The sequence below is a fragment of the Dipodomys spectabilis genome, unplaced genomic scaffold, assembly GCF_019054845.1.
Source record: "Dipodomys spectabilis isolate Male_0828 unplaced genomic scaffold, ASM1905484v1 ptg000098l, whole genome shotgun sequence".
Classification (NCBI taxonomy): domain Eukaryota; kingdom Metazoa; phylum Chordata; class Mammalia; order Rodentia; family Heteromyidae; genus Dipodomys; species Dipodomys spectabilis.
The window spans coordinates 8,327,667-8,449,562 of NW_024870775.1; the positions used below are offsets into that span (position 1 = coordinate 8,327,667).

Consider the following 121,896-nt stretch of genomic DNA (forward strand, 5'->3'; position numbering starts at 1 on the left):
CTGTCCTGTTTGTGGGGAGCTCCTTGGTGGTCTCTAGCACTGGGGTGGCAAGCCTTTGTTGCAAAGGGCCTGGGACTTTGTGGGCTCTGCAGCTGCTTAGCTGTCATTGGATCTTGAAAGCAGCCATAGCCAGCCCCAAAACAGCATGTGCAACAAGGCTGGGCAGGCCTGTAGTCCCAACACCCTCCCACTCCATCCCCACCCCCCGCCCCTGGCCTTGTCATGAGACAGCACAAAGCACATTTGGTTTTGGTTTTGGTAGTGGTACTAGTGTTGAACTCAGGGCTTCAAACTTACTAGGCTGCTACTTTTACCACTGAGTCACCTCATTTGTTTTTGTTTTTTTTTTTAAGTTAGCAGATAACAAGTGACTGCCATTTACAAAGCTTTTACTTAGAATAAGTATCACATAGTGGTTAACATAGGGTGGGTGTCGGAAAATGAAGGAGCTCTCTGGAAAGGTGTGTCCAAGTGGATGTCACCAAGGCTGCTGAACTTCTGGACCAGAAGGCAGTGGTTGAATGCTCAGGGCCTTGGCTGTAAAGTTTCTCATTTCTAGTGTGGTTGTGTGGTCTTCTGGATAAGGGTCATTCTAAATGCTGCCTTTTTTTTTTTTTGTTGGTCATGGGGCTTGAACTCTGGGCCTGGGCACTGTCCCTCAGCTCTTGAGCTCAAGGCAAGCACTCTACTGCTTGAGCCACAGCACCACTTCCAGTTTTCTAGTGGTTTATTGGAGATAAGAGTCTCACAGACTTTCCTGTCCAGGCTGGCTTTGAACCTCCATCCTTAGATCTCAGCCTCTTGAGTAGCTAGGATTACAGGCGTGAGCCACCAGCGCCCGGCTTTTCTTTTTTTTTTTTTTTTTTTAATGAGTTGGTTTACTTTCAAGATGATACAGAATGCAGGAGTAGAACACGGAGCAGACTCTGGCAGGAATCTGGGTTTACTTTAAATTTACATCTGAGGTAGCAGTGGCTGACAAAGTAGAGACAGAGCCACTGTAGAATTTTTTTTTTTTAAAGGTTGTTCTTAATGTTTATAGAATCCTACACAAACCTTCATTTACATAGCAGAGATGTGATGCAGGCAATCCAGATGTTTAATAGGAATGGAATAAGGAGTCACCATCATCTCAGGGACAATGAACAGCTTTTTTTTGGTCAGTCATGGGGCTTGAACTCTGGGCTTGGGTGCTGTCTGTGAGCTCTTTAGCCCAAGGCTAGCGCTCTACCACTTGAACCACAGCTCCATTTCCAGTTTTCTGGTGGTTAATTGGAGTTAAGAGTCTCATGGGGACTTTCCTGCCTTGGCTGGCTTTGAACTGCAGTCATCAGATCTCAGCCTCCTGAGTAGCTAGGATGACAGGCGTGAGCCACCGGTGCCCGGCCATGCCAGATTTAATTCCACCTGTGGCCAGGGGTCCCCTCCCTGCAGCCTTCACTTTCAGATTCCTCAAGTCTCTTCTGCCCCTCTTTCCGCGTCTTTTTCGCCCTTCTTCTTGGGTTGCAGAGGCTTCTTCGCGCCTTCGCGGTAGATATGATGTCAACTGCCCCTTCACCCAGACCCTGGTCCAACAAAACAGGAAGCTGGATGACGCCGTCTTTTCTTCTTTTTCTTTTCTTTTTTTCTTTTTTCTTTTCTTTCTTTTATACCAGTGCTGGGTCTGGAACTCCAGGCCTGAGCACTGTCCCTGAGCTTCTTTTGCTCAAGGCTAGCACTCTATCACTCAAGCCACCATGCTACTTCCAGCTTTTTCTGTGTATGTGGTACTGAGAAATGGAACCCAGGGCTTCATGCATGCTAGGCAAGCACTCCACCACTAAGCTACATTCCCAGCCCCAAATGCTGCCATCTTAATGACATGTTTTGACAGGTCTGAAAAGGAGCCCCAGTTTAAGTTCATCTATTTCAACCACATGAATTTAGCAGAGAAGAGCACAATTCACATGAGGAAAACACCCAGCGTGTCTCTGACGTCGGTTCATCCTGACTTAATGAAGATTCTGGGTGACATCAACAGTGATTTCACTAGGTAACGCTAGCTCCTTCTTGGAAGAGATATTAAAGGAATTGTCTCAAACTTAAGTGACCCAAGCTGGGTGCTGGTGGCTCACCCATGTAATCCTAGCTCCTCAGGAGACTGAGATCTGAAGATCAAGGTTCAAAGCCAGCCCAAACAGACAAATCTGGTAGATTCTTATCTCTAATTAACCAGCAAAAAGCTGGTAGGAGAGCTACAGCACAAGTGGTAGAGTGTGAGCCTGGAACAACAAAAATAATAATAAAAAAACAAGAGCACAAGGCCCTAAGTTCAAGCCCCTCTGCTAGTACACACACAACCCCTAGGTAACTGCCACTTCACAGGGGCTCAGCTTGACCCCTTCCTGGCTGCATTTCCCACAGCCTCAGCAGTAGGCCAGTGTCCACTTTTTGTCTGGGTGCGTCCTTCCTCCCACAGTGCACATATGTGCAAGACATCTGCCACATTCTGAAACTTATTTTGCAGAGCGGATGAAGATGAAGAAATCATCGTGAAAGCCATGAGTGACTACTGGGTTGTGGGGAAGAAGTCAGATCAGCGGGAGCTCTATGTGATTTTGAATCAGAAGAATGCAAACCTGATCGAAGTCAATGGTAACTAGGATTTGGTGGATTTCAGCAGAATCTCAATGCTGCCACTACTTCCAAATGCTCTTGGGTGTGATGGTGGATGGGGGCTGGGAAGGTGGCTCAGTGGTAGAGTGCTTGCCTTGCATGCCTGAGGCCCTGGGTTCGATTCCTCAGCACCATATAAGCAAAAAGAAAAAAAGCTGGAAGTGGTGCTGTGGTTCAAGTGGTAGAGCGCTAGCCTTGAGCTGAAGAGCTGAGGGACAGCGCCCAGGCCCAGAGTTCAGGCCCCACGACTGGACCAAAAACAAAAACAAAAAAACATGGTGGATGGGATGGGACAGATGGTGCCTTGCGAGGTTTAAGCAGCGCTGCGTTGTATGTGTTCCTGTCCTGTAGCAGAGGAACTTGTCAGCTTAGCTTCCAAAGGGTGCACACCTGTGTGCATGCAGGCAGGACAAGGGGCAGGAGGACCCAAGTTTGGGGCCAGACCCACCCTCAAACAAAAAGAGAAAATTGTTTTCTTCAATGCAAAAAAGGCTGGGAAGGTGCCTCAGTGGTAGAGTGCTTGCCTTGTACAATGCAAAAACAAAACAAAAAACACCATGGTTTTGCTTTTTAAGCTATGTATAAAAGTCTCCTTTTTGGGCTGAGAATGTGGCTTGGAGGTACAGTGCTTGCCTAGCATGCATGAAGCCGTGGGTTCGATTCCTCAGTACCACATAAACAGAAAAAGCCAGAAGTGGCACTGTGGCTTAAGTAGAAGAGTGCTAGCCTTGAGCACAGAGACTCAGGGACAATGCCTAGGCCCTGAGTTCAAGCCCCAGGATTGGCAAAGAACAACAACAAAAAAAATGTCTTTTTTACTGGATACCCATGGCTCATGCCTATAATCCTAGCGACTCAGGAGGTTGAGATCTGATGATTATGGTTCAACAAAGTTAACCTGGGCAAGGAAAATCCAGAAAACTGGTTTTTCCAGTTAACCATCAGAAAACCAGAAATAATATTGTGGGAAATGACACTGTGGCTCAAGTGGTAAAGCACTTGCCTTGAGCTGAAGAGCTCAGGGACAGCACCCAGGCCCAGAGTTCAAGCTCCATGACTGACAAAAAATAAAATAATAAAAACATCTCGTTTTCTAGTTGGGCTCATGCCTCTAATCCTAGTTATTGTAGGAGGCTGAGCTCTGAGGATCACGGTTCAAAGCCAGCCTGGACAGGAAAGTCCATGCCCAAGATTCTTTTTTTTTTTTTTTTTTGTCTTTTCTTTTTTGGTACTGGGGATCGAACCCAGGACGTTGCACTTGCTAGGCAAGCGCTTTGCCACTGAGCTACATCCCAGCCCCCAAGATTCTTATCTCCAATAAATTACCAAAAGTCGAAGTGGTGCTGTGGCTCAAATGGTAGAGCCTTGAGCAAGAGAAGTACAGAGACAGCACCCAGGCCCTGAGCAAAAAACAACAACAAAACCTTTTCTATATCCTCAAAGGACAGCCAGCCCTCTCCAATGCCCCAGGAGTTTGTGGGTCCTGGTGACTATTACCCTAAAGAAAGGGCAATGCCTGTGACTGGGTTGAGCATCATTACTGCCTTAGACCTGAAGCCAAGCAGCAGCACAGGGAGACACAGCCCATGTGCAGACTGAAAGGGAAGTTAGCAGTGAAGGCTTACTTGCTTTTTTATCTCCTAGGGCATATTAAATCTTTTTACTCTTAATTCTTGTATTGGTAGTTGTGCACCTTGAAAACATAGCACATGCCTGTATAGCAATTGGTTTTGGTGGTACTGGGGCTTGAACTCAGGGATTCACATGTGGCTAGGCAAGTGCTTTGCTACTTGAGCCACCTCCACCAACTTTTTTTTTCTTTTGTCTTTAGTTTTTCAATTAGGGTCTTACGTTATTGCCCTGACCAGCTTCAAACCAAGATTCTCCTACTTCTGTGTCCTGAGTAGCTGTGATTACATGCATGAGCCACCATACCCTTCCCCATATATGCCTGATTTTAGGTGGAAATCTCTAAAATCCAGGTCATGATGCTTCTGTGGAACACTTGATCTACAACTCAAGGTTGCATCCAGGGCCTTCGCGCTGTCTCATTAGCTTTGTCCAGACGAACCATGTCTAGATTAGAATTCTCTAAGATTGCTGCACTCCAATTGCTGACTGGGGGTTCTCAGATCCATAGCAGCAGTGTTTCTGTGTGTTGGGGAGCATGGCAGTCTCATGAGTTTTTCAGGTGTGTTTCTCCCCCCATACTCTCAATTGTTTCCCATTTCTTGCTTAGACTTGTGGAACTCAGGGTCAGAAGGAATGCCAGCACTTGCTTCTTCCCACCTGTTCATAGTGTGCGCCACATACCTGGCGTTGCTCACACACCTGGTGTTACTAACGCACCCTTTGTACTCTCTCTGCAGAGGAAGTGAAGAAGCTGTGTGCCACACAGTTCAATAATATCTTCTTCCTGGATTGATGAACTGCACCTGCCCAGATGACAGACCTGTTTACTGCTGCCAGTTACTGGTCCTATTACTGACTGCATTCATGATGTAGTAAAGCAATACTTGGTTTGAAGAATCAATTTCTACTTGGTCTGGTGATCCCCTGAGGTTTTTAGATTTTCAATATTTATGTGGAATTAAAGGTAGTCAGCTCTATCATTCCATTCCTTTGACATTATGTGAATATTTTACTGGGAAATAAGACTAATAAATTGTTAAAGTTTTTAAAATTCTGGTGTTGGCTGAGTGTCTTGTCTTTTTGCCCAGGGCTACATCTGCTTGAGTACCGCTGTGATGTTTAGACCATATCCCATACAAGACCTTAACAAAGGCTCCCCAAGGGCAGAACTCAGTGCCATTGAATTGAGCCTAGGAGCTGGGTATAAACCAGCCAACTGAAGTGGTCTAAAGAACACAGTTATTGGGGCTGGGAAGGTGGCTCAGTGGTAGAGCGCTTGCCTTGCATGCAAGAGGCCCTGGGTACTATTCCTCAGCACCACATAAGCAAAAAGAAAAAAGCTGGAAGTGGCGCTGTGGCTCAAGTGGTAGAGCGCTAGCCTTGAGCTGAGGGACAGTGCCCAGGCCCAGAGTTCAGGCCCCACGACCAGACCCAAAAAAACAAAACACAGTTATTTCCCTCACCGCAAAACCAGCTTTTCCTCAGACCTCTTGGCTTATGTGTCTACTCTGTTCTGGGGGTGTGGAGTGTCCAGCCTTCAGGCATAGGAGGGCCCCAAAACCTCTGACACATGACAGGACAGGTGTGCCTGTACTGATCATTTGTGTGGCCCAAGGATGATGTCCTAAATATCAAAATGTCCTTATCAGAAGGCCCCAGCCCTGCACTACAGAGGGGAAGGCTTTGCTGAGATGCAGGGTTTCCATCGTCACAATTTATAATCTGTACCTTGGTTTCCCCTCACCTGAGCCTTCCTTGCAATTGCTGCTAGTTTTCCATCACATGGGGCCTTATTGATCATGTGTCTTCCCTGCAGGTGTCATGATGTAGTACAATTAGATTCTTCCAGTCTTCTGATGGACCACTGGAATTACCGCTCTCTACCTGAAAGTCAGCCAGTGTGTTGGTATGATCCTATCACCTGCTGGTTCCTAATGGTAGTAGTTGGGAGTTTTTTCACAAGTTGCTTGCATGTACCATGTTTTGTGTCACTTTGCTGTTTCTCCGGTCTGGACAGCAGCCCTCTCTGAGCTCTGTCAATTTCCAGGCTGACCCTCTAGGTATGTGTGTGCATGTGGAATGCTGCCTCTGGATGGTCACTGTGTTATCTTCACATGCATGTGATCACTTTTGTTTTCACTTGTCTTGCTCAAGTATTGCTTGCAATTCAGTCAGATTGGTCAGCTTTTCCCAGGGTTCCTCCTTGTTCGTTTCTCTCCTTGCCTTGTGGCTTTTTGCTGGGAGACAGAAACACTAGAGTGTGGTGTCTCATGCCTGTAATCCCAGCACTTGGGAAATTGAGGCATCAGGGTTTCAAGACAACTTGGGCTACATAGTGAGGCCCTGGCTCAGTAAATGAACAAAAGGCAGGGCACCGTGGCTCATACTTGTATTCCTGGCTGCTATGGAGGCAGAGATCAGGAGGCTTACAGTTTGAGACCAGCATGGGTAAAAAAAACAAGATCCCACCTCAACAAATAAAAAGGTTGGGTATGGGGAGTCTTTCTTGTTGTCCTAGCCATGTAGAAAGTGTAAACAGAAGGACTGGAGACCAAGCCAGCCTAGGCTATAAACTCAAGACAGTATTTGGAAAATAAAGCACAAAGGGCTGGAGACATGGCTTGGTGATAGAACACCTGCCTAGGGGGCCCTGAATTCAAACCTAACTACTACCAAAAACAATAAAGAGCTCCAAAGTGCAGTGGAGCCATCTGGCCATGTGGTCAGGGAGCCTGCCTGTAGAAGCATGTGAAGAAACGTGAGTACCTCCCTCCTCTTCCAGCTTAATCATCACTAGTTGGCTTTGAGTTGTTAAGCTTGGAGTTTAATGTACATTCATGAGCACACTTGTGTCTGTGCTGTTAAGCAGGCTGGTGTCCATGGTGGCACAGAGGGAGGCTGGACATGACAGACCACGGTGGAGGTTTCGGGGACATGGAGCTTTGCTGTGTGGACGTGGGTCCCTGTGTAGCTTCTGCTGCCTCTACTTCTTCTTCTTTTTGTTTCGGCCGATCCTGCTGACTTGGGACATAGCCCTGTCTTCCTTGGGGGAGCCGAGTGTGAGCAGCGGGAGTATGGGCAGCATATCTGCAGGCTCCCTCTCCTCAGGGATCTCAGTTGGGGACTCCTTTTTCTTTATCTCCTCCGTCCTTAAGATGATCATCCTAGAAGCACAAGCCACAGGTTAGCTGTGTTTGTCTTGGACGTTTCATACACTTTGCTGTGAGGCATGGCAAATTGGCCACTCCTGGATTACTGTCACTTTGCAAAGCCCACCCATGCCCACACCCTCAGTAGGCTGCTTTCCCTTCACTCTCATCCCTCCCCTGCCTTGTGTCTTCCTTCCTGGAGAGACTAGCATGGCTCCATGAGACTGCACAGTGCAGCATCATTGTCTGCCCAGGGCTAGCACAGATTTCATGCAGTCCCTCAAGACCTCAGATGCCTCCCCTACTTCCCTCCTACCCCACCTCTGCTGATATTCAGGGCTATGGGCTTGCTCAGTTTACAAGGCAGTAGGAGGCCCTAAGTTCAAATTTTGGTACTGCTCCCAAAAAAGAAAAAACATTTGTTCCTCTAGATACACCATGGCCCTAAGAAGTCCTGGAGCCAGGAACCAAAGACCAAGCGACACCAGAGGATCCCACCACCAGAAGTTACCAACATTCTGGTAAGAGCAAGGCTAAATGCTTCCTGGATCTCTCAGAGAATGCAGGCACGCAGAGGGCACCGTGTGCTTGCACTACCAGTCTGCGAACCCAGTGCATGGTGTTGCTACACAAGAGGAGGAGGCTGGGCCTGCACACCTCGCTTCTAGCTCCTCCTCTTCCGCCTTCCTCTGCTGGGCAAGTATGGCGTCTTGTTGATGCTTTTCCTTCATCTTCTCCTTGATGACTTCCTCGCACTTGAAGGCATGGAAGAGCCTGTTCACGAAGAACATGTACAGCCTGCTGACCCATGTGTTCACCTTCTCCTTCTGTTCATCCAGGCTTTTCTCGTGTTTCTCTAGAAGAAAGGTTTCGAGGCCTGAGCCTGCCTCCTGCCAGCAAGGGGGGGGCCTGCGCATGGCTGGGCCCTAAGGACCAAGGACCCTGCCAGAGGCATTAGAGACCACATGGGACTGGCAGGCCTGCAGTGGACTGGGGTTGGTCCTCACTGCCTTTGAGCTGCCTCCTACCTGTTCTCTTCCTGTTTCCTAAATAGTGTAAGTGTTTTGGTTTCTGGAATGAAGATTTCAAAAATTTGACTCAACTGACCCAGTATGAGAGGGGTTTTGTGCCACTTCTACCAGAAAACAGCACAGTATAATGGACAAAATCACAGATTTGGGGCTGGCATGGGAGCCCTTGCCTGTAATCCCAGTTCCTTAGGAACTGGAGTTAGGGAGGATCATGGTTCAAGGCCAGCCAGCCCTTGCCTGAAGCAAGACCTCATCCTACCCCATAAACCAGGCAAGTTGGTGTATGCTTGTAATCTCAGCTACAAGAAGAACATGGGTAAAAGGATAAAACCCAAGACCCTATTTGAAAAAAAAGCCTAGGGCATGGTTCAAGTGGTAGAGCACTTGTATTACACATGCAGAGCCCTGAGTTCAAAACCATTACTCTAACCTACAGATCAGAATGGAGGCCCAGCTGTGTAGCCGATCAACCATGCGACCTCAGGAAGTTGCCATGTTGGCCAGTTTCACCAGGTGTAGTGGGAAGCAGTGTGCAGATACCATGCGCACCTCTAAGGCTGAGCCCCACACACAGGAGTCCTGCCATGCTGGAGGCCCGTGTCATGACCCTAGGAATGTGCGGCAGGGAGGGTGAGGATTAGAATGGACTCTTCCAGACCAGCAGGACTCAAACTCAATTTGATGCTTTTATTCATTGTGTTCTTGGTGCTCTACCACCTAAGCCACACCTTCAGCCTCTTAAAATCTTTATGAAGATAAAACTGAGCAAAATTCCTAACTATTGAAGCCAGGCTTGCTCATAGCAAAAGGCACTAGATTTGCTCGACATATTTATTGGGCACCTGTTAACCTCTAGGCCCTTTCTAAGCACTGCCAGAAACACAATGTATGTGCTGCCTTTTCCCTGTAATCCAATGTTAATAACCTATCGCCAAGTGCCCTGCTTTCAGTTAACAATGCGTGGGGTTTTTTTTGTTTTGGTTTGTTTTGGTTTGGTTTTGTGGAGAGAGCCCCATACCAAGTCTTGAACTGAGGACCTCATGTTTTCACTTAGTTTGCTTGCTTACAGCTAGTGCCCTACCACTTGAGGCATGCCTCAGTCCAATTTTCTGGCTGGTTAATTTAAGATAGAGTCCAGCACACTGTTCTTCCTGGGCTGGCCTCAAATCACAATCCTCAGATCTCAGTCTCCAGAGTAACTAGGATTACATGTGAGACCCACCAGTGCCCAACCAGCAATGTAATTTACAAGAGAACTTTTAATTGGTCATACATGTATTCTATTGTCTGGCAGAAACTATAAGAGGGGTACAGTCATCTACTTGGCCAACAGTTTGTTTTACAGTTGTAAAAGCAATGCTGTTGTGAACAACTAGAATTTTCTTGGGCTACATCCCTGGAATACATCTGTTTTTCCCAGATGTATTTATTAAATAAGAAGAAATAAGTTCTTTAGTATAGATTAAGCGCTTATGCTTGTGTTTACAATGACCTGACTACTTTTTTCCCCCAAAACCATAGTTTTACTTATTGTAGCTTTGCATTTTCAGAGATTTTTTTGATGCTTCCCATCATAGCCTGGGTAACAGGCTGGCTCCACCATGTCTAGTTGAGGAGTTTTACAAACTTTGCTGCCAGCCTGGCTTGGAACTCTGATCCTCCCAATCTCAGACTCGTAAGTAGCAGAGATTACAGGCACGAGCCACTGGTGTGTGTGTGTGTGTGTGTGTGTGTGTGTGTGTGTGTGTGTGTTGTGTGTGTGTGTGTGTGTGTGTGTGTGTGTGTTGGGTCTGGTCGTGGGGTCTGAACTCTGGGCCTGGGCGTTGTCCCTCAGCTCTTCAGCTCAAGGCTAGCGCTCTACCACTTGAGCCACAGCACCATTTCCAGCTTTTCTTCTGCTTATGTGGTGCTGAGGAATCGAACCCAGGGCCTCATGCATGCAAGGCAAGCACTCTACCACTGAGCCAACTTCCCAGCCCCTTTGTGTGAGTGTTTTTAACCAGTCCTGGGGCTTGAACTCAGGGCCTGGGCACTGTCCCTGATCTTTTTGCTCAAGGCTAGCATTCTACCACTTGAGCCACAGCACCAGTTGTGGCTTTTTTCTGTTTATGTGGAACTGAGAAGTCAAACCCAGGGCTTCATGTATGCTTGGCACTAAGCCACATTCCCGGCCCATATTTTTTTTTTTTTTTTTTTTTTGTCGGTCGTGGGGCTTGAACTCTGGGCCTGGGCGCTGTCCCTCAGCTCTTCAGCTCAAGGCAAGCGCTCTACCACTTGAGCTACAGCGCCACTTCCGGTTTTCTGGTGGTTTATTGGAGATAGGAGTCTCACGGACTTTCCTGCCCGGGCTGGCTTTGAACTGTGATCCTCAGATCTCAGCCTCCTGAGTAGCTAGGATTACAGGCGTGAGCCACCAGCGCCCGGCTCCAGCCCATATTTTTTCATAGCTAGAATAAACATTACTTGCTTGACTTTCTTTTTAATATTCTTTATCTTTACTGATGAGGACGGAGCCTAGGGCTCCACAAGGACTGTGCCAGCCCTTTAATATTCTGGTATCTGTTTCTGCCTGTTGCTTTCTCCAGATGAACATCAGGATCCTTCTGTCAAATTCATAAAACTGTTGGGAGTGGAATTAGCTGGCAGTTGGAGTTCAATCTCTACATTATCAGTAATGAAACTTGTCAGGTATATGGTATGTATTTATTTTCATAACTTGATTATGCTAATTTTGTTATTTCATGCTGTTAAGGTTTGGCATTTAAAAAAATAATAATCTGGGCTGGGAAGGTGGCTCAGTGGTAGAGTGCTTGCTTTGCATGCCTGAGGCCCTGGGTTCAATTCCTCAGCACCACATAAGCAGAAAAAAAAAGCCGAAAGTGGCACTGTGGCTCAAGTGGTAGAGCACTAGCCTTGAGCTGAAGAGCTGAGGGACAGCACCCAGGCTCAGAGTTCAGGCCCCACGACTGGACCAAAAATAATAATAATAATAATAATAATCTAAGATTAAGTCTCACATGGCTTCCTTAATTTTTTTTTTTGGTGGAACTGGGGTTTAAACTCAGGACCTCACACTTGCTAGCAGTGCATGGGAGAAGGAAGGCCAGAGATGTTTCTTGGGAAGAAAGGAGCAGGATGATGTCTAGAGGAAACGGAGGCATTGAATGGAGTGTTTTCTGTTGTTTTTAACTGGAAGGCCTTGTAAAATCAGACAGAGGGATCAACAGGGGTAGGGCGCACCTATAATCCCACCCATAAGGGAGGCATAAATACAAAGAGCACTGAGGCCAGCCCAGCAAAAACATAAGACCCTCTCTCAAAAAAAAAAAATAAAGCAAAAGTGCTGGGGGGAAGGATTGTAGCTCAAGTGATAGAGTGCTTAGCTAGGAAGCGTAAGACCCTGAGTTCCATCCCCAGAAGCAAAGAAAATGAACATTAAAAAAAAGAGAGTCCTGAGAGAGACACTGGCTAAGGATGGAGTCCAGGCATGCCCTGAGAGCAGACTGAACACTGCGAGCCCAAGAGGACCCAAGGCTGAAGCCATGCCTTACACATACACAACCTGCGCAGCAACAGGCACGTTGAAGTTTTAAGCACTTACGATTCTGAGCCGTTAAAATCAGCCCCTTGTCTGTGGGTTCAAGATTCATTTTGGAACTTCTATCTTCACTCAAAGACTTCTTGATCCTGTGCTGTTACATTTTAAAAAATCGTAAAGCAAAATGTTACTTCTGTATCATTGTCAGTTGGAACTAGTTAACCAGTGGCTCATGCCTGTAATCCTATTCAGGAGGCGTAGATTTTAGGATCACAATTCAATGCCAGACCAGGCAGTAAACTACCAAAAAAAAAAGCAAAAAGTAAAGCTCTGATTCAAGTGGGAGAGCAAAAAAAGCTCAGGGACAGTACCCAGGCCCTTAGTTCAAGCCCTAGGACTAGCCCTAGGATCCTGTTTCAGACAGGATCTCTCTAGGTAGTCCAGGCCAGAATGAAGCCATTCTTTCTGAGCTAATTTTGACTCAACTGCAGGTTTCATTTTAGAGACACAATCTCACTGTGTAGCCCAGGCTTGCCTCACACTCAAGATCTTCCTGCCTAAGCCTCTTGAGTGCTGGGATTACAGCTCTGCGTCACCAGACTCCACTAATTTGATGATTCTTAACTTGAATAACATATTGAGATTTGTACTCTTGTTTAAGAGGGTGAATAGCAGAATTACTCCTCCCCTCAAAGCCCCAGAGATGGGAGCATCTTCCCTGGGCCTTAGGGGAAAGCATTACTGTGTATGATCGGCCATACTTGGACTCTTATGCATGGTGTCCATGACCACCATCTCCACCCGAAGTCACCCTCCAACTACAGACTTGTCCCCTGGCCACTGGCTGTTACCACTCTCATGTCTAATGGAGCACCTTCATCATATCCCTTCATTCTGCCCTGGAATCCTATCCCCACCCCCACTCTGGCCTTCACAATCATAATAAAGAGCCACTGAATCCTTCAGTAGCTCAAGCTCAATACCTCAACCAACCCCCATCCCCTCCCCCCCTCCATTTGCCTTTCCTCTCTCTCTCATCCCCCACACTTCCAGAACCCTTCAGACCTCAGCCCTTGCCTGTCCTCAGCCTAATTAGCTCCCTGACAGTTCTGGGAGCTCCCTGACAGGTCAGGTTCGTCAAGAGCCAGGCTCTCTCCCTCCCTCTCCCTCCCTCCCCCAGCATGGAGAAGCCCCTTGTCCCAGCTGGTATGGCTGTGGGCACTGGGGCCTCAGCTAAGCTGATCTCACTGAAATGCTCAGCTCCCATCCTTCACAGCTTGTGGCCTACCACCCCATCTGGGACACAGACCTCGGATCTTTTGATTTTGCCTTCAGGCAGGACTCCCAACTTGGTTGAAGAGGACTTGCTGCTCAAATGAACAATGTCGGACTCGGGGCTGCCAGCGCTGGTGCTCCTGTGGGTCTGAGCAGGGACAATGGAGACACTGGTCTTTAATGAGGTGTCACTGGCTAGAAATCAGCATAATTAACATATTGTGGGCAGAGGACATCTGTGAAGCTACCACAGTCAGAAAAGGCTCTCTGTCTTCCCTTCCCCGACCCTACCCTAAGAAGTCCATGTCTCTTCCTCCATCCCCAGGTAACCACTGAATACAACACAAGACTGGGCATTCTAGAATTTTCTATGGATATGGTCGTGGGTATATATATATATATATATATATATATATATATATATATATATATACCCATGTTTCACCAGCATAATCACTTAGGTATTTGCTTGTGTTGTTTTACAAGTCACCATCTGTTGCATGGGTGAGATTTGGTTAGCTGGACAGGCCTGCAGACTTTCACTACTGGACTTGTTTTGTGACCTGGGATATGATCTGGGCTGGTGAGTGGTTCATGGATGCTGGGGAGAAGTAGCTTCTGCAGCTGTTGTACTGTGGAAAGTGCTGGTACTGTGTCAGTTCTTTGTTCTGACTTTGAGGGCGGGACCTCTCATTGGCAAGGGAGATGATGTCGTTATCTCTTTCCGTCCATGTCCCAGTGTACTGGGAAGCTCTCTTGCACTATGCATCCATTTAGGGTTTGTGTCCTCATCTGACCCCTCTATCAAATTGATGCTCTCCCCAGTGGTGCTCTTCACTCTGTAGACCCTGAGAGCTTCCTGGCCCCAGCTGTGGGTTCATCACCAGGCAGTGGGTTAGAAGCACTATTGAGAAGTGGTGGAAACGCTAGTAGGACGTAAGGCTTGGAGGAAATAAGCCACAGGGGTCCACTGTGTGGTCCAGATGCTGCCTGTCTCTCTGCTTCCTGGCCACCATGCAGTGAGCAGCTTCCTTCATGATGCTCCATGTAGTGCCTGTCAGAATTCCTTCCTGGGCTGGGAATGTGGCTTTGTGGTAGAGTGCTTGCCTAGCATGCTTGAAGCCCTGGATTTGATTTCTTAGTATCACATAAACAGATAAAGTTGGAAGTGGTGCTGTGGCTCAAGTGGTAGAGTGCTAATCTTGAGCACAAAGAGGCTTAGGGACAGCACCCAGGCCCTGAGTTCAAGCACCAGGACTGGCAGAAAAAAAAAAATTCCTTCCTTTCCAAGGCTGAGCAATATTCCATTCAAGTCAATACATTTTGCTTGTCCATTCACTAATGCATGCCGGTTATCCTTCCATATTTTAGCTATTGTTAGTGCAGTTGCTACACACAGGGATGTATAAATACTCCCAATAAGCCCCAGTTCTAGTTCTTTTAGGTGAATCTATCCAGCAATTAGGTTGCTGTTATCCATTTTCCATTCCCACTGACAGTGCACATGCTCACTAATGTTTGATATTCTGGGTTTTTAGTAGCATTCTTGTTTTGCTGTGGTTTTGCTTTGCATATACTTAATATTGGTAGCTCTTTGTTCACTTTTTAAATTGATTTGCTTTTTTGCCATGAGTCATATATATCCTGTATTTTAGCTATTTAACAAACCTTAGGTGAACAGTGTCCTTCAATGCGAGGTGGGGTTTTTTGTTGTTTGGGATTTTGGGTTGTTTTTTTTTTGTCAGTCCTGGGGCTTGAACTCTGGGCCTGGGCGCTTTCCCTGCACACTTCAGCCCAAGGCAAGCACTCTACCACTTGAGCCACAGCACCACTTCCGGTTTTCTAGTGGTTTACTGGAGATAAGAGTCTGAGTTTTGGGCTGGGAAGGTGGCTCAGTGGTAGAGCACTTGCCTTGCATGCTCAAGGCCCTGGGTTCAATTCCTCAGCACCACATAAGCAAAAAGAAAAAAGCCAGAAGTGGCGCTGTGGCTCAAGTGGTAGAGCACTAGCTTTGAGCTGAAGAGCTGAGGGACAGTGCCCAGGCCCAGAGTTCAGGCCCCACGACCGGACCAAAAAAAAAAAAGAGTCTGAGTTTTCTGCCCAGGCTGGCTTTGAACCATGATCCTCAGATCTCAGCCTCCTGAGTAGCTAGGATTATAGGCGTGAGCCACCGATGACCAGCTTGTTTTTTTGTTGGTCATTGGGCTTGAACTCTGGGCCTGGGCACTGTCCCTGAGCTCTTCAGCTCAAGGCAAAAGTTCTACCACTTGAGCCACACCACCATTTCTGGTTTTCTGGTGGTTGATTGGAAATAGGAGTCTCAAGGACATTCCTGCCTGGGCTGGCTTTGAACTGAGATCCCAGCCTCTTCAGTAGCTAGGATTACAGGCATGAACCACTAGTGCCCAGCGGGTTGTTATTGTTGTTGTTGCTGTTGTTTTTTGGTCGGTCAAGTAGGGCTTGAACTCTGGGCCTGGGGGCTCTACCACTTGAGCCACAGCGCCACTTCTGGTTTTTTAGTGGTTTACTGGAGATAAGAATCTCCTGCTGGGGCTGGCTTTAAACCAAGATCCTGAGATCTGAGCCTCCTGAGTAGCTAGGATTACAGGTATGAGCCACCGGCACCTGGCGTGGGATATTTTTTTTAATGCCAGTCCTGGGGCTTGAACTTAGGGCCTGGGTGCTATCCTTGAGCTTCTTTTGTTCAAGTCTAGTCCTCTACCACTTGAGCCATAGCTCCACTTCCAGCTTTTTTTTTTTTAGTAGTTTAGTGAAAATAAGAGTCTGACAGATGTTTCCTACCTGGCCTGGCTTTAAACCCTAATCCTCAGATCTTAGGCTTCTGATTAGCTAGGACTGCAGTCATAAGCCATGGGCACCCAGCAAAGTATTATTTTTCATGCTGCTGAGGCTCAAACCCAGGGTCTTGTGCCTGCTCAGCAAGTAATCTACCATTTACCTAAACCCCCATCCCTCAGAGGACTTCATTGTCCACAGCGTATAGGTTAACTTTGATTAATTAATTATAGATCATGACCTTAAACTGCATTGTCATTACATTCTCCCTGCAGACCTTCATGATTACTTGCATTGTAGGTTCACATACTTAGTCCCTTACCCTCACATACTTAGTCCCTTACCTTCTGATTATCTGTGGATATCTTAACATCAAGCTCAAGTTTTCAAGGATTTTTAGTATTTTGAACATTAGTATTTTGAACATTAAAATCCTAATGTCCATTATCTCTGGCCTCCAAACGTTTCTGGTAAAAAATCTGCTGGTGATCTTTTTTTTTTTTTGGGGGTCTGGTCGTGGGACCTGAACTCTGGGCCTGGGCGCTGTCCCTCAGCTCTTTAGCTCAAGGCTAGCGCTCTACCACTTGAGCCACAGAGCCACTTCCGGCTTTTTTTTTTTTCTGCTTATGTGGTGCTAAGGAATTGAACCCAGGGCCTCTGGCATGCAAGGCAAGCGCTCTACCACTGAGCCACCTTCCCAGCCCATCTGCTGGTGATCTTAAATATCCCTTGTCCATGACAAAGCTATGCGTATGTGAGTGTGCATGCCTGCACGCTCTCACAAGCATACACCTCAGACAGGGTCTGCCACGCAGCCCAGGCTGGCCTTGAATTTGCTCTATAGCCTTGACTCATGATCCTCCTCCTGACTCTGCCAGTTTTAGGACCACAGGTGTGGCCACCGCACCCAGTTCTCCTGGCATGATTGAGATGTTCTTAAATCAGTTTGATTACAGTGTATTGTAGTGGATCTCTTTGAGGTCTCCTATTTGGGAGTTGGTTGAATTTCTTGGATATTTTTTTCCCATTGTGGCAAATTTTCCTGGAGAAAACCATTCTGCCTTGGCCTTTGCAACATGGCTGGGACTGAGTGACAGAATGGCACTACTGTGCTGAGCTGATGGGTCTTCTCTGGGTGCTTCAGCCCCATCCCTAAGTAACAAAGTGATCCACCAGGCAGAAGGGAACAGTGACAAAGTTGGAGCATGACATTTCCAGAAAGGATAGGGAGAACCAATTCCTGGACCAAGGCTGTAAAAAGTTAAACACCTACAATAAACCAACTTAAAGGCAGAAAAAAAATTATTTTGGCTCATGGTTTTCAGAAGATCTAAACCAGTCCTGTCCAAAAAAAAAAGTCTGCAAGACCCCATCTCAATGGAAGACACCGGATACAGTAGTGTATGTCTGCTATCCCAGATATGACAAGACACATAAAATAGGCAGATTGTGGACTGGGAATGTGGCTTAGTGGTAGAGGGCTTACCTCGCATGCATGAAGCTCTGGGATTCCTCAGTACCACATAAACAGAAAAAGCTGGAAGGGTGCTGTGGCTCAAGTGGTAGAGCACTAGCCTTGAGCACAGAGAAGCTCAGGGGCAGTGTCCAGGTCCTGAGTTTAAACCCAAGACCAGAAAAAAAAAGGCAGATTGTGGGGCAAGGATGAAACCCTATCTCAAAAATGACCAGTGCAAAACAGAGCTGGGGGTATGGCTCAATTGTTAGAACATCTGCCTAACAAGCATAGGGTCCTGAGTTCAAACCCCATCACCACAAAAAATAAAAAAAACAAGAGAGAGATCACAGCCACAGGCATGCTCTGTCTCTTGCCTTGTGATGCTCTGTGCTACCTAGAGACTCTAACCAGAAAGAAGGCCATCACCTCCCAACCCGCAGAACTATGAGCTCAATTTCTTTCTGTGAAGATCACAGACTCAGGCATTTCCTTAGAGCAATGCAAACTACTGCACCATTTATGAAATGGCAGATGAATGCAGGTTCCTAAGAAGAGGCTGGTGAGCAGCTGCTAATGACCTGGAGCAGCCTCCATCACCTCTACCTGAAAGGGACGCGGCAGCTGATCTGTAAGCAGTGAGGGGTTGAAAGGTGTGTGAGCACTCTCAAGCGTTGCCCAGTAAGGGCTGGAGGGACTTTAAGACCTCCCTCCTGGCTCCTGATGACACTGATCTGAAGCCTCCACAATCCTTTTGTCTCAATCTGACCCAGAATCTGGAATCTTTCTATATCACCAACATGGTGGCTGTTCCACCCGCCAGGGTGTTCCAGCAGAGATTCCAGTGTCCTGCTTAGCATCCGGTGCACACCCTCGAACATTCCTTCACATCTTTGTTCTGGGATAGGCTTTACACTTTTGTGGGGGTTTTTTTGTAGGTTGTGGGGCTTGAACTCTGGGTTTGGGCACTGTCCCTGCGCTCTTCAGCTCAAGGAGAGCCTCTACCACTTGAGCCACAGTACCACTTCCAAGCTTTACACTTAATTGTTGTTGTTGTTATTATTATTATTATTATTGTCAGTTGTGAGGCTTGAACTCAGTGCCTGGGCGCTATCCCTGAGCTCTTTTGCTCAAAGCTAGTGTTCTACCAATTTGAGCCACAGCACCACTTTTTACACTTGTGTTTTCTGTTTTTGGTGCCAGTCCTAGAGCTTGAACTCAGGGCCTGGGCACTGTCTCTGACTTCTTTCCCTCATGGCTAGCATTCTGCCATTTGAGCCACAGCTCCATTTCTGACTCTTTTGGAGGTAGTTCATTGAAGAGACTCATGGACTTTCCCACCCAGGCTGGCTTTGAACCAACATCCTCACATCTCAACCTTCTGAGTGGCTAGGATTAAAGGCAGGAGCCACTGGTTCCCAGCCACACTTATTTACTTTTTACTTTTTGATGGTCCTGGGTTTGAGCTCAGGGCTTCATGCTTGCTACACTTGCTTGAGCCTTGCCTACAGCTCTTTTACTGGAGTTTGTTTTTTGAGTTTGTTTTCCCACATGGGGTCTTGTGTTGACATTGCTCCAGCCAGCCTCGAAATACCATCCTCCTTGCCTCCTGAGTAGCGTGGGGACCCCAGGCACACGCCTCCCCCCACACCCAGCCTCAGCTTTCCACAAACACTCAGTCCAGTAATGTGACATCTGACAGCAATCAAGGCACCCATGCTAAATCTGCATGGTCAGTTTGCACACTGACCTGCATTATGGCATCTCCCTCCTGGGCCATGCACAAGTAATATATTTTAACCCTAACTTAAAACAACAAAACAGCATACTCCTTTCCAATTGTGAAAAGCCATCATCCATTTTTCTTAAATCTTAAATGATTTTCCTGGAGGGGACACAACAGCTCCAGATCATTCGAGGCAAATTTCACTCTCCCAACACAGCCATCCATTGGACTTCCACATCTGGTTACCTGGCTTATTATCGTGTAAATGCTCACGTGTTTGTTTCCAAGCAAATTAGTGCAGGGCAGGTTTAAACAGGACTCGGTCAGTTGGTCAGGAATACAGTTGACCGCAAAGCACAAGAGAGCTTCGAAGAATTCCAGGAAAACCAACTGCAAGGAAAGAAGGACAGAAAGTACAGGAGGCCTGCTTCCTTCTAGGAGGTGGAAGCAGCCCAAGATAAGCCTGTGGTGTCTTAATGCAAACATCTGCACACACATGTGTGTTTATCTGCATAGGGATGTAGGGATCTGGTGTCAGGTGACTGTCAATTAAATCATGCTTCCTGTTACCTCCCAGAGCTGGGTCTGGACTCTTGGTGACACAGCTATACAGACCTCAAACTCAAAGTTGCTGTCCATTCCATCATGTACAAAGGGGTTGTCCTCAGCTATTACGAGCATAAACTTGGTTGCTGTTAGTTCTTTATTTATCATTCTGAAGTCCTGTAAAAGAAAAAACAAAAGTCCCAGCTACGCTGTAACTGCAAACAGGGGTGTGTGTGTGTGTGTGTGTGTGTGTGTGTGTGTGTGTGTGTGTGTGTGTGTGTGTGTGTGTGTGTGTGTGTGTGTGTGTGTGTGTGTGTGTGTGTGTGTGTGTGTGTGTGTGTGTGTGTGTGTGTGTGTGTGCAGGGGTGTGTGTATGTGTGTGTGTGTGTGTGTGTGTGTGTGTGTGTTGCCTCTACAGGGCCTTGCCCTCTCCTTCAGCTCTTTCCAATTAAGCACAGCTCTATTCTGGTTTTTCTTTTCTTTTCTTTTCTCTTCTCTTCTCTTGCTTCCTTCCTTCCTTCCTTCCTTCTTCTCTCTCTCTCTCTTTCTTTTTCTCTCCCTTCCTTCCTTCCCTTCTTTCTCTCTCCCTTCCTTCCTTCCCTTCTTTCTTTCTTTCTCTCTCTCTCTCTCTCTCTCTTTCTTTCTTTCTTTTTTGCCAGTCCTGCGGCTTTGAACTCAGGGCTTGGGCACTGTCTTTGAGCTTATTTTGCTCAAGGCTAGCATTCCACCACTTGAGTCACAGCACCACTTCTGTTTTTTTTTTCTGTTTATATGGTACTGAGGAATCAAACCCAGGGCTTCATGCATGCTAGGCAAGCACTCTACCACTCAGCCACATTCCCAGCCCCCATTCTGGTTTTTCTAATGGTTCTTGTGTACTTTCCAGGCTGGCTTTGAACTGCAATTCTCAGATCTCAACCTCCTGAGTAGCTAGGATGACAGGTGTGAGCCAAGCAAACATCTATTTTAATGTGAACAGAACACTTTAAGAGCATCAGTATCTTAACAGCTGCTGATTTTGCAAAGCCTTCTAGAACTCCCATCACTGACCCCTTCTGAGTCCTCTAAGTTAACAGGTAAGCCTGTTTATAATGCTGAAGGATGGGGAACATAGGTAGATGGATGGCTGCCACATAGCTGCACAGACTGGAAAGCAGGGGACGGGTACTCGGGGGGATCAAGGCAGTGGAACAGAGGCGCCTTAGGCCTTGTGTCAGGCCGGACACAGGAGAACCAGAGGTGTACAGCCCAGATTTGTTCTCTAGAGACTAAGCCACCGAGCCTTGGGCCATCCCCAAGTCACAGCCAAAAGAGGAGGTTGAAGTGACAAGTCTCTGAGCCCACTGTCCCCCACTCCTGTTCTAGAGGGGATGAAGCTGGGAGAAGTGGTTATTGGGAAAGGATTTGTGGGGGCTCACAGATCTCAAATGAAAACCTCAAGTGATGTTAAACTCACATTTAGCATCCAGAGGAAGTACCTCATCTTCATTGTGAGCTCGTAGGGCTGAGCTCTGTTTGGCCTGCAGTAAGCCATGTAAATCTCCCAGCACTTATCCATGTAATTCATGGAGTAGAGCGTCCGCTGTTGCTCACTGAATAAGTTCCCTGAAGATAGAGTAGCAAGGAGATGATTTAGAATTAGGCTTGAAAAATAGGACCTTGACTATGATCCTCTTCCTCTACTTACCTCTTACCTGGCAGGCGTTGGGGCGAATGTTCTCAGCCATCAGTTTGGTAAAGCACAGAGACAGCAATGGGCTTCTGTTTCTGTGACAGAAAATAGTGTAATGACTGCTCCCTCTGGAGGCCGAGGGTCACCCCCTGAGTGACATCAGTGGCGGATGGAAAGGGACTTGTGGGGCTGCAGAGGGGAATCCTGCCTGACCTCCTTGATCTTGGGTGGTGGAACATCATGAGCCATGTAGGAGGGGTAGCATACCACCACTGCCATCTCAAAACTCCACAACAAAAGCCAAGAGACAATTGATGAGAAAACACTCACCAACTTGTTGGTTTGTGCTGGGGAGGGAACTTGGGGCCTGGCAATGCCAGCCTTTGCTTGTCTCGAGATCTTTTTATGTAGCCCAAGAGGGCCTCCTACCTCCACTGGGATTACAGGTGTGTGCTACTAGGTCCTGTTCCTCTCCCTCTGTCTCTCTCCCTCCTCCGTGTGTGTGTGTGTGTGTGTGTGTGTGTGTGTGTGTGTGTGTGTGTGTGTGTGTCTGAGTGTGCTCGCCAGTACTGAGACTTGAACTTGGGGCCTGAGAGCTCTGCTTTAGATTTTTTTGCTAAGGCTACCACTCTACCACTTGAGCCACAGCTCCACTTCTGGTTTTCTGAGTGGTTAATTAGAGATAATAGTCTCATAGACTTTCCTGCTTCGGCTGGCTTTGAAACACAATCTATAGATCTCAGCCTCCTAAGTATCTGGGATTACAGGTATGAGCCACTGACACCCAGCCCTAGTATTTGTGTGTGTGTATGTCAATCATGAAAGATAAAGTATCAGAAATTATCAAAGACTGAAAGAATAGAGAAGACATGATAGTAAAATGGAATGTGGGATCTGGGATTCCATCCTAAACAGAAGCAGGTCAGGGTAGGGTGTCTGGGGAAACCCTAATACAGGCTATTGTTAAAATCATTATGGCTATGTAAGATATCAATTTCCATGCAACATACAATTTCCACGTTACACAAGGATTCTTATCTACTTACAGCAACACTTCCAAAAAGCCAAAATTAGTTTAAGATAAGGAGGCTTTCTTTTTTTTTTTTTTGGTGGTCATGGGGCTTGAACTCTGGGCGTGGGCACTGTCCCTCAGCTCTTCAGCTCAGGGCAAGCGCTCTACCACTTGAGCCGCAGCCCCCCCTTCTGGTTTTCTGAGTGGTTTATTTGGAGATAAGTCTCATGGACTTTCCTTCCCGGGCTGGCTTTGAACCACGATCCTTAGATCTCAGCCTCCTGAGTAGCTAGGATTACAGGTGTGAGCCACCAATGCCTGACTAAAAAAAATTTTTTTTTAATCCCAGGTCAAGGGCTTGACCTCAGTGCCCCATGCTCTCACTCAGTTTTCTTATTTACTGGCTGGTGCACTAATGGTGGAGCCATGTGTCTAGCCTGGCTTCTTGCTAGTTCATTGGAGATGGAGTCTTGTGGACTTTTCTGCCCAGGCTGGCTTTGAACCAAGATCTTCAAGACTTCAACTTGAGTAATTAAGATTACAGGCCTGAGAAACCAGCACCCAGCCTTAAAAAAGTGTTTTTTGAAATAATGAATGATAGCACATTTGCCTTAAGACAGGAAACTGGGGCCATTCCTAAATAAAGCCGTCTCGGTACTGAATGACTTGGCTATGAGCATTTTCAGTCTTGCCTTATCCCACCCCCTTTGTGGTTGGGTCTGGCTCCCAGAGACTCATCTGTGGGGTGTGGGGACGATGGATGGCCCTTGGAGAACGGAGGACAATTGCAGTGAGCAAGTCCCAGCCACAGCTCAGAGAAGGATACAAAGAGGCACTTACTGGTATTCTTTGTGGTGAATGTGGTAAGCCAGCTGCAGGAGGTAACTCAAAAAGTTTCTCAGAAGAATTGTTCGGAAGGGAGAGTGAATCTCTTCTACGGGGATGCTGTTATTGGCTGCAAGGAGCAAAGGTGGAGAGGATAGTAAGCACCCCAAGGTCGTGTTTCCTTGGCAACACTGAACACACGTGAGCAACCGGAACTAACACCATGCCCAGGAGCTCAGGCTGGGACTGGGTCTTCTTTTTCTTTTATACTTTTTACTTTTTGGAAGTGCTGGGTGGGAACTCAGGGCTTTGAAAGCACTCTACCACTGAGCCACACTACTCTGGGATTTTGAAACAAGATCTCGCCGTGTAGCTCAGGCTGGCCTTGAACTCTCAGTCCTCCTGCGTCAGCCTCCTGAGTGCTGGGGTTACAGTAGGAACCACCTGGTCTGCCTCATTATCTTACCTAACAAGATTGTATGTCCTCATTTTTTTCAAAGCAACAGTTTTCTTAATAGTAATTCTAAGATTTTTAAAGTTTTGTTGTTGATTTTATTTTTGTTGTTGTTTTGTTTTAATGTGCCAGTTCTTGGGCTTGAACTCAGGATTGGTGCGCTGTCCCTGAGCTGTTTTGCTCAAAACTAGTGCTCTACCACTATGAGCCACAGCTCCACTTCTAGTTTTCTAGTGGTTAATTTGAGGTAAGAGTCTCACAGACTTTCCTACCCAGGCTGGCTTCAAACCTCGATCATCAGATCTCAGCCTCTTGAGTAGCTAGGATTATAGGCGTGAGCTACCAGGCTCCTAGCTCTCTGAGCTTTTTTTTTTTGCTTAAGGCTAGCACTCTACTGGCTTGAGCCACAGCTCCATTTCTACCTTTTCATTAGCTTACTGAAATAAGAGTCTCATAAACTTTCTTGCCTGCTGGCTTCAAACCAGGATCTTCAGTTCTCAGCCTCCTGAGTAGCTAAGGTTATTTAGGCCTGACCTGAGTTGGTGCCTTATAAATAGAGAATTGGAGATCAGTTAGTTCTGTTTCCCAGAATTCAGCTTCAAGGCTGTTGACTTTATCATTTTCTAATCTGAAATCCAGTCTAACCTATGGCCCTTCCTGGGCCTTCCGGCTTTCTCCTGACAATCAGTGCTGCGAGTGGCTGAGGCTCTGTGTTCCTGACCAAGTAGGTCTCCATCATCTCTGTGGTGCAGGACAAAAGCTGCCCCTGGCACAGAGCAGGGAGCATAGGCCTGCACGCACTTCTGCTGCTCTCCTCCCATCCTCCCCCCTCCCTTTACCTTCTGGGCACAGTGTGGCAGGTGGTACAATGGGAGACTGGCAAGGCAGCAGCCTAGGAGACTCACTGCTTAAGACCCTGTCCATCTCGGCAATCGTGATATTGTGGTGATGGAACTTGCAGTCCTTTAGAAATCTCCAGAAGCGGAGCTGTGTCATCAGGAAGATGTTATCCAGAGAGTGGTCACACCCCAGACTGCTGTAGAAGTAATAGATTCTTCTTAACTCCGTAATGTTTCTTAAGATGGCACATTCCACCTGGAAAGAAGCGACCAGTGCAACTCTCAGTTCTAAAAGACATTCTCCCCCCTCCTTCCATGGGGACAGGCTCATCCCAGGAGACACCTGCCCCATGCAGGAGCTTCTGTGGCTGCCATGAGAGGGAGCCTGGCAGGAAGACATATGGAGTCAGGCCACTTCCAACTCTAAAGCAATCTCCTAATGAAAAGTAAAAAATTGCAACATGCCCACATTATAAAATATTCCACAGTCGTCATAAATGTCTAGTGAACTTCTCAAGGGTAGAATTACAAAATTCTTTCAGTTTGGGTCATGTAGTTGAATTCTTTTGTTGTTGTTGTTGGCCATGGGGCCTGAACTCTGGGCCTGGGCGCTGTCCCTCAGCTCTTCAGCTCAAGGCTAACACTCTACCACTTGAGCCACAGTGCCACTTCTGGCCTTTTCTGCTTATGTGGTGCTAAGGAATAGAACCCAGGGCCTCATGCATTCAAGGCAAGTACTCTACCACTGAGCCACCTTCCCGGCCCTGTAGTTGAATTCTTTAAAGCCTCTATAATTATACTTTGAAATATACATTATTTTTTTTTGGTCAGTCATGGGGCTTGAACTCTGGGCCTGGGCACTGTACCTGAGCTCTTTTGCTCAGGACTAGTGTGCTTGCTTGAGCACCACTTAGAGCCACAGTGCTATTTCCTGTTTTCTTATCTCACTAGAGATAAGAGTTTCACAGAGTTTCCTGCCTAGTCTGGCCTTGAACAGTGATCCTCAGATCTCAGCCTCCTGAGTAGCTACGATGACAGGCATGAGCCATCAGTGCCTGATGAAATATAGAACTTTTAATACCTACATGTCCTGACATGGAACTATAAATGAATGCTCTGTATGATATTTATATAAGAACTGTAAGAAAGCCAGATGGATGGCTATACCTATAATCCTAACTACCCTGGAGGCTGATGATCCTGATTCAAAGCCAGCCTGGGCAGGAAGGTCTGAAAGACTCTTATCTCCAATGAACCACCAAAAGGCTGAAAGTGATGCTGTGGCTCAAGTGATGGAGCATTAGCCTGAAACAAAATCAGCTCTGGGACAGTGCCCAGGGCCTGAATTCAAGCCCCAGGACTGGCACAAAAACAAAAACCATTATAGGGAGATGGAGAGAGAGGAGAATAATGTAATATGACCTTTTCTTGGTGAGTCTAATGTAGATATGTTATTAGTTTGTTCATATAAAAACTATTATCAGAGAATCCTGATTGGCTGTCACTAAATTCTTTGTGAAAACAGCATCCATGGGGCTGGGAAGGTAGCTCAGTGGTAGAGCGCTTGCCTTGCATGCCTGAGGCCCTGGGTTCAATTCCTCAGCACCACATAAGCAAAAAGAAAAAAAGCCGGAAGTGGCGGCTCAAGTGGTAGAGCACTAGCCTTGAGCTGAAGAGCTGAAGGACAGCGCCCAGGCCCAGAGTTCAGGCCCCACGACCGGACCCCCCCCCCCCCAAAAAAAAAACCAGCACCCATGAGTTGATGACCCCAGTCTAAGTACACACAGTAAAAAACCTAGAAAAACTGCCACAAAGTTTCTACCTGTGAGGCATCTCCTTTTCCTATGTGTTTTTACATGGTAGGCGTTCAAAGAGGGCCACACACCCAGGGGGCAGTGGGGACAATGCTGCTGGCACCGGGACCAGAAATGGGGTAGAGAGTCTCACAACCAGCGGCGCAAAGTGCTTCTCAGCCCAGAGGGTTGAGATGCCCGCTTCACTCCATAGCCAGCTCCTGACAGTTGTCCCCACGAGGCCCCACAACCCCACTGAGTTTTGGGGGGCTGTGAATAGAGAGAGGGTTGGGTGTTCACTCTGGGGTCCTACCAGAGCATAGCAGTCCATATCTGCAGAGGACTGCAGCCTCTGGGGTGCTGAAATGCCTGGAGCTGTCTGTCTGTCTGTCTGTCTCTGTCTGTCTGTTTAGGACGCCTGAGGTGGCATGTTGGGCAGAGAAGACAATGCAAGACAGCAATCCTGGCTGCTTTCCCAAGCCTGTGGGCACTCTGTCAGTGTGTATGTGCCTGTGATGGACATGGGAAACTCTAGAAGGTTCTCACCTGGAGCTTCTCTTCGGCCTGCACCTCCTTAGGGTACATATTCAATAACCAAGAGAGCTCCAACTCGATGGCCGATCCTAATATGGAAGGACCGTCTCTGTCGATCAGGTTTTTGGTCGTCTCCAGCATGCGGGGACAGTCCTGGCGGGTGGCGGATGTAGAAATGTGTCCAGCCTCCCTGCAGCTTCCTGTGGTAGAGGCGGCACCCCACACCTTGCTGACCGGGGCCTTGCTAGAGGATGGCTCCAGGTAAGGTACAAATTCAGCATCAAAATCTGGAAGCTGCGTGATGTGGTCATTGGAAAACAAGCCTTCAAACACATGGCCATTCTTGAGAGTCAGTTTGCCCTGCAGGTGAAGAAAACACTGTTGCTGTTGGGGTAAGTTCCTCTGGATAAACATTGGTAAATGGACCTTTCTTTCTTTCTTTCTTCCTTTCTTCCTTCCTTTCTTTCTTTTCTTTCTTTCTTTTTGTCTGTAAGTCATGGGACTTGAACTCAGGGCCTACTGCTTTGAGCCACAGCTTCACTTCTGTTTTTTGTTTGCTTTTTTTTTTGTCGATTTGAACTCAGGGCTTGGATGCTGTCCCTGAGCCTCTCTGTGCTCAAAGCTAGTGCTCTCGAGCCACAGCACCATTTCTGGGTTTTGAGAGATTTATTGGCGATCAGAGTCTCATGGGAACTTTTCTGACCCAGCTAGCTTTGAACTATGATCTTCCACGATCCTCAGATCTCAGTTTCCTGAGTAGCTAGGATTACAGGTGTGAGCCACCAGCACCTGGCCACTTCTGGTTTTTTTAGGTGTTTACCTGGAGAGAAGAATCTCATTTCCTTCCCTGCCCAGCCTGGCTTTGAACCCTGATCCTCTTAGCCTCCTGAGTAGCTAGGATTACAAGCAGGAGCCATTAGCACCCGGTGCTTTTATTGCGTTCTTGAGTTCAGAGCTCTTAGTCTACAGAGAATGAAGCACCCAAATTCCCTCTCCATTTCCACCTCTGCCTCTTCCTCCTCATTTCTACCCTGTCTGTGTCTTCCTCACCATCTCAGCCCAACCAGAAGCACTCCTGGCTCACAGACCAGGCCTCAACTTCATTAGGTAACCACAAGAGCACACAACTGGGTAAAAGCCAGCAGGTACTGCCTCAGAGGGCTCCTGACCCACGTTGTCTCTGTGACATGGAATTCATTTGCAGAGAAAGAGTTCCCTCTTTTCTACTTAGTGGGGTATGCGGATGTGAAGTCTGGAGGGAGCGCCAGCAGCCACCTTGCAACCCTGGGAAAGGGGCCACACCAGAGAGAAGCTGTCATGGCTAGATGGGAGAAAAGTCTGCCATCACTGAGTCACTGACTCCAACCAACCCTGAAGCCCCCATGGTTTTTATTACATACACCCTATTAAGACCAACTGTCAGGGCTGGGAATGTGGTTCAGTGGTAGAGTGCTTGCCTAGCATGTATGAAGCCCTGGGTTCGATTCTTCAGTACAACATAAGCAGAAAAAAAAAAAAACAGAAGTGGTACTGTGGCTCAAGTGGTAGAGTACTAGCCTTGAGCAAAAGAAGCTCAAGGACAGTGCTTAGGCCCTGAGTTCAAAGCCGCAGGATTGGCAAAAAAAAAAAAAAAAAAAAGAAGACCAGCTGTCTGAATCTGGGTGCTGGTGGCTCAGGTCTGTAATCCTTTTTTTTTTTTTTTTTTGTCGGTTGTGGGGCTTGAACTCTGGGCCTGGGCACTGTCCCTCAGCTCTTCAGCTCAAGGCAAGCACTCTACCACTTGAGCTACAGCGCCACTTCCAGTTTTCTAGTGGTTTATTAGAGATAAGAGTCTCATGGTCTTTCCTGCCCAGGCTGGCTTTGAACTGAGATCCTCAGATCTCAGCCTCCTGAGTAGCTAGGATTACAGGTGTGAGCCACCGGCGCTAGGCTAAGGCCTGTAATCCTAGCTACTCAAGAGGCTGAGATCTGAGGATCATAGTTCAAAGCCAGCCTAGGCAGCAAAGTCCATAAGTCTCATCTCCAATTAACACCAGAATACCAGAAGTAGTGCTGTGGGTCAAAATGGTGAATGTTAGCCTACCACTCAGGTATGACAGTACCCAGGCCCTGAGTTCAAGCCCCACAACTAACAATAACAACAACAGCAACAAAAGACTGTCTGTCTTAATATGACCAAACCCTACCCCAACACACACAGAACTTATCAAATAACTTAGAAAAATCTAGGAAATGGACAGACAGTGGGTTAGGAATGTGTTATCCGTGTGGTGAGTCTGCAGTGTTGGTCATGCGCTGCACAGACCGCACTCACCGCACCATGCTTCTTATTACAAATCCACTCGCCCTCAAAAATGGCTCCACTGGCATAGTAAAACTTCCCCTGTCCATGGCGACACCCGTCCACGAACTCCCCGATGTACTCGTTCCTCATGGTGTACTGGGAGTTGGGGATTCTCTTTTGAAACCATGTGTATTTTCCAAAGCCATTCTATAAAGAAAGCACACTGCCATCAGAAAGGCACAAAATATTTCCTCCTCTTCTCAGAATCCATGTAAAACAGAGGGCAAAGGCATGAATGTTTGCTAACCAGTCTCTTGACTGGAAGCGAATTATTTAAATCTTTTAGGTCCTGCGGCTATTGAAGGGAAACAGCACCTGCCCTACAGGTTGCCTGTAAAAGATCAAAGACAGGCCGGGTGCTGGTGGCTCACACCTGTCATCCTCGCTACTCAGGAGGCTGAGATCTGAGGATTGAGGTTCAAAGCCAGCTCAAACAGAAAAGTCTGTGAGATTCTTATCTCCAGTTAGCCACCGAAAAGCCAGAAGTAGGGCTGTGGCTCAAGTGGTTGAGTGCCAGCCTTGAGCAAAAAAATCTCAATGAGTACACAAGGCTCTAAGTTCAAGTCTTAGTACTAACACGTGCGTGTGTGTGTGCACACACGCACACACACACATGCACACACATATACATACATACACACAGTCAAAGATGTTATGTTGATAATTACTATCAGAAGCCATACAAGCATCTGCTGGATGAGCGAACAAAATGAAGTCAGTATGTGTGGTGGAATATTATTCAGCCCTAAAAAGAAAAGGAATTCTGACATGCACTGTAACACTGATGACCCTGAGGACATTAAGCTCAGTGACAGGAACCAACATCTGAAGGACATGTGCTTTGTGACTCCACACAGCTAAGCACAGAGCACCTGGTAGCCCACACAAGGCCCTGGGGTGCATCCCCAGCACTGAAATAAAAAAGAAAAGGAAAAAACTCAATCAAGTTTCAATAACATCAATAAAATGTCCATTTTCACAAATCTAGAAAAGGAAGAGCAAATTAAAACCAACTCATACAACCCAGAAAGTAATAACAAAGAGCCAATGGCAATTACACTGGAATCAGGAACACATCAGAGAAAGTATGAATACCCTTCTTCCCCCTTTTCGGCCATCCCAGAAGCAGGAGCGGCCAAAATGAAGTTCAATCCCTTTGTCACTTCTGACCGAAGCAAGAACCGGAAAAGGCATTTCAATGCACCTTCCCACATACGCAGGAAGATTATGTCTTCCCCTCTTTCCAAAGAGCTGAGACAAAAGTACAATGTGCGGTCTATGCCCCATCCGGAAGGATGATGAGGTGCAGGTTGTACGAGGACACTATAAAGGCCAGCAGATTGGCAAAGTGGTCCAGGTTTACAGAAAGAAGCATGTCATCTACATTGAACGGGGACAGTGTTTTGGAAAAGGCCAATGGCACCACTGTCCACGTGGGCATTCACCCCAGCAAGGTGGTTATCACCAGGCTGAAACTGGACACAGACCACAAAAAGATCCTGGAACAGAAAGCCAAATCCTGCCAAGTAGGAAAGGAAAAGGGCAAATACAAGGAAGAAACAATTGAGAAGATGCAGGAGTAAAATAATCTTATATACAACTTTTGATTAAAAAAAAAAACTTCTTAAATGAATATCATTTGTTGTAAAAAAAAAAAAAAAAAAAAGGTGTGAATACCCACAGCTGGCTTTGTGGCACATCATGGAATCACTACAGCTCTATGAAGCAAGGCTTAAGGAGTGGAAACACAAACTCTTTGTGTTGGGAGAGAGAGGGAACATGGCCTAGAGATTCAAGAGATACCAAGAGGACAGGCAGCGGAGGGGGATGGGGGGAATGCTGCGAACAACTCTGCTGATAAATTCAATAGGAAGTGGAGTCATTCCATAGATAGCTCAAGCTTCCAACACTCGCCCAGGAAATACCTAATGGTGCAGCATCTACCAACCAGAGCGGCCATGTTAGTGAGCCTGGTGGAGCCTACCTGCACCCCCCTGTCCCAGTGGCCCATGTACTCCTCGTTGGTGGTCAGCCATCGCATCCTTCCCTCCCCATGCCGTAGGTTGTCATCCCATTGGCCTTCGTAGATGTTTCCAGATTTGTAACTGGAACAAAAGAAACAATGAGGTGTGACATTGTACATAGAATATGCCTTTGAAGCTTAATCAGGAGGCTGAGATCTGAGGATCACAGTTCAAAGCCAGCCCAGGCAAGAAAGTCCATGAGACTCTTATCTCCAATAAACCACTAGAAAACCAGAAGTGGCGTTGTGGCTCAAGTGGTAGAGCACTTGCCTTGAGCTGAAGAGCTGAGGGACAGCGCCCAGGCCCAGAGTTCATGCCCACAACTGACAAAAAAAAAATCTTGACTTCCTGGGTGCTGGTGACTCATGCTTGTTATCCTAGCTACTTAAGAGGCTGAGATCTGGCTGCTGGGAAGTTGGCTCAGTGGTAGAGCGCTTGCCTTGCATGCTCGAGGCCCTGGGTTCGATTCCTCAGCACCACATAAGCAAAAAGAAAAAAGCCGGAAGTGGCGCTGTGGCTCAAGTGGTAGAGTGCTAGCCTTGAGCTGAAGAGCTGAGGGACGGGGCCCAGGCCCAGAGTTCAGGCCCCACAACCGGACCCAAAAAAAAAAAAAAAAAAGAGGCTGAGATCTGAGGATCCTGGTTCAAAGCTAGCCCAGGCAGAAAAGTTCCCATGAGATTCTTATCTCCAATTAACTACTCAAAAACCAGAAAAGTATTGCTATAGATCAAAGTGGTACAGCACTAGCCTTGAACAAAAGAGCTCAGGACAGCAGTGCCCAGGCCCTGAGTTCAAGTTCCACAACTGACAAAATATAAATAAAATAAAATAAAATGGTGTTCTAGTTTCTCTGTACAGTGGAGATGATATAGGAGTGGAGATTTCCTCAGTGGAGATTATATAGGAGTGATTTAAACATCCCACCCTGTTTAGACAGGAAATGTGGCCCTTTGGCCCCTACCCCTATTGTAGCCCAGCCCCAGCCACACCTACCGTCTGATTCCCCAGCCCTTCTTCACATTGTATACCCAGTCTCCCTCATACCATGAGGTGCCCTCTTGATTGTAATAAACGGTGCCCTGAAACAAATCATGTCATTAGAAACAAATCAAGACTCATAATACAGATGTGCTAAAGGTAAAGATAAGAGCAAAACAACAACTGATGGCTTGGGGAATCACGCATGATGAAGAAGTCAGTGTCACAGTTCCATGGGCTATGTGACCCACTCCATTCCAATGAAGAAAAAGAATGCAAGGGTAGAAAAAGAGGGTTGCAAACCAATTACTCCTTTTTTACTCAGACCTTTGATTACTGAGGCGAAAATCCCTGATAGAGAAAGTGAAGGAGGAAGGGCTTGCTTGGGCTCAGGGTTTTAGACATTGAGGAGCTCAGTGGGGTTCAGGGAGGAGGCAGATCATCATGGGACAGAAGAATGAGGCAGAGGCTGCTCACCTCATGGTGGACAGTAAGCAGAAGAGACTCCCAAGGTCAGGCTCCCAGGTTCTCTCCTAGGCCCCGCCTCCTAAGGTTTCTAGCATCTCCTCAAACAGCACCACCAGCTGGGGCTGGAGGGACATTTCACATTTAAACTTAACACTCTTCCTTAATAACAAGGTGCTGCATTCAGGCACAGAATGATGGCATTCATTGCATTCAACTCAATCATCAGCCCAGAGCTGGTGGCTCATGCCTGGAATCCTAGCTACTTGGGAGGCTGAGATCTGAGGATTGAGGTTTGAAGTCAGCCTTGGCAGAAAAGTCTGTGACACTCATCTCCAATTAGCCATCAGAAAACCAGAAGGGGTTCTGTGACTCAAGTGGTAGAGCACTGGCTTTGAGCTGAAGAGCTGAGGGATAGTGCCCAGGGGTGCTGTGGCTTCAAGTGCTAGCCTTGAGCAAAAGAGCGCAGAGATAGTGCCTGGGCCTTCAGTTCAAGCCTCATGACTGGCAAAAAAAAAAGGAAAAAAAAATCTCTAAAAATGACTCCTGTATTTTATCATCCTAGACAGAAGCACAAGAGTCGTGGTACAAATGGCGCCCTTGATTAGAAGTGGGCACACCCTCCAATGCTGGTGTGTGAAGTGATGAAAATTGGCCACTTGAGGTCTGAGGACCAGTCCTGGCACATACACCCACAGCAGCACTGTTCCTGATAATCAAAAGTTGGAAACAGCCCAAATAATGTTCATCAACAGATGAGCATGCTGAAAATATGGTACTTGGCTATAAAAAGGAATGGAGGGGGCTGGGAAGGTGGCTCAGTGGTAGAGCGCTTGCCTTGCATGCTTGAGGCCCTGGGTTTGATTCCCCAGCACCACATAAGCAAAAAAGAAAAAAGCCGGAAGTGGCGCTGTGGCTCAGGTGGTAGAGCACTAGCCTTGAGTGAAGAGCTGAGGGACAGCGCCCAGGCCCAGAGTTCAGGCCCCACAACCGGACCCAAAAAACAAACAAACAAACAAAAAAAAAAGGAATGGAGTACTGATTCATGGTAAAACACAAATGAACCTCAAAAAACATGGTGCAAAGTGAAAGCAACCAGAATAAGGTCTCATAACATAGGATTCATGTAGATGAAGGCAGAGAGCAACATGGAGAAGAAGGGGTAGAAAGGAACTGCCTACTGAGAGTAGGGTCTTAAATAAGGTGCTGACAAGGAATCAGAGCGAGGTGATACTTGTATGACAGCATGCATGGACTTAATACTACACAGTCATATGCTTTAAACATAATTTTATCACACCGATCATACCAGCCTTTGGGAGGCTGAGGCAGGAGGATCCAAGGTCAGCTTAGGCAAAAGCAAGAGACCCTGTGGCAAACAAACTAAAGCAACTGGATCTAGGAAATAGGCTCCGTAGTAGGATGCTTGCCTAGCTTGTGTGTAAGGCCTTGGGTTCAATCTCAGCCCTGCAAAAAATCTTTCACTAGAGCCTAAAGGGGTAAGGTGATTGGCTCAAGTATACAGTGCTTCCCAGTTTATGTATAAGGCCCTGAGTTCAAGTCCCCAGCACTGCTAACGACATTAATCAATTGTACAGCTCTGTGTGTGCGTGTGCGTGTGCAAATATTCCCTGGTACTTGGTGCCCGCCATGTTTGTGTGTTCTGTCTTCCTGCTTGCCATGTGTGTGCTGTCGGGCTCTACGCCCCCGGCCCCCCACCCCCACGCTCCTCATGTACCTTGCCATGCTTCTTGCCGTCACACCAGTAGCCCATGTAGGACACAGGCTTCTTGCTGAACTTGAAGATGCCGAATCCATTCCTGATGCCGTTGATCACCTCGCCTTCATATGTGCTGCCATCCAGCCACGTATACGTGCCATGGTTCATTGGGATGTTTTTCACAAAGTCCCCCTGAGGAAGGGCAGCCATCAGTGAGGCAGCTGGACAAGCCCTTCCCTCCCTCCCTTCCTTCCTCTGTCTTTCCTTTCTTCCTTTCTCCCAATCCTTCCACCGGCTGATCAAAGTGTCAGGAAGTTGTGTGCACTCAAAGGCCCAAATAAGCAAGCAGGTGCTACCAAAGCTGTGGCTGCCAACCCCTGCCTTGGGAGGCCAGGACGATGGCTATACCCTCTTGCAGGTATGCAGGACCAGCCACAGTGTGACCCCACACATACACACACATGTCATGGAACCCTTTTTTCCCTGTGGGCATCATCGCCATGTTCTGCAGACATGGTGGCTGTAAGCCACCTCACAGGTGCTTTCTAGAGATCGGCTCTGGGCCGATGACATGGCCAGGGTCCCCATGGACTCTCTTCCACTGGAGTGTGTGTGTGTGTGTGTGTGTGTGTCTGTGTGTACATACACTCATCCTCATGGGGGATTGAACCCAGGGCCACACACATACCAAGTGTGTGCTCTACCACAGATTCCAGGAATCTGAGCTGACTGCCAGTTGGCAGAGGAAAGAGTTATCTGGTCACTGCCTCCACCTGCCTGAGGACACCTCTGTTTTTGTTGTTGCTTTGTGCCAGTCCTGGGGCTTGAACTCAGAGCCTGGGTGCTATCTCTGAGCTTTTTTGCTCAAGGTTAGCACTCTACCACTTGAGCCACAGCTCCACTTCTGGATTTTTGGTGGCGAATTGGAGATAGACATCTCATGAACTTTCCTAGGCTGGCTTTGAACTGTCATTCTCAGGTCTCAGCCCCCTGAGTAGCTAGGATTACAGGTGTGAGCCACTGGCACCGGCTTGTGCAAATAGTATGTCTAGCAGTGAGAGCCTGACCATTACAGTTCACATTTATGAGCGGGGCTCATACCTGGTGGCTCACGCCTGTAATCCTAGCTCCTCAGGAGCCTGAGATCTGACGATCATGGTTTGAAGCCAACCAAGGCAGGAAAGTCTGTGAGATTCTTATCTTCAGTTAACCACCAGAAAACTGGAGCCGTGGCACTAGCCTTGAGCGAAAAAAGCTCAGGGACAGTGTCCAGGCACTGAGTTCAAGCCCCATAATCACCACCACCACCAACAACAGCAAAGTAATAATAATAATAATAATAATAAATGCCACATTTCCTGTTTAGAACTAGAATTCTTTCTATGCTTTACCTCATACTTCACTCCATCGGCCCAAATGTAAGTCCCTGGGCCATGCATGAGGCCTTCTGAAAACATTCCCTTCAAAACAAAACAACAGCAAACTCTTAGAACAAAGGGACAGACATTGTGTTTGTGTTTTGGTACTAGGGCTTGAACTCAGGGCCTACGCACTATTTCTTAGCTTTTATGCTCAAGGCTGATGTTTTACCTCTTGAGCTTATACCTCCACCTTCAGCTTTTTGGTGGTTAATTGGAGATAAGAATTGCAGGGACTTTCTTTTTTTTTTTTTTTTTTGGGTCCAGTCGTGGGGCCTGAACTCTGGGCCTGGGCGCTGTCCCTCAGCTCTTCAGCTCAAGGCTAGCGCTCTACCACTTGAGCCACAGCGCCACTTCCGGCTTTTTTTTTGCTTATGTGGTGCTGAGGAATCGAACCCAGGGCCTCATGCATGCAAGGCAAGCGCTCTACCACTGAGCCACCTTCCCAGCCCCTGCAGGGACTTTTCTGCCTGGGTTGGTTTTGAACCACAATCCTCAGATGTTAGCCTCCTGAGTAGTTGGGATGACAGGCATGAGACTAGCTGAAGTGACAGATTTTTAGCCCTGCAGTGGCTCAAGACTCAATCTCAGAGCAGGCCCAGTCACCTTGTCACCTTGTCTGTCACCTGCCCCAGTAAGAGGCCTGCCTCTGAGAGCCACTGAACAGCGGCCTGTCCCGATCGCAGTGGGATCCAAAGAGGGGTCCACAAACATCACGCAGTCTGCAGCTTCCTCTCCTGTGGAAGCAATATAAAGACTTACAAGTAAAATAAATGGAAATATCCAAATTGTTTCCTAGGAAATTAACATGCTCATGTAAAAATATTGGCCTATAAGCTAGGTGCTGGTGACTCATGCCTGTAACTACTCAGGAGGCTGAGATCTGAGGAACATTGTTTGAAGCCCAGCCCAGGCTGGAGAGTCTGTGAGTGAGACTCTTGTTTCCAATTAAACAACAAAATTCAGAAGTGGGGCTATGGCTCAAGTGGCAGAGCACTAGCCTTGAGCACATACACTGAGGGACAGTGCTTAGGCCCTGAGTTCAAGTACCAGGACCAGTATACACACACACACACACACACACACAAGCACACACACACACACACTGATCTATGAATTTAAGAAATAAAGCAAGGGGCTAGGAAGGTGGCTCAGTGGTAGAGCGCTTGCCTTGCATGCCTGAGGCCCTGGGTTCGATTCCTCAGCACCACATAAGCAGAAAAAAAAGCCGGAAGTGGCACTGTGGCTCAAGTGGTAGAGCGCTAGCCTTGAGCTGAAGAGCTGGGGACAGTGCCCAGGCCCAGAGTTCAGTCCCTACGACCGGACCCAAAAAAAAAAAAAAGAAATAAAGCAAGAAGACCAGGCATGCAAGTTGATGACACACTGAGACTGGGCATTGTCTTTAAGCTTCTTTTGGTCTAGGCTAGCTCTACCACTGAAGCCACAGCGCCACCTCTGGCGTTTTCTGAGTAGTTTATTGGAGGTAGGAATCTCATGTACTTTCTTGCCTGGGCTGGCTTTGAACCACCATCTTCCAATCTCAACTTCCTGAGTAGCAAGGATTACTAAGCCATGAGCCACCAGCTATTTTTTAAAATTTTATGCTGGTGATGGCATTTGAGTTCAGGGCTCTCACTCTCACTTTGCTATTTTTCTTGCTCACAGCTGATGCTCTACCACTTGAGCCACACTCCCAGTCCTGCATTTTCCTCCTCAACTGGAATTAGACTCTCACAGGCTTTTCTATCCCTTTCGGCTTTGAACCATGATCCTCCAGGACTCAGTTTCCTGAGTAGATCAGATTATAGGCATGAGCCTCCAGGATCTGACTCACCAAATTATATTATTATTATTGTTATTATTATTATTTTGTCTGTTGTGGGACTTGAACCCTGGGCCTGGATGCTGACCCTCAGCTCTTCAGTTCAAGGCTAGCACTCTACCACTTGAGCCACAGCACCACTTCTGGCTTTTTCTGTTTATGTAGTGCTGAGGAACCGAACCTATGGCCTCATGCATGCATGGCAAGCACTCTACCACTGAACCACCTTCCAGTCCCCCATCAAATTTATTTTATAAAGGGTACCTGCATGTCTGAAAGTTTTGGTATTTTATAGGCGTCCCGAAACAAATCTCTCACAATGAGGAATGACTGTTTTCACTTTAGTAATGGCCCTGCAGTTGGGACAACAAAGAAAAATGGGAGGGGGTGGCAATAGTAGTCTAAAATGACTTTAGCCACATTTTCACCTTAAATATGTAAGCAGTTTGTAAACTATAAACTCAGTATGAAGTACTTCCAGTTCCTTTTGAAGAATCAATGGACTTCCTGAAGCCTTGCAAGTCTAAAACTCGAGCCTAGGGCCTGGCTCTGCAGATTTTGGCACACAACTTACACGGTAGGTGGCGCCACCTTGAAACTCGGCAAAGCCTTCTCCCTCATACAGCCCTCGGATCTTCTTCCCTTTGTACCTACAAAGAACATCCAAACTAATGAGTGCTGTAAATAAGCCTAAGTGACAGAGGATTGACATATACAGTTAGAAAATAGGACCAGGCATCATGGTGCCTGTCTGTACTCTTAGTTATACAGGGAGTAGAGACGGGGATCACAGTTCAAGGCCAACCAAGGCAAAAGCTTAAAGACACAATCTCAAAAAACAAGCCATTTGTGGTAGTGTACATCTTTAATCCCCAGCTAGGTGGGAGGCAGAGGAAGGAAGATCATTGTCTAAGGCTAGAGCTGGGCAAAAAGTGGAGACTCTGCTGGGCAGTTATAATTCTAACTATTCAGGAAGCTTAGATCTGATCTGTTAATGTCCAGTAAGGAGTTGAAAATATAAATATGAGCCGGGCACCGGTGGCTCACACCTGTAATCCTAGCTACTCAGGAGCTTGAGATCTGAGGATTGCAGTTCAGTCAGTCCAGGCAGAAAAAGTTGGAGAGACTCTTATCTTCAATTAACCACAAAATGCTGGAAGTGGAGCCGTGGCTCAAGTGGTAGAGTGCTAGCCTTGAGCACAAAACTCAGGGGCAGTGCTAGGCCCCAATTTAAGCCCTAGTACTGGCACAAATAACAAATCACACACACACACACACACACACACACACACACACACACACCCAACTGTTCTAAGCGAACAATGCCAAATAAAACAGACTTTTTAATTTTTTCTAAAAATTTTATTTATCTTTTTGTCAGACATGAGGCCTGAACTCTGGGCCTGGGCCAGCGCTCTACCACTTGAGCCACAGCACCACTTCTAGTTTTTTTTTTTTATGTGGCACTGAGGAATCGAACTGAGGGCCTCATGCACGCAAGGCAAGCACTCTACCACTGAGCCCAACTTTTTTTTAAAAACCATCATCTAGCAAGATGGAAGCTAAAGTTACAATAGAAGGAGAGTGCCAGGTGTGGTGGCACACTTGGAAGTTGGAGGCAGAAAGATCGCAAGCTGAAGGAGGAAGAGGAGGAAGAGGAAGAAGATAAAACCAAAGTTGTCGGGAGAGGGAGTCTGCAAGATGCAAGTCCCAGAGTCCTCAAGGGGACAAAGCCAGAAGCATTGTACAGACCCAGCTAGAAAGATGAGTCATTTCCAAAGGTGATCATAAAACCGCAAGAGGGTAGGCACTGATGGCTTTTGTCTGTAATCCTAGCTACTCAGGAGGCTGAGATCTGAGGATCACGGTTCCAAGCCAGTTCAGGCAGCAAAGTCCATGAGACTTTTATCTCCAATTAACCACCAAAAAAAAAAAAAAAAAAAAAAAAAATGGAAGTGGAGCTGTGGCTCAAATGGTAGAGAGCCAGCTTTGAGCAAAAAAGCTTAGGGGCAGTGCCCAGGCCCTGAGTTCAAGCCCCAGGACCAGCACACACCTGATTTGCAGTCTGACCCTTCCTTTCCCCCAGCCCCTTCATGAGTCACCTTTCCACTATGAGCTTGGTTAGAACAGGCTCTTCGAACTGAGTGGCATCTTCAGTATCAGGAATACTTTCCGATTCTCTTTTGGGGACTGGTTGGGTGGATGGCACTTCCAAAGGCAGGCTGGCACCTGCTGAGGGCAGCTCTTGCCTAATAGCACTGCCATCTTGCTTGGAAAAGTCTGGATAATCAGAGAGAGAGGAGGGAGAACAGGTTGACTTATCTCCTTTTTTGTCTCCTTTTTTCTTTTCTTTCTCCATCGCCTTGGGGAGACCTATGATTTTACTTTATATAGTACAAATATCTGATGATGGGTTGCGTGGCTCTGCGGTTGTTGGTTTCAAAGCATGGATGGGTTTATCTGAAAAACACACACACATACACACACACAAATATCTCTCTAAATATTTGGAAGTGTCACTTGTACCAATTTAGCCTTACAAAACACTATTTGTCTATGAAGGCTTAGAAAGAACTATAAGTATCGCATGTCATCAGGTTATAATATTACAATCATAAGCTGTTGTGGTCATTGTGTTGGAATCATAAATAATTTTACATCTGCTGTCCTACGGTGATCTTTTCATGAAAATGGGGGCATGACTGCCAAGATCTTGCATGCCATCAACTCCAAGCCCTTCTCCAAATAAGAGGGCATTAGAATGGATCACCAGCAGCCCTGCATCCTTGAGCGTGTTGCCTAATGTCTATCAGCCTTGGATATCCCATAGGAGAACTACACTACTACTCCTGACAAGATGTGCAGAAAACACCCACATAGTATTGGATGCTTATAGTACTAAAGAATGCTTGCTTTGTGGGGCTGGGAAGGTGGCTCAGTGGTAGAGTGTTTGCCTTGCATGCATGAGGCAAGCATTCCTCAGCACCACATAAGCATAAAAACAGAAAGTGGGGTTGAGGCTCAAGTGGTAGAGGGCTAGTCTACAGCTGAAGAGCTGAGGGACAGCACCCAGGCCCAGAGTTCAGGCCCCATGACCAACAACAAAAGAATGCTTGCTTTGAGAGCAGAGGGGTGGTGTTGTTCCAAATCCATGGTTTCCATACCCACTCCACCCCACCCTCTCCAAGCTGCCCTGCCCCCACATCTTAGGCCCTGCTCCAGGCAGGCACCTCCTCTGCCTCTTCCTGGAGGCATCCTCTCCATACCCCAGTTGCCGGCTCAACCCCACCTCCCAAGTCCCCCACTGCTCTTCCTGGAACCCAGCTGGCTCTCCTCTTCTACACACAGGGAGATCTAGTCCTCCTCTAGCAATATAAATCAAACCACAAATAAAGGAAATTTTGTTCCCCAGTGAGCCCTATTTTTTTTTCCTGTTTCTCAGGATCCCTCTCACCCATGGTGCACCTGCATAGGTTCTAGATGCACAAAGCACCAGCACGGGGTACCTGGCGGCTCCCACTCTGCCAAGTGCTACAACACCACTAGCACAGGGCATCCGGTAAACGGAAGCAGGTGTCTCCAGGCAACCAGACACAAGCTCTGTCCCTTGCCTACCCTGCCAGTCCTTAAAGGGGCAATGACATACTCAGGCAAAGCAGCCAAGTATCCCATTCTGCCCTTGCTGGTCTTGCAGGCGAGGAGGAAAAGGCAGAGGCCTAGACTTTGTCTTGACAGCAGAGAGGTCTTTGTACCCACTAACTGCCTCTTGCAGCCTGATTTGTGCACATAAAACAGGAAGGATTCAGGCAGTGGTGTTAAATAAATCATCTCAGCCAGGTGCTAATGGCTCATGACCATAATCCTAGCTACTCAGGAGGCTGAGATCTAAGGATTGCTGTTCAAAGTCAGCCGAGGCAGGAAAGTTTGTGAGACTCTTATCTCCAATAAACCACCACTTTGAGCCGTGGCGCAAAGTGGCAGAGCACTAGCCTTGAGCAAAGGAGCCCAGGGACAGCACCCAGGCCGAGTTCAAGTCCCACAACCCCCCCACCCCTAACTTAAATAAATCACCACAAACTTAGTCACTAAAAGCAACACAAATTTATTACCTTACAGTCCTGTAAATTAGCCCAACAGGCTTAGTTCCTTTGTGGGGCTCCAGTTTCTAGAAACTGTCTGTGCCACCCCTTGCCTGGTGGCTCTTCCTCCACCATCAACCTGAGCAATATTGTCATGCTGCACTTGGGGAGGGGGGACCCCACTTGGAAGCCAGTTCAGGATACGTCCTCATGGGAAGATCTTTAACCCCATCTGCATACAAGGTGACAGGGATGTGGGAGGGGTGTGAATTACTGCGCCTACAATTCCCAACTTGTAGATCATGTGATTCAACCACACTGGCACACACACTAGCACGCGGGTTCCAACGCAGGATAGTGGCCTCTCTCGGGCTGTCTGGGAGGCCTAGCAGGTCATCACCACCGTCTGGATTCTAGGGAGGACAGCCTCCATTTTTGGGAGAGCTCCATTTACAAATGCCTTCAGGAACCAAACCTCGGGCCCTGAGTTACACAAAGATTACAAGTCTTCTTTTTACACCTGCTAAGAACAGCGCCTGCCAACTGGGTGGCACTGGGGACATAAAACCTCAACCCCAGCCCCCCCACCCAGTCACTGCCTTCCAGCCAGCAAAAGGTGGTGGACTATTTCTGCATTTGCATTTTTTGTTCTGTTTCTCAGTACTAGAGCTTGAACTCAGAGCCTTGTACTTGGTTACGGAGGCTTTCTCTCTCTTTTTTGTCACTCATGGGGCTTGAACTCTGGGCCTGTGCACTATCCCTCAGCTCTTCACCTCAAGGCGAGTGCTCTACCACTTGAGCCACTTCCGGTTTTCTGAGTAGTTTATTGGAGAATCTCATGGACTTTCCTGCCCAGGCTGGCTTTGAACCATGATCCTCAGATCACAGCCTCCTGAGTAGCTAGAATTACAGGCATAAGCCACTGGCGTCAGGCTGTTACGGAGGTTCTCTACCACTTGAATTACACCTCCAGCCTCGCTTGCTGTGATTATTTTTCCGAGTCTTCCTTTCTCTTGCCAAGGGATGGCCTTAAATCCTTCATTCTCCTGATCTCAGCCTTTTGCACACCTGGGATTACAGGTGGGAGCCACTTACTGTGATGCATTATTTGAGAAGCACAAACTCAAAAGGTACCTTAATTTTAAGTTTAAAGTTTACTAAATTAGGCCAATGTAATATTTTATTATTTACGGCTGAAAGTTGCAAGCGAAAATATCTCCAGGCAGAACAGAAGCCTGGGTAACATCCAAAGTGCTTGTTTTTTGTTTTTTTTTCCCCTCTGGTGGTGCTGGGCTTGAACTTAGGTAGACAGGCATTCTACCACTTGTGCCACGCTCTCAGCCCTCTTCTGGATATAAAATATGTTCTAGCTTGTACACAAAATTCAAATGCTGAAAAGATGCAGTTCACAATGTTGAATAGGATCTTTTTCTTTTTTCCAAGATGGATTCCACTATGTTGCTAAGGCTGGTCTCTGATTCTGGAGCTGAAGCAATCTTCCAGGCTCAGCATGAGAAGCTGGGACTACAGGCATGGACCTCCATGCCCAACCTAAGATAATTTAAAAATGCAAATGCATCTAGCACACTATTCTTAAGTAAGTAGCAGGTTAGGTTTGATGCAATAATGACGACAAAGCTTTGCCTTTCAAAACAGGAAGAACTGCATGAAAAACTTCATTTAGGATGTGAGGAGGATCAGCTTTGAGAAATGACATCCAGATTAGCAATGTGCCTCATGGTCGGCCTTCCGTGGGGGCAGTTCCAGGGGTGGTCCATCTCGCCCATGTGGGCGATGACCTTCTTCATCTCGCTGGTGTTAAGAGCTGTTCCAATCATCACCTGAGTATGAGACACAATGGGGGAAGTTTAACCCAGTACTGTGGTGCTACAACCATGTTCTCCATGGTGAGACTGGACAAGATCAGAGCTCGTCTGTTCGGTGCTCTGCATTTCCATGGGCTCCTGGGCTCTGTAGCTTGCTCGAGACCAGAATCGCAATGCTCTGAGTAACTCCCACAATTTCAAAGTTCCCTGGCCTCTCTCCTCTCCCCTTGGCCACCAGAGATCCTTTGTAGAGGTCAATCAAGCCACTCTTTGTTAGCCCTCCTCCCTCCTGCCTGAACACAAGCCTCCATCCTCGCCTGATGTGTGCCCTCACCGGGCTACATGCCAGTATCTCTCCACCCAGACACACTGGTACCCCGATCCTTGTACCCTCAGGGTCTACCTCTGTGTTAAGGAGCTTACGTCTCCACCTGTGATGGGTCTGTGGGTAGGAGGCATAAGGAGAAAGGGTTCGGATTTGCTGGCAAGCATGGAGCACCGACATGGGCTATTGTGGCTCAAGTCAGGGGCTCCACTACCTCTCCCCAGACCCCCAGCATGAGCAGAGTGGGTGGCCTGCTTTACTTACAGATTTCCGACAGGCTCTCGAGGCAAACATCTGCCTGACTCGGGAGGGCCGGCACATGACCCCCGGGCTCTCACTCAGCATGAAGATGAGCTCATCTATATCTTGGGGTCCAAAAGTCCAGTTCTTACTAGTTGGCAAGGAAATCAGTTTAGCTCTTTCAGTGACTGGAGCTACAAGGAAAAAGTGTAAGAACACACTTTTATTTGAGAAGTGTGATTCCCTCTCAGCACTACTTACAAGAATCTGTGCTCTTGCCGTGCGCTGGTGGCTCACGCCTGTAATCCTAGCTACTCAGGAGGCTGAGATCTGAGGATCACGGTTCAAAGCCAGCCCGGGCAGGAAAGTCTGTGAAACTCTTTTCGGTGTTTTTTTTTGTTTTTTTTGGGGGGGCGGGGGTGGGTCCGGTCGTGGGGCCTGAACTCTGGGCCTGGGCACTGTCCCTCAGCTCTTCAGCTCAAGGCTAGCCCTCTACTACTTGAGCCACAGCGCCACTTTCGGCTTTTTTCTTTTTGCTTATGTGGTGCTTGAGGAATCGAACCCAGGGCCTCATGCATGCAAGGCAAGTGCTCTACCACTGAGCCACCTTCCCAGCCCCTGTGAAACTCTTATTTCCAATAAACCACCAGAAAACCAGAAGTGGCGCTATAGCTCAAGTGGTAGAGCGCTAGCCTTGAGCTGAAGAGTGCAGGGACAGCACTCAGGCCCAGAGTTCAAGCCCCAAAGAACCTGTGCTCTTATGAAAACAGATCAATCCAGCTGACCTCAAAGGTCATTCCCAGCTCCTAACTGAATAACTTACCATCTTCATCAATGACAAAGTCAAAGCCATTCTTTCTGAATATTTCCAGATTTTCTATCAGGATAGCTTCATTGACAGCAGTTAAGTTGAGAGCCTGAGGTCTGGAAACACAGGAGGTTCAAATGACAAACTGGAGCCGAACATTTATTTATAGAATCAAAATGGAGGTCAGACAAGAGTGATCATTGTTATGGTTTGATATGAAGCGTGCCTTAAAAGGCCCAGTGGCGGATGGCCTGGTCCCCGGCTAGTAGCGCTACGGAGAGAGGCCAGCGCTAAGTTCACCAGTGGGTTCCTTCACTGCTGTCCTAGCTCTGAGGGGACTGGGGGTGGGAGGGGGGAGGAAAGGGGAGGACTGGCTGGTGACAACAGGCCCCAGGGAGCTGTGCCTTTAAAGGGTGTATCTTTTCCCTGGACTCCTGTCTCTCTGCTTCCTGGCTGCCATGAGGTAAGCAGCTCTGCTCCAACATCCTCTCTGCCCTGCCACCCTGCCTCATCACAGGCTCACCGTACTAGAGCAAGCTGAACCTGAAACCATGACCCCAAACAGTCTACCTTCCTTTAGGTTCTTTTTCTCAGGTACTTTGTCATAACTACAAAAAACTGACTAATACAATCTTAAACTCATTGAAAGAAATATGAAGAATACTATTTGAGCTGGGTGCTGTTGGTTCATACGTGTAATCCTAGCTACTCAGAAGGTTGAGATCCAAGGATTGTGGTTCAAAGCCAGCCTGGGCAGGGAAGTCGGTGAAGCTCTTTTCTCCAATGAAACACCAAAAAGCCAGGAGTGGAGCTGTGACTCAAGTGGTACAGCACTTGCCTTGAGCACAAAAGTTCAATGCTAGCACCTAGGCTCTGAGTTCAAATCTCAGGACCAGCACACATATACAAAGAACACTATTTAGCCAAGTGTCACAAATCTTCCTGCAGAGTTCTTTCTAGTTCCTCTTACAAATTACTTTTTTGTTTTTGTTCAGTTGTGGGCTTGAACTCTGGACCTGGGCGCTGTCCCTGAGCTATTCGGCTCAAGGCTAGTGCTCTACCCACTTTAAGCCACAGTGCCACTTCTAGTTTTCTAGTGGTTAATTGGAGATAAGCATTTCATTGGACTTTCCTGCCTGGGCTGGCTCTGAACTGTGATCCTCAGATCTTAGCTTCCTGAATAGCTAGGACTATAGGCATGAACCACCAGTGCCTAGCCAAATTAGTTTTTAGAAGTTAGAGAAGTTATGAAGCTTCCTTTCTTCTCAACCTACTATCCCATTCTCACTATCCCTACTTCACATCCCTACTATCCCATCTTCACAAGAAAGATAATTTGATTTTTTTTTTCTTTTGGACATAAGACCTCATAAATACCCTAGCGAGGTCTGTAATTCAAGATCCTCCTAAATGCTAGGATTACAGGCATACGCAATCATGCCTGGCTAGTAATTTAAATGGCTGGGTCCAGTCATTACCCATATTTGTACACAGTAAATACAGAACAAGAATTTTGCTATCCCGCTCTTCCTCTGCTGTATGCTTCCCTTTCTCCTACTAAATTTGTGGGGATCTTAGGAAGACAAACATTGCTAAGGGCAGGAGAGGGAGCAAACACAGCCTTGACTTCTGTCTTCTGTTAGTGGGGAAGTAAACATTGAACAAAGAGGCAAACAATGGGCTGGGAAGGTGGCTCAGTGGTAGAGCGCTTGCCTTGCATGCTTAAGGCCCTGGGTTCGATTCCTCAGCACCACATAAGCAAAAAGAAAAAAGCCGGAAGTGGCGCTGTGGCTCAAGTGGTAGAGCACTAGCCTTGAGCTGAAGAGCTGAGGGACAGTGCCCAGGCCCAGAGTTCAGGCCCACGACTGGACTCAAAAAAAAAAGAGGCAAACAATCAGTTATGACCAAAACTGAGTCAGGGTGGAAGATGCCAGTGCTGTAAGAGCATACAGTGAGACTTCCCTGGAGTCAGAGAAGGGACCTCTGGGGTAGTGACCAGAGGCTAAGCTCTGGAGATGAGCTGGGGTTAATAAGATTGGGAAGGTTGGAAAGGGGCTTATGTTCCTGCCAGAGATGATTGCCTGAGGTCTCCAGAGTTCCTGTGATTTCCTGGAGCCACACACAAAGATTCACTCCACTCTATTCTGTTGGGGTCTGAGTTCGTTTCTCTACAGAGTTTAATTTCCCCAAAGTAAACCCATGACCTCTCCTTGTAATCATATGTACATGCATACGTGCATGCACATGTATGTACACGTGTGCATGCACACGCACACACAGTGTTTACTGATGCACTCACACAATGAGCCTCTGTGCTTGGAGTACTGTGTGACGCTGCAGCATCTCGAAGTTGTACTTCTCATCAGCTGCATGCTGGTCCACCAGGAAGATGTCCTCCTTCAGCTTGGTTATTATGAACCCCAAGTTAAACTGACCAAGCACCTCCATGTCTGCAAACATTGACTTACTGCACACAGAAAACATTCAATGCGACATGTGACCATTGAGATTTAGAACAAAACTTAAATGTTAAAACCTAAAACACATTTCTGCTTTGCTGATAGGTCATTTGAGGAGGTTGGGCAGCACTGTGGGAAAAAATGTATCAAACATCTACAGTATTCATGATAGAGTATGAAAAGAGACTGAGTGCTTATGAGCAGTGTAGTTGGAACCGCTATGCAACCTGCTCCACACGCACATGTGGTGAGTGGTAGATACATGCACTGACTCCTATAAGGCACATCTAAGTGTAACTTTCCAACAGAAGGCTTCCAGACCCTCTGGCTTGCCTCAACAGCAGCCCCACTGCACACACAAGGGTCTATTGTACCCAGTTTTTGGGTTGTTTTTGGAAAGGAATCTGTAAGGGTTTGCGCACCCTCCAACATTAAGTCAGTATGTGAATGACACAAGGAAGGAACTATTTTTGGGGGGACTCACAGCGTCTCTTGGGAAGCAGAAGAGACAATGTCTGTCCTTACCTGGCTTTCTCCTCTTGGTCTTCCCCTACTTTTGTTGGTGCCAGTCCTGGGGCTTGAACTCAGGGCCTAAGCACTGTCCCTGAGCCTTTTTGCTCAAGGCTAACACTCTATCACTTGAGCCACACCTCCACTTCTGGCTTTTTGGTGGTTAAGTGGAGAAAGAAATGTTATGGATAAAAGAATAGCCAAGCATAGTCCAGCAAAGCTAAGGTCCAATCTGTGGAGTTGACAGCAACTCTAATGTTAGGATTTCAAGGAGTCAGTAATGAGGAAAAAAGGGAGAATTCCCTGCCTACACAGGCCCTTTCAACAGGCAGCAAGCCAGCAGTCATACCCTGTCACTCCTGGGGGGGGAGTGGTGGGCGGCCACAGAAGCTGCTCTCTGTGTAGAGCAAGGACAAAGAGAAGCGGAGGTACACAGAGGAGCCAGGGCTGGGTCGCTGTCATGAGCCCCTGGTTCCCTCAAAACGACCAGAGCATGGGCTGTCCAAAATCCCACTGACAACACACCTTACCTTATCTCTTTTCTTAGTTCATCTTCTGCTGCTTGGTTTTCTCCTGGACAGATCCTTGCCCTGAATTTCCTGTAATTCGGTTTGCCTTCCCTTTGTTGTCTTTGGCAATTCAACTGCTTTATTCGTGTAGCTAAAGAGCTCATAGAAAAGGCAAGGAGCACTATTTTCTTACTAATTGTCACAGCCACATCCACTTGGGCTGCTGAGGCGTTCTCAGTGGTAGCTGACTTTGGGGGAGTGTTGGTATTTGAGGGAATTTCTTTTTTAAATCGCTTAGCACTGGAGGAGGAGAGATGTGTCTGAGGAGGCAGAAGTTGACAGGGGCCATCTTTTTCCTTCTCTGACTCCCCAGCTGAAGGGGGTTGGTCCAGTTCAGGTAGATTCTCACCAGAGTCCATGTCTCCTTGTGAAAATCTGTCTTCTGGGGAGCTCTCTGCATGGTCGCTACTGCTACTGCCCACTTCCGGGGGGCTGAACCCTTCCTCTGGGGCAGCTGATGTACTGGTGTACCCCGAGTCTTTCTCCACTTCCACTCTGTCCCCACGGCCATCTGAGTCCTTGTGAGTCACCACCTCTTCCAGAGGGCCCTGCAGGCTTCTGCCAGAGGCAGGATTGGAGGCACTAGAGGGTACCCTCTTTTTCTGTACTGGAGAATTCCATCTCAGTTCAGGAGTCCTTGGGCCTGGAGATTTGGTCTCTGCAGGATGACGAAGAGAAAAGGCCTCTCTCAGCCTGGAAATGGACACGGACCTTTTGTCTTCTTCCTGAGTGCTAGACGAAGGAGGACTGTCTGGCAGAGGTGTTTCTGCTTCCGTCCCACGCATCTTTATCAAGTTACCTGGGCCCACAGGAGCAGAGATGATCAGGGAGAGTACAAAGCAGGACAAAAGAACAGTTCTGCATTCACAAAGGAGGAAGCGCAAACATCTGATCAAATATGCAAACACCAGCTGATCGCTGGTGGCTCATGCCTGTAACCTCAGCTACTCAGAAGGCTGTGATTTGAGGATTGCAGCTCTAAGCCAGCCTGTACAGGAAAGTCTTGAGACTTTTATTTTTTTGTTGGTCATGGGGCTTGGGCACTTTCCCTGTGCTCTTCAGCTCAAGGCAAGCGCTCTACCGCTTGATCCTCAGCATCACTCCCGTTTTCCTAATGGTTTATTGGATAAGAGACTCAGAGACTTTCCTGCCCAGGTTGGCTTTGAACTGTGATCCTGAGATCTCAGCCTCCTGAGTAGCGGGAATTATAGGTGTGAGCCACCAGTGCCTGGCCAAGTCTTGAGACTCTTATCTCCAATGAATTAGCAAAGAGTCAGAAGTGGTAAAGTGCCAGCCTTGAGAGAAAAAAGCTCAGGGACAGAGTGGACTCTGTGGTCCTGTGCCAGTACTGGCACAAAATTAATTAATTAACTAATGAAGAACATCCAAAGCTGATCATGAAAGGGTTGCAAATTGAAACCCCTTTGCACAACATCAGGACAATTTAAAATGTTAATAAAACTTAAAAAGGGGATGGCAGTTACAGTGTATGTACACCCATGTCCAGGTATGGAGCCTCCAACTGGAGCTGGTAGGCCCCTCAATGCCTGGCAAATGCACTGTCACAGTTCATCAAGAACCTCCAAGGGTCACAATGTAGCTTGCCTAGCAAGTGCAAGACCCTGGGTTTGATGCCTAGAATTTCCCTTCCCTCAATAAAGAACCTTTGATATCTAAGTAGAATACTATACAGATGTAAAAATGAATCAAGAGCCACATGACCTCATGAAACTCATAACAAATAACAAGGAAGTTCAGATGGAATGACTTCAAAGTCAAAAGTAAATGAAGCCAGGCCAGTTGGCATCTGACTATCATTCTAACACTTGGGAGGTTGAAGCTGGAGGATGATGAGTTCAAGGCCAGCCTGGGCTGCAGAATGAGAGTGTCTCAAAAACCAAGCAAAAAGTAAACTAAACTATGCCACTAGAGGTCAGGAAAGTGGCTAGCACTGGGGGTTAGTGCAGAGAAACAGACACCAGGCACTTCTGCAGGAGCTATTTCTTCAGCTCACGGCAGAAACACTGATAATTTATATATAACAACGGTTTCTGCCTGTTGCTACACTTCAATAATACAGCTACAGCTAAACAATGGGCATTGGTTCAACGGTGCTTGTTTTCTTGTTTTACCATGTTTACAAGGTTTTATTATGTAGCCTAGTCTGGCCTTGAATTTATGAGCCTCCTGATTCAGCCTCCCAAGTACTGCAGTTATGTTAAAGTTTCCAGTTCCAGGGTGGCCCAGACACCTCCATTACGCATGCTCCTTAAGTGTGTGCTGCCCACTGCCCTCCATGGTGCCCTGTACCTGCATCCAGAAAACGAACCGGGATGCCAACAACTCTGCTATACAAACCCAAGTTTCCTTTGCTCCCTTTCATGCCTGGCAGCCCATTGCCCCTTCAGAGCCCAGGCCTCAGTTTTGACTTTTGGCTCTCTAGCATCATTGTCCCTTCATAATATTTTCGATTTTCCAATGACCCTGTAAAATTCACTGTGGTTCAACTTTAAAAAAAAAAAAAAAAAAAAAAAACACAAAAAAACACTGTATAATTAGTGTCATTTTACAGTTTATCGCTAATGATATTTAATAATCTCATTATAGTATCATATAAATTCGTCCCTTTTCTCTATTTTTACTGGTACTAGAATTTGAACTCAGGGCCTCACATTTGCTCAGTTTGCTTGCTCATCTGGTGTTCTACCACTGGAGTCATGACTCTAGCCCAGCATTTGGCTGGTTATTTTGAAGATGAAATCTCACAGACTTTTTTGCTTTGAATATCAATTGTCCTCCTGAACAGCTGTAACATATCCTAAGAGATGCCAAAAGTGTAACCTTGGAAATAAAAGAGACATATCAACAATAGCTGATCAAAGTGGGTTTTTTTGTTGTTGTTGTTGTTGGTCACGGGGCTTGAACTCTCGGCCTGAGCACTGTCCCTCAGCTCTTCAGCTCAAGGCTAGCGCCCTACCACTTGAGCTACAGCGCCACTTTCTGTTTTTGTTTTTCTGGTGGTTTATTGGAGATAAGAGTTTCACAGACTTTCCTGCCCAGGCTGGCTTTGAACCATGATCCTCAGATCTTAGCTTTCTGAATAGCTAGGATTACAGGCATGAGCCACTGGTGCCCGGATTGATCAAAGTTTTATCGTTTCTTTTCTTTTTGTTCTGAGACTGGGACTCAAACTTGGTACCTGATGCTTTGCTCACTGGCAGGCACTCTATCAACACAGCCATGCCTCTGATCCCAGCTGATGGAAGTTTTCTTCCTTTCTTTTTCTTTTTTGGGTCCAGTCATGGGGCCTGAACTCTGTGCCTGGGCACTGTCCCTCAGCTCTTCAGCTCAAGGCTAGCGCTCTACCACTTGAGCCACAGCGCCACTTCCGGCTTTTTTCTTTTTGCTTATGTGGTGCTGAGGAATCGAACCCAGGGCCTCATGCATGCAAGGCAAGTGCTCTACCACTGAGCCACCTTCCCAGCCCCTGATGGAAGTTTTAAAGGTGTTGCACCACTGCATGTTCCGTACCTTCAACACTCAGCAGTGCCTGTTGGTTGACACTGAGTTTGTTCACATCACTATCGAACATTCCTATGAGTGAAGTCTTTAACACAGCCAATAAAAGCTTCTCCTCTTGCAGCAAAATTTGCCTCTTATCTGGAGTTACATTGATATCCACACACTCTAGGCAAAAATAGACAATACACTTGTGACATTCAAATCCATCTTTAACAAGAAGTTACCTAGCTATCATCTCATTCACTGCCTTCTAACAAAAATGCAATTCAAAACACTAATATCAAGCCGGGGGTCAGTGGCTCACGCCTATAATCCTAGCTACTTAGGAGGCTGAGGTCTAGGATTACAGTTCAAAACCAACTCAGGCAGGAAAGTTGATGAGACGCTTATCTCCAATTAACCACCAGAAAACTGGAAGTGGTGCTATGGCTCAAGTTGTAGAGCAGTAGCCTTAAGCTTAAGAGCTCAGGAACTGCGTCCAGGCCCAGAGTTCAAGCCTCACAACCAACAAAAAACAAACAAAACACACACACACACACACACACACACACACACACACACACACACACACACACACACACACACACACGTGCGCGCGCGTGCTCGTGCGGAAAACACTAGTATAACCCAGAAAACTCATCTTTTCCCCAAAACACATGGAAGATGAACACTTTTTTATTTTTATTTTTTGCCAGTCCTGGGGCTTAAACTCTGGGCCTGGGTACCATCCTGTCCCTGAGCTGCTTTTTTTCTCAAGGCCAGGGCTTTACTGCTGAGGCACAGTGCCACTTTTTCTGCAATTAACAGTAGATAAGAGTCTCATAGAGCCAGGCGCCAGTGGCTCAGGCCTGTAATCCTAGCTACTCAGGAGGCTGAGATTTGAGGATCATGGTTCAAAGCCAGCCCGGGCAGGAAAGTCCAAGTCCGTGATACTCTTATCTCCAATAAACTACTAGAAAACCGGAAGTGGTGCTGTAGCTCAAGTGGTAGAGTACTCGCCTTAAACTGAAGAGCACAGGGACAGTGACCAAGCCCAGAGTTCAAGCCCCATGACGGACAAAAAAAAAAGAGAGAGAGAGAGAGAGTCTCATGGACTTTCCTCCCCATGCAGGCTTTGAACTGCAATCCACAGATAAAGAGTTTTTACAATTACAGGCGTGAGCCACTGGTGCCTGGTTATGAACTGTTTTTTTTGTTTTTTGTTTTTGTCAGTTGTGGGGCTTGAACTCTGGGCCTGAGCGCTGTCCTCAGCTCTTCAGCTCAAGATGAGTGCTCTACCACTTGAGCTACAGTGCCACTTCCAGTTTTCTGGTGGTTTATTGGAGATAAGATTTTCATGGACTTTCCTGCCTGGGCTGGCTTTGAACCATGATCCTTAGATCTCAGCCTCCTGAATAGCTAGGCTTACAGGTGTAAGCCACCAGTGCCTGGAAGTGAACCCTTTTTTAAATAGACAAAATATAGCAAGATTCAACTTGGTAATTTTGAAAGAAAAAAAGAATAAACATATGCAAATGTGTAATAAGAGTAAAATGTCAACAATTTGATCCACTCTGGATTTAGTTTGAACATGATGCACTGACACCATGTGAATGGGGGCACTAAGCCTAGAAAGCAATCCAGAGAAGAAAACTAACCCCACTGTTCTACTACAAGGGACTTTCTGTAAGGAGTCCTGAAAAGATGTTGAGAATAGTTTAATTTCTAAATATTGAAAAAAACTTAAATACCAAAAAAACAGAATCATAAGGTGGGTGCCTGGCTGCTCATGCCTGTTATCCTAGCTACTCAGAAGGTTAAGATCTGAGCATTATGGTTCCAAGAGGGAAAGTCCATGACACTCGTATCTCCAATTAACTACTAAAAAGCTGAAAGTGGAGTTGGGGTTCAAGTGATAGTATGCCAGCACTGAACAAAAAAACTCAAGAAAGCCAGATGCTAGCAGCTTATTCCTGTAATCCTAGCTACTCAGGAGGCAGATATCTGAGGATCACCGTTCAAGATGATTGTGGGCAAGAAAATCCATGAGACTCTTATTTCTAATTAAACACTAGAAAACCGGAAGTGGCATTGTAGCTCAAAGTGGTAGAGTGCTAGTCTTGAGCAACAAGCTCTGGGACAGTACCTGGGCCCTGAGTTCAAGTCCCATGACTGACAAAAAAAAAAAATAAAGGTAAAAAAAGTACAGTAGCAGCTTAGAACAAGTTGGAAAATATAAATAAAAGTCAAAGTATAATCATGTATTGGAATTTAATACAGCTATAAAAATCACGTCTTACTTACTTATAATGATTAAAAAAACAAAATGGGGGCTGGGAATACGGCTTAGTGGTAGAGTACTTGCCTAGCATTCACAAAATCCTGAGCTCAACTCCTCAGTACCACATAAACAGAAAAAGCCTGAAGTGGTGCTGTGGCTCAAATGGTAAAGTGCTAGCCTTGAGCAAAAGAAGCTCAGGGACAGTGCCCAGGCCCTGAGTTCAAGCCCCAGGACTGGCAAAAACAAAAAACAAAAACAACAAAATATTGACATCTAAAGATAAAGAATAAAAATCAAAATTATTTTCTTAACCCAAAGTAGATGTAGCATACGTGTGCATACACAGACACACAACACAGTGCAAGACAGGCAACTATATATGTATTTTTTTAGCTAAATAAAAAAGTGGCTACTCTGTACATCACCTTTATAATAACAATAAAAAAAAATTCTTAGCCGGGCACTGGTAGCTCATGCCTGTAATCCTAGCTACTCAGGAAGCTGACATCTTAGGATTGTGGGTCAAAGCCAGTTCAGGCAGGAAAGCCCATGAGACTATTATTTCCATAAACCACAGAAAACCGGAAGTGGTGATGTGGCTCAAGTGGTAGAGTGCTCTCCTTGAGCTGAAGAGCTCAGGAACAATGCCCAGGCCCAGAGTTCAAGCCCCATGACCAAAAAACAAAGAAAAAAAACAAAACAAAACAAAAAAGCATCCTCTTTGCAGTCTAATAAGGGCTTATAATTTTGTTCTTTCAAGAAAATGTCACCCATGTTCTTGAACTCTCAGTGCCTCTTACCTGAATCAACTGAAATGTTAAGAACAACGAATGGATACTGATGACGATTATACATGTGGTAGATCTCATTCACAAGTCTGGACACCTGTTCAAAACACAAAGCTGAGAAAGGAATAAATGTTCCCTTCCCACTCTCTCCTGTAACATGCTATTCTTACCTAGCACCAAAGCAAGGCATTTTTATCAAGCTTTGCTGCTACCACTTTATTGACATGTGCTGATATAAACTGTAGTCTGGTAGGTCTTGACACATGTTTATATCACCCAACACAAACATTCACCTATGAAATTATCTATTTAAAAATGACAAGAAGTTTCATTATGCAGGGCTGATGGTGTACCCCATAACACTAATGCTCAGAAGTTAGAGACAGGAGGGTCACAAATTCAAGGCCAGTTTGGGCTACATAGCAAATTTCAGGTCAGCCACAGCTACATAGCAAGATCCTGTCTCAATACAAACAAAGAAGCTTCCTCATGTCCCTCAAAGAAGTATTTTTTTAAATCATGTTCCCCAAAGTTCATTTTTTTCCAGTCTAAACTTTTAATAAAATGCAGGTGCAATTTTAATGTTTAAAAAGCACATTTAAATACTTAGAAATATATTTCTAGCTGATGGCAGTGGTTCAGGCTTGTGATATAACTAATCAAGAGGCTTCCATCTGGACAACTGAAGTTCAAAGCCAGCCTGGGCAAAAAATTGTGAGATTTCATCTTCCAAATAACCAAGGCTGGGCTTGAGTTATGTCTCTAGTTGTAGAGGACCAGCTGAGCAAGCAAGACGAGCAAATGATGCTAGAGTTCAAACTCTAGCATCAGAAGAAAAAAAAAAAGGAACATAACTTATATGACATTGTATGAGATTATTAATTATCATTAGAGATAAACTATAAAGTGACACTGATTATAATATAGGTTAAAAAAAAAGTTGGGGCTGGGAATGTGGCTTAGTGGTAGAGTGCTTGCCTAGCATGCATGAAGCACTGCATTCAATTCCTCCGTACCAAATAAACAGAAAAAGCCAGAAGTGGTGCTGTGGCTCAAGTGGTAAAGCTTGCCTTGAGCACAGAGAGGCTCAAAGACAGTGCCCAGGCCCTAAGTTCGAGCCCCAGGACAAAAAAAGGTTGAACCATAGTGAATTTTAAAGTATCATTGGAAAATCGAAAATATTACTGAGGCACAAGGATGCTAGAGAGCCCAAAGTCAAAACTGAACCACTAAGGGGGCTGGGAAGATGGCTCAGTGGTAGAGCGCTTGCCTTGCATGCCTGAGGCCCTGGGTTTGATTCCTCAGCACCACATAAGCAAAAAGAAAAAAGCTGGAAGTGGCGTTGTGGCTCAAGTGGTAGAGCGCTAGCCTTGAGCTGAAGAGCTTAGGGACAGCGCCCAGGCCCAGAGTTCAGGCCCCACGACCAGACCCAAAAAAAAAAAAAAAAAGTACAGATGTAGGCATATGCTTTGAAATATCTACCTCCCTCACATTGAGTAGTTCATACATGCTTACAAGATTTGTGCAATCTGAAGCCAGGCACTGGTGTCTCATGCCTATAATCCTACTTACTTAGGAGGCTAAGATTAGAGAATCATGGTTTGAGGCCAGCTGGGGCAGAAAAGACTGAGACTGTTATCTCCAATAAACTACTCAGAAAAAGGTGGAAATGGTGCTATGGGCTAAGTGGTAGAGTGCTACCTTGAGTACAAAGAGGCTCAGGGACAGCACCCAGGCCGAGTTCAAGCCCTAGGACCTGCAAAAATAACTACAAAAGAAACAACATTTATGCAATCTGAAGAGAAATCTAAGTATTCTTATAGATTTAAACATTCTTACCTTTAAATATTTTTATGTATTTACACATATATGTATACATACATGTACTATTGAAAACAGCTGATTTTCTTTTTTTTTTTTTTGTCGGTCGTGGGGCTTGAACTCTGGGCTTGGGTGCTGTCCCTGCGCTCTTCAGCTCAAGGCAAGCACTTACTGCTTGAGCCATGGCACCACTTCCAGTTTTCTAGTGGTTTATTGGAGATAAGAGTCTCACAGAGTTTCCTGCCCAGGCTGGCTTTGAACCGTGATCCTCAGATCTCAGCCCCGAGTAGCTAGGATTACAGGTGTGAGCCACCGGTGCCCAGCCAGCTGACTTTCTTAAATATATAAACTATATTTGGTGTTGGTCCTAGGGCTTGTACTCAGGCCTGGGCCCTGTCCCTGAGCTTCTGTGCTCAAGGCTACCCCTCTACCACTTCCATTCAGATCTTAGCCTCCTAAGTTGCTAGGATGGTGCTTGGTTTAAATAAGATAATGCAAAGGCATGTTTCTTAGTTCTAAATTCCTTGAAAAAAAATTATGAAATAATAAAACTCAAAGATCTAACAATAAACTGCTACAAAAAGCTCTGTACATACCTTTGCTGGGTCACAAGGCCGATGATTGATGAAAAAGAATTGCCGGTCAGTGGCACTCCTCCCAACGCCGTGCGTGCAGCGTGAGATGAAGCCGGAGATGCTGGGGGTGGTACCATGTGAGCAAGAATTAGAACACTGAGCATAGAGCAACTTCTCACCATCAAATAAAAACCAGACAGTGCTGGGGAATAATTCTGCTTGTGTCCTGGTACCTGTGTTCCACCCTGCAAATCACAGACAGCACCTAGACGCTCTGAAGCAAACAGTCCCAAACCCAGCATAGGTAAGGTGGTTGGCTCATGACTGCTTCAATTCTGCTCTCCTTTCCTTGGTGCCTACATCAGGATCAGGCCTTGTTCCAAACACAGAACCTTTGACCTGCACATTGGCTCCACTGGCTTGTCAGTGGGATGTAACCAACCACTTATATCCCAGATCTGCAGTATTCTTGTTTTTCTTTTCTTTTTTTTTGCCAGCTGTGGGGCCTAAACTCTGGGCTTGGGCACTGTCTCTCAGCTCTTCAGCTCAAGGCTAGCGCTCTACCACTTGAGCCACAGCGTCACTTCCAGCTTTTCCTCTACTTATGTGGTGCTGAGGAATTGAACCCAGGGCCTCATGCATGCAATGCAAGCACTCTACCACTGAGCCACCTTCCAAGCCCTTGTTTTTCTTTTCTTTCTTTTTTGTTGGAAGAACAAAGGACTTGAACTTGGTACCTGATGCTTTGCTCATTGGCTGGTGCTCTACCAGCTGAGCCATATCTCCAATCCTCTTTTATTTTGGCTGGTTGTGGGGCTTGAACTCTGGGACTGGGCATTGTCCTCTCAAGGCTAATGCTCCATCACTTTGAGGTCATAGCTCCACTTCTGGTTTTCTGGTGGTCAATTTGAGATAAGACTCTCATGGATTTTTTTGCCCAGGCTGGCTTTGAACCAGGATCCTCAGATCTCAGCCCCCTGAGTAGCTAGGGTTACAGGTGTGAGCCACCAACGCTTGATTCTTTTGTTTCTTGAGACAGGGTCCTGCTATGTATCCCCAGGAGGGTTCTAGAGAGCTAGAATTACATGTATGTGATACCATGCCAGTAATCTTTCCTTTTAAAATGTGCTCAGCCAGCCAACTTACATGCCTGTGGGACAAGCTCTTCCTCAGGGATGCCTGAGTTTGCATAAGAACAATTCCTGAACTGACAGAAATGGATTTCCAGCTTTGAAATTTAGGCACCAAGCAAAATCAAGTAGAAGAGTAAGCAACATGGCTGTTTCCAGGGCCAGTGCCACTTGAAAGTGTCTACTCTTCCTGTACTACAAATAGATACTGGACATCCTTCATCAGATCCCCAAAAGCCATTCCAACACCCCCAACAACTAGGAATGCAGCAGGAACATGAAACATGCCATTATCCAGAGTACTGTTAATGGAACTGAACAGTAGCTGAATCTTTTATCTAAATCTCTCTCAGTAATAGGATTGTCCCACAGCTTTATAAAGAATAGGAAAGGTATAGGCCTCAAAATAACAATTACAGACTTTTTTTTTTTTTTTGGGGGGGGGGGTCAGTTGTGGAGCTTGAACTCTGGGCCTGGGTGCTGTCCCTCAGCTCTTCAGCTCAAGGCTAGTGCTCTACCACTTGAGCCATAGCGCCACTTCCGGTCTTCTGGTGGTTTATTGGAGATAAGAGTCTCATGGACTTTCCTGCCTGGGCTGGCTTTGAACCCTGATCCTCAAGATCTCAGCCTTCTTAGTAGCTAGGATTATAGGCATGAGCCACCAGCACCTGGCTAGATTATATATACTTTTAAAATAATAAAGACTTGAAGGAAGCCAGGCACTGGAGTCTCACACCTGTAATCCTAGCTACTCAGGAGGCTGAGATCTAAGGATCATGGTTCAATGCCATTCCGGGCAGGAAAAGTCCGTGAGACTCTTTTGTCAGTCTTAGAGCTTGAACTCTGGTCCTGGGTGCTGTCCCAGTCTCAAGTGGCACCCAGCCCTTGAGACCCTTATCTCCGATTAACCACCAGAAGATCAGAAGTGGCACTGTGGCTCAAGTGGTAGAGCACTATCCTTGAGTTGAAGAGCTCAGGGACAATTCCCAGGCCCAGAGTTCAAGTCCCAAGATTGACAAAAAAAAAAAAAAAGACTTGAAGGAAAAATTGGCTGGAGTTTTCCTGGCAGTGATTTACTTACTAAAACAGATTGTGCAGCGCCTCAGAACAGCTAAGACCATACTCTTCACAGACAGAGTCACTAGGGGGCAGCTGAATGAAAGGAATGAGGCTTTGCAGCTGAAAAAGACAAGAGTCGCAATTATTTCCTACTTAAGTGCAAACACACCAAACCTCAGAAAAGATGATAAACCAAGTTTTCTTTCCCAGTTAAGCTTCTCCCATTTAAAACTAAAGAAACTCAAAAGAATCTTAGTAAATACTTTATAGTACTATGATGACACCAATTTTTTAAAGAAATTCAATTTTTTAAATATAATGTTATTATTTTTATGTGGTACTGAGGAATCGAACTCAGGGCCTCATGCATGCCAGGCAAGCACTCTACCATTAAGCTACATTCCCAGACCTGATGACACCAACTTTTTTTTTTTTTAATTTTTATTTATTTTTTTGTCGATTGTGGGGCCTGAACTCTGGTCCTGGGCACTGTCCCTCAGCTCTTTAGCTAAAGGATAGTACTCTACCACTTGAGCCACAGCGTCACTTCAGCTTTTTCTGCTTAGGTGGTGCTGAGGAATTGAACCCAAGGCCTCATGCATGCATGGCAAGCACTGAGCCACCTTCCCAGCCCGATGACACCAATTTTTATGACCAAGACTTGAACTCCTCTTTATTAAAAATCAACTCTGAGAGGCTAGGAAGGTGGCTCAGTGGTAGAGTGCTTGCCTTGCATGCATGAGGCCCTGGGTTTGAATCCTCAGCACCACATAAGCAGAAAAAGCCAGAAGTGGTGCTGTGGCTCAAGTGGTAGAGCGTTAGCCTTGAACTGAAGATCTGAGGAATAGCGCCCAGGCCCAGAGTTCAGGCCCTACAACCAGAAAAAAAAAAAAAATCAACTCTGAGAGCTGGGAATGTGGTTTAGTGGTAGAGTGCTTGCCTGGCATGCATGAAGCCCTGAGTTCAACTCCTCAGTACCATAAAATAGAAAAAGCTGGAAGTGGCTCTGTGGTTATAACAGAATGCTAGCTTTGAGGGAAAGATGCTCAGGGACAGTGCCCAGGCCCTGAGTTCACACCCCAGGACTGGCACCAAAAAAAAAGAAAAACATTAACTCTGAGTGAGGAGGATCAAGATGGTTGAATATTGTCAAAATAGATTTGCAACAATGAAAATGGAAGAAGGCAGGGCTGGGGATGTGGCTTAGTGATAGAGTGCTTTCCTAGCATGCATGAGCCCTAAGTTCAATTCCTCAGTACCACATAAACACTAAAAGACAGAAGTGGTGTTGTGGCTCAAGTGGTAAAGTGCTAGCCTTGAGCAAAAGAAAGCTCACGGACAGCACCTAGGCCCTGAGTCTAAGCCCCAGGACTAGAAAAAAAAAAAGAAAGAAAAAAAAGAAAAACAAAATGGAAGAAGGAAATCTTTTGGTATTTTTGGAGGGAAAAGAGGCAGGGAATGTGATAAAGGGGATGAAGTTGATTGGAATTCAATGTAAATGTGTGGATCTGTAAAGATAAAAGTATCCCTCCCCCCCCCCCCCATAACTAACATAAGCCAATTAAAAAAATATTAAATGACACAACAAATAAATCCTACAAACAGTAAAAAATACATAATAAGCCAGGTATTGGTGGCTCACGCCTGTAATCCTAGCTACTCAGATGGCTGAGATCTGAGGATCACGGCTCAAAGCCAGCCCGGGCAGGAAAATCCATGAGACTCTTATCTCCAATAAACCACCAGAAAACTGGAAGTGGCTCTGTGGCTAAAGTGGTAGAGCACTAGCCTTGAGCTGAAGAGCTGAGGGACAGTGCCCAGGCCCAGAGTTCAAGCCCTACAACCAATAACAACAATATATATATATATATATATATATATATATATATATATACACATATATATGTATATTATATATCATACTTATATATATATAATATATATATATATTATATATATAAGTATGATATATAATATACATTATATGTGATATGCATTATAAATGTATAGTTTTATATATATATATAAAATAATTCTGACTATGACACTTTGTTTAGTAAGGGAGAGAATGAAGAATGCAATGTTCCAGTCTGTAGAAGAATGAAATTTAAGATTTTTAAACATTAACTTTTCTGATAAAGCCAAAATTCAGTTCTTGTCAGGAGCTGGTAGCTCATATCTATAATCTTAGCTATTCAGGAGCCTGAGATCTGAGGATTGAGGATCTGAGGATTGAGCCAGATCAGGGTAAAAAAGGCTGTGCGATTCTTACCACCCACTAAACAGCAAAAAGCCAGAAGCAGAGCTGTGGAAGCTCAAGTGACAGAGCACCAGCCTGAGTGAATAAAGCTCAAAGGCAGTAGTACCAAGAGCTCAAGCTCCAGGACCAGCACAAAAGAAAAAAAGAAGAAAAAACATTTCTTAGATTTTATTCTCATCAGAAAGAACAATGAACCTGCCATAGCCACTATATCAACATATCAATAAGATGTTTTTAATAGCCACCATTACCTGCTTCTGCCCGAACACAGAGCCAATATTCTCTTTGACACTGGAGCCTCCATTAGTGCAAACCACAGGCTGCCGTTTTCCTTGTCCAAGCTGATTGGTACAACTTACTCGGACACCTGCTGAAATGATACAGTATGCCTGTAACACCTGGACCATTTTGGCATACTCCTGTTTAAAAAAACCACAAACAGAAGACAACATTATTTTAATCTAACAGGAGTTACAACAGCCAATACCAAGCTCTCATATTATAAGCCAGATGCCAGTGGCTCATGTCTGTAATCCTCAGGACTCTGAGATCAGAGGATCACGGTTCAAAGCCTGCTCAGGCAGCAAAGTCCATGAGACTCTTACCTCCAATTAACCACAAAGAGCTGAAAATAGAGCTACAGCTCTAGTGGTAGAGAGCTAGCCTTGAGCAAAAAGAAACCGAGGAACGGCACCTTTGTCCTGAGTTCTAGCTCTAGGACTGACAAAAAAAAAATGTGATCATCTCAGGAATGAGGGCAAGAGTTTCTGACAGAAGGACCTAAAAAAAAAGCATTTCCTTAACAGCATGGTGGTACAGACTTGAAAGCCCACACACAGGCAGCTGAGGCAGGAGGATCCTGAGTTCAAGGACAGCCTGTGCTCTGAAGTGCAGTCTTAAACAAAGCAGAACAAAAAAGTGGGACTGAGAATGTGGCTTAGTGGTAGCGTGCTTGCCTCGCATGCATGAAGCCCTGGGGTTGATTCCTCAGTACCATTTAAACAGAAAAAAAGCCAGAAGTGGTGCTGTGGCTCAAGTGGTAGAGTGCTAGCCTTGAGCAAAAAGAAGCTCAGGGACAGTGCCCAGGCCTAGAGATCAAGCCCCAGGCCTGGCAAAAAAAAAGAAAGAAAAAGGTATATTCTACTTAACCATGTAATCCTTCTCCTAAAAAATTAAAAAAAAAAAAAAATAGATACGGTCTCACTATGTAACCCAGGCTGGCCTTGAACATGCGATTCTTCTATCTCATGCTGGGTTTATAGGTGTTCATCACACCCTCCCTTGGATGTTTTGTTCCTTATTTAAACACACACACACACACACACACACACACACACACACACACACCAAATGTATCTTTATAGAAAGGCCAGTACAACACACACACACCCACAACACACACACACCCACACACACACACACACACACACACACACACACACACACACACACACACACACACACACACACACACACACACACACACACACACCAAATGTATCTTTATAGAAAGGCCAGTACAACATAGCACAACAGCTCATAACACAAGGCTCTCTATGTCTTTGTTGAGAAAAAGCAAACAAACCCTATCTTTAAAAACTAAGGGAGAGGGCTGGGAAGGTGGCTCAGTGGTAGAGCGTTTGCCTTGCATGCCTGAGACCCTGGGTTCGATTCCTCAGCACCACATAAGCAAAAAGAAAAAAAGCCGGAAGTGGCGCTGTGGCTCAGGTGGTAGAGCGCTAGCCTTGGGTTGAAGAGCTGAGGGATAGTGCCCAGGCCCAGAGTTCAGGCCCCATGACTGGACCCAAAAAAAAAAAAACTAAGGGAGAAAGCGGCGCTGTGGCTCAAGTGGTAGAGCACTAGCCTTGAGCTGAAGAGCTGAGGGACAGCGCCCAGGACCAGAGTTGAAGCCCCATCGCCAAAAAAACCATCAACAACAATTAAAACAAAACAAAAAAAACAAAAACAAAAACTAAGTGTAAGGGCCAGGACTGGTGGCACATGTCTATAATCTTAGGAGGCAGAGATCAGAAGATTATGGCCAGAGGCCAGCTCTGATACCAGAGGCCAGCTCTGATAAAAAATGTAAGACCATATCTGAAACTAAAGCAAAGGAAAAAAAAAACCTAAGAATCGACTGAACAAGAATTGTTTTGGTTAATAAATCTTTTCTCATGTGCCTGACATGACTGGGATGTGACCATGCCATACCTTTTTAATATTCCTTTGGAATTCCTTATGGCGCACAGGGAGCGTATAGAACAAATGCTGCAGAGTGACTGTGGTCCCCTTGGGCCGTGGGTAGGGGTTTTTCTGGATAATTTTCCCATTGTGATCAAACACCAGTCGGGTCCCCACTTTTGAAGATGCGTGGCAGGTAGAAATAGTTACATCACTACAAGAGAAAGCTGAGTGAGGCCTATCTCATTAGAGACTCACAAGGACTTCACACAGAACACAAATGTTTCCTTTTTCTTTTCTCTAACAAGTCTCTTAAAAATGTGATGATTGGCTGGATGCCTGTGGCTCATACCTGTAATCCTAGCTACTCAGGAGGCTGAGATCTAAGGATCAGGGTTCAAAGCCAGCGCGGGCAGGGCAGGAAAGTCTGTGAGATTCTTATCTCCAATTAACCACCAGAAAACTGGAAGTGGCTCTGTGGTTCAAGTGGCAGAATACTAGTCTTGAGCTGAAGAGCTCAGGGACAGTGCCCAGGCCCAGAGTTCAAGTCCTGAGACTGACAAAAAAAAAAAAGTGATGATTGGGCGAGGTGCTAGTGGCTCACAACTATAATCCTAGCTACTCAGGAGGCTGAGATCCAAGGATAATGACAGTTTGAAGCCAACACAGGCAGGAAAGTCCCTGAAACTTATCTTCAATAAGCACCAAAAAAACTGGAAGTGGAGCTGTAGTTCAAGTGATAGAGCACTAGCGTTGAGCAAAACAGCTCAGGGGAACACTCAAGCCCAGTTCAAGCCCAGCATCAGTACAAAATAAGTGATGATCTTTTGAGACAACCAAGTTTTAAATGGGTGACAGTCGTGATAAATATCTATGGTTTGAGCTGGGAACCAGTGGCTCACGCCTATAATTGGAGACTCATCTCCAATAAACCACCAGAAAACTGGAAGTGGTGCTTTGGCTCAAGTGGTAAAGTGCTCGCCTTGAGCCAAAGAGCTGAGGGATCCAGAGTTCAAGCCCTATGACCAACCAAAAATAAATAAATAAATAAATAAATCTACAGTTTGGCAATTAAAAGCTCTGTAAATTCTGTGTTTTGATGCAAGCTTTGATTTCATTTTCTTTTTTTCTTTTTTTGTTGGTCGTGGGGCTTGAACTCTGGGCTTGGGTGCTGTCCCTCAGCTCTTCAGCTCAAGGCGCGCTTTACCATTTTAGCCACAATGCCACTTCTGGTATTCTGATGGTTTATTGGAGATAAGAGTCTCATGGACCTTCCTGCCCAGGCTGGCTTTGAACCGAGATCCTCAGATCTCAGCCTCCTGAGTAGCTAGGATTACAGGCATGAGCCACCGGCGCCCAGCTTTCATTTCCTTTTTATGTTACACTACAAAGGACCTCAAAAATTATTCACTCATGAAGATATCTTTCTCAGTTTTGTTACTAATGCTCTAGCAAAAAAATTTTAAAACATCTAAAAGATAGTACAATTTAAATGTGTTAGTAATTATAAAGACTTAGAATTCAAAGCTATAGGGGTTGGGAAGGTGGCTCAGTGGTAGAGCACTTGCCTTGCACGCATGAGGCCCTGGGTTCGATTCCTCAGAACCACATAAGCAAAAAGAAAAAAGCCAGAAGTGGCGCTGTGGCTCAAGTGGTAGAGCACTAGCCTTGAGCTGAAGAGCTGAGGGACAGTGCCCAGGCCCAGAGTTCAGGGTCCATGACTGACAAAAAAAAAAAAGAAAGAAAGAAAAAAAAAAAAGAATTCAAAGCTATATCAAATATGGGCCTTGGTGAAGATCTTCCTAAAAACTTAAAGATAAACTAACTGTAATCTAGAATTTGTCTGTGTTACTCATCTTGCTTTTTTTTGGACAGTGCTAGGAATCAAATTCAGGGCCTCACTCATATTTGGCAAGTTCTCTACCTGGGGCTATACCTCCTCTGCATTACTTCACAATTGAGGAATTTCTGCTTTACGACAGGTAACACATTCTTATAATACTATTTACTTCATTTTACTCATCTGTTCAAGGTATTTCTAGAAGTATATATCATGTAGATTGGCAGTAAGATAAATCAGAAGTTGGGAGATTTCAACAATATTGAATCTAATCAGACCCTGGAATTTTCAGAAGGTTTTTCAAAGGGGTTAATATAAATGGATAAAAATGACATATCACCTCAGTGCACAGAGTGAGCTCAAAGCTTCTCCCCGAAAGCCAAAAGTTTCAACCTGGGTGAGGTCAGCAAACTCTTGAATCTTAGAAGTATGATGTTTCAGAGCTGAAAAAGAGTGGAAAGTGAGGTCTGAAATGTGTCAAGAGGGGCAGCAATGAAGATGTGGTACCTACACAGCTTGTGTCTTTTTAGTCATTTTTGTGACTGAAGATTAAGACACTGCTACTTTTCAGTTATTTTTGTGATTGAAGACAAGACACTGCTACGAAAAATTCTCAGGCATTTGGCCCAATTATTTTATAATAGGATTAGAAAAGCTGGCCTTACCTAAGCCTTCAAAGTTTCCTTCCTCTACCCCACATCCGTTGTCTGAAACTTCAATGAGATCCACCCCATAATCTTTAAGCCTGAGATCTTAAGAGAAAAAAAAGAAAAAGAAAATTTACTTCTCAACGACTGACCCCTGCTCAAAGCTTTTGGATTGGCATTGTTATATAATATGAATTTAGAAATCATAACTATACCTTTTTTGGAGGGCAGGATTAGGATTGCAATTCAGGGCCTTGTGCTCCTTCAGCAGCAGGAGCCACATCTTCAGCAGCTTTTTTTTTCATTAGAATTTATGCCTGGGGCCAGCCTGGATCACAACCTTCCTAATGATGCTTTCAACATATCTGGGTTGACAGGCATATATATATACCATCATGCCCAGCTTTTATGGGTTGAGATGGAGGTGGAGGTCTCTCATGAAGCTTTTCCCCTGGGCTGGTGTTGGACATCTCTGTCCTCAAGTAGTTAATATTACAGGCTTGAGTCACTGCACCAAGCCCTATAATACTTTTAAGTAAACTGTTACCAGTCCATACATTTTATTTATTTGTCTGGTTATTTCTATTTGCAGTGACAGAGACTGAAGCCAGGGGCTCTGCATACTCTATGTAAATACTCTAATACCATAACATCCTCAATCCCGTTTTTTGCAAAATCCTTCTTAAGTTGGTTGGGTACTGGCTGCTCACGCCTGTAATCCTAGCTACTCATGAGGCTGAGATCCCAGATTCAAAGTTCAAAGCCATCCTGGGTGGGAAAGTTGGTGAGACTTATCTCCAATTAACTACCAGAAAACTGCAAGTGGAGCTGTGGCTCAAAGTGGTAGAGCACTAGCCTTCAGTGAAAAAGCGCAGGGACATTGCACAGGCCCTGAATTTAAGTCCCATAAGTCCCACAACGAATCAAAAAAAAAAAGTGGGGGAGAGGGGCTGGGAAGGTGGCTCAGTGGTAGAGCGCTTGCCTTGCATGCATGAGGCCCTGGGTTCCATTCCTCAGCACCACATAAGCAAAAAGAAAAAAGCTGGAAGTGGCGCTGTGGCTCAAGTGGTAGAGCGCTAGCCTTGAGCTGAAGAGCTGAGGGACAGCGCCTAGGCCTAGAGTTCAGGCCCCACGACCGGACCCAAAAAAAGTCTTTTTAAGTTACAAACACATATGTATATGTTTTTTTTTTCTTTTACAAAGATAATAGTTATTAAGAAGAACAGGCTAAAATCCAATGTCCTGGACCATATTTTACTAGCTTTATCACTTCAAAAAAGCAAATTTCTTCATCTGTATAATCAAGATGATAACTTTTTATTTGGCCAGTCGTGGGACCTGAACTCTGGGCCTGGGCACGGTCCCTCAGCTTTTCAGCTCAAGGCTAGCATTCTATCACTTAAGCCACAGGGCCACTTCCGGCTTTTTCTGCTGATGTGGTGCTGAGGAATCGAACCCAGGGCCTCAGGCATGCAAGGCAAGCACTCTACCACTGAGCCACCTTCCCAGCCCCAAGATGGTAACTCTTAATTCAGTTGCTCTGCATATTAAAAGAGATATGTGATATACAATTCTACTTAGCATATAGCAGGAACACTGTAGAAATGAACTGCTAGTATTCTTGCCATCAAGTTAAGTTCTAGACACTCAGTATTTGTTACCATTAAGATAAACCAGTACTTGATTGTTTTAGGCAGTAACAAATTTTCTAAAATAAGCAGCATAATCTTATTTCTTATTACTCATGAAACTTACCAATACTAGTGGCACCAGCATCCACACTATTTTCAACCAACTCCTTTACAGCAGTGCTTAAACTTAGGACCACTTGCCCAGAACAAATCTGATGAACTGACTTCCCATCGATAGGTTTGATGGCCTTTGTGAGCTCTGTACTAAAGAAATCAATTACAAGACATGAGGCAAGCGTTCAAACAAAGCAAGTGATGGATTTTCATAACAATTTTAACTGTGGGAAACAAATTAGTTGTTATTAGTTAATTGCTTTTATTGTTATCTGCACACAAATGTACGTGTTGCATGCACTACAATCTTTAAAAATGTCAAAAAAAATAGGAGGTTGGAGGTGTAACTCAGTTGGTAGAGCACTAGCTAAGAAGCAAAAGTGGTAGGTACTGAGTTCAAGTTCTGGTCTCACCCCCCCCCCCCCCCCCCAAAAAAAAAAGGTTAAAAAAAAACCCTTCTAGGGCTGGGAAGGTGGCTCAGTGGTAGAGTGCTTGCCTTGCATGCCTGAGGCCCTGGGTTCGATCCTCAGCACCACATAAACAGAAAAAGCTGGAAGTGGCGCTGTGGCTCAAGTGGTAGAGTGCTCGCCTTGAGCTGAAGAGCTGAGGGACAGCGCCTAGGCCCAGAGTTCAGGTCCACGACTGGCAAAAAAAAAAAACAAAAAACCCTTCTGAATAGAATCAAATAAGTACTTAAAATCCAATTATACATGAGCATACATGAAGGAGTATGTATATATGCTGCCTCTCTCAAGCAAAAATATAATTTCTTTTTGGAGGTAGGGCAGGCAGGAAAGGGAAGTTTGAGACAGGTTCTCACTGTGGTCCAAGATGGTCTAGAACTGGGGATCATTCTGCCTCAGCCTCCCAAATGGCTTGGCTTATAAGTATGCACCAGCATGCACCTCCATCTTCATATTTTACAACATTGTCTGCTTTCTTGAAAGTAAAGTACTATTCTCTATATAACTTGAAAAGCTAGGAGTATAGTAGGAAACAGTGTTTGCCCTAAAATCTTCTCAGAAACTGGGTACCAACTGTAAAAGAACTATTACTCCCACAGTTGCCATTGAAATCCTGATTGCCCACTGCTGCCTTGGCAAAAGCCCCAAAATTGTTATGTTTTTAATTAGTCTCATTATGTATCCCAGACTGGCCTGGACTTGTGATCCTCCTGGCCTGTCTCCCAACTGCTGGGAGTACAGGCATAAACCACCACACCCAGTTGATCCAAGTTTTACAGCAATTTTGCTCAAAATCCATCCTCTGTGCTACCCCTAGTAATTTTTTTTGGGGGGGGGGTTGGGGGTCCCTGGTCCTAAGGTTTGAACTCAAGGCCTGTACACTGTCCCTGAACTTTTGCTCAATGCTAGCTAGCACACTACTATTTGAGCCATGGTCCCACTTCCAGCTTTTTCTGAGTATTTTATTGGAGATAAGAATCTCAGAGACTTTTCTTGCTCTGGCTGGCTTCCATCTGTCATCCTCAGATCTTAGCCTCTTGAGTAGCAGGATTATAGGCATGAGAAACCAGTGGCCCAGTTTGACTTGTGATATTTATTTATTTATTTATTGTCCCTTGTGGGACTTGAACTCTGCCCTGGGTGCTGACTCTCAGCTCTTTAGCTCAAGGTTGGCGCTCAACACTTGAGCCAAAGCGCCACTTCCGGTTTCCTGGTGGTTAATTGGAGTTAAGAGTGTCATGGACTTTCCTGCCTGGGCTGGCTTTGAACCGAGATCCTCAGATCTCAGCCTCCTTAGTAGCTAGGTTTACAGGCGTGAGCCACCAGCACCTGGTGATTGTGGTTTTTTGGTTGTTGTTTTTTTTTTTAATCTAGTCAAATATTTTTTAGGCTTAAAAATGGATGAGTGGGGGGCTGGAAAGGTGGCTCAGTGGTAGAGCGCTTGCCTTCCATGCATGAGGCTCTGGGTTTGATTCCTCAGTACCACATAAGCAAAAAGAAAAAAAGCCGGAAGTGGCACTGTGGCTCAAGTGGTAGAGCTCTAGCCTTGAGCTGAAGAGCTGAGGGACAGCACCCAGGTCCAGAGTTCAGGCCCCATGACCAGAACCACCCCCCCAAAAAAAAAGGACGAGTGGGGGGCTGGGAAGGTGGCTCAGTGGTAGAGTGCTTGCCTTGCATGCATGAGGCCCAGGGTTCGATTCCTCAGCACCACATAAGCAGAAAAAGCCAGAAGTGGTGCTGTGGCTCAAGTGGTAGAGCGCTATCCTTGAACTGAAGAACTGAGAGACAGCGCCCAGGCCCAGAGTTCAGGGCCCACAACCGAGAAAAAAAAAAGGATGAGTATTCCATTGTCTATTAGCTTAAAATTTGATTTGCATTTGGCAGGGACCCAGGGCTTCCCTGGGAGAGAGATCTCTGGGTATTCACCAAGTAGCAGATCTTTCATTTCCAATGAAATAAAAGAATGAAAGCAACCACTTTACGCTTCATTTTACAAGTCAAGCAATCTCAATTGTTGGTCTACAGATGACTTCGCACGAAATGGAAACTCCCTCTCACCCTACAAATTAATCTAGCAGTTTGTGATGCTTATGTTGAATAGAGGAGGTGGGGGCGGGTATTTAAATATTGACAGAGAATTTACAGCTACGTCTTTTGACATTGAACACAATGGGAGAGCAGGCCGCAGATCGCCGCTGGATTTCGTTGTAGCTTGCCAGGCATAAATCACATACAGGAAAAAAACACCTGCAACCCAGAAAAAGTAGCGTGCCCTGGTCAGTCCCCGGCCGGTACTCTCAATTAAAGAGGCAGGCGCCAAATAAAAGGGAAAGGAAAGGAAGTCAATCCGTCTACAGGGATTTCATGCAAGACCTCACAGGGCAGCCGGCCCGGGTGGGACGAACCCTGAACTCCTAGGCGCCGACTTTCCCGCTCTGGCCAGGCACCGGGACAGGACATCCACCTCGTCCCGCCTCCTTCCCCGAACGGGGCCCGGGGCGCTAAGGACGCGACTCAGGCCCCGTGTGCTGCGGGTTCGCCACGCGCCTCGGCCACTTCCGACCCTTTTCTAGGGAGATGGAACGTCGTGGAACCCAGAAAGGACACTCCGACATAGTCGGGCTCACCTCGATCCCGCGGCAAGCTCCATGGACTCCGAGCGACTCCGGGAGACCGCGGGGGTTCTTCCGGCCGCCGCTTCCACAAGGGCTGGCTCTCATGAGAGCTGATTGGCTGGTTTTGACATAGATCGCCACCCCCTTCCGGGCGGGACAGCAAATGGTTCCCAGGTTTCCTTCTCGCTGATTGGTAATATTAAAGGTCGAGCATGTGTCGTCATACAGGCTGGACCAATTAGAGCGCACAGACTGCATTTTTTTTTTTCTTTTCGTTACGCCAGCAGCTAAGTCCGAAACACGGTAGCAGCTGTGCGTGGCGTCCTCTGACGGTTTGTGAGCGTTCGTGTCCCTCGCCCACCTTCCTTCTTTGGTCCCCGCGATGCCGATGTACCAGGTAAAACCCTATCACGGGGGCGGCGCACCTCTGCGTGTAGAGCTTCCAACCTGCATGTACCGGCTCCCCAACGTGCACGGCAGGACTGGCAACCCCGCGACCCACGCGGGCCACGTGCAGGTAGGAGTGTGCGGCTCCCACCCAGTGCGCAGGCGCCGAAGTCTGGCCTGGCTGTGCCCCGCCCCCCACCTGCCTAGTGCGCAGGCGCTGCAGCCCTGGCTGGGCCGTGCCCCGCTCTCCCCCTGCCCCCAGCTGCCCAGTGCGCAGGCGCCGCGGTAGACTTGGCCCTGGTTTTCCTGGCTTGGGCGGGCGTGGTTCCACCTGGCTTGTATGAGTCTTATCCTTGACCAGGCTGCCAGGGATACCTTAAGAGATCTGCCCATCTTTTCTTTCCTTTTTTTTTTTTTTTTTGGCACGTGACTGCTTAAGCTTTTATACAGAGAAATTGTACCCCATAGAAGAGTAATGCATAAATGGCTCATTTTTGAGGAATTTACAGAGCCAACAATCTAAGGGTCGCCACCTCCCAGGTTAACTGGTGACATTGCCAGCACTGCCGCCCCTCCCACTTACAACTTTTTCTCCAAAGGCCCTGTTCTATAGTCTACTATATCTATGTGGTTTTTGGGCACATGACTTTTGAGTCATTGATTGCAACTATAAAGTAGTCATATTCTTTGCAGTATGCTATTCTACTCCTTCTTGATGTTCATGGGCACTGCACTCTTTTCCATTTTTCTGCTGTTATGAATAATTCTGTAGTGAATCCTCCCCAAGCCCTCTTCTCCCAACTGAGGTTTGATCTCAGGGTCATACTTGCTGTGCTGACACTATTATTTTTATCAGTCCTTCAGCCTTGCCTTTTTGTTGTTAATTGGAGATTGAGTCTCCAATTGGGGATTGAACTCAGGGTGTTGCCTCCAGTCCTTTGTTTAAGTCTTTTTTTTTTCTTTTTCTTTTTTCTCTTCTTTTTTTCTTTTTTGGGTCCAGTCATGGGGCCTGAACTCTGGGCCTGGGCGCTGTCCCTCAGCTCTTCAGCTCAAGGCTAGCGCTCTACCACTTGAGTCACAGTGCCACTTCCAGCTTTTTTTTTTTTTGCTTATGTGGTGCTGAGGAATCGAACCCAGGGCCTTATGCATGCAAGACAAGCACTCTACCACTGAGCCACCTTCCCAACCCCTTTGTTTAAGTCTTAATATTGATTTACTTATACTCAACTAACTGAGGAGAATAATTCCTGGCACTTGTCATCCTGCAAACAGAATTTTCCCAACTCTTTTTTTTTTTTTTGTCCAGCATTTCGGCTTGAACTCAGCCTGGGAGCTTTTTCACTCAACCCCAGCTCTTTCCTACTTAAGCCACAGCTCTACTTCTAGCTTTTTGGTCATTAATTGGAGATGAGACTCTCATAGACTTTCCTGCCAGGGCTGGCTTTGAACTGCAGTCCTCAGATCTCAGCTTCCTGAATAGCTAGGATTACAGGTGTAATAATAATTATTCCTTTTCATATTTCCCGGCTATTTTGATAACTTCTTTTCTAAGTATTTACTTCTTAAGTCTTTCATTTATCACTTGCAAACACATACATGAGGTTTCCAGAAGGAAACATTCTAAACCTTCTAACAGGAAATGGGAGGACATATGTTCTCTGTGATTACATCTTTCACTTTGTCCTACTGCCTTTCTTTCCCTTTGGATTGGAAGCGAGTGAGGTTAGTTTGAAACCCAGATGTTCACAAGTTGTCTCATCACAGAGCTAAGACAAATGACAACTGTGGATCAGTGGTCCTTCACTACCATGGAGACATACATGGTCCAGTGCCCCTGTATGTCAGTCCCAGTGAACCAAAAAGAAAACCCAGAGTAGAGAAGGCATCTCTTTAACAGAGACCACATTTTTTGTTTTTTGGGTTTTTGTTTTTTTGGTTTTTTTTTGCTTGTGAGGCTTCAACTCTGGGCTTGGGCATTGTCACATGAACTCTTCAGCTCAAGGTGAGCACTCTACCACTTGAGCCACAGAGCTACTTCTGGTTTTCTGGTGGTTAATTGGAGATAAGATTCTTACAGACTTTCCAGACAATGCTGGCTTTGGACCTCGATCCTCAGATCTCAGCCTCCTGAGTAGCTAGGATTACAGGAGTGAGCTACCAGTTCCTGGCGGGATCAAGTTTTGTTTGAAGTCTTGCTTCCTCTGAGATTTTGACTGTGGATTTTTTTTAGTGGCCTAGAGTCATGCCACCATATCTTTTTGCTTTATTTTGTTTTTCAAATGAGGGCAGGTTGGGCTGGGAAGGTGGCTCTAGCCTTGCATGCATGAGGCCCTTGGTTTGATTCCTCAGCACCACATAAGCAGAAAAATCTGGAAGTGGCTCTGTGGCTCAAGAGGTAGAGCACTAGTCTTGAGCTGAAGAGCTGAGGGACAGTGCCCAGGCCCAGAGTTCAAGCCCCACGACTGACAAAAAAAATGAGAGCAGGTCTCATGTTTGCCCAGGGATGACCTCTGATTTCAATCCTCCCAGCTCCACTTCCCAAGCCACTGGGATTACAAGCGTACTTTATCATACCAGTCTTGATCTGTGAACTTCTGACTTAGAAGACACCCAGTACTGCTGTTCTAGCAGATGCTAATGGTATAAGTGGACAGATAATTAGAAATCAAGTGTGTCATCATCCAGGGCACATGAGAGCAATACAAATTGTATTCTTGGTTGCTTACTGTGCACCAGACACTGGGCTTAGCAGGAAGGACCCAGACTCCGTGCCAAGAGGATCTAAGTGTTCTGTCTTCATGGAATCAGCTAGGAAAAGTCCTAGCTGATCTAAGGTAAAAGTGTACACTAAGCTGCCTTAAAAAGTTTCAGGGATTTGCTCACTTACCAAGGGACCTGCATGCAAACTAGAGGAGACTTCTTTTATAAACTCTGAGTTCCCTTTTTCTTGTCTGTATCAATTCTTCTTACATTCTCAATAACTCTCTCCCACCTTTTTTCTACTCATTTAAGCAAAATATTTTTTTTGGGGGGGGGGGGGCGATCTGGTCGTGGGGCCTGAACTCTGGGCCTGGGCGCTGTCCCTCAGCTCTTCAGCTCAAGGCTAGTGCTCTACCACTTGAGCCACAACGCCACATCCAGCTTTTTTCTTTTTGCTTATGTGGTGCTGAGGAATCGAACGCAGGGCCTCATGCACTCAAGACAAGCGCTCTACCACTGAGCCACCTTCCCAGCCCCTTAAGCAAAATATTTTAATTGACCTATGATTAATATGAAGGGTGCCTGGCATAGTGGGAGGATGAAACAAGAGGACCACTGGAGCCTAAGAGTTCACAGCCAGCCTAGGAACCTATCTTTTAAAATTAAAAAGGGATAAAGTGCTGTGGCTCACTCCTATAATCCTAGCTAGCTACTCAGTAGGCTGAGATCTGAGGTTCTCAGTTTGTAGCCAGCCTGAGCACATAAATGTCTGAGAGAAGCCAGGCACTGGTGGTTCATGCCTGTAATCCTAATGCTGAGGATCACAGTTCAAAGCCAGCCTGGGCAGGAAAGTCCATGAGACTCTTATCTCCAATAAACCACCAGAAAACTGGAAGTGGAGCTGTGGCTCAAGTGGTAGAGTGCTCACCTTGAGCTGAAGAGCTGAGGGACAATGCCCAGGCCCAGAGTTCAAGTTCAAGCCCCATGACCGACACCATCTCCCCCCCCCCCCCCCCCCCCCCGCCAAAAAAGAAAGTGTCTGAGAGAATCTTTTTTTTTTTTTTTTTTTTTTTTTTTTTTTTAAATTTTTGGGTCCAGTTGTGGAGCCTGAACTGTGGGCCTGGGCGCTGTCCCTCAGCTTTCAGCTCAAGGCTAGCGCGCTCTACCACTTGAGCCACAGCGCCACTTCCGGCTTTTTTCTTTTTGCTTATGTGGTGCTTGGGAATCGAACCCAGGGCTTCATGCATGCAAGGCAAGCACTCTACCACTGAGCCACCTTCCCAGCCCATGTCTGAGAGAATCTTATCTCAAGTTAATTAGCAAAGGCTAGAAGTAAAAACATGGCTCATGTGGTAGAGCATCATCCATGACAGGTGCTGATTCTAGCATTTGGGAGGCTGAGGCAGGTCGGTCTCAAGTCCAGTCTGGGTGTCTGTCTGTCTGTCTGTCTGTCAGTCAGTCAGTCTGTCTCTCTCTGTCTCTCTCTCTCTGACCCACACCCACATGCACAAAGAAGTAAAGAATAATTTATGATTTGTGTTCATTTTCCATCATTCTCTGTTCTTCCACTAAATCACCTGCAATAACACTTAAGTCACCAATGGGCTTCCTTGTAGGACCTGTTGGATGGGGAAAATGGAGATGATTCTCCATGGCTTTTAAAGCATGGGAGCTGAGTGGATGCCTGTAACAAAATTAGACACATGGCGGTCACCTGTAGGCCAGCCTCCTGAGGTGGGAAGCAATGACTGCTCGCATAGTGGTCTCTTTTTTTGTTGTTGTTGGTCATGGGGCTTGAACTCTGGGCCTGGGCACTGTCCCACAGCTCTTCAGCTCAAGGCTAGCACTCTACCACTTGAGCCACAGTGTCACTTCTAGCTTTTTCTGTATGTGGTGGTGAGGAATTGAACCCAGGGCCTCCTACATGGGAGGCAAACACTCTACCACTGAGCCACCTTCCCAGCCCTACATACTGGTCTCTTTAGGAAACGTCTGACCCATCTCTGCAAGCACTCGAGTCCCGCCAAGATGATATTTTGAAGCGGCTGTATGAGCTGAAGGCAGCAGTCGATGGCCTCTCCAAAATGATTCATACCCCAGATGCGGACATCGACGTAACTAACATCCTGCCAGCAGATGAGTCCCCAGCGGTGAGCACCAGTGCTCTGGACTTGAACTCAGTGCTTGGGAAGGTACGCTCATTTTGAAAGGTGGGAGATGTGCTCCCATGTTACTGTCAAGAATGTTGTGCCCGTGTGATTTTTGCCTTGGTCTTGTAGATTTTAAAGGTGGAGCAAAGAGTGTGTTTTTGTTTTGTGCTGGTTCTGGGGCTTGAACTCAGAGCCTAAGTGCTGAATTGGGCTCTACCACTTGAGCCACAGCTCCATTTCTGGCTTTTTGGTAGTTAATTGTTGATAAGAGTCTCACAGACATTCCTGACCAACCTGGCTTTCAACCACGATCCTCAGATCCCAGCCTCCTGAGTAGCTAGGAATACAGGCTTGAGCCAGCAGTGCCCAGCTAAGCCAAGACTTTTTTAAAAAAAGGTCTCTTCATTGAAACACCTTGAATACAAATTGGTATGGAAACTATCCAGCCAGCTCTTAGACTTAATAGCTGGAATAAATGTCTGTTTTTTTTTTTTCTAAATAGTTTCCATGAGGTAGAGCAGACAAATAGGTGTCATCTCTAAGCTGTGTGATGGACTTGACAGTGAATTCTTTTTTTTTTTTTGCCAGTCCTGGGTCTCAAACTCAGAGCCTGGGCACTGTCCCTGAGCTTCTTTTGCTCAAGACCACATAAACCACATAAACCACAGTGCCACTTCCGGCTTTTTCTGTTTATGTGGTACTAAGGAATTAAACCCATGGTTCATGCATGCAAGGCAAGTACTGTACCATTAAGCCACATTGCCAGCCCACTCTACTTGCTTCTTATGTGGCTCAGTGACAGAATAAGCTATCTGCCTTCCCAGGAGTGGAGTTTTCCCAGCTGTAAAATGGAATCATAGCAGCTCCTTCTAATGGAAGAACCATGATTCAGTGACATGACCCTGGTTAAGTCTACAGTAGCACTTGAGACACCTGTGTTCTTGTTATTTTGTGCCTGTACTGGGACTTGAATGCAGGACCTGGGTGCTATCTCTGAGCTTTCATGCTGAAGGCTAGGAGTCTCACAGACTTTCCTGCCCAGGCTGGCTTCGAACTGTGATCCTCACATCTCAGCCTCCTGAGTAGCTAGGATTATAGGTGTGAGCCACAGCACCCAACTATATCTGTGCCCTTGTTGGCTCCATTGTTCTGGTCTCTCCCTCAGGATTATGGGGCATTGAAGGACATCGTGATCAATGCAAACCCTGCCTCCCCTCCCCTCTCCCTGCTGGTGCTGCACAGGCTGCTGTGTGAGCACTACCGGGTCCTGTCCACCGTGCACACACACTCATCAGTCAAGAGCGTCCCTGAAAATCTTCTCAAGTGCTTTGGGGAACAGACCAGAAAACAGCCCCGTCATGAGTACCAGCTGGGCTTCACTTTAATTTGGAAGAATGGTATGTACAGAGGCCTGCACAACTAGACAGAAAGGCAAGGGACAGGATGTTCTATGGCAGACAGGTTCCAGGTGTTTGCCCACAGGTCCAGTTCTCTAAGGCTCAAAAGCTTGTGGTTGGTGGTCCCAGGACAGCAAGCTACCCTTGTTCTGGGAGGTTATGGTGGAAAGGGTCTCAGCGAAAAGTTACAGGAAGAATTCTGAGCCTTGCAGGAAAGGATCCTGTCCAGGCACAGCAGCAGGAGTGGCTCTTAGCCATTCCAAAACTGGTTCCAAGACTACAGGCGTTATCCTTTTATTGTGGTTCATGGGGCTTGACTCAGGGCCTGGGCACTCTCTCTGAGCTTTTCTGTTTGATTAGTGCTCCACCACTTTGAGCCACAGCACCACTTCTAAGTTTTCTGGTGGTTAATTGAAGATAAATCTCATATACTTTTCTGCCTGGACCAACTTTGAACCACAATCCTCAGATCTCAGCCTCTTGAGTAGCTAGGATTATAGGTGTGAGCCACCAGCATCCAGCTGTGTTCTTTTCATAGTGACTCCTTAACTGGCCACACATAAGGAGAGCACAGGAGGGGAGAGGGCCCAGCCTGAGTGATGGAATGCCTGGTGACTACTTTATGGTTTTGGGTGTTTTTTGTGCCAGCCCTGAGGGTTCAACTTGAGGTCTGGGAGCTGTCCCTGAGCTTTTTTGCTCAAGGCTGGTACTCTACCACTTGAGCCATAGCTCCACTTCTGGCTTTTTGGTGATGAACTGGGAGATGACTCTTACAGACTTCTTTGCCTAGGCTGGCTTTGAACCACCATCCTCAGACCTTAGCCTCTTAAGTAGCTAGGATTATAGGCATGAGCCACCAGCTCCCAGCTTCCGTGACTGTTTTGAACATCTAGTTTGCATTTAAACACTCAACCATTCAACCTCCTGAAGACAGATGAAAAAATGCAAGGTTCTTGGAAACACATTGCCTTGTCAGTTTGTGATTCCAGGGACGACTTCTGCAAGCACAGGTCCACACAGCATGTTTTTCCCTTTCAGTGCCCAAGACTCAGATGAAGTTCAGCGTCCAGACGATGTGCCCCATTGAAGGGGAAGGGAACATTGCAAGGTTCCTGTTTTCTCTGTTTGGTCAGAAGCACAACGCGGTGAACTTAACCCTCATAGATAGCTGGGTGGATATCGCGATGTTTCAGCTCAAAGAGGGAAGCAGCAAAGAAAAAGCAGCTGTTTTCCGCTCCATGAACTCTGCCCTGGGCAAGAGCCCGTGGCTGGTGGGGCAGGAGCTCACCGTGGCAGACGTGGTGCTATGGGCTGTGCTCCAGCAGACTGAAGGCTGCGGTGCTGCCCCCGCCAATGTGCAGCGATGGCTGCGCTCATGTGAGAACCTGGCCCCCTTCAGCACCACGCTGGCACTCCTCAAGTGATACCAGCAAGTGCTCCTGTTGAACAATGGTGCTCCTTCCGCCTGTGGTCAGGACAGGGACTTGGATTAAAACCAAGTGTTTTTATTTAGATCAATTATCACATTATCAATAAAAGCACCATATAATTTATGGGACTTGTTTTATTGAACTTCAGCAAAATGACAACACACACCATGACTTCCTCCCAACTATGTAGGGGGCACTTTCCAGGGATTCAAAAGTGGGTACACTGGGTTGCTGCCTCTGCTAGTGTTCCTATGGTGGGGAGTGCGTTGGGCGGGTGGGGAGGAGTAGCAATGTATAGGACTGTGGAAAAGGCAGGAAGGATGTCTGCTGCTCTGAAATCACTCCCAAGTTCATGGGCATGGTTGTGAATGGTACAGAATTGGAAGACACAAAAAGGCTGAATGTGGTACCCTGGGCTAAGAGGCTGAACTTTTGACTGGGTGCAATGGCTTATGCTTGTAATCCCAGCTACTTGGAGTTAGGGATCAGGAGCTCATAGTTCTCAACCAGCAAGAACAAAACATTAGCAAGACCATCTCAACCAATAGGCCTTACCTATGCAGGAGGTAGAAGTAGGGAGATCCAGTCCACAGCCAATCCAAGATAAAGGCAAGACCCTATCTGAAAAGTAAAGCTAAACGGGTGGATGCGAGGCCCCAGGTTATCTTAGAAGTGCACAGAGCAGCCAAAGTTTTTAAGTGATTGTTTCTGGAAAGGCTCTGACAGCAGCGTGAAAGGATTGGAAGCCTGGTAGCTGTCAGAATGGGGACCTGTTATGGGCTGTGACAGGGAGGAAGTATAATGGACTTGCATAGCAGAACCGTCTGGAGGGTTCTTCTTTTTTTTTTTTTTTTTTTTGGGTTGGGCCTGAACTCTGGACCTGGGCGCTGTCCCTCAGCTCTTTAGCTCAAGGCCAGTGTTCGACCACTTGAGCCACAGCGCCACTTCCGACTTTTTTCTTTTTGCTTATGTGGTGCTGAGGAATCGAACCCAGGGCCTGCAGGCATGCAAGGCAAGCGCTCTACCACTGAGCCACCTTCCCAGCCCCTCTGGAGGGTTCTTGACAGCAACAAGAATTAATGCTTGAGAGGAGAGAGGAGGACAGAAACAGGTACAATTTAGAGTAGTTGGTCATAAGGCTCCTTAAGGAAGAGACAGTTGGAGATACTTTTACATCTTTAATAAGTCTTATATAGGCTTGCTAAACACAATAATCATATCACTACCTCTGGGAAAGATTGAAAATATACATTCCAGTTGATTACTTTGAGTGTAAGTCCACTTTCAGATGACTGGTGTCACCTCATTAGAGGTGGCAGGGTCAGCTACATTGCCCAGGTCAGCCCCTGACCCCTTTGGACTGAGAAAGGAGGCTCAGCTGCTTCTTCAGTTCTTCGATTTCTTTCTCCTGCTCTATTATCTTCATCTGTAGAGTGAGATTCACCTGTGAAGAGAAAATTTTAAGCTCCACTAAAATAGTTACTTCTGCTGGATATGGTGGCTCACACCTGTAATCCTAGCTACTCAGGAGGCTGAGATCTGAGGATCATAGCTCAAAGCCAGCCCGAGCAGGAAAGTCCGTGAGACTCTTATCTCCAGGAAACCACCAGAAAGCTGGAACTGGCGCTGTGGCTCAAGCAATAGAGTGCTAGCCTTGAGCTGAAGAACTGAGGGTCAGCACCCAGGCCCAGAGTTCAAGCCCCATGACCAACAAAAAACAAAAAAAAGCTGTTTCCCAAATATACAGGTGGGCCTCACCTCACACTGGAAGCAGCTATAACACCTATCCTGTGCTGTGCTCCACAGCTCCCTGTGCACAGATGGGATGAGGAGGAGCCAACCATGCCTTCACTGTTACTGCACATTAGGTCACACATGGTGCTGCCAGGTCTTCCAGGGAGGGACCCAGGTGACTTTTTTACTTTTTGTTGTTTTGATGGTGCTGTGTTTTAAATCAAAGGTATTAAGCATGCTAGGCCTAATGAGCCATATGTCAGCCTATTTTTTTGGTTGGTTTTGTTTCTGTCACTGTCCCTGAGCTTTTTTGTTTGTTTGTTTTGGGTCCAGTCGTGGGGCCTGAACTTTGGGCCTGGGCGCTGTCCCTCAGCTCTTCAGCTCAAGGCTAGTGCTTTACCACTTGAGTCACAGCACCACTTCCTGCTTCTTTTCTTTTTGCTTATGTGGTGCTGAGGAATCAAACCCAGGGCCTCCTGCATGCAAGCCAAGCGCTCTACCACTGAGCCACCTTCCCAGCCCCTTTTTGCTCAAGACTAGCACTCTACCCTTGGAGCCATGGCTCCACTTCTGGCTTGTTTTGTGTTGTGGTTAATTGGAGAAAGAGTCTCAAGAACTTTTCCTGCCTGGGCTGGGTTGAACCATGATCCTCAGATCTCAGCCTGGAATAGCTAGGATTACAAGTGTAAGCCACTAGCACCCAGCATGAGCTGGTTCTATTTTGTTGTTGTTTAGAATTTATGTATTTTTTGGTTATTATAAAGGTGATGTACAGAGGGGTTATAGCTATATGGGTCAGGTAATGAATGGGGACTTTTTTTTGGACAGTGTCATGAGTTGGTTCTTTTAAAGGCACTACTCCTCCCCTGATTTCTTTCACTATCCTGCATGACTGGAGAGGACCTGTCAGGTCTACCAAGTGTCAGGGAATTTTCAGCTCTGACCTGGTGCCCCTGCTTGGTGAGCCACATTCATATCCTGCTGCTCTCACACTGCCTGAAACCCACCTAGGAATCCTGCTAACATACAGGTTTCGGCAGCCCTGGCGCCACTCATCACCGTGCTGGGGACCTGAACCAAGCTTCAATTGTATCTTAGGAGGTTTCTAGAGGAACAGTCTTATCTGCAGAGAACTGTTCTTGGCACTGCAGCCACATGGCAGGAAAGAGGAAGGGAAAGTCAGCCCTGGAGCCAAATCCCACTGGACTCAAAGGCAACTCCACTTGGCTGTGAACCCTGAAGGTTCTGAAGTCAACTCTGCCACCATTGTCCTCAGAGTTACTGCTGTCTGTGTCCCTTTTGACTAGAAAGATACTTGTATAATAATCTAGAAAAGGCTCTTTATTATGGTTGGGAAGGAAAACTAAAACCTTTCATTGCTTAGTGAAGCTGGACATGGAAGCTCGTATTACCATTTTAGGGCAGCACAGTGCAGGCAATGAGCCAGCTTGCTTACTCACTTGCTCATCTGAACAAGAATCCAGGTGTGCCAGTGGCACACACTAGCACTTGACATGGGGAGGTGTGAGAACAAGATTCACTATTTTATTTCCAAAAATTGTATTCAAAGCTCAACTGTTTTCCATGAAATAAGATTCACAATTTCAACACATTCAATTTAAGTTTCCTATTTTCCCCAGGATTAAAAAAGTTACCTACATTTCCAGATGTTTGGAAAAGTTCGCTCTGCAGCAGCTGCAGGGCAGACGGCCTCTGGGAAGCATCCCTCCTGGTCAGGAGCTGGATGTACTGGGCCTGCACTGGACACCTCTTACTGAGGGACTCGGGGATCCGGCCCACTCGGACACCTGTGAGAACCGCTGCACGCTCCATTTCCGTCCCAAATGGCTGAAAGAGCTCCAGCAGGATCACACCCAAGCTATACATATCTGACTAGAAAGGGAGGCAATACACAGTTAGCACATTTCATGACAGTGTACAGCCTCTCAAGCAACTGTTTCTTTTTTGTTGCTTATCTTTCTGAGGCAGGGACTCCCTATATAGCCTACACTGTCCAGATTGTCATCCTCCTACCTGAGTAGTGGGATTACAGGTGTGTACTAAGTCCAGCCCCATAGGCAAGGTTTGTAAGAATGAAGATTTACAAGCTCCAATAAAAAGAACTCAGCAAGGACTGGGAAGTTGGCTCAGTGGTACAGTGCTTGCCTCACATGCATGAGGCCCTGGGTTCGATTCCTCAGCACCACATAAGCAGAAAAAAGCCAGAAGTGGTGCTGTGGCTCAAGTGGTAGAGCGCTAGCCTTGAGCTGAAGAGCTGAGGGAAAGTGCCCAGGCCCAGAGTTCGGGCCCCCCCGCCAAAAATAAAATAAAATAAAAAACCCAGCAGAAAGCTTCATGCCTCAGAGGCAAAGTGTCTTGCCTCAAGCACCAGGTGACTAGAATAAATCACAACCCATCATTCTAGTGCCCAAAGGGGAACGGAAGGGACATGCAGATCAATGCTCAGCAAAGGGCAGTGCCCTTCCCCACTTGTCTTCCCCACCCTGTGACAATCCAGACCTCACCCAGGCAGCAATATGAACTCACATCCGGTTCATTTACAGACTGCAGAACACCTGCACCACTTTCCTTAAAAGTAATCTTTTAGAAAGGTGTTTTTATTAAATAGGCTTTTAGATACAGTCATGAATTTTCTTTTTTTTTTTTTTTTTGGATCCGGTTGTAGGGGCTGAACTCTGGGCCTGGGCGCTGTCCCTCAGCTCTTCAGCTCAAGGCTAGCGCTCTACCACTTGAGCCACAGTGCCACTTCTGGCTTTTTTCTGCTTATGTGGTGCTGAGGAATCGAACCCAGGGCCTAATGCATGCAAGGCAAGCGCTCTACCACTGAGCCACCTTCCCAGCCCTAGTCATGAATTTTCTAACAACTCTTGATCAGTTGCTGAGAAACCAAAGTGTTCATCAAAAATAAGAAAATCTTCAGCTGTTTATACTGAAGAAAGGATTTCTAACTTTAAGAGCCTGAAATCCCTGAACTGAGAAGACTGAGATGGGCCTGTGAAATCGAGGCCAGCCTGGACTACCTAGCTAGACCTGTCTCACCAAAAAAAAAAGAAGTGAGTATTTGTTGGAGGAACAATGGAGGTGACACGTAGAGAGTGTCATCATTGTCAAGGGCAGTGAAGGGGCAGGCTTCCCTGCAGCACCTATTTACTTAACCTTAAAGTCAGAAGGAAGACAGCTTCCAGGAACATCAGGCTCCTGAGGTAACTGGTGCCACTTTAAAGTGCAAGTTCATTCCAAAAACAATCTATGACATCTATGGCTTAAGAAACAGTAAAGTGGGAAAAAGGGCAACATGTACAAGATCAGTTCAAAAGTGAATCTTCTTTTCTGCTGTTTTTTTTTTCCAGACTTGGGGGTTCAACTTGGGGGGAGGGAGGAGTGGCCTGAGCAGCCCCTCGGCTTTTGTGCCTTTAGGCTAATACTCTACCACTTGAGCTGCAGCTCCACTTCCAACTTTTTGGTGGTTAAGTGGCAATAAGAGTCTCACAGACTTTCCTAATGGGCTGGCTCCTTAGTAGCTAGGATTACAGGTATGAGCCACTGGCGCCTGGCTCTGCTTTTACTATTCTTGGCAGTATCAAGATTGAACTCAGGGCCTTGCACTTGCTAGGCAGGCACTCTACTACTTGAACCATGCTCTCAGCCCAAAGTGAGTGTCCTTATTAGAGTAGTTGCTGCTGGATCACCTGCAGGACACAGCTCCCTCCACAGGACTGTGCATTTGGGATATTGAGGGCTACTGGCACCTCAGGGGAAGTTGAATAGAAGGGTAGAAAGCAACCAACACTACCTTGGCGTCATACTCCGATCCTTCCAACTGCTCCGGTGAAGCATACAGACAAGTCCCCACTTGTGAAGTATGCACTGGCATGCCTACGATTTAAAAAGCCACCTGTTACACCTCGCCATCCACCATAAGGGACCCATATTACAAACAGGGCACTGGAGCAGCTAAGGAAATAGCAATCACCTTTCTTCTTTATTGGAGCTTTGTTGATGAATGTCTAGGGTGTTCTTAAACAGTGGCATGTTCAACCATGTCTCTTTTTATGCAAAATTAAAAAAAACAGACCCTCACCTTTCCCATCTCTATTCGTCCAATCTGTGCTCTGTATAATATCTGTGCAAGCCAGGCCAAAGTCTCCGATTTTTACTTGCTGGTCTGGGCCATGAAGAAATATATTTCTTGGCTATAAAGAAACAAGACAGTTCATTAATTTTCACAGAACAAACAGTGATAGCTTGAATCCTCGATCCTCCCCATCTCAGCCCCCCACATAGGTAGGATGACAGGCATGAATCTGCCACTACCACTGGCAACTTTGCTCTTTAAGAGCTCCCAGATGATTCTACATTAGCCAGGCTTGAGAGCCGTTAGCTCACACTTCGAAGGTATACAGACCCAAAACATCCCACTGGACCATCCCTATACTAGTAAAGCTGCATCTACACTAGTGGGAGAAAGATTTTGCTAAAATTTAAAAATTCTTAGCCAGATGCTAGTGACTCACACCTGTAATCCTAGATACTTGGGAGGCTGAGAAAGGAAGGATTTCAGTTTGAGGCCAGCCTGGCAGAAAAGGCTCATGAGCCAGCAATAGCTGGGTGCAGTGTTGTACATCTGTCATCAACCCAAGCTACATGGGAAGGTGGGAATGAGAAGATTTCACTTCCAGGCATATGTGTCATCCGCCTAAAGTAGGCAGATCTAAGGTACATGCCCAGGTGAGAAGACCCTATCTCAAAAATAAAACAATCCTAGCAATGCAGGAGGATGAGATATCAAGACTATGACTCAAAGCCAGTCCAGACAGACAAATCCACAATACTACTAGCAACAAATTAGTAGTAGAGATGTGTCTCACCTGGTAAAGTGCTAATCTTGACCAAAAGCTAGGTAAGAGAGTGAGGTTCTAAATTCAAGTCCAAGTACCACCAGGACTAGAAAAACAACAAAAAGACCCATATTACTACCCTCCCCCACAAAAAAAAAAAAGTTGCTTTTAAGTGTAATGTAGTATTTTGGGGGGGAGGGGGTTGTCAGTCATGGGGCCTGAACTCTGGGCCTGGGCACTGTCCCTCAGCTCTTTAGCTCAAGGCTAGCACTCTACCACTTGAGCCACAGCGTCACTTCTGGCTTTTTCTATTTATGTGGTGCTGAGGAATCGAACCCAGGGCCTCATGCATGTGAGGCAAGCGCTCTACCACTGAGCCACCTTCCCAGCCCCTAATGTAGTAATTTTTATTTAGTCAGTTCTGTTAGTTGCTTGAATAATAGTTCATTTTGAAAGAAAAATTAACATTCTTAGGTGTGAAATGAGTCCGTATTTTTATTTAGGCTTTCTTAAGCCTAAATACTGCTGATGTTGGCATTGTGCCATCAAGGGACCTGAAATTGTTTGGCTCCAATATAAAAATGAGCTCTGATGGGGCTGGGAAGGTGGCTCAGTGGTAGAGCACTTGCCTCGCATGCATGAGGCCCTGGGTTCGATTCCTCAGCACACATAATCAAAAAGAAAAAAGCCAGAAGTGGCACTGTAGCTCAAGTGGTAGAGCATTAGCCTTGAGCTGAAGAGCTGAGGGACAGTGCCCAGGCCCAGAGTTCAGGCCCCACGACCAGACCCAATAAATAAATAAATAAATAAGAGCTATGAGCTGGGCACCAGTAGTAGCTCATACCTGTAATCCTACCTACTCAGGAGGCCGAAAACTGAGGATCGTGGTTCAAAGCCAGCCCAGGCAGGAAAGTGCATGAGACTCTTATCTCTGATTAACTGTCCAAAAAGCTGGAAATGGAGCTGTGGCTCAAGTAGTAGAGCTCCAGCCTTGAGCACAAAAGCTCAGGGACAGGACCCAAACACTGAATTTAAGCCCAGGGACCAGCACAAAACAAAACAAAAGAAGAGCTATGTTATGAGTTCAATTGTCAACAATTCTAGAACTGTTCTAGAACTGAGCCCAAAGGATCATCACGGAAACCGGAAGAGACCAATTTCTTAAGAGTCTCCCTGCTTTTCTCCTAAGTCCATGCTACTCAGATTTTCTCATGGGAAATATAACCAAGAGGGGGAGCAGAAGCCTGGTGGTGGACAGGGCCAAGTCGCTGGAGGATAACCCAGTCATTGCTCTGCACACCAAACTCTATGAAGCCATAATCAAAGAAGACTGCCCTACCATCATGGCACTCCTCAGGTACCACCCAGTCAACCAGCCACTGACCATTCTGTCCAACTCCACCAGCTACAGACTGCTTCTGAGCCAGGTACTCTCCTGCCTGTCTGCTTTTAGGAAAACTGAAGCCCAGTGCAGAGCATGACCTAATGCAGTGACCTCTGCAGCCAGTCATTTGTTTCCTCATGCCCATGGCTTGCCAGCCCAGCTGTGGAAAGCTAGGTCTACAAGACCTGCTTCCATTAACCACACCCAAATGGAGGAAAGAAAAGACCATAGCTGGTTGGGTTAAAGAATATACTTGTATGGGGCTAGGAAGGTGGCTCAGTGGTAGAGCTCTTGCCTTGCATGCATGAGGCCCTGAGTTCAATTCCTCAGCACCACATAAGCAGAAAAAAAACGGAAGTAGTGCTGTGGCTTAGTGGTAGAGCACTAGCCTTGAGCTAAAGAGCTGAGGGACCGTGCCCAGGACCAGAGTTCAAGCCCCATGACTGACAAAAAAAAAAAAATGTACTTGTTCAGGCCAGGCACTGGTGGCTCATACCTGAATCCCAGCTACTCAGGGAGGCTGAGATCTGAGGAATATGGTTCAAAGCCAGCCCAGGCAGGAATGTCCATGAGACTCTTATCTCCAATTAACCACCACAAACTGGAAGTGGTGACATGGCTTAAAATAGTAGAGCTCTAGCCTTGAGCAAAAGAGCTCAGGGACAGTGCCCAAGCCATCAGTTCAAGCCCACAACCAACAAAAAAATATACATTTGAACAAGTAAGCATATACATATATGTATGCTACATATGTGTGTGTGTGTGTGTGTGTGTATATATATGTTTTATATATATGCTTGTTCATTCCTAAGTTTTTGTATGATGATCATTGCCTTTATAATTACTTTTTTTTTTTTCAAAAAGGAAGCTACCTTTTTTTTTTTGTCGGTCGTGACCTGAACTCTGGGCCTGGGCGCTGTCCCTCAGCTCTTCAGCTCAAGGCAAGCGCTCTACCGGGGTGGTGGTTTTTTTTTTTTTTTGCTACCTTTTTTTTTGCACTACTCTTTGCCCCCTTATTTTGCAGTCACAAGGTAAACCCACTACTTAAATATATTTTTTAAGAATATATTTTGCGGGGCGCCAGTGGCTCACACCTGTAATCCTAGCTACTCAGGAGGCTGAGATCTGAGGATCATGGTTCAAAGCCAGCCCAGGCAGGAAAGTCCGTGAGACTCTTATCTATAATAAACCACCAGAAAACTGGAACTGGCGCTGTAGCTCAAGTGTAGAGCGCTAGCCTTGAGCTGAAGAGCTGAGGGACAGAAGAGCCCAGACCCAGAATTCAAGCCACATGACCGACCAAAAGACAGCAACAACAAAAAAGAAGATATTTTAAGAGCTGGCATAAAGTTATGCTAATCGCAGACAGAACATATGTTGCACTATCTTTAAAACCCTGAAAATGCTGCTGAAAATGTGATCTTAGCAAATCCTTAAAAATCTAACAATTTGTCTGTCACTCTATCAGTTAAAGACTAAGCAATCTCATAGTAATTACCATTCATTTTCCATTTTGAGATCCTGCTAGGAATCAATAATTGAAAGCTTCAAGTGTTTCCTTGGTGAAGTTTTGTAAACCATTTTATAAAAGACTCTAAAGCAGGGCATCAGTGGTTCACTCCTGTAATCCTAGCTACTCAGGAGGCTGAGATCTGAGGATAGTGTTTCAAAGCCAGCCCAGGCAGGAAAGTCTGTGAGACTCTTATCTCCAATAAACCACCAGAAAACTGGAAGTGGCACTGTAGCTCAAGTGATAGAGAGCTCGCCTTGAGCTGAAGAGCTGAGGGACAGCGCTCAGGCCCAGAGTTCAAGCCCACAACCGACCAAAAAAAAAAAAAAAAAAAAAAAACCTAAAAAAACACAGATTCTAAGGACAGAGGTGTAACAAGTATGGGACATTAAGTTTGGCTACCAGTACCACCCAAAAATATAGGTAAACAAAAAATAATTCTTTGAGCCAGGCACCAGTGACTATCTTTGCTACACAGGAAGAAGCTGAGATCTGAAGAACATAGTTCTAAACCAGCCCAGGCTGGAAAGTCCATGAGACTCTTCTTTCCAATTAACCTCAAAAAGCTAGAAGTGAAGATGAGCTATAGCCCAAGTATGAGCTATAGCCAAGCACTAGCCTTCAGCAAAAAAAAGGTCAGGGATAGCACCTAGCACCCCCTAAGATGAGAGAGGGGTAGGGGGAGAGGGGAGAGAGAGGAGAGAGGGAGAAAGGGAAAGAGAGAGGGAAAGAGGGAGAGAGAGAGAGATAAAGAGAGAGAGAGAAAACTGAAGTTCACTGGGTATCAAGTTACCGGAAAAAGGAAAAAATGCATCCCAGCTGGTTTGCATCACACATGTGGTTTCATGATATCACTGTTCAGAGGCTGCTGAGGTGTCACTTCTGTCACCTGTGTCAAGTGCACACAGGTCTTGGTTCAGTGATCATTGCCTGTGCCTTTCTCCTAAGACATGTCAGAGCTGAGACCTTTTTAAACTACTGAACTGCCTGAACCTCAATGATATCTCAAGGGAAGACAGATAATCTGCCAGGTTTAGGGCTGACTTAGTCATTTTATAACCTGGGGAGGAAAAAAAAAAGTGGCTTTGTTGAAGAATCCTGTGGTTTATCTTTAGTTCAGGCCACTACGGCCTCTCATGTGTTAAGCAAGCACTGCCACTAAACTATACGGCCATCTAGTTATAAATAGAAGTTAACATGTGGGACAATAGAGTTCTTTTTAAATAAGCACGGTTTAAATCACTGATTTCAGTCTTTTTGTGCAATGCTAGGGATCAGATGCAGGGCCTCACACATGTAGGCAGGTGCTCAAGCCCATGCTTCATCCTGAGGCCTGATCTAACCATGTAAGTTTTAAACAACGGAAGAGTAGGGACAGGAAACAGCATAATCGTGGAGGTGGGCTGGGCTGCTGTATCTGTACTACAAATTAAAAGAATCCTAAAACTACTGGGAAAAGAAAAAAAAAAAACAGGCACCACACATACTAAAGGAATACTATCATTGTGGTCCTGAGGCACCTGGCTTCTTTGGGGAGGCAAGCTACAAGTGCAGGTGCAAGTGCTGTGGAATCCATCAACCTCCCCTGTAACACACTATGCTTTCCCTGCAGCAGACACAGTCCATCATCCCCATCCATCTGGCCACCGAATACCACAAGCCCCAGAGTTTGCTTTGCTTGTTAAAACACGGGGCTGACCCAGAAATAAGGTAAGCTAATGATACCCTAAGTGAGGTTATTGCTCATCTTCCTTGGGTTATGGACAAAGGATTCTACACAAAGGATTGCTGTAGTGAAGACGCCCACCTCTTCCCTGGCCTGTCAGACAGAATATGCATACTGAGGATTAAGCAGCAACTCTTCCTGTAGAAAATACACCAAGTTCTGGCCTTGGTCCTCCATAATTTAACAATCCAAATACGAAAACTAAGAATAAACAAATATACAAAGGGTTTTCTTATTTATTACCCTGTAATAGAAGGTAAGTTTCAGGAAAGAAGTTTGTCTTGCTGACCACCCTATCACCAACACCTAAACCAAATGCCCAATCAATGAATATGGTTCATATAGAATATAAAATGTGGCTTAGTGGTAGAGTGCTTGCCTAGCATTCACGAAACCCTGGGTTGGATTCCTCAGTACCACATAAAAAGAAAAGGCCAGAAGTGGTGCTGTGGTTCAAGTGGTACAATGCTAGCCTTCAGCAAAGGGAGCACAGGGACAGTGCCCAGGCCCTGAAATGAAGCCCCAGGACTGGCAAAAAAAAATATTTTTAATAAATAAATAATAATAATACAAGTTCTGGGAGGAAATCCCACCCACATGGGCTGCCTTGCTCTCAGCCTCTCCCTGCATGGCCTGCAGCCACAGCTTTGCAAGTGGTCTTGAAGCCCTGGCTCAGCCCCTCTGGGATTCCTCAAGGCACCCTTCCCTTTCCTCCAAACCTGACCAAAGGCTCCCGCTCCCCATCTCTATCGAGTTTCACTGAGATCCTGCTCTGTCTCCCATACCAGGCTGGACACCCAGCAGAAGCACCCCTCACACAACAAGTACACATGAACTCAAACTCGTGTCTATGGAAGAGTAGCAGCTGGATGGTCCATGGCAGACCTCCTCTTGAGGGCTAAGAGTGACCACAGAAAAGTTCGTTGCAGGACAGGCAGGGGTCCACTGGATGGAGGGAATAGAGTCTGGGGTAACAGGGCTCACTTCTATTAACTCATCACTTTTTCTTTTTTTTTGCCAGTGCTGGGGCTTGAACTCAGGGCCTGGGCACCGTCCCTGAGCTGCTTTTGTTGAAGGCTAGCACTCTACTACTTGAGCCACTTCTGGCCTTATATGATTATGTGGTACTGAGGAATAGAACCCAGGGTTTCATGCATGCTAGGCAAGCACTCTACCTCTAGGCCACATTCCCAGCCTTCATCACTTCTATTAACTCATGCCTGAGTCCACACAATTGGACTGATGCCCAGTAACACATCCCAGTACTGGATCAGGTGCTGGGAATACAGAAACAGCGAAGTTCGTTGTAAGGGGGAGAAGGGAGCACAGACCTAGAAGGGGTGGACTCAAAGCTCAGATTTCTCTAAAAGCGGGGTTGCACCAAGCAGTGCTCCCCCAAGCCTGTGACATCCTGAGAAGTTACCTAGCACATTATTTCAAAACGCTTCTTCAAAGTAGTAACTGCTGCTGGGTGAGCACTAATTCCTCACGCAGAGCTGTTGCATGGGCGCAGGGTAATGTGTGTTCAATGCCTTGCAGGGCAGCGGGCCTCACGACGCTTCACCTGCTGCTGCTGCACTGGCCGGTCACCTCCATCACGTGGGCAAAGCCATGCCTTCGTGTCCACAGGATCCTCACAGACATCCAGAACAATGCTGTCACATGCCTCCGCATTTTGTGCGAGCACGGAGCTCAAGTCAATGCCCGGGTAGACAACGACAACAAAGACTCACCCCTTCACCTGGCCATCACATATGGGACCTACCCCATCCTCTCCATTCTGGCCCAAAGTGGTGCCCAGGTCAACGCCACAAATGAATCTAGCATGACGCCCCTGCACATGGCGGCAGAAATACTGAATAAGGACATGATGGAAACGCTCATTGTGTGCGGTGCCAATGTGAACTGTGCTGTCCCTTCCACGGGGAACACGGCCCTGAAGCTGGCTGTGCGTACCGCGTCGAGCAAAGCAGGCCAGCTGCTGGCAGCGGGGGTGGGCTGCATCCGCCTGCTGTTGACGCACGGAGCCAATGTCAACGTCCAGGACCATGACGGGAAAACAGCTCTCCACCAGGCGTGTTTTGGGGGCAGAGAGGCAATCATCAACCTCTTGCTGGAATTTGAGGCGAATGTGAACATTTTAACAAGGAATGGGGAGTCCCCAGTTTACGTGTACCTTCAGCGCAGTGCCAACCTCAGAGACATGACACTTCTTGCCAGGCTACTGGGTCGCACCTACCCGCTAAGACTGACCAATAAGCAAGGAGTTTTACCTACAGGAATCACCCTGCCAGAATTCCAGCTCTTAAAGGAAACCCTGATAACATTATCTCAAAAGCCTTTATCCCTGGAGGACATCTGTAAAAGACAAGTCAGAAATATTTACGGAGAGAAATACAAACACCACCTGAAGCAACTTCTCCCACAGAAAATATGGAACTCGGTGTACTACTGTTATGACTTAGTTTACCTCTTGCAGTAAGGACCAGAGACTTAAGGCACTGCCAGCTTCGATTTTAGGCTATATGTGCACCCAAAAAGGCTCGGCCCATTACTCCTACATCCCAGTGAACAAACTATTGGTTCTAGAACCTTTTTCAGAAAATAAAGTGATTTGTGCATCAACTCTTGGTTTTTTTTGGGTTTTTTTTGTCGGTCATGGGGCCTGAACTCTGGGTCTGGGCGCTGTCCCTCAGCTCTTCAGCTCAAGGCTAGTGCTCTACCACTGGAGCCACAGCACCACTTCTGGCTTTTTCTATTTATGTGGTGCTGAGGAATGGAACCCAGGGCCTCATGCTTGCAAGGCATGCACTCTACCGCTGAGCCACCTTCCCATCCTGTGCATCAACTCTTAACAGTCCTCAATTGCCTTTTAAGTGTCTGTCTTTTTCATGATTTAGTTTTTACCTAAAAAAAAAAAAAAAACTTGATAGTCTTTGCTAAAACAACCAGGAATAAACAACCAGGCAACAGTGTCTCACACCTACTCAGGAGGCTGAGATCTGAATTGAAGCCAGCTGAGGTACAAAGTCCTAGAGACTTTTTCTTTTTTACCGGTCCTGGGGCTTGAACCCTAGGCCTGGCATTGTCCCTGAGCTGCTTTTGCACAAGGCTACCACTCTATCACTTTAGCCATAGAGTCACTCCTGGCCTTTTCTGTTTTTGTGGTACCGGAATTGAACCCAGGGCTTCATGCATGATAGGCAAGTACTCTACCACTAAGCCACATTCCCAGAACTCCTTGAGACTCATTTCCAGTTAATCAGCAAAAAGCCAGAATGGAGCTATGGCTCAAGTGGGAAAGTACCAGCCATGAGTGAAAAAAACTGAGCAAAAGCAAAAGACCTCGAGTTCGAGCTCTAGTGCCAACACAAGGAAAAGCAACCAAAAATACTAGAGTACTTATATTTTAAAACAGCAAAATAAATAGATTTTTCTAGAAACAGTTTTGTTTTGTTTTGTTTTTTGCAGTCATGGGGCTTGACCTCTGGGCCTGGGCGCTGACCCTGAGCTCTTCAGCTCAAAGCGAGTGCTCTACCACTTGAGCCATAGCACCACTTTTGGCTTTTTCTGAATAGTTTACTGGAAATAAGATCTCATGGTCTTTCCTGCTCAGGTTTTCTGGTGGTTAACTGGAGATAAGAGTTTCATGGACTTTCCTTGCCTGGGTTGGCTTTGAACCCTGATCCTTAGATCTCAGCCTGCAGAGTAGCTAGCTAGAATTACAAGCTTGAGCCACCAGCACCCAGCTTAGAAACAATTTTATATCTAAGGCTACACTAATAATGATCATTTTTGACAACTCTAGGCATGTGCAGCATTATGGATTATGTTTGGTACTTAGCACATTTACTACCTGAAAAAGCAGTATTCCTTCATACTCCATAGAATACACACATACACACACACACACACACACACACACACACACACATACACATACACACACTGTACTACTTGAACAATACCCTTAGTCTTTTCTTTCTTTAGTTATTTTTCAGATAGGGTCTTATATTCTTGCCTAGGCTATACTCAGACCTTGATCCTCCTACCTGTGTCTCCCATGTAGCAGGGATTACTGAGACACACCATCACTTCCAGGCTTATTTGCTGAGGTGGAAGTCTGGTTCATTATTAGCCAATGCTGGTCTCAAACCTTAATCCTCTATATCCTCACACTCCACATAGTTGGGATTACAGGTGTCAACCATCATAGCTAATATTTCATACAGAATTTTCATTCCATTTTTTTTTTCTGGCTGGTCCTAGGGCTTCAACTCAGGGCCTGAATGCTGCTCCTGAACTGCTTTTGTTCAAAGCTAGTGCTCTATCAATTGAGCCACAGTACCACTTCTGGCCTTTTTTGAATAGTTTATTGGAGATAAGATCTCATGGCCTTTCCTGGTCCCACTGGCTTTGAACCAAGATCTTGAGATCTCAGCCTCCTGAGTAGCTAAAATTACAAGTGTTAGGGGCTGGGAAAGTGGCTCAGTGGTAGAGTGCTTGCCTTGCATGCATGAAGCCCTGGGTTCCATTCCTCAGCACCACATAAGCAAAAAGAAAAAAGCCGGAAGTGGCGCTGTGGCTCAAGTGGTAGAGCGCTAGCCTTGAGCTGAAGAGCTGAGGGACAGCGCCCAGGCACAGAGTTCAGGCCCCACTATCGGACCCAAAAAATAAATAAATAAAATTACAAGTGTTAGCCACTAGCACCTCACCAGAATTTTCTTTTTTTCTTTTTCCTTTTTTTTTTTTTTGTTGATTGTGGGGATTGAACTCAGGGCTTGGCACTGCCCCTGAGGTTTTTGTATTTTATTTTATTTTTTTTTTGTCAAAGCTAGCACTCTACCACTTTGAACCACAGCACCACTCCCAGTTTTCTGGTGGTTAACTGGAGATAAGAGTTTCACAGACTATCCTGTCCAGAGGCGTTGAACGGTAATCTTCAGATCTCAGCCTCCTGAATAGCTAGAATTAACAGGCATGAGCCACCAGTGCCCAGGCAGAATTTTATGTCTCAAAATTACTGCTTTTAAATTCAATCTAAGAGTTTCCTGTTCTGAACCTATGGGAAAATTACTTATATGAAAGTAATGAAAAATTCCAAAGTAAATAAGGGTATATCACCTAATTCAATGACCCATAATCAAAAAAACACGCTCAAAAGAAACCATCTCTGTGTTCAATAATTTAGTTGCCTTGTCTTCCTTACCTTCAGATCTCTGTGCACAACTCCCATGTTATGTATATAAAATACACCTTCCACTAATTCTTGAAAAATTTTTGTTGCAACACTGGCCATAACATAAGGACCTAGAATGGAAACAAACAGTCTCATTTCCCTACTCTATTTCACTGCATTAACATCTAAATGTTAACATGGCTCCAAATACATACAAATTGGACACTGAGGCAACATTCATGTTCTTAACAATGTCAGTACTCCAGAGTGGCCTAAAACCTAGAAATACTTGGTATCAGAATTTCAGATTTAAAAAAGTGATAAAGTCAAATAAGTATTTTGTTGTATCCTAGAATTTTTTTTTGTTGCTAGTCCTGGGGCTTGACTTTAGGACCTGGGTGCTGTCCCTGAACTTTTGCTGAAGGCCAGTGCTCTACCACTTGAACCTTCAGCGCCACCTTCAGCTTCTTCTGAGTAGTTATCAAACAGTAATCTTCAGATTTCAGCCTCCTGAGTAGTGGGGATTAAGGGCATAAGCCACCAAGGCTTAGCTGTTAAGAATTTAAGGCCAGATGGCTGGCTGGGTGCTGAAGATCCATGTCTGTAATTGCAACTACTCAGGAGGCTGAGATCTAAGGATCTCAGTTTGAAGTCATCCTGGGCAGGAAAGTCAGTGAGACTCTCATCTCCCATTAACCAGCAAAAGGCCAGCAGTAGATCTGTGGCTCAAACAGTAGAACACCAGTCTTGAGCAAAAAAGTTCAGGGATAGCACCAAAGCCCTGAGTTCAAGCTCTAGTACTAGCATACATGCACATATATGCATGGTGCACACAATATACAGGACAAGAATCAGTGCACGCCTATAATTCGAGCTACTCCAGAGGCCAAGATTCAATGATTGTGGCTCACAGTCAGCTGGGGCAGGAAAGTCCATGAGACTCATCTCCAAATTAATCAGCAAAAAGCCCAGAAAAGGAAATGTGGCTCAAGTGGTAGAGCCAGCTGTGAGCAAAAGCCCAAACGAGAGCATGAGGCCCTGAGTTCAAGCTCCAGGAAAAAGCAAAACAAACAAAACGCAAAACAAAATCCTTTTCCTAAATTCCATCATAGTACTATTAAAATATCAACAAAAGCAAATCTTTCTCACAAAGGAATTTAACTTCTAAATAGCTATATCATTTTTTTTCTTTTTTAAAGATAAGCAAAATAAGCACAGTTGTTCCTTCAGCTTTTTTGGCTTGTCTGTTTAGTTTGCTTCTAACTTTTTAACATAAAGCTCCTGCTGGCAATTCCTACATTAGCAGGAAAAGATTCTTACACTGCATTGTTACAAACCCAGGAGGTACTGACAGGCAGCTTCGTCCACGCAATCACGGCTGCGCTTGTTTCTCTCCACTATCCAGTCCCACAGGGAGAGCTCGCACAGCTGCATCTGAATGTGTAGCATCAGGTGGTACTGCACCTATAAAGAGGACACACGGTGAGGTGGGCTGGGCTCTCAGCTCTGATGGTTCACTCATATTCATTTAATAGCAGATACTCACTGGTCTCCCTACACCAAATAGCATAGCTAACTGCTGAAACACAGGCCTGTCCCAGAACCCAGTCTCTAAAAGAGACATACAAGCAGAGTGATCATTAAAACACTGTACCATAAGCTGGGAAGGTAGCTCAGTGGTAGAGTGCTTGCCTTGCATGCATGAGGCCCTGGGTTTGATTCCTCAGCACCACATAAGCAGAAAAAAAGCTGGAAGTGGCGCTGTGGCTCAAGTGCTAGAGCACTAGCCTTGAGCTGAAGAGCTGAGAGACAGTGCACAGGCCCACAGATCAGGCCTTACAACCGACCCCCGCGCCCCCCCCCCCCCAAAAAAAAAAACCTGTACCATGATACAAAGAGACAGGCCTAGCTAGGCCAGACTGGAGTCAGAGGAAAGTCCAATAGGGAAGCTGTCCAATGTAATACTAAATACTTTGAAAGCGAAGATAAAATATAATAAAATGGTTGTATAGTATTCTACAGCTCTCAATATACTCTAAACTATGCTTTGCTTGGCTATGCATTGTACGTAACTGTTACTTAAGCAAACAGTAAGTTGTTTATAGGCCCACTTATTTGAGTATCAAGGAAGTTTTTCCAAATATATACAGAAAAATGAAACTATTCTGATTAAGTTACTCAAATTCAACTCCTTGGACATGAACCTGTTTCAAAACAAAAATATATCTACAGACACATATTCCTAGCAAGAGCTAATTCTGCATTGTGTATGCATAGATGGTACACACAGCTCTGCAGTCTTACTGACAGATCGTACATGAACTGTCAATGCTCAAGGTTTTTTTGTTTTTTGGTTATTCGTGGGGCTTGAAACTCAGGGTCTGGGCTGTCCCTGAGCTTTCTCACTCAAGGCTAGCACTCTACCACTTGGAACCACAGTGTCACTTCTGGTTTTCTGGTAGTTTATTGGAGTCAAGTCTCACAGACTTTCCTGCCCGGGCTAGCTTTGAACCTCAATCCTCAGATTTCACCTAAATAGCTAATAGTGTGTGTGTGCATGTGTGTGTGTGTTCATGCACGCATATATCCACTAGTTCTGGGACTTAAATTCAGGGCCTGGGCACTATCCCTTAGCTTTTCTGCTCAAGGCTAAAGCTCTACCACTTAAACCACAGCTCCACTACTGGGTTTTTTGTGGAGTTGTCAGTCCTGGGGCCTAGGTGCTGTGTCCCTGAGCTTCTTTTACTCAAGGCTACACTCAACTGGCTGTTCTGGTAATTTATTGGAGATGGAGTCTCACAGACTTTCTTGCCTGGACTGGCTCTGAATTGCAATCCTGAGATCTCAGCCATGAGTAGCTAGAATTACAGGCACCCGGCTTGCTCAAGGTTTTTGTTAATTATTTTTGCCAGTCCTGGGACTTGAACTCAGAGCCTGGGCACTGCCCTAAACTTCTTTCGCTCAAGGCTAGCACTCTACCACTTGAGCCACAGCATCACTTCTGGCTTTTTCTGTTTATGTGGTACTGTGGAATCGAACACCTAAGCCTTCATGCATGCTAAGCAAGCACTCTACCACTAAGCTACATTCCCAGTCCCTCAAAGATTTTTAATCATAGCAATACTGGTGAATATACAGTGAAACTATCATGTTATGATAACCCTCAACAGAAGAACCCTGAAAACTGATCAGGTTACTCTACAGGAACCACCTAATGTCATGCTCCAAAAATAGTAAAATCTTTCCTCATAGATATATTTTTATAGCTGATATATAACAGAAATAGAGTGAATGAGTCTTCCAACTCCCAGGCAGATGTTTGGGAAGATCTTGAGCAGCAATGACCCAGGGAAGAAGAATTAGGCATCATGGAAGTGAAGGAAGTAAGCTTGGAAAAGGGAGGGCACACAGTCACTGGCAGACATCATCACACAGGTGGGTTCTGAGAAGGTGTCTCACCTCTGTCTGTCCCAGAAAGCTCAAATTCCCTTCGCAAGACTCCTCGGTGGATATGAAATTCCCCTCTAAGTCTGAATCCTGCTCAAGTGGCAGCCGGTGTTTCACGATGGATCTGGGGGACAAATCAGCCAGGCCATTCTCGTGGTGTTCAAAGGGCGATGCATATTCACTGCTGTCCCTGATGACTAAATCCCTGGTGTAGTTCACCAATTTGTTATTTTCATTTGCAATGTCAAGCTCGCCAGAGGGTCTTTCTTTTTCTGAGGTAAATTCAGCAAAGACAATGGACGAGCTGCTTTCATTATCTTTGCCACTACATTGATCTCTGGAGGTAAAAACAGTATAGATAAAAGTGAATATAAAGGAAGTTCAAAACCAGATGTCGGCAGATCATACCTACAATCCTAGCTACTCAAGAAGTTAAGGTCTCAGAATCAAGGTTTGGAGCCTGCCTAGACAGACAAATTCCTGTAACTCTTATCTCCAATTGACCATCAAAAAGCTGAAGGGGCTGGGAAGGTGGCTCAGTGGTAGAGCACTTGCCTTACATGCATGAGGCCCTGGGTTCAATTCCTCAGCACCACATAAGCAAAAAGAAAAAAGCCAGAAGTGGCGCTGTGGCTCAAGTGGTAGAGTGCCTGCCTTGAGCTGAAGAGCTGAGGGACAGCACCCAGGCCCAGAGTTCAGGCCCCACGACTGGACACCCCCCCCCCCAAAAAAAAAAAGAAAAAGCTGAAAGTGGAAGTGTGGTACAAATGGTAGAGCACCAAGCCTTGAGTGGAAAATGCCAAGCTAGAGGCTCACATTCAAGCCCTAGTACTAACATACTTAGCTCAGGGGTGGAGCCATGTTCCTAGCAAGCACAAGACCTTGAGTTCAAGCCTTGGTACCACAAAAATAAATTAATTTTATTAATTAAAGCCTAAAACACTCACCTCAAGTTCCTAGTAACAAAAGACAAAAGTGAGATGCTACAAGTAAAAGCAAACATCTTATAGAAGTAACAGCAGTCAGTCCACATACCCTTCCTCTTCCTGGTCAGAGAGCACTTTGAGAGAAGGCAATGGAATAGGAGCTCTGTCTGCTGAAAAGAAATGAAACACACACATTTGCAAGCAAGTAGCCACTCTTTCAATTCAATTCCAAGTTAAAACTAGGGTGTCGCATATATATCATAAATACACACACAGGGGCTGGGAAGGTGGCTCAGTGGTAGAGCGCTTGCCTTACATGCCTGAGGCCCTGGGTTCGATTCCTCAGCACCACATAAGCAAAAAGAAAAAAGCCAGAAGTGGCGCTGTGGCTCAAGTGGTAGAGCGCTAGCCTTGAGCTGAAGAGCTGAGGGACAGTGCCCAGGCCCAGAGTTCAGGCCCCAAGACCGGACCCAAAAATAAATACACACACTCACATATACATACACACATATCAGTAAGGATTTATTCAAAGGCACATTTTAGGAACTATAAAATAGAGCTGTCTAGCCTCTTGGGAAGCTTTCTATGCAAGTTAGTGAATACTGACAGTTCTGGGGACCCGAGGGACTCTGCTACTACAGTTCTACTGGGGTGAAAATCAGCCCTGGGCACTGTATAGGTTTGTGTTCTAATAAACTATTTACTATTACTAAAATACAAATTTCATGTAATTTTTACAAAATAGTCTTTTTTAATAAAACTATCTTAAAATGTGAAAGACATGGTGCTTAGTAGTAAGAGGCACAAGGCCTGGGTCAATCTCTAGCAAGGCAATGAATGAATGAATGAATGACCAGACTACTTCTCTGACACATGGCTGATACTTCAAAAAAAAAAAAGGACTCTTTTACTCCTATTTCCTATGAGGGAGACATGAAATGTTTCTTCTTTTCTATTTCTCCCTACGTTACCTTGTTTTATTAAAATACAACCATGTCAAAACTTTCCAAATAAATAAAAGTAAAATGCCAGGCACCAGGGGCTTATTCCTGTAACCTTAGCTGCTCAGGAGGCTGAAATCTGAGGACCAAGGTTCAAAGCCAGTCTGGGCAGAAATGTCCATGAAAGTCTTATCTCCAAATAACTAGCAAAAAACAGAAGAAGGAGTTGTAGCTCAAGTGGTAAGGCACCAATCTTGAGCAAAAAGCCCATGAGGCCCAAGTGAGCATTAGGCCCTGAATTCAAGCCAAAGTACTAGCATACACATACAAAAAAAGTAAAGTAAAGGTGTAAAAAGTAAAGGAGTGCCTGCTTAGGTATTACAATGCCCTGAGTTCAAGACCTCAATAATGCTAGGCACTGGTGGCTGTAATCCTACCTGCTCAGGAGGCTGAGATCTGAGGATCATGATTCAAAGCCAGCCCAGGCAGGAAAGTTTTATCTCCAATAAACCACCAGAAAACCAGAAGTGGCACTGTAGCTCAAAGTGGAAGAGTGTTTTAGCTCTGAGCAGAAAAAGCGCAGGGAATAGTGCCCAGGCCCTGAGTTCAAGCCCCATGACTGACAAAAAAAAAAAAAAAAAAAAGCTAGTAACAACAAAAAATATAAAATAAAATGTAATACTCATTCTCAGCTTGTGGGACACTCAAATACAAGGCATACAGAATTGGCCCATGGATGCAAGTTTGCTAACCCTTTGCTATCCAAGTCTGGGTATTTCTTACGCAAAATGGTTGGAACCAGAAGTGTTTCATTTTATATGAAACACTACATTTCTTTTTCAAATTCTGGAATATTCATACAGACTACTAGCTGAGTATCTCTGACCTGAAAATCCAAAAAGCTCAAAAATCTGAAAATTTTTGAATGCCTTCATGATGCTCTAGAAGTTTTGGAGTTGGGAGCTTTTCAGATTTCAGGTCTGTGGACTACAACAGCTCAATCTATCGCCAAAATCTACTCACGCTGTGTCTGAACTACATGAACATGTTCGATCCACGCGGTATGATAGCCTACGATGTTGGGGTGCTGAAGACCTGCTAGCACTTTCACTTCCCGTAGTACCTTGAAAATAAAAAATGTATTAGATATTCATGTATCAAAAACTTCTTATTCCAAAGCCAAATAATTAGAAAACTCTGTACAAGCAATCTGAGCTGTGTAAAATAATGGAAATAAAGCTGGAAAGACTAGTAGTGCTCTTGTTACAGCTTGCTAACTCACACACACATAGTATTTTATTTATTTTTTTCTTTCTTTTCTTTTTTTGGTGCCAGTCCTGGGGTTTAAATACTGGGTCTAGGTGCTGTCCCTGAGCTTTTTTGCTTAGTGTTTGTACTCTACCACTTGAGCCACAGCTCCACTTCTGCCCTTTTGCTGGTAGAGATCGGAGTCTCCCGTATTTGGCTTCCCATGCTGACTTCTAACTAGGATCCTCAGATCTCAACCTCCTGGATAGACAGGATTACAGGTAAGAGCCACTGGTGCCTGACATTTTTTTTGTTTTGTGCCAATTCCTCAGGGCCTGGGCACTGTCACTACACTCAACCACGTGAGCCACAACTCCACTTCTGACTTATTTTTGGTCATTTTAATGGCGATAAGAGCCTCACAGACTTTCCTGCCAGGGCTAGCTTCAAATCACAATCCTTGGGCTGGGAAGGTGGCTCAGTGGTAGAGCGCTTGCCTTGCATGCACGAGGCCCTGGGTTCGATTCCTCAGCACCACATAAGCAAAAAGAAAAAAACCGGAAGTGGCGCTGTGGCTCAAGTGGTAGAGCGCTAGCTTTGAGCTGAAGAGCTGAGGGACAGCGCCCAGGCCCAGAGTTCAGGCCCCACGACCGACCCCCTCCCTCCAAAAAAAAAAAAAATCACAATCCTCAAATCTCAGCTCCTGGGCAGCTAGGATTATAGGCATAAGCCACTGGCGTTGGCTCTTTTTATAGTCCATTTGTCATTCTCTCCATTCTTTAGTTTCTGGAGATCTAACTGAGGTCCTTGAGCATGTTAGGAAAGTGTTCTACCATTAAGCTAAGTTCTCCCAAATCCTGGGGGGTTTTATTTACTTGTTTGTTGAGAGAGATCTTTCTATGTGTAGCCCAGGCTGACCTTTGAGTCTCAATATTCCTGCTACCAGTCCTCCCTCAGTGCTAAGATTATAGGCCCAAACCACCACATCTGGCTTGTCACTCCTACTTCAGGAGTTGACGACAGAGTGGCTCAGAGGACAGGCCAACTTGTCCAGAACAAGACTGCATGTCAGAGAGAAGTCTAAGACCTGAATTGGCCTCATGCTCTCTTTAGAACAAGCTGTACAATATATAAATCATAAATATAAATATGTATTTATATATAGTCAGGTGCTAGTGGCTTACATCTATAATCCTAGCTACTCAGGAGGCTGACATCTGAGGATCATGATTTGAAGCAGTCCAGGCAGGAAAGTCTGTGAGACTCTTATCTCCAATTAACTACCCAAAAAAGCTGGAAGTGGAGCTGTGGCAAAAGCAGCTCAGGGACAGTGCCCAAGCTCTGAGTTCAAGCCCCATGCAAAAATAATAATAATAATAATTCCTCTACTGACCCTGAAACTCTGTTAGAATGAAGTGCCTATTTTTAAAAAATCAAATAAAAACTTCAATAGTTACTGTACTGATTCTTAGTAAACCAACAATCCATACCACCTACTCTTTGCCATATATACACAAATAAATACATGACAATTCTTTCTAAAGAAACTAAATAACTATTCAAAAATGGTTTCCTAAATGAGGTTCTCTATGTTGTACAGCCTGGTCAGAAACTCCTGAGCTCAGGAAGAGCCTCCTGCCTCAGTGTCCCTAGTAGCTGGGATCATATAGGCTTGCCACCAAGCCTGGCTCTAATCATTTAAAACCTTACCTTCATACAATCTGTTTTAGTTGCACCCTTAATCAGGATTTTCTTAATTGCATAATGTTGACCATCCAATTTATTTCTGACCTAAAAAAGCCAACAAAAGACAAAGCATTAAACCCAAGCTGAGATAATCTAAACTAGCCAAAGACAGCAAATGAAGCTAAAGCCATGTCTCTTCTTTCCACTACTCTTGGAGGTCAGCCCTAGCCTGCTGGACCAGCCATTCTGCAAGCTACACTAAGTCCAACTCCCAGACACACCACATCTGGAGAACAAAAAAGTCAACAAAACTATTAAGCACCAAAACATGTAGCACAAACTTTTTTTTTTTTTGGGGGGGGGGTTCAGTCGTGGGGCCTGAACTCTGGGCCTGGGCACTGTCCCTCAGCTCTTCAGCTCAAGGCTAGCGCCCTACCACTTGAAGCACAGCACCACTTCTGGCTTTTTTCTGCTTATGTGGTGCTGAGGAATCAAACCCAGGGCCTCATGCATGCAAGGCAAGCGCTCTATCACTGAGCCAACTTCCCAGCCCAGCACAAACATTTTTACTAGTACTTTTCTTTAAATGCCTGTGTCCCACCTGGGAGCTTCCTTCAGTAACACTTCATATGTGTGTGGTACTAGAGTTTCAACTTAGAGCCTCATGCTTGATAGGCTGGCACAATACCACTGAGCCATGCCACCAGCCCTGTATTTCACTGGTTATTTTTAGGAATGGGTCTTCTTTCCTGCTATGATCGTGCATAAGCTGCAATCCAACCATGTTTAGGCTTCCTAGCACTGGTGGGATCACAGGTGAACATTGCCCTTTCAGACTTCTGACCAGATTGGCTAAGTATTGCCTTCTCAGTTTCACAGCCTTCCACCTAGCTTGGAGTGGCAGGCATACGCCACTGTGCCTAGCCATTGTGTTCCCCTAGAAGCTGAAATGACAGGAACAAAATCTAATTTCTAGAATCCACCTAAATATCCAAAATGGGCAGAAAAAAATGAAAACCTGCCTACTCCCTTATAAATGCTAACTGCTAATGAAAAGTAAATATTCATAATTTCTAGGAATTCCCTGTGCACTTTGTAGTTTTGTAAAGGTAATAAAAACATCTGAAAATGCAGAGTTACAGCGTAGCAGTCAAAATGAGTAAGTGGAAAACAACCTTGTATACTCTCCCATATCCACCTTTTCCAAGGATGGCAAGCTCCTCAAATTCATTTAAGTAGCGTGAAGTTTGTGCTTCAAAGGCTATTTCTCTGGATCTGAAAGTTAACAATAAACACAGGTCATCAATGTTAAACTGTGAGACAATCAAAACCTTCCAGGCCAAGCTCATGCTCAATGCATTACAAACCTATCAACCTCGTGTATGACTAAATTGCACACAATAGTTTGGAAGGAACGAATTGTCAGGGAAATTTTTCATTCTCAATGACAAAAATGTTCACTAAGGAAATCAAGGCTGTAATACAAATAGTGGTAGTGCCCACCTGCAATCTCATCGGGAAGGCTGATGCAGGAAGATTTGGAGTTTCAAGGCTATGTAGACCTATGGTGGTAAGATAGCCTCAAAACTACATACATAAATAAAGCAAAGGGGGTCAACCAATTTCAGGAACTTCCCAGTAAGCAGTATAACAATTCAAAATCCTTATCAAAGTTTCACAGACAAAATCCTCAGGAAGATTAAGTAGTTGCTTAGGATAGCTCAGAAATACACATACTTAAACTTCTTAATGATGTAGACCCATTACGTGTTTAGAAAGAAAAATTTTCTGTGGGTCCCTGAGGCTTGAACTTAGAACCTAGATGCTGATCCTGAGCTTTTTTTATTCCCCCCTCCCCCCCTAGGCTAGTGCTCAACCGTAAATTAAGCCACAGGTCCACTCCGGGATCTTTTTGTTGTTAACTGGAAATAAGTCTAATGGACTTTCCTGCCCTGCCCTGGCTGGCTTTGAACTCAGCCTCCTGAGTAACTAAATTACAGGCATGAGTCACTGGCGCCTAGCTTCATTACCCATTTTAAACATTTGGTAAATACAGGCAAAATTTGACAATACTGCTAGTAGAGAGTAGCTATCCATTATAGAGTTCATAGCTGGGCTTATAGAACCTCCAACCAGTGGGGGGGGCGGGGGGGGGGGGGGGAGATCAACATGGAAGACAATGAGCAGTAAAGCAAATCTTGGAGCAGTGCTGAGTGGCAAATGTTGCAATGTTCATCAACTCCTCCAACTTTTTTTTTCCTTGTTTTGCTAGTCCTGGGTCTTGAACGCAGGCCCTAGGCACCGTCCCCCGAGCCTCTTTGTGCTCAAGGCTAGTGCTCTACCACTTGAGCCACAAGTGCTACTTCCCACTTTTCTGAGTGGTTTACTGGAGTTAAAAGTATCTCATGAACTTCTCTGCCCAGGCTTTGAACCACAATCCTCAGATCTCAGCCTCCTGAGTAGCTAGGATTATAGGTGTGAGCCACCTGTGCCCAGATTCAACATTATTTTTAAATCCCAAAACTAACACTTTCCTAAACTTCATTTCTTTTGAATAGTTTAATCTTTGGATAGTCAAAAAAGTACTTAACACATACCTGATTTTCTTCATGTAAGAGCTGTCCTCACAAGGATCCTAAAACCAAAAATCATTTGTAGTAACAATTTGAAAAGTTTCATGACTAAGGACTCTACTAAAAAAATTCAACATCATATGAATAACCCCAAATGTTCAAACAATATTAGAAACAAACAAAAAATAAGACTTTTAGTATTACTTAAGAGTTTACAATTGACAGTGTTTCAAGACAGAATTTATTTGCTAAAGAGCTCCATGTAACATGTTTTGAACTTCAGAGAATATACAAACTGACCACACATAACCAGTGTCATCACACCCATACCCATATGCACCCACATACCTGTCTCCACTGGTCTCTACTCAGAGCCATACCACCAGCTGAAGCATGGCTGAACCTATCTGCTTCTGCCTTAGTCTATGCTGCACACAACAGCAGGTGTGACCTTGTTAAAAGCGCATCAGATAGTGTTACTCCTAAATCCAAAGACCTGCAGTATTTCCCATCTTTCTCTGAGTAAAACACACGCATTAAAATGGTCTCAGGGGGCTGAGTATGTGGCTTAGTGGTAGAGTGCTTGCCTAGCATGCATGAAGCCCTGGGTTTGATTCCTCAGTAACACATCAACAGAAAAAGCCAGAGGTGGCGCTGTGGCTCAAGTGGTAGAGTGCTAGCCTTGAGCAAAAGCAGCTCAGGGACAGTGCCTAGACCCTGAGTTCAAGTCCCAGAACTGGCCAAAAAAAAAAAGCTAGGCACCGGTGGCTCAAGCCTGTAATCCTGTATGCCTGCTCCCCCTTTCTTCGGCCTCTCTCCCAAGCTCACCCTTTTTTCTTTCTTTCTTTTTTGCCAGTCCTGGCACTTGAACTCAGGGCCTGGGCACTGTCCCTGAGCTGCTTCTGCTCAAGGCTAGCACTCTACCATTTGAGCCACTTCTGGCTTTTTCTGTTTATGTGGTACTGAGGAATCGAACCCAGGGCTTCATGCATGCTAGGCAAGCACTCTACCACTAAGCCACATTCCCAGTCCATTGCCATTTTCTTACTCTACTCCAGTTTCATAGCTGTTTTGTATCCACAACCAGCACATCCACCACAGGATCCTTGCACCACCTGTTCCTTGGTTTTCCTCAGCACACCTGTATAGCTCATTCTCTCAACTGCAACTCTTGACTTCAATTCAGTGTCAATCAGGCCCCAGCTTGCCCTACATGAAACTTGCAAAGCCGCTCACTGCTAAGCCCCTTCACCGCCCATGTTTCTTCTTTACGTTAGTGACCTAACACCTGCTGTATTTTCATATTTTACATACTGTGTATTGCCTCCTCAGTAGAATATATACTCCATAAGGGCAGGAATTTAGTCACCTACAGTATAGTAGGTGCTGGACTGTAATACTTCAATAATACAGTAATATTAGTAATACGGTATTCAGTAAGTATTATTGAATCAACAAAGCACACAAACATGCACATACACACAAAATAATTTTGAGATAGAGTCTTGCAGTATACCCCAAGCTGGCCTCCATATTCCTGCCTCTGTCTCCCAAATGCTGAGATTACAACCACATTATTACCTGAAATTATATATATATATATATATATATATATATATATATATATATATATATATATATATATATATCTTTTTTTTTTTTTTTTTCCCCTTCTCCCCCTGGTCGCAGGATTTTGAACTTGGGATCTAGGTGCTGTCCTTGAGCTCTTTTTGCTCAAGTCTAGCACTCTACCACTTTGAGTTACCATGCCACTTACAGTTTTCTGATGGTTAGAGTCTCACAGATTGTTCTGCCCAGGCTGGCTTTGAACTGAGATCCTCAAATCTTAGCCTCATGAGCAGCTAGGGTTACAGATATGAGCTACCAGGACCCAGCTTATATATTCTTTAAAACCTGCTGTATTATGCAGAATTTCAAAATGTTTTAAAATATCATCAGATTATTTGCCTCGTTTGTTTTGTTTCCAGTGCTGGGGATCAAACCTAGGGCACTGTGCATGCCAGCAAATGCCCTACCACTGAGCTAGCTCCATTTCAGCAAAGACAAAGTAAAACCTACATTGTCACAGATGAAGTACACACGTTAGGGTTTACCTGACGGACTCTTTCTTTTGCAGACCTCATCAAATGCGAGATGGCTCTGTTGTGATGCAGTCTCAATGAGCTGAACTCATCACTGCACGTGAAAGATGACAGCAGCCCCATCTTGATGAAAGTCTGGCAAAGTACTATAGGAAGAGCATGGAAAGCTGCTATTAGAAAAGCCATCCGGTCAAATGGCCATTTTAACTGGCACTCTAAGAATGAAGAGTAATAGTATACACATGCACAAACCTCCAGAAGAGAAAACAGTGAGGCCTATATACATGGTAACCATGGCCACTCTGGGCAGTGGGGATCAGGAGCATGTGCAGCATCAGTACCCACCTTCTACTGTGTGAGTCACTCGTCAACCACACCTAGTCATGACAAGACTTGGCTCATTTTAAAAGGGTAAGAAATATAAACACAATCTTCTGACATTTCACACACTGCACTTTGGATGACAGGCAATAGGATAGCCAATAGGATAGCAAGGATGATTCTTTTCAATATGAAATCAGCCAACATACAGAAAGTATTTATTATGCAAGTATATGTTCTGGCTTTTACTCATTTGCTCAGTGACATGCACAAGTCCCTGGGTTTCATCCCAGTATCAGGAAGCTGCAGCAGCGGCAGCAACAGCAGGGTAATTGTGCCTCACACCTGTACTCCTAGCTACTCAGGATGGTGAGATCTGAAGATCATGGTTTACAGCAGAAAAATCTGAGGCTCTTATTCCCAATTAACCAGGAAAGAGCTAGAAGTGGAAGCCTATTCAGGTGTTAGGCTACCAGTCTTGAGTGAAAAATAAGGAGTCCCTAAGTTTAAACCCCAATACTAGTAGCACTAAAAGTAATTAACAACCCTCTGTACAGTATTTTCACAATAAAAAATAAAAATTAAAAAAAAAATAAAAGTAATTAACAAGTACATTTAGTAGTTACTTATATATGTAAACATTACATATATTTATTCAAATACTGTATTTTAAAAATCATGAGATGGCTGGAGCATAGCTCAATTAATAGAGCACCTCCCTAAGAATTACCCTTTGTTTACTCAATTACACACACTTTTAGTGTCCTGAGTGTTTACACTTATAAGGCATAACCTAAAAGAAAATATGAAATGAATTTAAGGAATGTAGCTATTCATACTCCTCTCACTCCAATTCATGGGTCTTGAACTCAGGGCCTGAGCACTGTTCCTAGCTCTTTTGCTTAAAGTTAATGCTCTACCACTTTGAGCCACAGCACTACTTTCAATTTTCTGGTAGTTAACTGGAGCTAAGAGTCTCATGGGGACTTTTCTGCCTGGGCTGGCTTCACACCACAACTCTCAGATCTCAGCCTCCTGAGTAGTTAGGATTACAGGTTTGAGCCATTGGTGCCTGACTTCACACTTTTTTTTTTTTTGGGGGGGGGTCAGTCATGGGACTTGAACTCTGGGCCTGGGCGCTATGAGCTCTTCAGTTCAAGGCAAGTACTCTACCACTTGAGCCACAGTGCCACTTCTAGTTTTCTAGTGGTTAATTGGAAATAAGAATCTCACGGACATTCCTGCCTGGGCTGACTTTGAACTGCAATGCTCAGATCTCAGCCTTCTGAGTAGCTAGGATTACAGGCATGAGCTACCAGCTCCTGGCAAATCTTTTTGTTTTGTTTTGTTTTTGCTTTTATTGGTTATGGGGCTTGAACTCTGGACTTGGGCACTGTCCCTGTGCTCTTCAGCTCAAGGTGAGTGCTCTACCACTTGAGCCACAGTGACACTTCTGGTTTTCTACCGGTTTATTGGAGATAAGAGTCTCACGGACTTTCCTGCTCGGGCTGGCTTTGAATCATGATCCTCAGATCTTAGCCTCCTGAGTAGCATTTTTTTTTTTTTTTTGCCAGTCCTGGGCTTGAACTCAGGGCCTGGGCACTGACCTTGAACTTCTTTTGCTCAAGGCTAGCACTCTACCACTTGAGCCACAGCACCACTTCTAGATTTTTCTGTTGATGTGTTACTGAGGAATCAAACCCAGGGCTTCATGCATGCTAGGCAAGCACTCTACCACTAGGCCACATTCCCAGACCGTCACAATTTTTTGTTGGTGGTGGTGGTGGTCATGGGGCCTGAACTTTGGGCCTGGGTGCTGTCCCTCAGATCTTCAGCTCAAGGCTAGCGCTCTACCACTTGAGCCATAGGACCACTTCTGGCTTTTTCTGCTTATGTGTGCTGAGGAATCAAACCCAAGGCCTCATGTATGCAAGGCAAGCACTGTACCACTAAGCCATCTTCCCAGTCCCACTTCACACTTTTTTTAACCCAATTTTTTATGCACAACTTGCTTCTCCAGAGCCACAGCAGCTATGTAATTAGTAAAACACTTTTACAAGCTCTATTAGGAAGACGAGTTCTTCTTACTTACATTGAAACACCTGTTTAGAGTGAAGTGGGTTTGGCTCATGCACATGGCTCAAGTGCTCCAGCAGAGACACCAGAAGCAGTTGGTTTGCAACTACAAAAGGGAAAGTTGGCTGTTGCAGGGGTTCTTTTAACACTTGGAGTTCTGCTGGAACATCAGATTCTAAAAAAGTAAAAAAATAAAATATTATTGGCAAACATGTCTTACAAGAACAAAACTGCATATTCTAATTAATGAAACAGAAATTATTTTTAACACTGAGAAATAAAAAACAAGAATAGGGCTGGGAAGGTGGCTCAGTGGTAGAGTGCTTGCCTTGCATGCATAAGGCCCTAGGTTCAATTCCTCAGCACCACATAAGCAGAAAAAGCCAGAAATGGTGCTGTGGCTCAAGTGGTAGAGCACTAGTCTTAAGCTGAAGATCTGAGGGACAGCACCCAGGCCCAGAGTTCAGACCCCATAACCGATCGAAAAAAAAAAAAAAACTAAAAAAACAAGAGTAGTTCTGTTGAGTCAGGCTAGGGCTTTCTGAAGAAGTTGCCAACTGGCTCATGTCTAGAACCCTAGATACTTGGGAGTGAGATCTGGAGGATCATGGATCTAAACTGATTCAGGAAGAAGAGTCCTTGAGACTCCATCTCCAAAATACACAACGCTGATCTGAAAGTGTGGCTCAAGTGGTAATGCACCAGCTGAACAGGGCCCTGAGTTCAAACCCTAGCACCAATATTTAAAAACACAAAGCAAGACTTCCAGGGGCTGGGAAGTTGGCTCAGTGGTAGAGTGGTTGCCTCACATGCATGAGACTCTGGGTTCAATTCCTCAGCACCATACAAACAGGAAAAAGGAAAAAGCTGGAAATGGTGCTGTGGCTCAATTGTTAATAGCCTTGAGCTGAAGGTTCAAGCACCACGACACATACACACACACACACACACACACACACACACACACACACACACACACACACACACACACACACACACACACACGCCCCTTCCAGGAAGTGAATCTAAGTTGAATTCTGGGAACTGGAGAGCCAACGAGAGAGAGAGACACACACACACACACACCTTCCAGGAAGCACCACGAGACACACACACACACACACACACACACACACACACACACACACACACACACACACACACACACACACACACACACACACACACACACACACACACACACACACACACACACACACACACACACACACACACACACACCTTCCAGGAAGTGAATCTAAGTTGAATTCTGGGAACTGGAGAGCCAATGCTGGCAGCAATTGGAGTAAAGAATGAATAAAGTAACATGACAGGAAATAAGCTAGCAAGTGGGAATAGAATAGCTTACTTCCTAAATAAAGAAGGCTGGCAAAGGGAAGGAAAGGATGGAACAGTTTTGCCTCGTGAAGCAGGGGTTCACACACATTATCTCCTTTAGTCTTCACAAAACAAGCTGAGTAAAATTTTAAACTCACCCTTCCTCTACCTTACAAATAAGAACAGTGATTCCAATATGGAGAAGCAATGTGTCGGCACAACAGACTGATACTCATGCCCATCTTCTTCTATTACCCAAGACCAAAAAGAGGATCAGCCTCTTAAAGCTGAAGCTCCTAAATTCTCAGAGTTTTATACATTTTTTTTCTCTGTTTGGATTTTTTGTGCCAGTCCTGGAGCTTGAACTCATGGCCTGGGCACTGTCCCTGAGCAGTATTATTCAAGGCTAGCACTCTACCACTTGGACCACAGCTCCATTTCTGGCTTTTTGGATGTTTGATTGGAGATAAGAATCTCACAGAACCAGGCATTGATGGCTCATGCCTGTAATCCTAGCTTCTCAGGAAGTTGAAATCTGAGGATCATAGTTCAAAGCCAACCCGGGCAGGAAAGCCCGAGACTTTTTTTTTTAATTTTATTGTGAGAATACCATACAGAGGAGTTACAATTACATGGGCAAGATAACTAGTACATTTCTTTTTTTTTTTTTTTTTTTGTCGGTCGTGGGGCTTGAACTCTGGGCCTGGGCGCTGTCCCTCAGCTCTTCAGCTCAGGGCAAGCGCTCTACCACTTGAGCTACAGCGCCACTTCCGGTTTTCTGGTGGTTTATTGGAGATAGGAGTCTCACGTCTCTCCTGCCTGGGCTGGCTTTGAACCGCAATCCTCAGATCTCAGCCTCCTGAGTAGCTAGGATTACAGACGTGAGCCACCAGCGCCTGGCTAGTACATTTCTTATCAAGCATTGTTGCCTCCTCTTTGTTTCCCCTTCCCATCCTCTCTCCCCCACACCAAAGTTGTAAAGTTCATTTTTCAACATAACGACTTGTACATCTCATTGTTGCAATGGGTCCACCTGTATCCCTAGTTAAACAATTTGTTTTTAAAAATATGGAACGCTTCACAAATTTGCGTGTCATCCTTACTCAGGGGCCATGCTAATCTTCTCTGTATCATTCTAATTTTAGTATATGTGTTGCTTTTAGTATATGTGTTGCCGAAGCTAACACAGAGATTCTTATCTCCAATGAACCACCAGAAAACCAGAAGTAGTGCTGTGGTTCAAAGTGATGAGTGTTACCCTTGCACAAAAGAGTTTAGGGGCAGTGCTCAGGTCCTGAGTTCAAGTTCCATAACCAACCAAAAAAAAAAGTGTATCACAGACTTTCCTGCCTTCAAACTGCAATCCTTAGATCTCAGTCTCCTGAGCAGCGAGGATTACAGGTGTGAGCTACTACATTTTGCCTAATACATTCACTTTTTTTTTAGTTCATTTCAATAAATATTATTTTATTTGGTCAGAGGCACATGGGCATTGCCCCTTTGTGTTCCTAAGAGTATCTCCCTTTGGTCTCAACTGCGTGTGAATGCCTAGAGTCATGTATAATGTAAAACATCCGGGTGTATTTTAATCTAGCTCCTACATATGAGAGAAAATATGTGCTGTTTGTCTCTCTGAGCCTGGAATACATTATTAAACAGGTAAAAAAAATAAAGTAAAAATTATTTAAGGAATGTTATTCTGGAAACATATTTGGGAAGAGGCATGCAGTAAACAAGGAAGGGTTAGAATAAGCAAAGTAAAGGAGGTAAATTACTACACAAAAGAGGGAAGAACAGGTTCCAAGACATCAAGAATGAAATGGGCTAGCCAAATGGATGCACCTGTCATTACAGCTACCTGGGAGACTGAGATAGGGAAGATCAGTTGATGGCCACACCAGGTCATTCACAATACCCCATCTAAACAGAAAAGGCTGGACATAGTAGCACCATCTGTTAACCAGGCTATGGTAGAAGTATAAACAGGAAGATCTAGGTCCCAGCAAGTCTAGTAAAGAAAGATCTGTCTGGCTGGGTGCCAGTGGCTCACGCCTGAAATCCTAGCTACTCAGGAGGCTGAGATCTGAGGATCACAGTTTGAAGCCAAATCAGGCAGAAAAATCCCTGTGAGACTCTTATCTCCAATTAACCATTCAAAAACTGGAAGTGGTGCTGAGGCTCAATGTGGTTGAACTCTAGCCTTGAGCAAAAGACCTCGGGGACAGCGCCCAGGTCCTGAATTCAAGCCCCACAACCAACAAAAAATAAAGTTATTACAAATTTAGGAAGGCTAGTCAGGGTGAGGTGAGACAGATTCAAATGTGAGAATATAAACCTATACAACTGTTCTGGCCATTACTATATCAAAAACCTTAACAAAAAACAAAATAGCTGGGCCAGGCACCGGTGGCTCACACCTGTAATCCTAGCTACTCAGGAGGCTGAGATCTAAGGGTTGCAGTTCAAAGTCAGCCCGGGCAGGAAAGTCTATGAGACTCTCATCTACAATAGACCACCAGAAAACCGGAAGTGATGCTGTGGTTCAAGTAGTAGGGTGCTAGCCTTAAGCTAAAGAGCTGAGGGACAGCACCCAGACCCAGAGTTCAGCCCACAACTGGTCAAAAATAAATAAATAAATAAAAATAGCTGGGCCCTGATGGCTCACACTTGTAAATCCTAGCTACTCAGGAGTCTGAGATATGGAAGGTCAAAGTTTGAGGCCAGCCTGGGAATCCAGCCAGGGAACTCAGTTCCAAAATAACAAGCAAAAAGCCGGGCGCCAAGGCCCACACCTGTAATCCTAGCTACTCAGGAGGCTGAGATCTGAGGATCATGGTTCATAGCCAGCCTGGGCAAGAAAGTCCGTGAAACTCTTATCTCCAATAAACCACTAGAAAACTGCAAGTGGTGCTGTTGCTCAAGTGGTAGAGCACTAGCCTTGAGCTGAAGAGCTGAGGGACAGCGCTCAGGCCCAGAGTTCAAGCCCCATGTCCAACAAAAAAATAAATAAATAATGAGCAAAATGCTGGGCTAGAGGCATAGATAGATGCACAGGGAGAGAGAGGGAGAGAGACAGAGAGAGAGAGAGAGAAAGAGAAAGAAAGAGAGAAAGAAAGAAAGAAAGAAAGAAATTATAGATAGCAAAATATTTGAATATATATTTCAAGATAGTAAAAACTCATTAGGGAAGCAAAAATATGCCTGAAAGTGTGAGATGGAACACTAAACAACAGTCAACTACATAACAGGGACCACACCCCTCAAAGAATGAGGTAGGAGGTTGGATAAGGACCAAATGCCAAAATGTATTTATTTTATAGCTACAAAAATGGGCAAAAAACCGGGTGCTGTGGCTCACACTTGTAATCCTAGCTACTCAGGAGGCTGAGATCTGAGCATCGCAATTCAAAGCCAGCCCAGACAGAAAAGTCCGTGAGACTTTTATCTCCAATAAACCACTAAAAACCGAAGTGGCACTGTGACTCAAGTGGCAGAGCACTCACCTTGAGCTGAAGAGCGTGAGGACAACGCCCAAGCCCAAAGTTCAAGCCCACGACCGACCAAAAAGAAAAGACAAAAGCCTTTTTCCTCGTTGGACCTGTGGAAACAAGACTGGTCACCAGCATCTCTACTGGAAAATTCAGCCATGGATCTCGCTCTTGCCACTTGTGCTCTAATCACACAGTCTGATCCAGAAGTATGGGCTCAAAATGTGCCTGCAATGTTTCCGCTGGTATGCAAAAGACATGGGCTTCATTAAGTCGTACTAAGTGATGGTCCTTGAATGGAGTATCCAAGATATCAAGTCCAATGAAAGACCATATTTGTGCATAAAATAAAAATTCAAGAAACCTTAAAAATGGGCAAAAATATTTTAAAAGTTGCAAATACAAAATCTGTAAAATAAACATTATATGCTTTTTTATAGTCAGCCTGTCCTACCTCAGTACCCAGGACAGTGCCAGGCATACAGCTCTTCATAAAGATTTGCCAGTCTTTACAAAACCCAAAGGTTTCTTTTCTGTCATTGTGGCTTGGCAGTGGCTTGGCAGTACTGGAGATCAGTCCTAAGACCTCTCAGAATCCCAGACAAGGGCTCTACCAGGTTACCTTTCTTTCTCAAATATTTTTAAATGCAAAATCTCCAACATAACCATTTCTTTTAGCCATATCAAAATATAAACCAGCTGGGCACCAGTGTCTCACACCTGTAATCCTAGCTACTCAGAAGGCTCAGATTTGAGAATCACAGTGCAAAGCCAACCCAGGCAGGAAAGTCCATGAGACTCTTATCTCCAATAAACTATTCAGAAAAAGCTAGAAGTGGCTGTGGCTCAAGTGGTAAAGCACTAACCTTGAGGACAAAGAGCTTCAGGAACAGCACCCAGACCCTGAGTTCAAGTCCCAGGACCATGGGGGAAAAAAGTTTTATTTTTACTTACACACATACACCATTAACAGTAGTGAGATTAAGATTAGAAGGGTTTTCTATTTCCTGTTTTCTGCCATGAGATAGGTCTACTCTTTATGGCAATTACATATATAAGCACATACTCTGGAAGCATTCTACCACTGAGCTCCATCCTGGTTTAGAAAAATGTATTTTTTAATAGGAAAAATACAAAACAGAAAAGGGATGGGGGTGTGGCTGACCTGGGGACACTGGCTTAAGTTCTTGCCTAGCAAGCATGAGGGCTTAAGTTCAAATCCCAATATCACCAATAAAGAATAGGATGGTTGGGCTGGGTAGAGTGATTGCCTCACATGCATGAGGCCCTGGGTTTGCTTCCTCAGTACCACATAAACAGAAAAAGCTGGAAGTGGCACTGTGGCTTAAGTGGTAGAGTGTCACCTTAAGCTGAAGAGTTCAGGGACAGCCCTCAGGCCCAGAGTTCAAGCCCCAAGACAGTTGGTCAGTATCATCAAATAAACCTTTAATAATTCAAGAAAATAGCCAAGCATGGTAGTACAGGCCTGTAATCCAAGATAATCAGGAGACAGAAGCAGGAAGATAAGGAGTTGAAGGCCAGCCTAGATAAAAGTGCTGAAGGCATGACTCAAGTAGTATAGGGTGCTTGCCTAGCAAGCTTGGGACCTTGGATTCAATCCTCAGTATCTTTTTTTTTTTTAATTTAATTTAATTTTATTTGTGAACATACTGTACAGAGGGGTTACAATTACATGGGCAGGATAATGCGTACATTTCTTACCAAGCATTGCAGCCTCCTCCTTTGGTTTACCCTTCACATCCCTTCCCAGCCTCCCCCCTCCCCCCCAATCCCAATCCTTCTCCTTCCCCCCCCTTCCCCCCCAATCCTCAGTATCTTCTCCCAAGAAAAAAGGAAGGGAAAGGGAAAAGGATATCAAGATAATGACCACTTTTAAAATCCAGTTAAAAACCCAAATGAAATAAAACAGAAAAGCAATGACGTCTGAAACTTAAATCTCACACTTTATAATATTAGTCACGAGGAATAGAGAAAAAAAAGGTGGAGAGATGAGGCCAATTTCTCCAAAATAGTAAGAAATGAAATGCAGATCCTAGCTGAATTAGAGTTCTAGACTCCTACATGCAGCATATGAGTAATTAGATGAGAAAGGGTAAATCTAACTCACTCTTCTCAGGCAAGTATGCTCAGAACTGTCCATTATTATTTGACAGAATTTATGAAAATTGCTGATAGATGCAAAGAAAATTAATGAACCTGATGTTGACTGCTGTCCTGCTGTGTACTGTTCAAAGGCTAAACTGGTACAACCAATTGCTGAAATTACACCTGTTTTAAATTTTCTGACTCTACTGTTAACTGGATAAATGTCCTCCTCAAATCATACACAGCACCAACTTAAAAAAAATCACTTAACTACTTCATGTGTACAGCTATTCAAAATGGCTCACAGTTATGAGCCAGGCACTGGGTGGCTCACAATTGTCATCCTAGCTACTTAGAAGGATGAGATCTGAGGATCATGGTTCAAAGCCCGGCCAGGCAGGAAAGTCTGTGGTCACCAATTAATGGGCCAAAAAGCCAGAATAGGAGCTGTGGCATAAGTGGTAAAGGGCTAGCCTTGAGCTTTTGCTCAGGGACAGCACCCAGGCCCTAAGTTCAAACCTCAGGACACACACATGCGCGCGGACACACACACACACACACACACAGACACACACACACACAGACACACAGACACACAGACACACACACACACACACACACACACACACACACACACACACACTTCCTGGACATCCTAAGCCTCTTTGGGAGAAATGGCAATTACATAAATAAGCACAATAGTATTTATCAGCAAACCCAGGAGGAGTAAACTTTTCAAAGTTTATCTATCATCACTCCCTTCCAGAATAATCTTTGGTTTGCAGAAAGCCTTATCACACAGTTACAGAAAAGAGTGACTTGTATGTTTACAGCTGGGACTTTTCCTAATAACATCAATATCCCCCACACCACTGAGCCTTAATATCAACTGATGTGTGCAAGAAATCAGGGTATCATTACAAATTTGCCACCATACCATCTTCCTCTATAAAACTTCACCTGAATTACCACTCTGGTTTACTTTTGTTTCTTTCTCATTGTGGTCAAGTTTTACAGATGACAAACTTCTCACCTTGGTTTTCATCTTTAAATCTACAGCAATATAATACTAATGCCATCCTTGTGTTAAATGTGTAAAATACCTTAGAGTTGAAAACTCCTTAAAACAATCAATGTATTTCTTGGAGGGTAGGGTGGTAGCATGGTAGGGAGAGGCTTAGGAACTGACTCAGAGCCTCCTATAGATGGCTACAACCCCAGCTCAAATGCATACATTTTTGGTAGTACGACTGAATTTTTTTTGTGGGAGGGTGATTAGATGTGGGGCTTGAACTCAGAGGGCCTGGTCACTGTCCCTGAGCTCTTTTGTTCAAGGCTAGTGCTCTACCACTTTGAGCCACAGAACCACTTCCAGTTTTCTGGTGATTAACTGTAGATAAGACGCTCACGGACTTTCCAGGCCCAAGTAGCTTCAAGCACAGTCCTCAGATCTCAGCCTCCTAAGTAGCTAGGATTACAGGTGTGAGCCACCAGTGCCTTCCACAACTTATTTTTTTTTGGGGGGGGGGAGTCGGTCATGGGGCCTGGGTGCTGTTCCTCAGCTTTTCAGCTCAAGGCTAGTGTTCTACCCCTTGAGCCACAGCACCACTTCCAGCTTTTTCTGCTTATGTGGTGCTGAGGAATCGAACCCAGGGCCTCATTCATGCAAGGCAAGCACTCTACTACTGAGCCACACAACTGATTTTTTTTTTTTTATGTAGCCAAACAAGCCAAGTACTTACGGCCAACACCTGTAATCCTAGCTACTTTGGGAAGCTAATCACAGGTTAGTAAGCCCTTATCTCAAAAGTAACCAACAAAAAAGGCTGAAGATGTGGCTTAAGTGGTAAAGCACATATCTAGTAAGCACAAAGCCCTGTGTTCAAACACCAGTATCGCCTCCCACAGACATACACACGCAAAAACTAGTAATACCAAATAAGGACCCTCACTGCACGTCAGTAAATGCCACTAAAATGGTTAATTGCTTTCCAACACCTGCCACTTTAACTTGACTTCGTTATGCCACATCTCCTGCTAACGAAAAGCTTGGAGACAGAGATGAGAGCCATAGATAGCGAAATTGAAGAGAAAAACAGAGGGAAGGAGAGAGGAGGGAGGAAAGAGACATTGAGAGACAGCGACAGAAGAGAACCAAGCATAAAAGTTTCAAATTTAAGCTCCAAGTCCCAAGCTCTTCAAGCGCAGACAGTCTGCAAAGTCCGATTCTACACTAAAGGTCAAAGATCATCCTCAGCGAATGACAAACCCACAGGTCCTGAGTGGGGGCTGGAAAGCAGCCTCGGGGAAGCCCCGTCGTCTGGTGTCCAAAGGCCCCGGCCAAGAAACCGAGGAGCAGAAATAGCAACAAGAATCTTTACCTGACACTGCCGCCCCGACCCTCCTCTGCCCTCCCCAATTGAAGCCCAGGCCCCCGGAGGACCTAGGGACCGCCCTCCCCGCGTGGGAATGCGGGACGCAGAGACGCGGGGCTCAGGGGACAGAGGCGCGACGCACAACACTGACGTTTCCTCACCGTCATACTTGGGGTCCGAGCCTTCAACCGGGAAGTCAATGGCGGGCGGCGCGGCCACAGCTCCCACAGCATCGCTCTCCACTCCCTTATCCCCGGCGTCCGAGTCGCCACCCAGCATCTCCGGCCCGCGCGCAGGGCCGGAGCCCAGCCCGCAGGCTCCCTCCGCAGCGGCCGGCTCAGAGCCCGCCGAGCTCCCCACCCGATACGGAAGCGATCCCTTCGTCTGGCGGAAGTCCCGCCTGGACGCATTGCCGTCGGAGGCGGGACCTAAATAAGCCACGCCCCCTCCCTTCCGGAGGAAAGACAGGCTGATTTGGATGCCCTCGCTTAGCTAGCTGCGGCTGGCGAAGCCAGGCTATATAGGTCCCACGCGGTTGGATACTGGCTTGGTCCTCCACCTCCCCTCCTGTTTACACCAAGACTGAAGTGTCAGTGTGAAGACCTGGTGTCCCGTTTAAAGTCTGATTAGAAACATGGACCTTTTAGCAAATGCTTTTTTTTTTTAAGTTCACCCTTTTTCTCCTGCCCATGTGTCCCTGATGACTACTTGACTTATTAACACTTTGCTGCCAAAACAACCCAAGAGGATCGCTGAGTAGGTAACAGCTAAGGTAAAAATCTTTAGGAAGCCAGGCGCCGTTGACTCACGCCTGTGATCCTAGCCACACAGGAGGCTGAGATCTGAGGATCACGGTTCAAAGCCAGCTCAAAGCCAGCCCGGGCAGAACAGTCCGTGAGACTCTTTTTTTTTGGGGGGGGGCGGGTCTGGTCGTGGGGCCTGAACTCTGGGCCTGGGCGCTGTCCCTCAGCTCTTCAGCTCAAGGCTAGCGCTCTACCACTTGTGCCACAGCGCCACTTCCGGCTTTTTTCTTTTTGCTTATGTGGTGCTGAGGAATCGAACCCAGGGCCTCATGCATGCATGACAAGCGCTCTACCACTGAGCCACCTTCCCAGCCCCGGTGAGACTTTTATCTCCAATAAACCACAAGAAAGCCAGAAATAGTGCTATGGCTCAAGCGGTAGAGTTCTCGCAATGAGCTGAAGACCGCAGGGACAGAGCTCCAGCCCCACCACCGACAAAAAAAAAAAAATTATGACTTGGGGGTTTCTTTGCAATGTGCAAAACTTTAAATCTGCATTCCATATAGAGTCATACCGGACACTTTAAGTTCAATACAGACAGACAGTTAAGGATACACTTTGCTAAAGAAACTTCCAAAGATGTTTC

The 121,896-nt window shown here is 45.7% G+C and overlaps 6 protein-coding genes, 1 non-coding gene and 1 pseudogene across 10 annotated transcripts in view; 4 read left to right on the forward strand and 4 right to left on the reverse strand.

Annotated features, from left to right (window-relative positions):
* The window catches only part of Ccz1 (CCZ1 homolog, vacuolar protein trafficking and biogenesis associated), an 18,261-nt gene extending 12,927 nt beyond the window's left edge, over nucleotides 1-5,334 (forward strand). Inside the window, exons 13-15 of the mRNA XM_042686948.1 lie at nucleotides 1,874-2,032; nucleotides 2,507-2,634; nucleotides 5,025-5,334. Of these exons, the coding sequence (XP_042542882.1) occupies nucleotides 1,874-2,032; nucleotides 2,507-2,634; nucleotides 5,025-5,080 (343 nt within the window). The 3' untranslated portion in view covers nucleotides 5,081-5,334. The remainder of the gene's footprint in view (nucleotides 1-1,873; nucleotides 2,033-2,506; nucleotides 2,635-5,024) is intronic.
* A 1,936-nt stretch (nucleotides 5,335-7,270) lies between these two features.
* Nucleotides 7,271-40,060, reverse strand: LOC122113677 (radial spoke head 10 homolog B-like). Its single transcript, XM_042686740.1, has 18 exons — nucleotides 39,804-40,060; nucleotides 38,276-38,351; nucleotides 35,853-35,921; nucleotides 34,480-34,653; nucleotides 32,292-32,377; nucleotides 31,259-31,379; nucleotides 29,245-29,421; nucleotides 26,943-27,290; nucleotides 24,670-24,859; nucleotides 23,326-23,440; nucleotides 21,489-21,568; nucleotides 21,258-21,406; nucleotides 19,871-19,978; nucleotides 19,502-19,645; nucleotides 13,315-13,428; nucleotides 12,069-12,159; nucleotides 8,094-8,292; nucleotides 7,271-7,451 (listed from the first exon to the last, which is right to left on the reverse strand). Exons 1-18 carry the CDS (start codon nucleotides 40,058-40,060, stop codon nucleotides 7,271-7,273), a joined length of 2,679 nt encoding a protein of 892 aa, XP_042542674.1.
* On the forward strand, nucleotides 30,376-30,898 carry LOC122113731 (annotated as a pseudogene).
* Nucleotides 40,061-42,681: 2,621 nt separating the features above from the next.
* On the reverse strand, nucleotides 42,682-71,496 carry Pms2 (PMS1 homolog 2, mismatch repair system component). 2 transcript variants are annotated; one of them, XM_042686990.1, is made up of 15 exons: nucleotides 71,437-71,496; nucleotides 68,356-68,495; nucleotides 66,619-66,705; nucleotides 66,294-66,396; nucleotides 64,144-64,327; nucleotides 62,184-62,351; nucleotides 59,695-59,792; nucleotides 57,505-57,604; nucleotides 55,100-55,184; nucleotides 52,049-52,204; nucleotides 48,479-49,316; nucleotides 47,279-47,446; nucleotides 44,995-45,095; nucleotides 44,196-44,365; nucleotides 42,682-43,621 (listed from the first exon to the last, which is right to left on the reverse strand). In XM_042686990.1, exons 1-15 carry the CDS (start codon nucleotides 71,457-71,459, stop codon nucleotides 43,478-43,480), a joined length of 2,565 nt encoding a protein of 854 aa, XP_042542924.1. In that variant the 5' UTR covers nucleotides 71,460-71,496; the 3' UTR covers nucleotides 42,682-43,477. The 2 variants fall into 2 exon arrangements, with proteins under 2 accessions (XP_042542924.1, XP_042542925.1); XM_042686991.1 differs by lacking the exons at nucleotides 59,695-59,792; nucleotides 62,184-62,351; nucleotides 64,144-64,327; ... (2 more) ...; nucleotides 68,356-68,495; nucleotides 71,437-71,496 and having other exon boundaries at nucleotides 55,100-55,201; nucleotides 57,505-57,588.
* Nucleotides 71,497-71,691: 195 nt separating this feature from the next.
* Aimp2 (aminoacyl tRNA synthetase complex interacting multifunctional protein 2) lies at nucleotides 71,692-79,611 on the forward strand. Of its 2 annotated transcripts, none has more exons than XM_042686630.1 (4): nucleotides 71,692-71,941; nucleotides 76,497-76,703; nucleotides 77,827-78,058; nucleotides 79,097-79,611. In XM_042686630.1, exons 1-4 carry the CDS (start codon nucleotides 71,807-71,809, stop codon nucleotides 79,480-79,482), a joined length of 960 nt encoding a protein of 319 aa, XP_042542564.1. In that variant the 5' UTR covers nucleotides 71,692-71,806; the 3' UTR covers nucleotides 79,483-79,611. The 2 variants fall into 2 exon arrangements, with proteins under 2 accessions (XP_042542564.1, XP_042542565.1); XM_042686631.1 differs by having other exon boundaries at nucleotides 71,692-71,821.
* Nucleotides 73,293-120,886, reverse strand: Eif2ak1 (eukaryotic translation initiation factor 2 alpha kinase 1). Of its 2 annotated transcripts, XM_042686628.1 has the most exons (17): nucleotides 120,669-120,886; nucleotides 111,217-111,375; nucleotides 108,816-108,949; nucleotides 106,726-106,763; nucleotides 105,304-105,403; nucleotides 104,153-104,233; nucleotides 102,218-102,317; nucleotides 100,363-100,423; nucleotides 99,340-99,664; nucleotides 97,233-97,344; nucleotides 95,911-96,011; nucleotides 85,325-85,436; nucleotides 85,037-85,119; nucleotides 82,882-83,115; nucleotides 80,826-80,932; nucleotides 80,777-80,783; nucleotides 73,293-73,303 (listed from the first exon to the last, which is right to left on the reverse strand). In XM_042686628.1, the coding sequence occupies exons 1-15, from the start codon at nucleotides 120,784-120,786 to the stop codon at nucleotides 80,828-80,830; spliced, it is 1,863 nt and encodes a 620-aa protein (XP_042542562.1). In that variant the 5' UTR covers nucleotides 120,787-120,886; the 3' UTR covers nucleotides 73,293-73,303; nucleotides 80,777-80,783; nucleotides 80,826-80,827. The 2 variants fall into 2 exon arrangements, with proteins under 2 accessions (XP_042542562.1, XP_042542563.1); XM_042686629.1 differs by lacking the exon at nucleotides 73,293-73,303 and having other exon boundaries at nucleotides 80,654-80,932; nucleotides 100,363-100,420.
* On the forward strand, nucleotides 87,107-93,333 carry Ankrd61 (ankyrin repeat domain 61). The gene is made up of 3 exons (XM_042686632.1): nucleotides 87,107-87,508; nucleotides 90,588-90,685; nucleotides 92,241-93,333. Exons 1-3 carry the CDS (start codon nucleotides 87,293-87,295, stop codon nucleotides 93,181-93,183), a joined length of 1,257 nt encoding a protein of 418 aa, XP_042542566.1. The 5' UTR covers nucleotides 87,107-87,292; the 3' UTR covers nucleotides 93,184-93,333.
* LOC122113910 lies at nucleotides 113,601-113,704 on the reverse strand. Its single transcript, XR_006148478.1, has one exon. It is a non-coding gene; the product is annotated as a U6 spliceosomal RNA (small nuclear RNA).
* Nucleotides 120,887-121,896: the final 1,010 nt, after the last annotated feature.

Bases quoted from the DNA above. Each gene is read 5' to 3' on its own strand.
- Pms2 (XM_042686990.1), bottom strand. From the start codon at position 71,459: ATGGAGCTTGCCGCGGGATCGAG. The intron at 64,328-66,293 runs GTGATATGTCAT...TTTCTCTTGTAG, and splicing joins AGCTCACTCTGTGCACTGAG to TGATGTAACTATTTCTACCT. The intron at 55,185-57,504 runs GTATGTACAGAG...TGTTTTGAACAG, and splicing joins GGCCTTGTGACCCAGCAAAG to GTGTCCAGACTTGTGAATGA.
- Eif2ak1 (XM_042686628.1), bottom strand. From the start codon at position 120,786: ATGCTGGGTGGCGACTCGGACGCCGGGGATAAGGGAGTGGAGAGCGAT. The intron at 96,012-97,232 runs GTCAGTACCTCC...TTTCCATTCTAG, and splicing joins TTGCGTGGACGAAGCTGCCT to GTCCTTATGTTATGGCCAGT. The intron at 85,120-85,324 runs GTGAGGGTCTGT...TTTAAATCGTAG, and splicing joins GACGAATAGAGATGGGAAAG to GCATGCCAGTGCATACTTCA.
- Ankrd61 (XM_042686632.1), top strand. From the start codon at position 87,293: ATGGGAAATATAACCAAGAGGGGGAGCAGAAGCCTGGTGGTGGACAGG. The intron at 87,509-90,587 runs GTACTCTCCTGC...CTTTCCCTGCAG, and splicing joins ACAGACTGCTTCTGAGCCAG to CAGACACAGTCCATCATCCC. The intron at 90,686-92,240 runs GTAAGCTAATGA...AATGCCTTGCAG, and splicing joins GGGGCTGACCCAGAAATAAG to GGCAGCGGGCCTCACGACGC.
- Aimp2 (XM_042686630.1), top strand. From the start codon at position 71,807: ATGCCGATGTACCAGGTAAAACCCTATCACGGGGGCGGCGCACCTCTG. The intron at 71,942-76,496 runs GTAGGAGTGTGC...TGGTCTCTTTAG, and splicing joins CCCACGCGGGCCACGTGCAG to GAAACGTCTGACCCATCTCT. The intron at 78,059-79,096 runs GTATGTACAGAG...TTTCCCTTTCAG, and splicing joins CACTTTAATTTGGAAGAATG to TGCCCAAGACTCAGATGAAG.
- LOC122113677 (XM_042686740.1), bottom strand. From the start codon at position 40,060: ATGGAGAAAGAAAAGAAAAAAGGAGACAAAAAAGGAGATAAGTCAACC. The intron at 35,922-38,275 runs GTAAGTTGTGTG...TTTGTTTTGAAG, and splicing joins AAGGTGGCGCCACCTACCGT to GGAATGTTTTCAGAAGGCCT. The intron at 19,979-21,257 runs GTGAGTTTAACA...TTTCTTTTACAG, and splicing joins ACTTCCTCTGGATGCTAAAT to GACTTCAGAATGATAAATAA.